Source organism: Bubalus bubalis, chromosome 10, assembly GCF_019923935.1.
Source record: "Bubalus bubalis isolate 160015118507 breed Murrah chromosome 10, NDDB_SH_1, whole genome shotgun sequence".
Taxonomy (NCBI): domain Eukaryota; kingdom Metazoa; phylum Chordata; class Mammalia; order Artiodactyla; family Bovidae; genus Bubalus; species Bubalus bubalis.
In genome coordinates, this window is record NC_059166.1 from 16,526,941 (window position 1) to 16,671,119 (window position 144,179).

Here is a 144,179-nt window from a genome sequence, read left to right on the forward strand (position 1 = left end):
CCCTTCACTGTTCTGAGCAGTAGAACAGGTCTTTTGGGCGCAGTGTTCAGAGTCTCACTGCAGCTGCAGGAACTGCGGTTGGAGATGAGAACCCACCAAAATGGCCCCTTGCAGCTTCACCACGTGGCTTCATCTCTTTCAAGCCCAGAGATTCACACCCCAACCAGAGGCCCTCCCGCCCTTTCTCACTGCCGGGCTTATATGGGCCACATTCATGTCCAAGTTTGTGAAAGTAAGTTGGGGAAAGAAGGGGGCTCTGTGATGGGAACGTTCCTTGAGGAGGGCAGGCATTTTCCTGGCTCCCTCATCATCAAGACGCATCGTTCTCGATTCTTTTCCCCTTTTGCTACATGACCACGTAGCTGGGGCAAAGTGTTCTTCCCCCGAGGCTTTGGGCGTGGCCACGCGAACTACTTCAACCAATGAAATGTAAGCAGGCACCACCCACACGAGGAACTTACCTCGATGTTCTCGCGAGCTTTGGCTCATCCTTTTGTAGATCTCTGTCTCTCCTTCCTGAGGGCTGCTTTTGCCTGGCACCAATCAATGTGGTCATTGCTGGGCGCCTATCAGTGTTCTCATTACCTGGCCCAGGAGTAGAGCTAGATGTGGGAACCCGGAGAGTGAAGAGGAGTGATCAGCCTCTTTGCCCACCTTGTACCTCCGCTTAACCCGTGTTCGAGTGCTCTAGGATCCTCCTGCTCCCGCCTTTACCAAGACCTCCTTGGTTTTTCTCTTTTGTGGAAGATGCCCCTGCAGGTTCCTCCACCACGTCTAGGGCTGCGACATTCTTTAATCTGATCCCACATTCACGTTGGCTCTCAAAACTTGGGATGATTTGTGTCATCAACTGACCCTTTGTCTTATAGCTCAAATCACTAACTGAGCCTCCTGCTAACTTGTCAAATAACATCAGTGAGACTGTTTTCCAATAAAGCACTTAAAGAGACCACACTTTTGAGTCTAATAGCAGAGGGCAGTGAACACATTTCTATTAAAGGAGAAAGCAACAAAGGAAATGGGATTTCTAAATATTTAAGTGTATTTTCAAAACCCATTATATCAAAGATTTTTTATTTTTTTTTTAATACAAAAGTGACACAGTTCCAAAGTGTGTTAAATCCTGCCAGCACGGGGACATTTGCAGACACGTGTGTGGTACTCAGGCAGGCCTGGACAGCTCTTCCCCAAGCATAAGCATCTCACACACAAAAGTCCACTTGTGCCAATTCAATATATATGTCAGAGGAAAATTAATTCCTTTGCAGGATTATAGAAAAATTATTCCACGACTGTTTAATCTTGCTCTATAAGACAAATTCTTAGTGAGTGAGTTAACTCTCTTGGAGTAAATTAGACACATTTTGGAAACTGCCTTAAACCCTCACGGGCATGCCGCCTGTTCAGTTGCCCAGGGCCTGTACTTTGAAAGAGCCTGCTCCTGCCCTAGGAGTCTTGGAATTCTTAATAGTCATTGAACAGAGGCATGCATTTTTCAGTTTGTTCTAGGCCCCACAAATCATGTAACTGACCCTACTTTCAGGTCTCTGTAAGAAAGAGAGAGGTTCTAAATAGTCCTTTGGTATTTTTTGTTCTCTGTTTGTTAATCCACATGTATTCTTGGCATCTACTTTGGTGACTGAAACCCTCTTCCACAGTAGACTGAACTTTTAGAAACCAACTTTCACCTCTTTTAATCATGGCTGGAAAGGTCATGGGAGTGGGTCTGATGTCACTGGTTTAATGGCCAGTGGAAATATCACATTCCCTTATCAATTCAAAACACACCCTTTGCTTTATGTTCACTGTCCCCAAGCCTGCTTTTCTGATGCCTGCCTTCTTCCCAGAAATAAACAGTGAGAATTTGCTCCTTAGGGAAAAGTGGCCAGTTCAGCCATCTTAAGTTTGTTTGCGCTTGTGGCAATGGTTTAAAAAGGAAATCCCCCCAAAAAGAACACGGTAGGCAGTGCAGAGATTCAAAGGACTGTCGACTTGCAATGCGGGTATTCAGGGAGGACGGGAGGTGGCCTCCAGGGCGCAGCTCTGAGGGAGATGAATGTCCCTTAAAGAAAAGGCAGGCAGCCCACCTCCTCCTGGAAGAGTGCCCGTTAAGGATGTGGGATTGTGCGTATGAATATTTAATTTGTGCCTTTTAATGGGTTTGTTTTTAGCATCTTTCTTATTTAAAAATAATTCTGACTTCATTTCCCCCACTCCCCAAAAGGTAAATAAAGGCAAAATAGCGCTGAGAAAGCATCTCCAATGGCTTCCGAGTAATTTTGCTTGTTTTAATGCCCGAGACTCAATGCTCCTCGGGTGTCCTTGAGGTTAAAAGGATTCTCTGAAGCACACCATCTTTTCTTGCCCTCCCCCACAGTTCCTGTCCCTCACCTTTCACAGGAAGACCATCTAAATGACAAATTACCAAAGGGAGATTAGACTAGTCCTGGATCTTTAACCTCTCCCACCCCAGATATTCGGTATAATTATCGAGACAGTTGGTCTTGTGGATGATGGTTATGCTGGTTCTTCTCCAACAGAGACAAATGGCAAGAGGTGATTAACCTGTTTGCCAAACTGATAACTCGTGGACATGACTACCTCCTGAGAGTCACTCAAAGAGCAACACAAGATGAATGGAGAATAAGCACCTTTAGGCTAAACAGCCAGTGGTGAGAAATATTGAAGAAAAGACAATATTTAACCATCTAAACCGTCCCACCGTGACCTGGCCCTAATCTAGGCTCAACCGATCAATAGCTGCTGACATTGATGTAGGTTTCTACTGATTATGAAGTGCCTTTGGGTGCATTATCCTATCTTCAAGTCCCTGATCTGAGAATATACAAAAGGGTAACTTCCCACTGGAGAGATTCATTACAGACTTGGAAAGTAAATAATGAAGATAAGCTCTTTACTCATATCAACTAAGCATCTGAGGGGCTTCCCTGGTAGCTCAGCTAGTAAAGAATCTGTCTGCAATGCAGGAGACCCTGGATCGATCCTGGGTCAGGAAGATCCACTGGAGAATAGATAGGCTATCCACTTCAGTATTCTTGGGCTTCCCTGGTGGCTCAGCTGGTAAAGAATCCACCTGCAATGTGGGAGACCTGGGTTCAGTCCCTGGGTTGGGAAGATCCTCTGGAGAAGGGGACGGCTGCCACTCCAGTGTTCTGGCCTAGAGAATTCCATGGACTGTATAGTCTATGGGGTCGCAAAGAGACGGACATAACTGAGTGACTTTCACTTTCAAGCATCTGAAGTGGTAGTGATGACTTGACAGTAATGCCTGGGTTATTGTGGTTGCTGTTCTTCTGCAAAATTGCCTGTGGGTGGGTTTCCTCCATTTTTCTTGGCTCCTTTTTCCTGCTTTCTGTACTGTTCTTCCACCTTTAGGCTCCAATCTAAGTCTGTCCCATGGCTGACTTGCACCCATCCCCACCTGGACCTTGTTTCTCATTGCCGTGTCTTCCTGGTTCCACAGCTTCCTCCCCATTCCATGCAGGGCACTGTCCAAGTGGAAGCCTTGACCACTCCATGATGTGGGCCTGGCCTCATTTCCTCCTCTCTCTGCCTCACCTCCATGCCCATCTCACGCTACCCACAGCGGGCAGCTCTCCACGCACACTATGGACTTTCCCACCTGGACCCTCTCCTGCAGTGTCCCTTTTATGTGGGAAGGAATTCGTCACTTTCTGTGCAGATAGACGGTCTCTCTCAAGGGCTTGAGAGTAAACATTTGAGGATTTGCCTGCCACAGGGTCTCTGTGGGGGCAACGCAACATGGAAGCAGTTATAGACAATACATAATTAAGCATTCTGGGTTCCACCAAAACTTGATTTTGAGATATGAAGAACTGGAAATTCATATCATGTTCACATGTTGTAAGATAGTCTTCTACTCTTGATCTTTTTCCCCAATCATTTAAAAATGTAAAAATTGTTCTCAGGTCTTGGGTTGTATGAAAACCAGGCACTATCTGAATTTGGCTCATGGTATGTAGTGGAGGTGATGGAATTCCAGTTGAGCTATTCCAAATCCTGAAAGATGATGCTGTGAAAGTGCTGCACTCAATATGCCAGCACATTTGGAAAACAGCAGTGGCCACAGGACTGGAAAAGGTCAGTTTTCATTCCAATCCTGAAGAAAGGCAATGCCAAAGAATGCTCAAACTACCGCACAATTGCACTCATCTCACACGCTAGTAAAGTAATGCTCAAAATTCTCCAAGCCAGTCTTCAGCAATACGTGAACCGCAAACTTCCAGATGTTCAAACTGGTTTTAGAAAAGGCAGAGGAACCAGAGATCCAATTGCCAACATCTGCTGGATCATGGAAAAAGCAAGAGAGTTCCAGAAAAGCATCTATTTCTGCTTTATTGACTATGCCAAAGCCTTTGACTGTGTGGATCACAATAAACTGTGGAAAATTCTGAAAGCGATGGGAATACCAGAGCACCTGACCTGCCTCTTGAGAAACCTACATGCAGGTCAGGAGGCAACAGTTAGAACTGAACATGGAATAACAGACTGGTTCCAAATAGGAAAAGGAGTACATCAAGACTGTATATTGTCACCCAGCTTATTTAACTTATATGCAGAGTATATCATGAGAAACGCTGGGCTGGAAGAAGCACAAGCTGGAATCAAGATTGTCGGGAGAAATATCAATCACCTCAGATATACAGATGACACCACCCTTATGGCAGAAAGTGAAGAGGAACTAAAAAGCCTCTTGATGAAACTGAAAGAGGAGCATGAAAAAATTGGCTTAGAGCTTAACATTCAGAAAACTAAGATCATGGCATCTGGTCCCATCACTTCATGGGAAATAGATGGGGAAACAGTGGAAACAGTGTCAGACTTTATTTTTGGGGGCTCCAAAATCACTGCAGATGGTGACTACAGCCATGAAATTAAAAGACACATGCTCCTTGGAAGGAAAGTTATGACCAACCTAGATAACATATTCAAAAGCAGAGACATTACTTTGCCAACAAAGGTCCGTCTAGTCAAGGCTATAGTTTTTCCAGTGGTCATGTATGGACATGAGAGTTGGACTGTGAAGAAAGCTGAGCCCTGAGGAATTGATGCTTTTGAACTGTGGTGTTGGAGAAGACTCTTGAGAGTCCCTTGGACTGCAAGGAGATCCAACCAGTCCATTCTGAAGGAGATCAGCCCTGGGTGTTCCTTGGAAGGAATGATGCTAAAGCTGAAACTCCAGTACTTTGGCCACCTCATGTGAAGAGTTGACTCATTGGAAAAGATTCTGATACTGGGAGGGATTGGGGGCAGGAGGAGAAGGGGACAACAGAGGATGAGATGGCTGGATCACATCACCGACTCAATGGACATAAGTTTGAGTGAACTCCAGGAGTTGGTGATGGACAGGGAGGCCTGGCATGCTGCGATTCATGGGGTCGAAAGAGTCAGACACAACTGAGTGACTGAACTGAATTAAACTGATGTAGTTTGACAATTCCTTGATCTAGACTAGTATTAGCTCTTCACAGCCATGTCAGGTGGTATCTTCAGGAAACTTCTCTGAATGTTAGGCACATTTGGCAAAAAAAACAAAAAACAAAAAATCCTTTGTGTTCCTGTGGGACCAGTTCACATTTTTTTCATCTCTTCCCACAGGATTTTCCTAGTGCCCTGCCACTGAGATGCAGCTCCATCCCCAAAGCATTTGGCAATGACCTGCTTTTGTGCCTGACTTCCTACTAACAGCTCAGCCCCCCAGGGCAGAGCTGGAGCTTCCCTGCTCCTGGGCTCCGGGCAGGCCCTGTACTCCCAGCTGGGTGAGGGCTCAGGCTCTGAGTGGCCCCTGGGTGGAGCTGGGCGTTCTGGGGTGGTATCCGAGCCATCTCCCCTGGTTTGCCTGGGCCTTGCAGGGAAATGGGCTTCCCAGGTGGTGCTAGTGGGGTAAAGAACTCATCGGCCAATGCAGGAGACCTAAGAGAAGGGTTTGATTCCTGGGTTGGGAAGATACCCTTGAGGAGGGCATGGCAACCCACTCCATTAACCATGCCTGGAGAATCCCATGGACAGAGGAGCTCAGTGGGCTACAGTCCACGTGGTTGCAAAGAGTTGGACATGACTGAAGTGACTTACGACATACACATGCAGGGAGACAGGCCACTGTAAATAAGAAAGCAGTGTATAGACTACACTGTGAACCAGACAGTTACCTGATCTAGAGAGAAGGAAGCAGAGATTACGGGGAAAAAGAAGCATCATGTACTTGGAACATATGAGAGCTCTAGAAAGGAGAGCGACTCTCAAAACATGGGGCCTGTGAAGGGGAGGGCATTTCCCTGCCACAGAACTCTCTTGGGAGCCAGAGGTGTCCTTCTGCCTCATAATCACCAGCCTCATCTCAAGCCTACAGCTCAGAATGGCCAGGGGAGCTTGGGGATCTGCATTTTAGTTAGCTATTGGTACAGAACAAATTGCTTCTTAATTTAGTGGTTCAAAATAAAAATAACCATTTATCATTTCACTCCATTGCTATAGATCAGGAATTGGAGAGAGGCTTAACTCATAGCTCAGCTGGTAAAGAATCTGCTTGCAATGCAGGCGACCCCAATTCAATTCCTAGGTTGGGAACACCCACTGGGGAAGAGATAGTCTATCCATTCCAGGATTCTTGGGCTTCCCTAGTGGCTCAGCTGGTAAAGAATCCACCTTCAATGGGGAGACCTGGGTTTGATCCCTGGCTTGGGAAGATCTCCTGGAGAAGGGAATGGCAACCCACTCCAGTATTCTGGCCTGGAGAATTCCATGGACAGAGGAGCCTGGTAGGCTACAGTCCATGGGGTCACAAAGAGTCAGACACAACTGAGTGACTTTCACTTTCACTTCATTTAGCTGAATGGTCCTGTCTGTGGCTCTCACAGAAGATGATGGTCAAGAGGTCAGCCAAGGCTATTGTCACCTGAAGGCCCAACTGGAGTTGGAGGATTTGATTCAAAATGGCATACCCAGTGGTTCACAAGTTGGTGCTGGGGGTTAGCAGCCAACCTCCTTGCCTCCTCAGGTGGATCTCTCCGTGTGTGTGTGTGTGTGTGTGTGTGTGTTTTAATGCTTCATTTCAGCAGTATTCGTAATATGGCATGATAGACCTCATTTTGAAGATGTTAGGATTGGTGACCTCTTTTCATGAGTCTCTGAATCCATCATGTTGCTTAGGATCTTTCTTCTTGACAAGGGATTTTTTTCACCCATTCACCACAAGCACTCTGCTCCATGCCTGGTAGCTTCCTCCACCAGGGCTTCCTGGATGTCCTTACAACATGGCAGCTGGATTGCACCAAGAGATAACAAGGTGGAAGCTGCAATGGACCTCAATGTCACATTCTTTCATTTTCACCACATCTGTGGTTACCCAAGTCAGCCCCATTCCAGCATGGCAGGAAATGGTACCAGGGTGTAACTATCAGGAGGCAGGAATCACTGGTGCCGTCTTGTAGACTGGACATGGTAACAAAGGACTTAGAGCCTGTTTTCTTAAGGGCTAGATTAAAACAACCTAAAAAAAAATTATGTATGCTGTTTTATAGAAAAAATTCCTTGATCCAAACTTCCTCAAGATCCCTTAATCTAGACAAACGCTAAAAACAGGAAGCTGTTTTCCAAGGCTAGATTTTGCTTGTGCCTGACTGGGTCTGGTATGAGTGGACTGGGTTTGGGGGAGCGGAACATGACATTTCTCACCCTGAGACAAATAGTTTTAACAATAGTTTTGTATCTTACCAAACTCTCTATTGCTGGTATGTATGTATAGTAAATGGGCTTCCCCGGTGGCTCAGGTGGTAAAGAATCCTCCTGCAATGTGGGAGATCTGAGTTCAATCCTTGGGTTGGGAAGATTCCCTGGATAAGGGAATGGCTACCCACTTCAGTACTCTTGCCTGGATAATCCCCTGGACAGAGGAGCCTGGTGGGCTACAGTCCATGGGGTCGCAAAGAGGTAGACACGACTGAAGCAACTTGGCACACACACACACACACACACACTTGTATAGTAAACATTGGACTATTTTACATCAATATCCAAGTTCACTTCTTCTGATTCCTGAAACTAGTTCTTACTGATGGAAGGTAAGTGGGAGTGGTGTACATTACCTCCAGACCGAGGCAGTTAAATGAAATAGGATTTACCCATCCTCCTCCTCTCCCAGCTGCTGGTCGAATGCAAAGCACTGATAGAGGAAACCAAGGCACCAAAAATGGCAGAGCCGCCAACTGGATCCCTGGATCCCTGAATGCCTGGAGCAGGGCTCCCTGCCTTTCTCCGGAGAGACCCATGTTAAGTTGTGAAGAAAGTGAGAAATAAACCTCTGCTTTGTTAAACCACTGAAACTTTCAGGTCTTTGTTCGTGTGGCCAGCACTGCTTGTTATGACTCATGCAAAGTATAAATCTTACGTAAATCTTTGCCATCCTAGAATTGAATTTTCCCAAAACTGAATCCCTGCCTACTTTCTTTCATATTTGTGCTTTCTCATAAGATATTTCATTTTTAAACTAATAACAACAACGAAGCCCCAGACTGTTCTGGATCTTTATAATGGGTTTGTGACAGCTGTTGAAGGCCTTTGGGGGGAAAAGTGTTGCCTTCTGGGTTGTAGCTTATGAGGTACAAATGTATTATATGATGTCACAACATATGACATGACAGCTGGATCAAAAAAAAAAAAAGGAAAGTAGGGATTAAAAATAAAAGTAAATAAGGGTTATTAAAAATGATATCCTATATACAAATTGATCCAGTATATTCAAAAATTAAAATAACTCTACTTCTTCATGAATGTCAGAGGACCACAAGGTTCTTTTTATATCCCAAGGACTGAACCAATTAAAAAAAAAAAAAAAACAACTTTAACCATATACTTCTAGAATTAAAGGTCAGCTCTGAAAACTTCAATAACAGACTTATAAATACTAACAGTTCCTACAATGCTGTCTGAATAATCAAGGACTATTTCTCAATCCTGCTCTATAAAAAACTAGATCACACCCTTGTTTTGTGATTAGACTGTGATTTTTTGTCTTCTCCTGTGGAAGCGGAGCACCACAAGGAAACTGAGGAAAGCATGGTCAATGTGTCCCCTTTTTCCATCCATCTTTAACCCTCTTGGATCTACTGTCCCTTCTCACCAGCCACTCCAGGGGCCACCAACGCCTCAGGGGGCCTCTCCTTCCATTTCTTGGCTCAGCAGCAGGGCCCCAGCCAGGAGGTGGGCCTGCCAGCCCCTAGCCTGCCCTGCTTTCTACTTCCACACAGGGAGCCTCTTTGTGGCCACGTTTGTGGCTTGGTGATGTCAGACTAGCTACATCTCATTTCTCTCTTCCGGCCTCTAAGTCTCATAGTTCCTTTTATTGGCTCTGGACTTGCTCCACATGATGTCCTACCAAACTTTTCCTCTGAGGGGCCTGTGTCTCGCTCTAAAGGGAGTGCTGGCTGGGGCGGGGATTAGACTGGAAGATGGCAAATGTCAGGGACCACAGGACAGGCTCGTAACATGGCTGGTCTCGCTGGTTCAGCTTCAGACTGTGAATATTTCCTCTTCCCCCGACTTCCTCTTCTTTCAAAAGGCAAAGACAAATAAAGCTGAATAAAGAGAGCAATCATTTGCTATGTATCTTGGGACATTTCTCTAACATCTTTCCAAAAGCTGAGCCCCTTATATGCAAAATAAAATGAATGGCATCTTGAAGAGGGTTGGAGAATTGATGTACTATACAAGGAGATTTCCAGAACGTTCAAGAGCATTTTTTTCCTCTCCATCAGTATGTGTAAGAAAGAAAAGAGACTCAGACCACTGATGTAAGTGGATGAAAAATAAAGGCATGTGTGGCAAAGGAATAGTCAGAATACTTGAACTGAAAACAAAGGAGAGTGAACATTTTTACAGCCTAGCCTTAGACACTGAACAGTTGATTCGGGTGACTAACTCTAGCACATCTGTATTTACATGATCTAGAAACGTAAATTACGAACACACAGGAAAATTCGGGGGTTGCCCGGGGAGAGAGAAAAGATAGTATCTGATTACATTGGTGTCTTTGTCCTTATCTATATGAAGTGCTGATCTAGCATGCGTGCGCCATCTGGTGGAGTCACAATACCTATCTTCTCTTGGAAATGGATTCAGTTTAGCAAGGTGCTTTGAATTTCCCATCAACTGTGAAAGGGGATTGAAAAAGTATTTCTGTGGCAACCACATGTAGGGTATTTCCAAATTATGTAAGCCAATGATAAGTGAAAACTTACGAACTTCACACAAATGCCTGATTTCATCATCTAAAGGCATCCATTCAATGTCAAAGTGTATATTGTGTCTGGACACCAAAGACACCCACCAGCTCTGCACATGGCTCCTGCCTTCCAAAGCAGTTACAGACGTCTCCCTTCTGTTTTCAAGGTAGTGATAGTACTGCTGCTGCTGCTGCTGCTAAGTCGCTTCAGTCGTGTCCGACTTTGTATGACCCCATAGACGGCAGCCCACCAGGCTCCCCTGTCCCTGGGATTCTCCAGGCAAGAACACTGGAGTGGGTTGCCATTGCCTTCTCCAATGCATGAAAGTGAAAAGTGACAGGAAAGTCGCTCAGTAGTGTCCGACTCTTAGCGACCCCACAGACTGCAGCCTACCAGGCTCCCCCGTCCATGGGATTTTACAGGCAAGAGTACTGCTGCTGCTGCTGCTGCTGCTAAGTTGCTTCAGTCGTGTCCGACTCTGTGCGACCCCATAGACTGCAGCCCACGAGGCTCCCCCGTCCCTGGGATTCTCCAGGCAAGAACACTGGAGTGGGTTGCCATTTCCTTCTCCAATGCATGAAACTGAAAAGTGAAAGTGAAGTCGCTGAGTCTTTTCCGACTCTTAGCGACCCCATGGACTGTGGCCCACCAGGCTCCTCCGTCCATGGGATTTTCCAGGCAACAGTGCTGGAGTGGGGTGCCATTGCCTTCTCCAGGCAAGAGTACTTGTGGCAGCTAATAAAGATAGAGAAGAAGAATCCCTAAACTCAGTAGCCATCCTTCAAATAACCAACAGCTGATGTTTGCCATAAAGCAATAACATTGACCTGCCGAATCTCTTGCTCTGAAATTGTGGGGTTTTTTTTTGCAAATATTTGCTCTAAATGTGAAGACTTCCTACACCAACTCTGACTCTCTCTTTCTTTAAACCATTTTTTAAATTAAATTTTTTATTGGCATATGGTCGCTTTACAATGCTATGTTACAAAGCTATGCTAGTTTCTACTGTACAGCAAAGTGAATCAGTTATATGTGTATATACATCTTTTTCTGGATTGCCTTCCGATTTAGGTCACCACAGAGTACCGAACAGCATTCCCTGTGCTGTACAGTAGGTTCTTATTAGTTATCTATTTTATACTTTTATACATACTAGCATATATATGTCAATCCCAATCTCCCAATTCATCCCACCCCCTACATTCTCCCTTGGTGTCCATTATTTTTTCCTCTATGTCCGTGTCTCTACCTCTGCTTTGCAAATAGGATTTCTAGATTCTGCATGTATGTATTAATATACAGTATTTGTTTTTCTCTTTCTGACTTACTTCATTCTGTATCTGATTCGCTATTTACTTGGAGTCTCCTGTTCTCTCTGACTTGTGTTCTGAAGGTCATCAACATCCACCTAAAGCTGTCCCCAGCTCTCAAATTTCCCTACTTTATGCTCAATTCTCCAATCAGCCACTTACACTCTCAACTGTACCACCCACAAGGAAAGAGTCAGAAGGAACTCAGCGAAGAAAGAATAGAATAGAAAATACCCAGAGGTTTTTTTTTTTTTTTTGCAAGTTGCTTTGAAATGACTGCACATTTTATACGGAATCTACAAAAACATAGAAATGTACAAAATCGTAAATAGCTGACGTGAGAAGGAAGTAAGACCAGGGAAAACATCTCAGCAACTTTTGGAAACATTGGAAAAGTGGAAATGTGCCAAATTTTTAAAACATGGATTTTTAAAACACGAAACTAGAATATTTCAAATAGTTGATGATGTTTGTTGGTTTATTTACTGTTTTGTTGTTGTTGAGACATAATTCACATAACATGGAATTCAAAGTATATAGTTCAAAGTTTTAATTTTCATTCACAAAGTTGTGCAACTTTCACATCAAACCAATCTTAGAACATTTCCATTACTCCCCAGAAAAACCCCACACCCCATACCTCACTCCCTGTTCCCTCTTCCCTTACCAGGCTCTGGCAACCAATAATCTACTTTTTATCTCTACAGATTTGCCTCTTCTATATACTCTGTGTAAATGGTAGCATATAGTAAGAGGTCTTTGGTGTTTAGCTTCCTGTGCTTACCATGTTCAAAGTTCATCCATCTTGTAGTATTACAGTCCGTTGTATGAGTATATAGCACATCATCTTTCATACATTCGGTAGTTAATGGACATCTGGATTATTTCTACTGTTGGCTTTATTGTGAATAATGCTGCTATGAACATTCATATACAAGTTTTTATGTAAATATACATTTTCAGTGCCCTTGAGTGTATATTTATATATATGAGTGGGATTGATGGGTCACATGATAATTGTATGTTTAACTCTTTGAAGAACTGCCAAGCTACTTTTCACTGTGGCTGTACCATTGTATAGTCCCAACAATGTATGAGCGTTCTAATTTCTCTGTATCCTCACTAAGACTAGTAATTTTCTGTTTAAAAATTACCATTATTATTATTGCCATCCTACTGGGTGTCAAGTGGTCATTGATTTTTAAGAGTGAGTATTTCAGGTGGTGCAATGGTAAGGAATCTGCCTGCCAATGCAGGAGGTGCAAGAGACACAGTTTCAATCCCTGGATCGGGAAGCTCCCCTAGAAAAGGAAATATATTCTCCAATATTCTTGCCTGGAGAACTCCAAAGACAGAGGAGCCTGGCAGGCTACAGTCCATAGGGTCGCAAAGAGTCAGGCAATGCTAAGTGGCTGAGCACACACTCAACACACATTAATGCAAATACAGACTAGAAAACAAAGGAGATGATCTTGGGCATAGAAAAGAACTTTCAGTTCAGTTCATTTCAGTTCAGTCACTCAGTCGTATCTGACTCTTTGCGACCCCATGAACCGCAGCACGCCAGGCTTCCCTGTCCATCACCAACTCCGGGAGTTCACCCAAACCCATGTCCATCAAGTCGGTGATGAGATCCAACCATCTCATCCTCTGTTGTCCCCTTCTCCTCCTGCCCTCAATCTTTCCCAGCATCAGGGTCTTTTCAAATGAGTCAGCTCTTCGCATCAGGTGGCCAAAGTATTGGAGTTTTAGCTTCAACATCAGTCCTTCCAATGAACACCCAGGACTGATCTCCTTTAGGATGGACTGGTTGGATCTCCCTGCAGTCCAAGGGACTTTCAAGAGTATTCTCCAACACCACAGTTCAAAAGCATCAATTCTTCTGCGCTCAGCTTTCTTTATAGTCCAACTCTCACATCCATACATGACCACTGGAAAAACCATAGCCTTAACTAGATGGACCTTTGTTGGCAAAGTCATGTCTCTGCTTTTTAATGTGCTGTCTAGGTTGGTCTAACTTTCCTTCCAAGGAGTAAGCTTCTTTTAATTTCATGGCTGCAATCACCATCTGCAGTGATTTTGGAGCCCAGAAAAATAAAGTCAGCCACTGTTTCCACTGTTTCCCCATCTATTAGCCATGAAGTAATGGGACCGGATGCCATGATCTTAGTTTTCTGAATGTTGAGCTTTAAGCCAACTTTTTCACTCTCCTCTTTCACTTTCATCAAGAGGCTTTTTAGTTCCTCTTCACTTTCTGCCATAAGGGTGGTGTCATCTGCATATGTGAGGTTATTGATATTTCTCCCGGAAATCTTGATTCCAGCTTGTGTTTCTTCCAGTCCAGTGTTTCTCATGATGTACTCTGCATATAAGTTAAATAAACAGGACGACAATATACAGCCTTGATGAACTCCTTTTCCTATTTGGAACCAGTCTGTTGTTCCATGTCCAGTTCTAACTGTTGCTTCCAGACCTGCATGTAGGTTTCTCAAGAGGCAGGTCAGGTGGTCTGGTATTCCCATTGAACTTTATGTTTATATATTAAAGTCAACTACATACTTGGCCCTCATCTAACCCAGACAAGAATAATTACCCAGCTTGTTTACCTAAGTATTCTGCTACCAGGGCGTTTATAGAATCACAGTCCTGGAGTGAAAACTGCCATAGAGAAGATTCCTCAACTGGTGCTACAGTTTGTACATTGCAGACATTTCTCTACAATTTACCTGATGGTTAATCATTTCATTCCACTCATGCAATGACAGGGAACTCTTTTCTTCACAAGGCTTCCCATTTTATTTATAATTTCTAGACTAGCCTTCCTTACATTTAAAGCTTGCCTTCTTCTAACATCATGTAAATTTTGAGACCACATGAAAAAATCTTGAACTCCATTAAGCCACCGGTCATGTCCTTGTCCTCAATATTTCTCTTCATCAAGCTACCTATCTTCAGAATGTTACCCATCCTATAAAGTCATGGATTCCACTCCTTCACCATTTCCAATGTCTTCCTCTAGATATTAAAATGGGTCTATACCCCTCTAAACATGAGTCACTGGGGTGTGAGCCCAGCACGTCTGGACAGCAGGGAATACAGTGAGAGCGTTATTTGGCTGTGATGCTGTGCTTCCTCTGACGATGTTGTCTGAGACTGCATGCCCTTCTGCAGCTGTGTTATAGTTGCAATTTGTTTGCTCAAATTGTGCTTGAGCCAATCAGCTAAACGCTCCCCCCCCCCCAACTTTTTCGAATGACCTGCTTTCATTCCCCTGTTCTGGGGCAGTTGGTTTTCAAAGCTTGTAAGACTCTTATTCTTTTTAAATTTCATCTTTTAAATTTTAGTATCTAATTCCAAAGATTGTGACAATCTTTTGGACTCCTGAGTCTGTTTCCACTTCACTAACTACTTCTCTCAGGCTTTGTGCCCATCACAAATTAGAAAGACATTTTATTGGTCTTTGATCAATTCATGGTTATGAACCACATATCCAGCCTGCTGTCCTGGATGGCATCTGTTCTCACAGGCAGCACCACTATGCAGTTCAAACACCTGTTCATGTGTCTGTCTCTCTATTAGATTGGACTCTCGTTGTTCTTTCAAGTACTAGTCACTCAGTAAGTTTTGTTGAATCGAGTTGGACTGAATCTCCTTTTCAAATGCCAGCTTAGAGTTTTTTTGGTAAGATCACTTGCCAAACATGTGAGAACATCTCCTGTCTTGCTAAAATCTCACTAATTAGTTATGTTAAACTATGGTCAAGGGGGAGGAAAAAGCTGTTCATTTATACCTTCTGCTTAGTTAGTAACCCATTTCCTAATACATCATCCTTCATCTGCTAAGTTCTTGTAATGATATGTGATAGGATCTGTACTAAGCATTTTGCATATGTTATCTCATCTCATTCTTAAAGCAAACCTATCAGGTACAATTATTTCCCAGTCTAGAGACGAGGAAGCTGCGGCTCAGGGGTAATTTAAGTAAATCATTCAGGGTCACGTGTCTAATAACTAGCCAAGCAAGCATTGAAACTCAAGTCAAGTCTAATATGGAGCCAGAAAGCCAATCGCTATGCACCCTGTCACCTTTTATGAAGTCATGACTTTCACCCAGAAAAGAGATGACATGCTATTATAATGTGTCACTGAGAACATCCATTTCCTTATCGGTATCCACAGATTCCTGCTGGTGATCAATACCTTCCATTCAAAGTGACCCACAAAGAATGGTTGCCTTGGAAAAAGGAAGGAAAAACATGACATCTTGAGACCATAGAGGGTCTAATGAGATCTTAACATGCATTTCTAATGCTTTGTTTCTTGTATTTTAAAATAAAGAATACAAAATTACACAATGCAAATACTCACTAATTTATGTGCATTTTTATGTTCTCAATACTTGCCTGCATTTTTCAAATTACCAAAATAATATTTCAAAACAAAAACCTATAGATATGTGGAAATTTTGATACATGTGAAACTGCTGATGCCACAACAAGTTTAACGTACATCAGTAAAATCATAATTTAAAAATCACTTCAGGCTGTTTAGCTGAATGTATATAATTTCTTTTTTTTTTTTTTTCTTCTAGAAGAGCAATTCACCTCCCAGCACTAGAGGAGAGAGGGAATACCCAGAATCCTCTTGGCTCTGTGGACTCCTTGCTGGAGCCCCAACAATTAAGCTTCTGTTTGAAGAGCTAGGCTAGATCATCAGAAAATGAATTAATATGCATTCTTAGTGCTGCAAATTTATTGCACGTGTTGGCAACTAGGAAGAAATAAAAAGTTCCCAAAGATTATTTCTAAGTCATAAGATCAATTAAAGATTTTTTTTTCATATTCTTTATATACATTCTAAATTTTCCACAGGAAAAAACAAAACTTTAATGTATTCTCTTTCGTCCTCCAATGTTTTAATATTCATCTAGAGGTTTATATGCTCTGAAACAGTGATACTGTTAAACACTACTGAAGTGGCAAGCATATTAGATAATTAACTGTCCCCAGATTGCTAGCAGCTTAGTGCATTGAGGCTTCTATCTGTCTGTTGCTTCCCTGGTAAACTGTCACATCTTTCTAAATGTTGCTTCTTTGGTTTTTGGTCACTTTCCAAGTTCCTATTTCATTCACTATATCCTAGGGAATTAAATAAATATGCTTTTTAGACCTGTTTGTAGACTAAATCAGATCAGATCAGTCGCACAGTCGTGTCTGATTCTTTGCGACCCCATGAATCGCAGCACGCCAGGCCTCCCTGTCCATCACCAACTCCCAGAGTTCACTCAGACTCACATCCATCGAGTCAGTGATGCCATCCAGCCATCTCATCCTCTGTCGTCCCCTTCTCCTCCTGCCCCCAATCCCTCCCAGCATCAGAGTCTTTTCCAATGAGTCAACTCTTCTCATGAGGTGGCCAAAGTACTAGAGTTTCAGCTTTAGCATCATTCCTTCCAAAGAAATCCCAGGGCTGATCTCCTTCAGAATGGACTGGTTGAATCTCCTTGCAGTCCAAGGGACTCTCAAGAGTCTTCTCCAACACCACAGTTCAAAAGCATCAATTCTTCGGCACTCAGCCTTCTTCACAGTCCAACTCTCACATCCATACATGACCACAGGAAAAACCATAGCCTTGACTAGACAAACCTTTGTTGGCAAAGTAATGTCTCTGCTTTTGAATATGCTATCTAGGTTGGTCATAACTTTCCTTCCAAGGAGTAAGCATCTTTTAATTTCATGGCTGCAGTCACCATCTGTAGTGATTTTGGAGCCCAGAAAAATAAAGTCTGACACTGTTTCCACTGTTTCCCCATCTATTTCCCATGAAGAGATGGGACCAGATGCCATGATCTTCGTTTTCTGAATGTTGAGATTTAAGCCAACTTTTTCACTCTCCACTTTCACTTTCATCAAGAGGCTCTTTAGTTCCTCTTCACTTTCTGCCATAAGGGTGGTGTCATCTGCATATCTGAGGTTATGGATATTTCTCCCAGCAATCTTGATTCCAGCTTGTGCTTCTTCCAGCCCAGCGTTTCTCATGATGTACACTGCATATAAGTTAAATAAACAGGGTGACAATATACAGCCTTGACATACTACTTTTCCTATTTGGAACCAGTCTGTTATTCCATGTCCAGTTCTAACTGTTGCTTCCTGATCTGCATACAAATTTCTCAAGAGGCAGATCAGGTGGTCTGGTATTCCCATCTCTTTCAGAATTTTCCACAGTTGATTGTGATCCACACAGTCAAAGGCTTTGGCATAGTCAATAAAGCAGAAATAGATGCTTTTCTGGAACTCTCTTGCTTTTTCCATGATCCAGTGGATGTTGGCAATTTGATCTCTGGTTCCTCTGCCTTTTCTAAAGCCAGCTTGAACATCAGGAAGTTCATGGTTCACGTATTGCTGAAGCCTGGCTTGGAGAATTTGGAGCATTACTTTACTAGCATGTGAAATGAGTGCAACTGTGCGGTAGTTGGAGCATTCTTTGGCATTGCCTTTCTTTGGGATTGGAATGAAAACTGACCTTTTCCAGTCCTGTGGCCACTGCTGAGTTTTCCAAATTTGCTGGCATAGTGAGTGCAGCACTTTCACAGCATCATCTTTCAGGATTTGGAATAGCTCCACTGGAATTCCATCACCTCCACTAACTTTGTTTGTAGTGATGCTTTCCAAGGCCCACTTGACTTCACATTCCAGGATGTCTGGCTCTAGGTCAGTGATCACACCATCGTGATTATCTGGGTCATGAAGATCTTTTTTGTACAGTTCTTCTGTGTATTCTTGCCATCTCTTCTTAATATCTTCTGCTTCTGTCAGGTCCATACCATTTCTGTCCTTTATCGAGCCCATCTTTGCATGAAATGTTCCTTTGGTATCTCTGATATTCTTGACGAGATCTCTAGTCTTTCCCATTCTGTTGTTTTTCTCTATTTCTTTGCATTGATCACTGAAGAAGGCTTTCTTATCTCTTCTTGCTATTCTTTGGAACTCTGCATTCATATGTTTATATCTTTCCTTTTCTCCTTTGCTTTTCGCTTCTCTTCTTTTCACAGCTATTTGTAAGGCCTCCCCAGACAACCATTTTGCTTTTTTGTATTTCTTTTCCATGGGGATGGTCTTGATCCCTGTCTCCTGTACAATGTCACGAACCTCAGTCCATAGCTCATCAGGCACTCTATCTATCAGATGTAGTCCCTTAAATCTATTTCTCACTTCCACTGTATAATCATAAGGGATTTGATTTAGGTCATACCTGAATGGTCTAGTGGTTTTCCCTACTTTTTTCAATTTAAGTCTGAATTTGGCAATAAGGAGTTCATGGTCTGAGCCACAGTCAGCTCCTGGTCTTGTTTTTGCTGACTGTATAGAGCTTCTCCATCTTTGGCTGCAAAGAATATAATCAATCTGATTTCGGTGTTGACCATCTGGTGATGTCCATGTGTAGAGTCTTCTCTTGTGTTGTTTGAAGAGGGTGTTTGTTATGACCAGTGCATTTTCTTGGCAAAACTCTATTAGTCTTTGCCCTGCTTCATTCCGTATTCCAAGGCCAAATTTGCCTGTTACTCCAGGTGTTTCTTGACTTCCTACTTTTACATTCCAGTCCCCCATAATGAAAAGGACATCTTTTTTTGGGTGTTAGTTCTAAAAGGTCTTGTAGGTCTTCATAGAACCGTTCAACTTCAGCTTCTTCAGTGTTACTGGTTGGGGCATAGACTTGGATTACTGTGATATTGAATGGTTTGCCTTGGAAACGAACAGAGATCATTCTGTCATTTTTGAGATTGCATCCAAGTACTGCATTTCGGACTCTTTTGTTGACCATGATGGCCACTCCATTTCTTCTGAGGGATTCCTGCCCACAGTAGTAGATATCATGGTCATCTGAGTTAAATTCACCCATTCCAGTCCATTAGTAAATAGACCTGAGTAAAGGTCTGAAGACCTTTGTTGTGGAGGACTGCTCTGGATCTTTAGGGTGGGTTTGTGACAGCGGGTGAAGGCCTTTGGAGGTGGGAAATATTGCCTTCTGGATTGCAACTTGTGAACCAGAGGATTGAGACTTTTTATAAATCCAAACATCTGTCAAGTGAGTCATTTCCATACTTGATATAAACTCTATTTTTTTGTTGTCATTTAGTTGCTAAGTCATATCCTACACTTAGAGACCCATGGACTGTAACCCTCGGGGCTCCTCTGTCCATGGGATTCTCCAGGCAAGAATACTGGAGTGGGTTGCCATTACCTTCTCCAGGGGAGCTTCCAACCCAGGGATTGAACTGGCATCTCTTCCATCGGCAGGCAGATTCTTTACCACTGAGCCACCAGGAAAGATGTATAAACTCTACACACATCTCCTTTTTACCTTTAGAGTGTGTGGAAGAAGTTATCTGCTTGCTGCTGAAAATAGTGTTTTGAAATCAAAGCAAAGACACATGAGCTTTATGAAGACATTGCAAACTTTTTTCTATTTTTATTCTTTATTAGATGAAGAATGTCAACCTTTTGATTTTTTTTTAATCTAGTATGTTTTATTTGGAGCGAGTCCACTTAACAATTTATGCCCTGGGATTAAGCTATGAGATTAGACATTATAGATTGATTTTTGAAAAGTACCATTTTAATATATTATCATTGTAGTTGTTGAGTGTTTAAAATACATTTTATATATTTGTTTATACTTCCCCCAAGAAGCCCATGATTGGATCTATTGTGTTTTGAGACTGCAGATCATTGGGAAAGGTTTTGATTTTCAGAGATTAGGGAACTGTTTTGACTCCACTATAAAGTGTTTATTTGACTTGCTGTCCTTCAAAATAGAGACCAGTGATAAATGGATCCGTTTCATAGGGATATACTTTGGGTTATTCTTTAGGAGTAGGAATAGTTTGCAATGAATCTCCATCATTTCTGTCTTCACTGTGACTACCGCATCTAATATACACATGATACTTTATGGCCTCAAAATATAAATCATCTCAGTTGATTCTAACACCAAACAGTAGGTGTGATTACCCACCTCCTAAAGAGGAAGAGCCCAGTGGCTCTTGAGCCCGTTGTCTCCTGATTCTTGGTATAGGTGGCTTCTGACTGCTCAGGGTGGCAGAGAATGTCTGCTCCTGAGATGGCTGGTTTTCTGCAGTCCAACGATCCTGGCTGGCCTGTGTTGGCTCAACAGTTTTATCTATATTTCCTTCTTAATTATCAGCTATGACAAAGAATCTTCACTGTTAAGTCTTCATCTTATAAATTAATAATTCCAAATGAGAAAGAGTGAATCTCACACATATGTTTTAGAAGAATGTCAGTGAGCATCTCAGAATCTCTCCTTCTAACCTTGACTTTGAGAAGGACAGATCTTCTGGTAATTGGCTGGCACGTATTTGAGTTTACTTTTTATAATCAACCATAGAAATATTGCTTAGAAAAAGGAAAATGGAATTTTAAATCATACCTATTTGTATGTAAGGCTTAGAGTTGGTTTAATACTTCAATATAACTCATCATTTTGAAGTGAACCATTTTTCTCAATGACTGTGGTCTGTAGCTTCTTCTATGACTAATATGCCATATATCGTATTACAATTGTCAAAGACTGCACTTTTCTGTGATGAAGAGCAAACACTGAAATATTCTTTAGAAAAGCCTTTCCATATCCAGATTATTGTCAAAAGGTCTTATGTTTAGATAACAATGTAATGTGGTCATTTGCCCCCAAGAATGGTGGGAAAAGCAAAATATTGCAGAAATTGCTTTTCTTATTGCCTCTCTTGCTCCCGTTTTCTGTTTGCTTTTTTGAAAAAAGAATTTGCAGTAGTGTCAGCTGCCTTCAATCTTTATTGAAAGTAGATATATTAAAAAATAAGGAAGAGAGATTCATGCATTTAACAAACACCCGTGTGTGCGTGTGTGCTCAGTTGCTCAGTCAGACATGCTCAGTCATGTCTGACTCTCTGCAAGCCCATGGACTGTAGCCCACCAGGCTCCTCTGTCCATGGAATTTTCCAGGCAAGAATACTTGAGTGGGTTGCCATCTCCTACTCCAGGGGATCTCCCTGAGCCAGGGGTCAAACCGGTGTCTCCTGCATCTCCTGCAATGGCAGGTGGATTCTTTAACCACTGAGTCACCTGGGAAGCAATAAGTAAGAGATTCATGCACTTAACAAATAACCACATGCCTCAAATATGGATGTAACCATGAAAACTAGGGTTTGGATACAAAGTCATAAAGAATTAAAGCTACCATCCATTAGCTTTGATATTCATGCCTGTATTAGTTTTAATTAATGGACATCCGCCTCTTTTAAGCTTTATTTTCCCTCCAGCTTCTCCCCCACAATTTTTACCTTTATAGGTCACTACTAGAGTTCACGCTGTCTCTGGTTTAGTTTCTGCCTCTAAGCTAGGAAACTCTGAGTTTGACCTTCAACATTAAAAAAAAAATTCACACAGTGGATGAAAACTGGCATAAGTTAAATCACTTCACTCCCTTAGACCTTAATTAAGGAAATTGCAGAAGTGTTTATTTAATTACATTTAAATACCTAATTGAAGATCAGAAGTCCACTAGCTTCTAGGTACATGAAGAGTTTGCGATGAAAGTTTCTCCATTTCAATGTTATGAACTGAATTATTGAAACTCACATGCTTGATACAGTCCTTTTTTGTTTCAATAGTTGATAGGCTGAGCCTACGATCATGGAGCCTCCTGGGATCACTAGCTCAATATTTATTCTTTCAGAAATTAATACTATAGAGGTAAAGAAAGAAGACCATATATCAAGTTTTTTACGTTTAATTTTAAATATGTTCTTTTCTTTTCTAGATATATTAGTAAGCACCAGAAAAAAAAATTTCCCTGTTCTAAAAAATTTTTTTAAAAATAGGGAAGAAAGGAAGGAGGAGGAAGGGAGAAAAGAAGGAAGTCTCAGTCAATGAGAAGCACTGGTGGGAGTTTGGAGCATCAGAGGAAGGGTGAAGTCAGACTACTTCTCTGTGTGTGTCTCCGACCGTGTCCTGAGCTGCACAGGTCTGGGGTGTCTACCAGGCAGGCCATCCGTGTTCCCAGCTTCCTCCAGGTGGCCCGTCAGGGGAGACCTTCACCATCACCCCTGGGAAGGGGAGGGTAACGGCTCATCAGTCGTTGCCTCAACATCTACTTTGGTTTGGCAGGGCTCCCATCAACTTTTCAACCAATTTCTTTTTTTAAATCCTCTTATGCAAATAAATGATCTCCGTTTAGGCCAGACCTGACTGATACACCCCATAATACCTTTCTTGGAAGGCAGCTACATGGGTGGCATGCACCCTTTCCAAGGGTAGAAAATGGGCTTTCGCTTCCTTTTTCAGACCAAAACTCTTTGTTAAACATGGTGTTTAGTAAGCCCAATACTCCAGTTTGCAACCAGAAATTAAATTATAAACTCAGAGTGCCAAAAGTGAAGAGACAGCACTTAGTTTAATCCCATCCCACCACCCCACTCTCCAAATACCTACCTCTACTCTGCCCATAATTATGTGGGGTTTGTTGTAACTGGTTTATCTCACCAGCAAATCTGAGAGACCGGGCTTTCCTTTTTTTACCCCCAAGAATTTCCCACCGAAAATGCAGAAAAGGTTTTGGTGAGGTCTCCCGATCATCTAGTGATAGCATCAAACTGCAGAGCTTCCCTGCAATGTGAATCATATCAGACAATAATCACCAAGCACCTACCGTGGGCCAGGCCATGTGCCAGGTGCCCAGGGGACACCGAGCTTGGTTCCTGCTCTCTAAGAGCTGAGGGTCTAGTAGAGAGCTTGGGTCAAGAAGGAGGGTGGCAAGTGCCATAGGAAGGGACACTATCGATGCTCGAAGGAGAGGGTCTGACCTTGGTCTTTGCCTCTGGAAGTCTCATTGGAGAATCTGGGGGACTTCTCCAGCAAAGTGGCAGCAAGTTGGGCCTTAAAGGATGGAAGATAAAGCTGTGAGAAGTATACAGAAAGGTTATCTGGGTCTGACCAGGAAGGGAAACCATGGGGAATTGGGGGGCACAGAAAATGGTCCAATTGGACTAAGCAGGAGTCTGAGTAACAGTGGGCACTGCGATGCTGGATTCTTGGGCTAGTTCTCTTGCATGTATTCTGACCAAATGCTCAGTCTAGCTCGCTTTGTCTCTCTCTCTCTCTCCAGGTATCTGAGTCTGGCAGAGCTGGTGCTCAAGGACTAGAAGACCCTGTTACTGCCTCTGGGACTCACATCCCCACCCCTCTCTGCCCCCAGCCCATGATCACTCCCTCTCTCCAATTGCTCCCCTTTACCCCCACTTTGGGGATTTCACTTTCCATCCCTTTGGTAGCCCTGCTCTCGGCTCATTTGCTAAGTGATGTATGCATTCCAGGTTGGATCCAAGACAGTATGGGATGAAAACCAAATGCAAATCCAACTAGGAAGAAAGGCCAGAATAAACACACACTTCAAGACCTCAAATGAATAGCTTCCAAGGCTGAGCCTGGGTCTGAGCCATCCCCCAGGGCTCTGCGGCTCAGCCTGAAGCAGCCCCCATGGCTGCCTTGCGAGGACTTGCAGGGAGCTGGACGGAAGAACTCTGGGTGTTTCTTCTTCATCTTTTAAAGATTGATGTGACATCAGGGCTTCCACAGGGAGCCTCTGCTGGGTCAGCATTCCCTCTGCCAGTATAGTGGCCTGTCCCCCTCTCTGCTCTGTCCCCTCGGCCAAGATCCCCCCCGTCACCATAGCCCTCACAGTCCCTGGCAGTTCTGTTCCTATACTCTTGGATCAGAGGCTCACCTTCTGAAGAATCTTCAGGAACTGTACCTCCCACCTCCAATGGCATGTGTGTTTGGCTTGTACCAGCTCAGCCATGTGGGAGAGCCCTCGAGCTGTCAGTTCAGACTTTCTGCCTGGGGACAGAACTTTGGACCCATAGCTCAAGGGACTGTGTTTACAATAATTGCTTCCTCTCAGGCTTAAGGGAGTCAGCAGCCCGGGCTTGAATTCCAGCGCTGTCCTCAAGATAGTCCGTAACCCTGGACAAGTCATTGTGCCCCCTTGGGCCATCATATCTTCAGCCATTCAACAAATATTTCATGTTGCAGCCACTGCTCTGGGCACTTTGGAGACAGAGTGGAGCACACATGAGGGATAAGAAGTCTTAGAATTCAAGTCTGCTCATGGGAGATGCTCAATAAGTGAGTTTTCAAAATCTGGGACAGGGGAACCTTGGGAGAACAATTTAGTTGAAATATCTAATTGAAATATGAATGTTCTTTGACCCAGCAAGTCTCTGCTGATGTATATACCCTAGAGAAATTCACATTTACACAAGGAGAAAGAATGAACAGAAAAGAATTTAAATGCCAGCTCACAAGAGATTCAATTCCTGGTCTGGTTCAATTCCTGGGTGGGGAAGATTCCCTGGAAATGGGATAGGCTACCCACTCTAGTATTCTTGGGCTTCCTTTGTGGCTCAGCTGGTAAAGAATCCGCCTGCAATGTGGAAGACCTGGATTCAATTCCTCAATTGGGAAGATATCTGGAGAAAGGAAAGGAAACCCAATCCAGTATTCTGGCCTGGAGAATTCCATGGACTGTATAGTCCATGGGGTCACAAAGAGTTGGACATGACTGAACGACTTTTACTTTCACAAGATTGAAAATTGCCAGATGTAGTCCTGAATGATTTTGTCATGGATTTCATTGAACCCTGGACCTGTATCCAAACTTATCATTATGAGGAACCGATCCCCCTCTACTTATTTAAGCCACTATGGTTGGGTTGGGTTTTTTTGTTTATTTGTTACACATAACAAACATAACAGGGGTCGGCGAAGAGCCCTTGGAGAAAGGATAGGCTACCCACCCCAGTATTCTTGGGTTTCTCTGGTGGCTCAGAGTAAAGAATCCACCCACAATGCGGGAGACCTGGGTTCGATACTTGGGTTGGGAAGATTCCCTGGAGGAGGGCACCGCAATCCACTCCAATATTCTTGCCTGGAGAATCCCCATGGACAGAGGAGCCTGGTGGACACAGTCCACGGGGTTGCAAAGAATCAGACATGACTAAGTGACTAAGCACAGCATAGTGCATTTAAATAATTTAAAACTAATTACTTTTGGGAAGAAAGGCTTTGATTAATGCTTGATTACAACTCAAGTTGAATAAATAAAACTCCCTTAAAGCATCTGTCTCATTTACCAAAATCATTTATTATAATCTCTTAAACATTTTAAACTCCTTCTATAGACTTAATCATAGTAGATTTTCTGTTTTAGCATTTCATATAATTGACCTGGCAAGTTTATCACCAATTAAGCCAAAATGTTCTCATACATTTAAACAGCTCTTCTAAACCTGATAAATTAAATTGATAAATATAATGAATCTATTTTAATATTGTTAATGAGCTACACTGTAAACTTTCTTATACTTTTCAACATAAAATCATAAGCCTAAATCAATTTCACATTTTAAATTGGAATCATAAGTTTAAAAAAAATTTAATAATAAGAAACATAAGCAAGTGTAAGAGTATCAATATTATCGGTTTGATTTATTTCATCATCTCCATATTGATTCTAAACATTATCAAACTTGGAAAGTCACTTATTCAACAAAGGAACAGATTTTTTACCTCAAGGGAGTCAAAGTTACTTTATCAAGGACTCATGACCACAATATGGTGGAATATCAGATAAACCAAGGGCGCTGAGGAGCCAAAATCAGAAGGAAAGCCAGCTCCCAACCCTTTCTGTGGTTACCATGACAACAGGGGACATCTTCAGAGGGATTTGATTTTAGAAGCTTCATTCCAGTTACCTCTTAGTTATTATTCTTTATTCTTAATTATTAGAGTAGAAGAAAGTTGTCGACTCCACCTCCACCCAAGTTAGCTGGCTTCCTCTATTACATCATTGGCTTCTAGGTTTGCTTGGCTCTCTGCAGACACCGCTAACGTACTTCCAGATTGCTCTAAGGACATTTTAATGGTCTTGAATTGAATCCTGAACATTTGGTTCTGCACCATGATTCTAAAGTCATAAGAATAACTGAGATGTCCATCAACAGATGAATGGATAAGAAAGCTATGGTACATATACACAATGGAGTATTACTCAGCCATTAAAAAGAGTACATTTGAATCAGTTCTAATGAGGTGGATGAAACTTGAGCCTATTATACAGAGTGAAGTAAGCCAGAAAGAAAAACACCAATACAGTATACTAACGCATATATATGGAATTCAGAAAGATGGTAACAATAACCCTGTATACGAGACAGCAAAAGAGACACTGATGTATAGAACAGTCTTATGGACTCTGTGGGAGAGGGAGAGGGTGGGAAGATTTGGGAGAATGGCATTGAAACATGTAAAATATCATGTATGAAACGAGTTGCCAGTCCAGGTTCGATGCGCGATACTGGATGCTAGGGGCTGGGGCACTGGGACGACCCAGAGGGATGGAATGGGGAGGGAGGAGGGTTCAGGATGGGGAACACATGTATACCTGTGGCAGATTCATTTTGATATTTGGCAAAACTAATACAATTATGTAAAGTTTAAAAATAAAATAAACTTTAAAAAAAATAATAACATGAACCATTCCCCTTCCTTGTGACTTTTCAGGAATTCCCCACATGGGATTATAGTATCTCACTTTTCATCAGAACTACCAGTTAACCCACAGGGTGTCTGCCTCTGGCACTGTTCTCTCTGCAGGCTGTGCGTCCTGGATGATATCTGAGTCACCTGAAGGGGGCGCTGATCAGGTCCAACCTCAGATGCATCAGCTGTTCAGTCCACTCCAGCCCAGGGGGTCTGATCTCCTCACCATCCCCACCTCCTGTTCTCTTCATTCATTTCTCTCTAAAAGGCAGAGAAGTTCCTCCTTTTTTGAATGTCTGGCCTTTTGTTTGTGTGTGTGTGTGTGAGTGTGAGTGTGTGTGAGTGTCTGTGAAAGTGAGGCCACCACAGAAGAGCTGGGGCAACATTTGTTTTAGACTTTTCATTATTTATAGATCCGTGGGGTTTGAAACATTACAGTTGTTTCCATTTCATGAAATTCATACTTTGGCCACCTGATGGGAAGAGCCGACTCATTGGGAAAGACCCTGATGCTGGGAAAGATTGGGAGCAGGAGAAGGGGGCAACAGAGGATGAGATGGTTGGATGGCATCACCGACTCAATGGACATGAGTTTAAGTAAGCTCCGGGAGACAGTGAAGGACAAGGAAAACTGGATTCTTTACTGTCTGAGCCACCAGGGGAGCCCACTTCTGAGAGAGAAGTTTCTATTTTGTGAGCAGAGTGAGGAATGTTTCGGAAGAAGGGAATTTGAGCTTCCTTCTCAATACATTTATATTAACTTTCTTGGCCTAAATTTATGCTGTATATAAAAGCTGCATCAGACAAGTATCAACCAATTTTAATGTTTACCTTTTGGAAGAGAACCTTTATGCCTTTCACCATCCTAATTCTAATTTTGTCCATTTCTTCAACCTTCCTTTCGCTCCCCACATATTTTGTTGTATCCAACTTTATTTCTTAAGTCTTAAGTAACCTAGATAGCATATTAAAAAGCAGAGACATTACTTTGCCAACAAAGGTCCGTCTAGTCAAGGCTATGGTTTTTCCAATAGTCATGTATGGATATGAGAGTTGGACTGTGAAGAAAGCTGAGTGCCAAAGAATTGATGCTTTTGAACTGTGGTGTTGGAGAAGACTCTTGAGAGTCCCTTGGACTGCAAGGAGATCCAATCAGTCTATTCTGAAGGAGATCAGTCCTGGGTGTTCATTGGAAGGACTGATACTGAAGTTGAAACTCCAATACTTTGGCCACCTCATGCGAAGAGTTGACTCATTGGAAAAGACCCTGATGCTGGGAGGGATTGGGGGCAGGAGGAGAAGGGGATGACAGAGGATGAGATGGCTGGATGGCATCACCGACTTGATGGACGTGAGTCTGAGTGAACTCCGGGAGTTGGTGATGGACAGGGAGGCCTTGCGTGCTGTGATTCATGGGGTTGCAAAGAGTCGGACACGACTGAGCGACTGAACTGAATTGACTGAGGTCACTTGTTTGAGGAGAAAAGACTTCTAATGCTTGCGTAGCCCCATCTCAGTTCCCTCTCCTTCTGGACACAGGAGGGTGACCTTTCCTGACTCTCTGATGAGGCCATGTGACTTAGTTCCAGCCAGTGGGCTATGGGGGTGAGGAAGTCACTCCTGGGCCAAGGTATGTAATCTCTAGGGTGAATGCCTCCAATTTTCTCTTCTTCCACTGTAATTTTTAATTAAAAATGTTAAAAACGCATGTAAAAAGTAATTACCCAACTGCATATCGAATTGATAGCATTAACTACAACAGAGGGAAAAAAAAAAAAAAAAAAAAACATTTCGAGTTCCCAGTGGTGACGTCTGCTGAGAAGCTCTCTGACCTGGTGTAGCTGACACCCTGGGCCACCTTCACCTGGTCTGCAGCTGCCACCTGAGCCCCAGCCAGGCCTCTCATCTGAGGGGAAGGGGTCCCTTACCCACCCTTTTTATCTTTGCCCACCTGGAACCCAAAGCAGGGCTGCCTGAAGACAACAGTGATGTCAACCATCACCATCACATTAAGACACTATCACTTTTAAATGCTGTGTACCAGAGACTACGCCAAACCCCACAAGGTAAAGTATGACTCACCCCATTTTACACATCAGATAAGAGCCTTGATTAAGCAGTTAGCCTAAGACTACCAAGGACTTTTCCCTTTAGATGGCTGGCAGAACAGGTATATAATAAACCCAGGCTGAGTGATTCTTAAGCTCTTGTGCTCAGCCATTGAACCCATTGCCACCACTGACTCTCGGATGTGACCTGGATGGTGATATTGACATATGAGACCGCAGCACCCCTCCTCTCTCCCCAGCTAACTAAGAAAGGTCTCCCCTCACCTTTCATTGTTAGCTCTTTATTACCAGGATCAGAATAATGTATGGGGGAGAGGCGCAGCGGGGACAGAAGAAACCAGAAAGGCCAGTTGGATTTATAATGGTGAAAAGTGAGAGGAAAAAAATAGTCACAGCGAACAGAAAAGAACAAGGAATACAAGTCTGCGTAGGGTGCGTCTGTGATGAAATGTTGAGATGATTAACAAATGGGTTAATTGCTCAGTGGTATCTGACTCTTTCGACCCCATAGACTATAGCCTCCCAGGCTCCTCTGCCCATGGCATTCTCCAGGCAAGAATACTGGAGTGGGTTGCCATTCCCTTCTCCAGGGGAATCTCCTCAACCAGGGATCAAACCTGGGTCTCTCGCATTGCAAGCAGATTCTTTAACAAATGGGGACAACATATACCTTGGGAGTAGCTGTCTTTACCACATTTAGATTTGCTTCTTTTTTCTGACACTGATTGTCACCATGGTATCTTACTATGTGTCTTCATTGTCTCTTCCCTGAAAAAAGTTTTCCAAGGATGCTTTTCCCTACTATTAAATAGACCTCTGTTGAACGAATTTATAGTTACCGGGCTAGTGGGGGAGGAGGATGTGGGGAAAAGATATGGAGTTTGGGATCGACACGTACACACTGCTATATTTAAAACAGATAATCACCTGGGTCCTACATATAGCACAGGAAACTCTGCTCAAAGTTATGTGGCAGCCTGGATGGGTAGGGAGTTTGGGAGAGAATGGATACATGTGTATCTATGGCTAAGTCCCTTTGCTGTGCATTTGAAACTATCACAACATTGTTAATCAGTTACATGCCAATATAAAATTAAAAGTTAAACAAACAAACAACAAAAAAAGACCTCTGTTTATAGATCTTACTATTAAAGAGATTCCGAAGTCCTATCCTGAAGAAGGAAATGGCAACCCACTCCAGTATTCTTGCCTGGAGAATCCCAGAGACAGAGGAGCCTGGTGGGCTGCTGTCCATGGGGTCACACAGAGTTGGACACGACTGAAGCAACTTAGCATGCATGCATGCAGGAAGTCCTAGCCAGAGGCTCCCAGAACCCATCAGATATAGTCAAGTCAACCTCCATCCTCAAAACAGGCTCAAGCTGAGACAGCAGACAGTGTTCTTTCACGTTTTAATATGATTTAAGGCATTAAGGACAAGACTCTTGAAGGGTGTCATTTTATGGTTTTAATTTTCATAGTCAAATGTGCATAGCACATAGTATTATTAATCAGAGCAGTAATAACATTCATAATAATATCAAGTTCAGTTCAGTTCAGTCATTCAGTCGTGTCCGACTCTTTGCAACCCCATGGACTGCAGCATGCCAGGCTTCCCTGTCCATCACCAACTTCCAGCATTTACTCATGTCCATCAGTCGGTGACGCCATCCAACCATCTCATCCTTTGTCATCACTTTCTCCTCCCACCTTCAATCTTTCCCAGCATCAGGGTCTTTTCAAATGAGTCAGTTCTTCGCATCAGATGACCAAGGTACTGGAGTTTCAGCTTCAACATCAGTCCTTCCAATGAACACTCAGGACTGATCTCCTTTAGGATGGACTGGTTGGATCTCTTTGCAGTCCAAGTGACTCTCAAGAGTCTTCTCCAACACCACAGTTCAAAAGCATCAATTCTTCTGTGCTCAGCTTTCTTCATAGTCCAACTCTCACATCCTTACATGACTACTGGAAAAACCATAACCTCGACTAGACAGACCTTTGTTGGCAAAGTAATGTCTCTGCTTTTTAATATGCTGTCTAGGTTAGTCCTAACTATATAATATCAAGAAAAAAAGTGAAGTCGCTCAGTCGGCCGGACTCTGTGACCCCATGGACAGTAGCCTGTACCAATCTCCATCCATGGGATTTTCTAGGCAAGAGTACTAGAGTGGGTTGCCGTTTCCTTCTCCATGGAATCTTCTCGACTCAGGGATTGAACCCAAATCTCCCACATTGTGGACAGACGCTTTATCATCTGAGCCACCAGGGAAGTAATATCAAGAGCCCTCAGTAAAAGCTAGCACCAGGTGTCATATACCCTATGCCAGGAACTATAATGTGAATCATCACACTCGATCAAAATAGTCCTAGGTAAGCACTACACTTATCCTCATTTTACAGATGAAGACAATGAGGCTGAGAAAGATCCAGTTTCGCACAGCCACCCAGCTGGGGAGCATTCGAAGGGGAACTTGAATCTGGGCCTGTCTATGGTGAGCTATCCAGATTAAGGATTATGAATAATCCTATCCCCCAAAGAGAAAGCTGGCTGGAGCAGTTCCCAGAGTTGCACCTTGGCAACTCAATTCAGCATCCATGACAAATTAGGGCTGTGCTTCTGGACGGTGTGATTAGAAGGCAACCAGATCAGCACTTTGCTCAGGTGCTCTAACTCATGTGACTGGACTTCCCCTTCCCTCTCAAGGGACTTTGCACTTGAACAACTGTACCCAGATCCCCACCACTGGTGTGGATTCCTTCTCCACCCCGCATCCAGGAGGCAAGTTTCCCCCGTACCATCACCTCTTCAGCAGGATGCACTGAAACTAGCAAAGAACGCCCTGGGTTCAAACAGCTTCAAAACCGAAGAAACGTAAGTTCAGAAATACAACTTCAGTTTCTTTGCATTGTGATACCAATTGTTCTTCTACTGGAACTCAAGAGTATCTTTGTCCTTTTAAAAACAACTGGAAGTACAGTGATTAGGTCTAATAAAGCCACAATGTAGTTAAAACAATGCTCGTTTACAGTAAAGAGTTCAGGACAAGCACCTATCACAGTACTAATAATTGTTTGAAAAAGAATAGAAGCAAAATATAGGAAAGGATGCATTTAGTAAAATGTGTGGATTTGGGGAAAAGAATGTCTAGAGAAAAACAAAAAAGATTTAGATGGAAGATTTTGGACATTCTAAAAGAGACATCTGGCTATTTCAAAGGATTTCAAAGGTCAAAAGCACAGATTCTTATAATAACTAATTCTCTCTCTCTCTCTCTCTCTCTCTCTCTCTATATATATATATATATATATATAAAGTTTTCTTTCTTTCTTTCTCTTGGCCAAGCCACAAAGCTTGCAGGATCTTAGTTTCCCAACCAGGGATGGAACCCACACCCTCGGCAGTGAAAGCATGGGGCCCTAACCACTGGACTGCCAGGGAATTCCCTCTATGTTTTAAAGAGGAAAAAAAGTCTTCCTTTTCCCTGATACAGATTTGTCACCAGCCCTGACTCTTATCAGTGACACTACTGATGATCTTATCAATGCACTGTGTGACTCGCATACAAAGTGACATGAGGCAGGAGAGTTTGAGTACAGTTGCTTGCTGAGCAATTATCTGAGCTACCCCGTGCCTGTGTGAGCCGCACCCCGGGAGGGAGACAGCAGTGACGAGTGAGGGGCTGGAGCTGGCAGGGTCCCCCCGCCAGCACCTTATGACCCCATGGGTTCCAAACAGCGTGACTGCCATCCTGAGAAAAAGGATAAATGCGTTTCATGGAGGAGAGTGGAGAAGAGGGACACAGTTAGTGCCCCCTAGTGTCGGGAAAACAGCGCTCTTTTTTTTTTTTTTTTTTTTCAAAATCACGTTTTTATTGATGTATAAGTGATTTCCAATGTTGTGACAGTCTCTGCTATACAGCAAAGTGACTCAGTTTTACACATATATACATTTCATTTTTTAATATTCGTTTCCATTATGGTTTATCCCAGGAGACTGGATATAGTTCCTCACGCTGTACAGTAGGAGTTTGTGTTGGTATTCATTCTAAATGTAATAGTTTGCATCTACCAACCCCAAACTCCCAGTCCATCCCTCTCCCTCCCCATCTCGCCTTGGCAGCCACAAGTCTGATCTCTATAGGTCCATTTCTGTTTTGTACCTAGGTTCAAAACAGCGCTCTTTAAGAAAAAGAAAGCAAGTCCTGATTTGCGTGTCTGCCAATTGCCGTGGTGTACTCCCACTGTCGGCAATTACAAGCTGCAAATGGTTTAATAACTGGCATGAAAAATTCATGAGTATTTAACCATCAGCTTCCACGAGCTGGTGCGAGCCAGCTCCAACACACACTGGGCTGGACAGTGCGACTAACCATTTATATGCCCAGATGGTGGCCTCTTCAACTCACCTGCACAAGCACACACTATTCTGTTCTGTGCTTGTGATGTTTTAAATATATTGAAGGTTACTTACTGAAAACTAGCAGAGTATCCATGAAGCTCAGCAAGAGTTCCTCTTAAAAATAATCCTTGCTTAAAAGCCACCAGAAAGCGTGGGGTGGAAAGCCATTTGATCAGTCTAAATTTAAATTCAGAAATCATCACAGAGCTGAATTCTTGGGACTACACTAAATTTTCTGATAACTCTTTCCTCTATGAATTTTTAAAGAGTTAAAAAAAAATCCCCCATGATTTTTCTGGAACAATTTAGAAAAACATAAAAACCAGGGCATATTCTTTTTTTTTTAATTTAATTTTATTTTTAAACTTTACATAATTGTATTAGTTTTGCCAAATATCAAAATGAATCCACCACAGGTATACATGTGATCCCCATCCTGAACCCTCCTCCCTCCTCCCTCCCCATACCAACCCTCTGGGTCGTCCCAGTGCACCAGCCCCAAGCATCCAGTATCGTGCATCGAACCTGGACTGGCAACTCGTTTCATACATGATATTTTACATGTTTCAATGCCATTCTCCCAAATCTTCCCACCCTCTCCCTCTCCCACAGAGTCCATAAGACTGTTCTATACATCAGTGTCTCTTTTGCTGTCTTGTACACAGGGTTATTGTTACCATCTTTCTAAATTCCATATATATGCATTAGTATACTGTATTGGTGTTTTTCTTTCTGGCTTACAGGGCATATTCTTAATAAATATTTAATGCATTTCCAAAGTGGATAAGAAATGGAAAGGAACATACCTGTTCATCCCTTATTCTGTATGTTCAGCTAATCTCACTAATGGAACCAGGCCTTCTCAGACTCAAAGTGCTGGAGAAAGTGGAAAGGTTTCTTGACACACAGAGTGGCCACCCCTGCAGAGTGGAGTGCCAGGGAGATGGGACACCCAGGGAAAGAGGAACCGGAGAGGGGAGCAGGGCATCACCTTCCAGCATCTGCCTGCCTGTGTCCTTCCTACACAGTCACCATGATCTGATCCAGAGTTTTCCGTGCGAGGTTGGGCACCACGGCATCTTTGCTGGGGTACCCCACAGGGAGCAGCATCAGGAGCTTTTCATTGGTGGGGCGGTTCAGAAGCACTCTCAGATGGGGGCCACAGTTGAGAGGCGTGGTGGTGACAGTCACCAGTCCAGCATTCTACAACAGGAGAGAAAAAGAACATACGCTTTAAAGTCAGCAGGCAAAACCCCAGCTCTGCTTGTAGCATGGGCACGTTCTAGTCCCTGTAACACTGTTTCTCCTATAGTTGGGCAGAAGAGAAGCTACCAACGTGGGCAATGGTGTCTTGAATCTTTCCTACCCTCCTCGACCTCCCCAGACCCCATCTCTGAACCAAACAGTGTGAAGATTCTCAGAGAAGAAAGTACCAGTCTTATTTTTCACTGGTGCTTAAAAAATGGGAATGGTTGTTTCATGGAAAGAAATTTGAGGTATCTAATTGTACCAAGACAGCATATTATAAGTCAGCATACCTAGACAGCGTATTAAAAAGCAGAGACATTACTTTGCCAATAATGATCTGTCTAGTCAAAGCTCTATTTTTTCCAGTAGTCATATATGGATGTGAGAGTTGAAGTATAAAGAAAGCTGAGCACTGAAGAATTGATGCTTTTGAACTGTGGTGTTGGAGAAGACTCTTGAGAGTCCCTTGGACTGCAGGGAGATCCAATCAGTCCATCCTAAAGGAAATCAGTCCTGAATATTCATTGGAAGGACTGATGTTGAAGCTGAAATTCCAATACTTTGGCCACCTGATGTGAAGAGCTGACTCATTTGAAAAGACCCTAATGTTGGGAAAGATTGAAGGCGGGAGGAGAAAGGGACGACAATGGATGAGATGATTGAATGGCATCACCGACGTGATGGACATGAGTTTGAGTAAGCTCTGGAAGTTGGTGATGGACAGGGAAGCCTGGCGTGCTGCAGTCCATGGGGTCACAAAGAGTAGGACATAACTGAGTGACTGAACTGATTCATACCAAAGAAATGGAATAACAAAAGGCAGTTCGTGTGATTATACAACCAACCAGTGGAAGCAGAGCATCACCCCAGCTGAGAATACTTGACGTCCAGTGATGGAGGACCCAATGGCCAAGAAGTACATTAAGAGGTCGAGGAAATATTCCATCAACCTCTGCCCAGTCCCCTTGAATAATGAACATTCAATAAAAATCGTGTAGCTTCAAGACACTTTTCCAGTTGGCTCTCTCTATCCTCCCCTTGATTTTCCTGATAGATGGTCAATGGTAAGCCTGGGCCAGAAGGAAGTTCTGGAATTGTCTTTGAGAATCAAGCATACCTACAGTTTCTGAGCAATCTGTCCAGACAGGGGCCCCCAGCAGATTCTTTCCTCTCGCACAAGTCTACAAATCACAAAACCCACACAAAACCTACACTCAATTACACTTTAAAGAACGCTAAAGGAGATCCCGGGTCTCCTGCATTGCAGGCAGATGCTTTACCACCTGAGCCACCAGGGAAGCCCTTTAAAGAACGCTGCTGCCGCCGAGTCGCTTCAGTCGTGTCCAACTCTGTGCGACCCCATAGATGGCGGCCTACCAGGCTCCGCCTTCCCTGGGATTCTCCAGGCAAGAACACTGGAGTGGGTTGCCATTTCCTTCTCCAATGCATGAAAGAGAAAAGTGAAAGTGAAGTTGCTCAGTTGTGTCCGACTCTCAGCAACCCCATGGACTGCAGCCTACCAGGCTCCTCCATCCATGGATTGTCCAGGCAACAGTACTGGAGTGGGGTGCCATTGCCGTCTCCGATTAAATCACATAGTATATCCCTAATGCATTATCTTCTTAACAGAACTTAAAAAATGCCAACCCCCGCCCCCCACCCCAATTCCACCCCACATGAAGGCAAGTCTGATGGAAAGAATAGAATTGAAGTCTTGACTGATTGTGAGCAAATATTTGACATTTGCAAATCCTCAAAATGACCAAGTCAATACATCTTAAGGGCCCATCAACAGTCGTGGAAAGTGAAGGAATTCTTAAGCATAATCTTCTTTAGCTTCTTGTTAAACCCCACTCTGAGTAGAAGGTAGTATATTAGATCAACAGCCAGACTGTCATCAAGGGTCAGTTTTTGCCACCCAGAGTTGGTTTAACATTGTACCTTCTCATAGTCCAGGGAGAAACATCCAGATGATGGAATAGCTGTTAGAACCTTGGGGAAAATGTTGAGCTAGATAATGCTATCATCAGAGAACAAAAGGTTTTTTTCATCAAAGGGCTGGGAAAGCCTGAGTAAGATCTCAGGACAACACCCCACCCCACCACATCTACATCTTGTACCCGGGGCCCCCAAAGGAGAAGACACCTGTCTTCATCCCCACTCCCACTGCACTGTCCTGCTGCCCACACCAGCCTCTTCTACCCCAGCAACAGAGTGGTTCCCAACCCTACAGGGAAGTGTGGGGGCCCAAGACAAAGACAGAACATCATCTTGATAAAGATGGGTCCAGTGGACAGGGGTTTGGTGAAACCCGTGGCTCACCTCTCCCAAGTCCTGACCAGAACAAACCTGCCTAGGAGCCAGAGGCTGGCTGGCTTCTCACCTGCTGTGGTCCCTGATTTCTTCATAATATTCATGACGATGAAGCAATTAGAACTAACTGGGTGATGATCAATAGGATAATGGAAGAGACCAATCGGATGGATGCAGACTGGCTGATATCTGCGGCCATTATTAGTGATTCTAAAACGAAAAAGCAAAAACCTTGTCAAATCTAAGAATACACCTTCCTCAGTACCTGCTGTCCTTAGCACATGTTCCCCATATAGTTACTGACTCATGTGAAGCCACTCTTCAGGTCCAGGTATGGAAAGATTAATGGGCTTGTGCTCTGTCTTCGTGGAGCTAATATTTCTCCTGAGTTGTGTTAGTCGCTCAGTCATGTCCAACTCTTTTGCAAGCTCATGGACTATAGCCAACCAGGCTCCTCTGTCGATGGGATTCTCCAGGCAAGAATACTGGAGTGGGTTGCCATTTCCTACTCCAGGGGATCTTCCCAACCCAGGGATCAAACCCAGGTCTCCTGCCTTGCAGGCAGATTCTTTACTGTCTGAGTTACTGAGACAGCAAATGTCCATCTGATTATCTTTCAGGTGGACGTGTTTACTGTGAGGAGTCTTTTTTGAGGAGGACACAATTGAGGGCACTTAATTCTGTCTGGGAAGGGATAAGGGCTTCATTAAGTGACATTGGAGCTGGTTAAAGGATCAGTACGACAAGAGGGAGAGAAGGCCTGGAAACATAATGCATATATAGATTTGGGGACCATCGAGCAGTGCCTGGGGTCTTGGTTAATGAGGAAGGGGGCTCTTGTGCTGAGGGAGGTGGGCTGGGAAAGGAGGATGCTGGCCAGTTCTGTGCTATGCCCATCACTGACTCTCCAGACAGGAAGTCCACCAAGAGATCAGTCACTCCATCCATCCATCATATTTTCAATTACACAAACATATGTGCTCATATCCACACATGAAGGCACTAGACCTTTAAAGAGAGCTGCCACCTCCCCCACATCCCACTCAGTTACCTGTGGGCTCTGGGAGCAGCATCTTCTCCCAGTGTTTCAGGAATTCCCTAAGCCAATAACTACAGTCTCCTGTTGAAATGGTCCTGAAATACTCTGCCAGTTCCTGGTTGTTCTCCCACTCTTCCTTGATGCCTGTGGCTCCAGGATCGATGACTGTCCAGGTTATGCTCATGGTGTCAAGGAGAAGGGCTGTCCGTCCACTGAGACTGAAGTGCAAGGATGCACCAGAGCATTGCTCGGCTTCACGTTGACAACACAGCTTGACCTGCAGGGTGGGAGGACCTGCACCCCCCACACACAATGAATCTTTCTGGACTCTCCACAGTCCATCCTCCCCAGTCACTCAAGTGTGTCTGCACATCTAGGGGCTCGTGATCTTCTGACCATGACCTGCCCCATTTTACCCATCAGGTCCACCGGGTCTCTAAGGGTGGATCCTGTTCAGTCCTTTCACAGGAATCCCCTCCCTGCACGCACTCTTTCTCTTGCTGTCTCCAGCTCCCCACCCCCTTCCCATACTTACCCCTCGTCTCATTTTTGTCCAGTTTGATGACAGGCAGGACCATCCTGAGCTCTTTTCCTGCTTCTACCAGCGTTTGGCTTATTTCAGTCCACGCTTTCGTGTCGTTTACCTCCTTTCCCAGGAAACCCAAAGGTTTGACCTCATTGCTGTCACTGTCATATTGGAGGAAAGGCTTTGTGTCCACGGAGCCCTGGACTTGACACCAGGGCTGGCCAGGTCTGGACTGAGATTTGACAGTGAGGTCAAGGCACAGGGAGTGGGCATCTGTGAGAGAAAACCACAGGTATGGCTGGGAGTTTCCTCCTCCAGGGCCTGGTTGCAGAAGGAGGGGTCTCTATCCCAGACCCCCTCCTCTGCTGCATCCTCAGTCCTGCCCCCACCTTTAACTGTCTGAGCTTTAGTTAAACACTTTGATGCCACCGTGGATCTTTTCCATCCATATGCTATTAGCAGGAAGATTTATCTGATATATGGTGGCTCAGGCAGTAAAGAATCTGCCTGCAATGCAGGAGACCCAGGTTCAATCCCTGGAGAAGGAAATGGCAATCCACTCCAGTATTCTTGCCTGGAGAATGGACAGAGGAACCTACAGAGTCCGTAGGGCGGCAAAGAGTTGGACACACCTAAGTGACTAAGTATGCACATGCCAGCTTGTGAGGCAGCAAAAACAGAAGACAGTGTCTGGTTTCTAGAGACTTAAAATCTATCTGAACAGACAAGACTTTCAACAGAATGGGGAGAAGGATGCCATAGGACACATGTAACATTCTCGATGGGTCCCTAGTCATCAGGAAAGTTTTACTGGAGTAGGAGGTGGGACTTGCCAGAAGAGGGAAAGCTGCTACAGGAGCACAGGCCCAGCCACCATGCCTTGGGTGGGGTCCTGGAAGGCAGGGTGTCACCTCCTGGGCAGCCAGTCCAACTAAACCACACCCTTACCATCCTAAGAGCAGGTGGACAGGGGCCCACCAGGGTGGAGCCCCTTCCCTCCCCATTTTCTCATGTCCCCCTCCCCCACCAGAGCCCCAGATCCAGGACACTCACTGCCCAGAGTCTTCCTGGCTTCTATCAGCAGCAGTATCAGCAAAAGATGACCTGCGGTGTGAGCCAGTGACATTCCTCCCTGCAGTTTTAGGAGAGTGACCGGCAAAAGGTAGCCTGGGGTGCGTCTATACCTCTGTCTCCTGGCACCGCCCAAAGTCTTCAGTCCTAGACTGAGGAAGCCCTGTTGAAAAACAAGAAAAATAACACTTATACCCAGGAAGTATTTCTTAAGTTTCAAATGTAATTACTCATTAAAAAAAAAAATAGTCATGACATCACAAAGCCAAATTCACTTTGAATAACTATCCTCCCTCCAAAAAAAGCCCTTTTCTGGTGTGAGCAAGAAAAGCCCACGTTTTGTTGGCTCTTCTGCTCATTCCTTGAACCACTTCCTGCTCTAATCTTTCTTTGACCTCACTTCCTCCCTCACCCCCACCCCACCGCCGCTGCCATCTCCTGCTCAGTTATCCCTTCTTTTCTCCTACATTCACTTTCCATCCTAACCTCTCAAACTTTCTCTGTAATGATTACGATTCACTACATGTTAGTCACTCAGTCGTGTCCGACTCTTTGCGACCCCATGGACTGTAGCCCGCCACGCTACTCTGTGCATGGGATTCTCCAGGCAAGAATACTGAAGTGGGTTGTCATTCCCTTCTGTTAATCAAACTAGCAGCGGCCGACCCCACCAGGTCTGTCATATCGGAGGAGAGTGTACAACAGAATCCAATAGTCCTGTTGGAGCCGAGCTCCAGGACAGCCGGGAATTTATTACCGTTTGCTCACCGGCAATTGGCAAAGTCCTCCCAGGGCCCCGAGGAGCGAGCTCACGGTAAAACATTGACGGATTTTCCCGAGTCAAGCAGCAGCGGCCCCCTCCCGCCTTTCCCAGCCCCCTCCCCTGCGCTGCCCGTCTCCAGCACGACATCAGCCGCGCAGGTGGCTCAGCCCCGCGGTCTCCGGGCTGGTGGCTTCGGGGTGGCGAGAGAAGACAGAACATTTGCCGGGGCCCGTCCTGGGTTCGTACTCACCGCCCACTCCTTCTCCGCATCAGGCACCTACGATCGACGGGGTGCGGTCCTCGCCTGCCAGGTCCAGCCAAGGTCGCTTTCGCGCATTTGACACTGTCGAGTTCGCAACCACAAGAGAAGTTCCGAAACTCTCCTCGGGGTTTTCAGTTTGAATCGCTCTTTCGAATCTCGGCCCGACGCTTCGTGGCCCCGGCTCGGGGGAAGCTCGGCCGGCGGCGTTTGGAAAGGCGTCGCTGGAGCGGGGACCCCGGGCGGGCGCGGAAGAGGGGCCCCGGGCCGAGGTGCTGCGCTCCGGGGACGGCGCCCCGGGAGGCCCCCCCGGCCGGTGAGTGAGTCTCTGTAAGGAAGTGCCCAGGGTTGCGGGGGTGAAGACGAGGCTCTTTCCAGTTGTCAGTCTGGGCGCCGCCGCGGTGACTTCGGGGACCCAGGACCTGGGACGAGGCCCGGCCAAGGAGCCACGGGCGACTTCTCGGTCCTGCCCGGCCAGTTTCCTGGCGCTCAGGCTCAGCCCCTCTCTTCTCTACCATCCTATCCTGTAAGTTTCCCTGGCCACCTGACCAGCTTCATGGATGGCATTCCTTATAAGGGCAGCTCAGTTAGAACTGGACATGGAACAACAGACTGGTTCCAAATGGGAAAAGGAGTACGTCAAGGCTGTATATTGTCACCCTGCTTATTTAACTTATATGCAGAGTACATCATGAGAAACGCTGGGCCAGAAGAAACACAAGCTGGAATCAAGATTGCCAGGAGAAATAGCAATAAACTCAGATACGCAGATGACACCTACCCTTATGGCAGAAAGTGAAGAAGAACTAAACAGCCTCTTGATGAAAGTGAAAGAGGAGAGGGAAAAAGTTGGCTCAACATTCAGAAAACTAAGATCGTGGCATCCAGTCCCATCACTTCATGGCAAATAGATGGGGAAACAATGGCTGACTTTATTTTTCTGGGCTTCAGAATCACTGCAGATGGTGATTGCAGCCATGAAATTCAAAGATGCTTACTCCTTGGAAGGAAAGTTATGACCAACCTAGACAGCATATTAAAAAGCAGAGACATTACTTTGTCAACAGAGGTTCATCTAGTCAAGGCTATGGTTTTTCCAGTGGTCATGTATGGATGTGAGAGTTGGACTGTGAAGAAAGCTGAGCACTGAAGAATTGACGCTTTTGAACTGTGGTGTTGGAGAAGACTCTTGAGAGTCCCTTGGACTGCAAGGAGATCCAACCAGTCCATCCTAGCTATCTCCTGAGTATTCATTGGTAGGACTGATGTTGAAGCTGAAACTCCAATCCTTTGGCCACCTGATGCAAAGAGCTGACTCATTTGAAAAGACCCTGATGCTGGGAAAGATTGAGGGCAGGAGGAGAAGGGGACGATGGAGGATGAGATGGCTGGATGGCATCACCGACTCAATGGACATGGCTTGGGTGGACTCCAGGAATTGGTGATGGACAGGGAGGCCTGGCGTGCTGTGGTTCATGGGGTCACAAAGAATCAGACACAACTGAGTGACTGAACTGAACTAAATTGATGAGCTAAATAAAATACATGGCAGCAGGCCGTTGATTCTTCCGACTGTTTCATTACTCCCACCGCCATTCTAGGTGGTCTGTGATCAAGTCTGCGACAAGTTAGAGGGTGGAGGGCACCACCCCACCTCTAGGAACAGTCCCTCTCTGCTCCTCCCCCACAGTGGTTCCATGTTCATCTTGAACCTCCAGGGTCCAAGGGACACAGTCTTCCCCAGCACCCCTCCCACAGGGAATGTCTGTTGTGTATTGGTTTGATCTGATTTCAAATCCACTTGCTTTTTAGTTAAATGAAGTTGTACTAGTTGTTTATGACTTAAGTGAAATGTTCTAGTCCACTTGTTTATAACAAAAACAAAAAAGTTAGTTTTTCATGGTAAAGTTATTTTGAGACTAGAATGATGTAAGATGTGACCGAGTGTCATTACATCCGTTGTGGTTCATAAGCACTTTTTAGATCATCTGCCATGGGTCCTCCCTGGGAGCTTGTCCAGAGAACACACCCATTATGGAGTGTGAGTTCTTTATCTATTCTAGATGTCAGTCACTTACCAGATATATGTGTGCTCGTTCTTGTGTTCATTCGCTCAGTTGTGTTTGACTCTTTGCGACACTATGGACTGTAGACCGTTAGGCTCCCCTGTCCATGGGGTTTGCCAGGCAAGAAGACTGGAGTGAGTTGCTGTGTCCTCCTCCAGGGAATCTTCCTGATCTGGGATCGAACTTGTGTCTCCTGCGTTGGCAGGAGGATTCTTTACCAATGAGCCACCTGGAAGCCCTACCAGACACATGACTTGCAAATATCTTCTCTCATTTTTTCACTTTCTTCATGGTATCCTTTAAAAAAGCAATTTTTAAAAAAAAATTTGAAAAAGTCTTTTTTTTTTTTTCTGTTGTCATTTGTGGCAAGTATTGTATTTAAGAAGAGTTTTGTCAAATGCAAAGGCAAAGATTCACTCATCTTTTCTTCTAAGACTTTCATAGTTTTAGCTCTTCAATGTATGTCTATGATCCAATTTGAGTTAATTTTGTATATGGTGTAAGGGGGCGGGTCAACCTCATTCTTTTGCATGTGACTCTCCAGTTGCCCCAGCACCTTTTGCTGAAAACACTCTTCTTTGCCCTTGACTTGAAAATCAATTGACCATTATCGACTTAAAAAATAGTCACAACGTAAAAGTTGAGAGCTGTGTTTTATTTGGTGGAAATTTTTAAGACATAAATCCCGGAGGTAGCATCTCAAGTAGCCTTGATAGAACTCTTCCAAGAAGGCAGCGGGGAGGACTCGGGTGATGTAGAAGTTTGCAACAAAGGGCAGGTAGTCTGAACATCAAAAGTATTTTTGTGAAGTAAAGAAAACCAGATATCTCAAGTTAGGGAATTTAGTGCTTTCCTATATATGGGAAGATGCAAGAGTTTGGGCTTACTGAACTCATTCCTTTCATATGCATCTCGGCTCTCTGAGGCCAATTGTCTGTGTTTTCACCTTCTGAGTTCCTCAGGGCTCCCAGTAGCAAGTGGCTGCAGCCTGATTCCTGCCATATCACACAGGTGTTCTTTTCCCTCCTGAGTACTCTGGAGGGCTGGAATCACTGATGACTGCGACGTCCTTGTTTACTGACATAACAGGAAATATTCCATTTTCCAGTCCTTTCCCTTGGTCAGAAATTCGACCGATATTTGGGAGACATTTCATGACCAATTTTGGTGCCACGGTGCTGGGAGGCTCATCCCAGGTCAGGTGAAGGTTTTCGTTGATATATCGCTCCGGGTGTTAGTTTCTGGATTAGACCCATTGATAGACAATGAAAGATTTTCTGGGTCCTCTGTCTTTTAACCTATTGTGATCCAGGAGATAGTTCCCTTCTTTTCTTTTCCCATACCTAGAGTCACACTATTATAATTATTGATCACATACAGAACTAAATATTTGATTAATTGTTTTAAGTCACGGTTACGTTTGTTGGAAGTCTGGTTATACACTCTGAGACAACAATCTTATAAAATAGAATATAAGTAATGTAGCTATTAATAGAAACATTGACAGAGTCATAGTGTAGTAGAGACACAGGCATAAACAATTTGGAAATGAAAAATAAATTAAAACAAAGATTAGTATCACTAGTTGTAATCAAGTTGTAATAAACCATCAAATCCATAGGAGAGCCAGCTGGAGAATCCAAATTTTGCCAGTATCAGGTAGAGAGAAAAAGTTAAACGTTTCATCTTTGTTTACAAAGGCTTAATATATCAATTTGTGACAGTATCAGAGAAAAAGGTTTACTGGAAAATAGATTCAAGTTAGTATGTTTTCTAAAAAACTTTTAAGTTTTCTTAAAACTTTTCTAAAAGTTATAAATTATATTTATCTATTTAGTCTCATGTACTTAATTCCTATTGATCTGCAGAAATTAGTCAGGTTTTCTATTAGAGTGTGTCATTTATTACCCAATTTAGTGGCATTACCTAAAGGCTCTCAGAAATTTACATTTGTTTAAACGGGTTCTTTTTATGAGTCTTTTTGAAAATCTTTATTTTGTACAAGCAATATAAAATTATAATACTCTATGAAGGACAAATTTAAAATAGTATAGTTAAAACTTTGCATACAATGTAATTAGCAGGAAACTTGGATATTTCTATAACATATAACCTTTTAGGATAATAACTAGAATTATGACTGATAACATTATATCAGGACATATCAGATGTTAGGGATAAATTTTGGAATATCTATATTAATGACATTTATCTATACATTGGAGAAGGCAATGGCACCCGACTCCAGTACTCTTGCCTGGAAAATCCCATGGACGCAGGAGCCTGGTAGGCTGCAGTCCATGGGGTCGCTAGGAGTCGGACACGACTGAAGCGACTTCACTTTCACTTTTCACTTTCATGCGTTGGAGAAGGAAATGGCAGCCCACTCCAGTGTTCTTGCCTGGAGAATCCCAGGGACGGGGGACCCTGGTAGACTGCTGTCTGTGGGGTCACACAGAGTTGGACATGACTGAAGCGACTTAGCAGCAGCAGCATCTATACATTACAACCTAAAGTTTACCTTCAATAACTTCAATAACAATGTTTTTGAATTAAAAATAAACTTAATTCTCTCTGAGATGTCTCAGAGATGCTTTTTTGAAGCATCCCTGAGTCAGCTGGAGGCTAAAGGAGCTTTAGTTAGATTTTACTATTTGGGAAGTTTGTTAGAAATATTAAAAAAAAAGTTTTAAAACACAACAGGATCAAAGGTCACTGAAACAGTACTTATTCACTTCACCAAAGTCACAAAAACAGTTAAAATAAATATGGCTCACCTAAGGGCACAGAAACTCATGCAATTTGTTTTCAAACAGCAGCACTTTTAACAGAAAGAGAAATCAAATTCCAGTCTTGCATTAGCTTACTTAACAGAATCCATTTAGTTAGCTTCAAGGCTCAGATGGTAAAGCATCTGCCTACAGTGCGGGAGACCTGGGTTCAGTCCCTGGGTTGGGAAGATATCCTGGAGAAGGAAATGGCAACCCACTCCAATATTCTTGCCTAGAAAATCCCATAGACGGAAAAGCCTGGTAGGCTACAGTCCACGGGGTCGCAAAGAGTAGGACGCGACTGAGCGACTTCACTTAGCACTTAAGCATTGTTCATCCTAATTATGTATAAAAATTTTTTCTTCCTCAGGCTTCCTTTGCATAATCTCTCATCACTTTCTGTATTCATCCTGTGTCTCATTTTTCCATCTAAATATGATCAACCAGCTAATTTTTTTCCTCCATAAAATGTAATCTCATTTCTCATATCTTTTTTAACTGAAAACATTTATTTTACTTCTTACTATATACTGAAATGTTACTGTATTATTCCTTATAGCTTTACTGACATGTTTCAATTAGAATCCTCAACTCTTAAAACCTTAGTTTTTAGTAAAAGCTAAGAATTAAGCAATGAACTGTCTTTTACACTAGCATTTTATAGACTGGTTATCATAAACACCAGTGATAAGATTTAAAACTTTTGTTCTCTTATAGAGAACATCTCGATGTGATGGCAACATTTTTTGATATTTCTAAATACCTTTAGTTTTTTTATTTAGTAATTGATGTTTCAGTATATTTTATTTAATAAACTTTTATCACAAATTAACACAGTTCTAGGACTTTCAGTCAGTCAGTCATTTCAGTTGCTCAGTCATGTCCGACTCTTTGCAACCCCCTGGACTGCAGCATGCCAGGCTTTCCTGTCCATCACCAACTCCTGGAGCTTGCTCAAACTCAGTTATCAAATATCTAGAAAGATTATTTTAGGTATACATTTCTAAAATATAATTATTTTAAAGAGTTTATCCCAATGTTTTTATCTCATTTACATTTACTTTCAGATTTCATAATATCAAGTTATTTTTCTTATAACAGATCTAGTAAGGTCTTACGTATTAAATCTAGGTAAAATAAGGAGTTACATAATTTTGATGACTCGATATATCTATATCAATTAGATAAACAAACAAACATTAATACCAGATATCAACCTAATATTGAATATTTGCCAGTTCACTGAACCTGAAAGTTACTTTAGCCAATGTCTTTAAATATAAGTGCTTTTTATTAAAATTAAATAGAGTTATTTATAACCTACAAGACCTTTTAGAACTAACACCCAAAAAAGATGTCCTTTTCATTATAGGGGACTGGAATGCAAAAGTAGGAAGTCAAGAAACACCTGGAGTAACAGGCAAATTTGGCCTTGGAATATGGAATGAGCAGGGCAAAGACTAATAGAGTTTTGCCAAGAAAATGCACTGGTCATAACAAACACCCTCTTCCAACAACACAAGAGAAGACTCTACACATGGACATCACCAGATGGTCAACACCGAAATCAGATTGATTATATTCTTTGCAGCCAAAGATGGAGAAGCTCTATACAGTCAGCAAAAACAAGACCAGGAGCTGACTGTGGCTCAGACCATGAACTCCTTATTGCCAAATTCAGACTGAAACTGAAGAAAGTAGGGAAAACCACTAGACCATTCAGGTATGACCTAAATCAAATCCCTTATGATTATACAGTGGAAGTGAGAAATAGATTTAAGGGCCTAGATCTGATAGATAGAGTGCCTGATGAGCTATGGCCTGAGGTTCGTGACATTGTACAGGAGACAGGGATCAAGACCATCCCCGTGGAAAAGAAGTTCAAAAAAGCAAAATGGCTGTCTGGGGAGGCCTTACAAATAGCTGTGAAAAGAAGAGAAGCGAAAAGCAAAGGAGAAAAGGAAAGATATAAGCATCTGAATGCAGAGTTCCAAAGAATAGCAAGAAGAGATAAGAAAGCCTTCTTCAGTGATCAATGCAAACAAACAGAGGAAAACAACAGAATGGGAAAGACTAGAGATCTCGTCAAGAATATCAGAGATACCAAAGGAACATTTCATGCAAAGATTGGCTCGATAAAGGACAGAAATGGTATGGACCTGACAGAAGCAGAAGATATTAAGAAGAGATGGCAAGAATACACAGAAGAACTGTACAAAAAAGGTCTTCTCGACCAAGATAATCACGATGGTGTGATCACTGACCTAGAGCCAGACATCCTGGAATGTGAAGTCAGTGGGCCTTAGAAAGCATCACTACGAACAAAGCTAGTGGAGGTGATGGAATTCCAGTGGAGCTATTCCAAATCCTGAAAGATGATGCTATGAAAGTGCTGCACTCACTATGCCAGCAAATTTGGAAAACTCAGCAGTGGCCACAGGACTGGAAAAGGTCAGTTTTCATTCCAATCCCAAAGAAAGGCAATGCCAAAGAATGCTCAAACTACCGCACAATTGCACTCATCTCACATGCTAGTAAAGTAATGCTCCAAATTCTCCAAGCCAGGCTTCAGCAATATGTGAACCATGAACTTCCTGATGTTCAAGCTGGCTTTAGAAAAGGCAGAGGAACCAGAGATCAAATTGCCAACATCCACTGGATCATGGAAAAAGCAAGAGAGTTCCAGAAAAGCATCTATTTCTGCTTTATTGACTATGCCAAAGCCTTTGACTGTGTGGATCACAATCAACTGTGGAAAATTCTGAAAGAGATGGGAATACCAGACCACCTGATCTGCCTCTTGAGAAATTTGTATGCAGGTCAGGAAGCAACAGTTAGAACTGGACATGGAACAACAGACTGGTTCCAAATAGGAAAAGGAGTCCGTCAAGGCTGTATATTGTCACCCTGCTTATTTAACTTATGTGCAGAGTACATAATGAGAAATGCTGGACTGGAAGAAGCACAAGCTGGAATCAAGATTGCTGGGAGAAATATCCATAACCTCAGATATGCAGATGACACCACCCTTATGGCAGAAATGAAGAGGAACTCAAAAGCCTCTTGATGAAGGTGAAAGAGGAAAGTGAAAAGTTGGCTTAAAGCTCAACATTCAGAAAATGAAGATCATGGCATCCGGTCCCATCACTTCATGGGAAATAGATGAGGAAACAGTGGAAACAGTGTCAGACTTTATTTTTCTGGGCTCCAAAATCACTACAGATGGTGACTGCAGCCATGAAATTAAAAGAAGCTTACTCCTTGGAAGGAAAGTTATGAACCAACCTAGATAGCATATTCAAAAGCAGAGACATTACTTTGCCAACAAAGGTGCATCTAGTCAAGGCTATGGTTTTTCCAGTGGTCATGTATGGATGTGAGAGTTGGACTGTGAAGAAGGCTGAGTGCGGAAGAATTGATGCTTTTGAACTGTGGTGTTGGAGAAGACTCTTGAGAGTCCCTTGGACTGCAAGGAGATCAATCAGTCCATTCTGAAGGAGATCAGCCCGGGGATTTCTTTGGAAGGAATGATGCTAAAGCTGAAACTCCAGTACTTTGGCCACCTCATGCAAAGAGTTGACTCATTGGAAAAGACTCTGATGCTGGGAGGTATTGGGTGCAGGAGGAGAAGGGGACAACAGAGGATGAGATGGCTGGATGGCATCACTGACTCGATGGACATGAGTCTGAGTGAACTCCAGGAGTTGGTGATGGACAGGGAGGCCTGGCATGCTGCGATTCATGGGGTCGCAAAGAGTCGGACAGAACTGAGTGACTGATCTGATCTGATCTGATTTATAAATTTAATGTTGATAAAACTTTTTAGAAGTAGAGATATCTCATATGTACAATGTGTACACAGAAATATACAGGCAAAACCATAGATCTCATAGTTTCATTTAAAAGCTTAACCATGAATCAGGTATTACAATATAAAATTCAATGGCACCCCACTCCAATACTCTTGCCTGGAAATCCCATGGATGGAGGAGCCTGGTGGGCTACAGTTCATGGGGTCGAGAAGAGTCGGACACGACTGAACGACTTCACTTTCACGTTTCACTTTCCTGCACCAGAGAAGGAAATGGCAACCCACTCCAGTATGCTTGCCTGGAGAATCCCAGGGATGGGAGCCTGGTGGGCCGCTGTCTATGGGGTCACACAGAGTCGGGCATGACTAACGTGACTTAGCAGCAGCAGCAGCAGCAATTTACAAAGAACAGCTGAAATACATTAACATTGTTTGCTCAGATGACTAAGGCTTTGCTATCTGTAAGGTTTGGTTAACAGAACATTCCCAGGGCTTTTAATTTTAAACCTGCCACTTTTTCCCCTTGGTTTCAGGTCTTGTCTGATAGAGCTAATTAGGCTCAGTCTCAGTCCTTGTGGCTTGTATTTACATTTTGGTTTGTAAGAGATTTCTAAGAGAAAGCCAGTTGCTTTTATATTTTTCTAAAGAACAGTTCTGTCACCTAAAGATATTAAAATCAGTGATAAGATCTTTATTTTTAAATTAAATTAAATTTTATTTTATTTTTACTTTACAATATTGTATTGGTTTTGCCATACATCAACATGAATCTGCCACAGGTGTACACGTGTTCCCAATCCTGAAACCCCCTCCCACCTCCCTCCCCATACCATCCCTCTGGGTCATCCCAGTGCACCAGCTCCAAGCTTCCTGTATCCTGCATCGAACCTGGACTGGTGATTCATTTCTTATATGATATTATACATGTTTCTATGACATTCTCCCAAATCATCCCCCTCTCCCTTTCCCACAGAGTCCAAAAGACTGTTCTATACATCTGTGTCTCTTTTGCTGTCTTGCATACAGGGTTATCGTTACCATCTTTCTAAATTCCATATATATGTGTTAGTATACTGTATTGGTGGTTTTCTTTCTGGCTTACTTCACTCTGTATAATAGGCTCCAGTTTCATCCACCTCATTAGAACTGATTCAAGTGTATTCTTTTTAATGGCTGAGTAATACTCCATTGTGTATATGTACCACAGCTTTCTTATCCATTCATCTGCTGATGCTCAACATCACTCATTATCAGAGAAATGCAAATCAAAACCACAATGAGGTACCATTTCATGCCAGTCAGATAAGATCTTTAACAAAACTGAAGTTTCTTTTACTAATTGTCTGTTTTAGAACTTTAGAGTTTAATTTACCATGCCTTCAAAGGTTTATATATAAAGTATTTAGCAAAGATACTTTTGAGTTTACAAATTAAACCCAAAGCAAAATCACTATTTTTATTAGTCCTTGTATGTTAGTTCCCAGTTTTTTTTTTTTTTTTCTTACTTGTATGGCTCAGGTAACATTATTGGTTAGTACGTTTAGTTATTATCTCCTGGGTGGCAATCTATATCTCTTATAATACCACTCAGGAGAACTATCCTCCGGTGAAACATGTCTATCCCACAGTATAATTAAACTAGAGATTTAAACATTTTCTATAAATCCATTTAAATATACCAGTTTTATATACTTTTATCTAAATTCCATTAACTTGTATACCTTTTAACTTTAGTTTCTATCGTTACTGTTGTTGTTCAGTAGCTCAGTTGCATCTGACTTTTTGTGACTCCATGAACTGTAGCCCACCAGGCTCCTCTGTCCATGGATTTCCCAGGCAAGAATACTGGAGTGGGTTGCCATTTCCTTCTCCAGAGGATCATCCTGACCCAGCGTTCAAACCTATGTCACCTGCATTACAGGTGGATTCTTTACCACTGAGCCACAGGGGAAGTGCATTGGAAGTTTTGTTTTTTTTTTTTTTTTCTTTCGTTCCCTGTCCATTTTATCTAGTTTTATATAAAAAGTTCTGGGGTCCCCAGAGTGGGGTTGAGCCAAGATGGTCAGGCCCCTTGGCCTAACTCTTGCCCCAAATAACTGTTGGTCAGATATCGCAACGTGAATTTTTCTAGCCCCTTAAATAATGGCTGCAGCCTGATGGCTGCTAGATCGTAGGTGCTCTCCTTCCTGAGTGCCCTTAGGGCTCACCAGCTCTCATAGGAAGGCTGCAATCACTGGTGACTATAGCATCCTCGTTTGCTGATATGGCAGAAGATATTCCGTTTCTCACTTTCTTAAACATCTTTTGTCTCCCCTAAGCCTACATCCCTCTCCTCTCTCATTTCCTTATTAATGTGATATTTTGTGTGTGTGTGATATAAACTTATTATTTATTAATTTTTTTTTGTATTGTGGTATTGAGATATCTATTATATAAGTTTCAGGTGTACAGTGCAGTGATTCACAATATTAAAATGTTATTCTCTGCTTATAGTTATAAAATATTGACTATATTCCCTGTGCTGTACAATTAAAGGTAGTATTTAAGTCTGAATTCTAAGGAGATATTCATTTTTCCCTGAGTATCTCCCATATATACATGAGGTATACATGTTAATAAACTTAGCCACCTGAGGCAAAGAACTGACTCATTGGAAAAGACCCTGATGCTGGGAAAATTGAAGGCAGGAGAAGGGGACAACAGAGGATGAGGTGGTTGTGTGGCATCACTGACTCGATGGACATGAGTTTGAATGAACTCTGGGAGTTGGTGATAGACAGGGAAGCCTGGCGTGCTGCAGTCCATGGGATTGCAAAGAGTCAGACACAAGCCACTGAACTGAACTGAAACTTTTGTTTCTTTTTCTCTTGTTAATCTGTCTTTTATTAGAGCCTAGAACTCAGAGGGGTAGAGGGGAAATTATTTTTCCTCCCCTACAATATGAATATTTTATAAAATAATTTTATGTATCTATCTATTTAGTCATGGTTGTGCTGGGTCTTCGTTGCTGTGAAGGCTTTTCTCTAGTTACGGAGAGCTTTCCTCTAGTTATGGAGAGCCGGGGCTCCTCTCCAGTTGTGGTGCGCAGACTTCTCCTTGCAGTGGCTTCTCTTGCTGTGGCGCACCGCTCTAGGGTGCGAGGGCGTCAGTAGCTGAACCACATGGTCTCAGGAGTTGTGGTTCCCGGGCTCTAGAGCAATAGTCATGGCACAAAGGCTTAGTTGCTCTGCAGCACTGGAACCTTCCTGGATCAGGCAACGAACCCCTGTCTGCTGCATTGACAGGCAGATTTTTTACCACTGAGCCAGCAGGGAAACACCCCGGTATTTACAAAAAACTCATTCTTTCTCAAGCTAAGCGCTTTGTCTGGCTTTTGCTTGTTGGGCTTGAGAAGGTGTACCTTAGGTCTTGAACTACAGTGTGCTTACTTGACCGCAAGCCCCAAGCTGAGCTCTAAGTCCATCACTGTGTTTGTGTCAAGGTCATTCTCCCCATGTCTGCTCCCAGCCAAGAAGTAAGCCTGATAGTCTTGGGGGCTGAGGCAGGCCCCTTCCTGGGGGACATGGATTCCTCAAGAGCCTTATGGAACTTTCCCCAGCTGACATGGCAGTGTGGGATGCCACCACCCTGCCTCCCACCCCTCTCTCCTTCACTTTGGGTCAGAACTGCATCCATCTGAATGGTTCTCTGGCCTCCTCAGACTTCCTCCTTCTCTCTCACAGGGGTTTTCTTCAGTGAAATCCCTGTAAGTTAATCCCATCTTGAAATCTTCTTAAACCTGGACTACTGTCTGAATTTATGAACTGAATGAATCTTATTTATTGAATATAAGGAGAAAAGTAAGAGAAGGGGGAACATGTTTAAGTTAAGCAGGGCTGTCCTGCCGGGGTCCAGCCCCGGTGGATCCAGGGAATTCGAAGCGGGGACGGCGTCGGCAAGGATCAGGAAACAATTGCTTAAGTAAACGTTAATTAAGGATATAAAGAGTGGTTAAATAAGGATAGCTCAGTGAGGAAATTCAGTGGAGAAAAGAGGCTGAATAATTCAGCCAGAAGGTAAGAGAAAGAATGACATGGGGAGACCAAGTTTCGGTGAACAAGGCCCACACTTTATTTTCCAAAGTAGTTTTTATACCTTAAGTTGTGCATAGGGGATAATGGGGGAAGGGGTAGAGTCAGCAGTAAGCCAGGCTTTATTCATATGCAAAAGTTTAGGTGATTTATATCATCTTCTGGCCCGGAGGCCTGTTAACATTTTAAGACCCTTTCTTCAGAAAACTTATTTTTCTCTAAAGGTGATTAGTCAGGCGCCACCCTCCAAAAGCATTAGATAAAGTTGCATTCCTATAGGGCAAAGGTGTGGTGGGCTATAACAAGAAAAAGAATTAACTCAAGGGTCCAAGGTTACAAACATTAAAGCTACTACTTACATCCCTATACACCAATTATATTAATCAATACACTGCCAGGGACACAGTAGGTAAGGGATAAGGAAACTTAGCAGCAAACATTGGCCCAACAAGTGAAAAACCCTTCACCAATACAATTTCTAATCAATCTTTTAACTGCTCAAAGGAATCTGTATTTAGACAGTTTAGAACATCTCATGCCTCTCACGGTTGTGAACTAAAACACTCTTGTCACGACCAGGAACTGTATTAACTGGAGCTGTAATTTAACTCTTTTTCAGAGAGAGGTGGTGGGGGACAGCCCCACGTAAAGTCAGAGGTGTGAGTGAGAACACAAAGCAGTAAACTAGGCAAACTCTGGTTTTGGGGGTAGATGCTCGAGAATTTCCAGGGGGACTCCTGAGGCTTGATCCCGCCTTTGCGTATGCCGAGCCTCCTTCCTCATGGCCTTTGCCACAGGCGGAGCTCCTCACGCTGGCTCCCAGCATTGTCCAGGTTTGGAACGAGTACAGAGAGTGAAAAGGTAGTCCAGAGAGTGAGCAGCTGAGAGAGGAACATTCAGGTGAGCACTGGGTGGGGAGAAAAGGATGCTTTATGTCCCCAGTGACCCTGAGACCACAAGGAAACCTCTGACGGGCTGGGCCACCAGTGGGAGGGGCCTCCATTCTGGGTCCCAGCGGTCTCAGCCCCCAAATCCTCAGCCCTAACTCCTCTGACTCTCTGAGGTTCAGAAAAATTGGCAAATTCTGCAGATCACTGAGAGCATGTTCTCTGTTGTCAGGTGCATTCCCATGGTCAGACGTTGGGGGAGCAGCTACTATAAGCAGAGCGTGAGGTAGGGTATGGGACAAATTATGACAGTACAAGACAGAGTCTGTCCTCCACCAGGGCTTCCCAGGTGGCTCAGCAATAAGGAATCTGCCTGCAATGTAGGAGGTGCGAGTTGGATCCCTGTGTTGGGAAGAGCCCCTGGAGAAGGAAATGGCAACCCACGCCAGTATTCTTACCTGGAAAATCCCTGGTGGGCTACAGTCAGTGGGGTTGCAAAGAATCAGACATGCCTGAGCTACTAACACATGTATCCTCCAAAGGCTCACAGTCTGTCTGGACACACAGGACGTTCAGCGGATAGTGAAGAGGCAGAACATCCTGGAAAACGTGGTAAGTGAACACAGGGCACAGGGTGGCCAGAGGCCTCCTGGGGAAGAAGGTAGGACACAGCAACAGGCAGAGTGAAGAGGAAGACTAGAGGGAGGAGTTATAAACCAACGGTCTGCTTTCCAGAAGATCCAGAGACAGGCGCAGTGGAGGAGGGATCTACCTTGGGGTCTAAGAGGCAAGATTCCAGAGTAGTGATGAAAGAGATTTTCACATATTGGGATATAGGGAAGTCATTCTGGCTTATACATGAGTTCACTTGAATTTTATGTTAGTTAAGATAGCCTGGTTGTGGCCTATCAAACATACTTTGTACGTCTGCTTTAATTACTAGGGAAAAGGACACCCTGAGCAGAAGTAAAGAATGTCCATGCTAAAAATGAAGAATTAAATGCCCTTCCTCCTGGGATTCCAATGCTGGTCCTTCTTTGATGGTAAGATGCCCTTCCCAGGGGCCAAGGCTGTACTGACTGGATGTGTACATGCTGGTCTGTTCTTTTTTGAATCATTGGAGAAATATAAGCCTCATTTCTTTAATGTTCTTTGTTCTGACAAGATATAAGACTGGGCAGAAAACCCTGCTTCTCTGGAGCATGTTCTCAGAATAATCTGAAAGCTGGCTACTGGGCTAGCTGTTCGTTTGGCTCCAATAGAACTCTTTTCTATTCTTATTATAAATTGTTTTTTGGTTATTTCTGTTGACAGAGGGCCAGGCTCTCTCTCAAACACTGGGAGGGGACAACTTCCCTGGTACCTCCTGGCTAATCTACAGGCCCCTCTAAACACACCTGGAAATCAGACAGACAGACACACGCACATCTGAAGAAAGAAACAGGCAAAGCCCCAAGCACCTGGCTCAGAAGATTGAGGGAAGGATGAGAAAGACTCATCTTCTTCCTCCACCAAGACAGAGTTCCCTCCTCCTTGACTGAGGGGACCCAGCTCTGCAGAACGATGACCAGTTCCAGGAGAGAGAAAAGGCATTGTGCAGCCGTGCTCCACAGACAAGGCAGTGGCAGGAGCCTCAGCTTCACCTAAGGCCACAGGGATGGGAGGTCAGGCCTGAAGCTGCAGCCCCTCCTGCCTTTCCAGGTCCTGTGCTTCTGTTAGGGGTGGGTCCCCAGAAGTGGTACCGACCCGGGTTCTGGTGAGTAGGCAACAGTGGGCCTCTGGGCTGGACACGTGGCATTTGTCAGGTGGAATAAAATTCAAGCTTTGTTCTCATTCCAAGGACAAAGTTAGTGGCAAAAGTTGAGCTCTGCTGAAGCAGAGATAAGGTGCCCACTCCTGAGGTTAAGGAAGACTTCCCTATGTGCACATGTGCAGGAAGGCTTCTTGGAGGTCAAAAAGGGAGGCCCCCCCATAATAAGTGTGAACATGTATGTATAGGTCTCTGTGATGGGATCCAACTTAGAAAAACATTGCACATGCTACAGTTCTCAAGGGGCTCATAGCGTATTGTTAAAATATGACCCATTGTGGTACCTGACAAACAAGGGATGAAGTCACAGTGGCCACATTGCCCTGGTGGGCAGACTGTACCTTCCTTAAGGCGATATCCTGTTTTTCCTGCTGGTGCCAGTTTCTCAAGACTATGTGACCACCCGACTGTGAGACCCCTTCGACTAAGTGACCATAAGACCCCAGCTGAGGGCTAAAGATAAACTGAAGCCCCCTTCCTCCAGGGCACAATTTCCCATCGATAGGGTATAAGAAGGGTTGGCTGTAAAAATAGAGCACTGGTTTCTCTCTATAGCCAATTTCTTTCTTTCTTCCTATAATAAATCTTTCTCTGCTTGAATGCCTGGCTCACTCTCTTTTTCATCGCGCTTGCCTTACGTTTCTGGTACTAAAACATGGGAGGGAAGACCCACTGTGGCCAGGTGGGCTCCTCTCCTGAGCCCACCTTTGGTAGTTCCCTCCCTTGGACCTTGCTAAGAAACCGAAGGGAGTCCCCAGGATGGGACTCTCCACTTGCCTTCCTGGATTGACATCCACATGCAGGCTCTAATTTCATCAGCTGCAGGGGTGAGTGAATTCCTGCTCTCTGGGATCCTATTTCTCTGGTCTGGTTTTTGAAGCCTTAGAGGTAGGCGGAGGATCCTCTCGGCCCTTGGGCCCTGGTCTCACTTTGAAATAGGGGACGCCCATTTCAAAAAAATAAAATTCTGAGCACTGAAGAATTGGTGCTTTTGAACTGTTGTGTGGTGTTGGAGAAGACTCTTGAGAGTCCCTTGGACAGCAAGGAGATCTAACCAGTCCATCCTAAAGGAAATAAGTCCTGAATATTCATTGGAAGGACTGGTGTTGAAGCTGAAACTCCAATCCTTTGGCCACCTGATGCGAAGAACTGACTCATTTGAAAATACCCTGATGCTGGGAAAGATTAAAGGCAGGAGGAGAAGGGGATGACAGAGGAGGAGGTGGTTGGATGGCATCACGGATTCGATGGACAGGGAAGCCTGGCGTGCTGCAGTCCATGGGGTCACAAAGAGTCGGATAAGACTGAGTGACTGAACTGGACTGATTTCAGGGTAGACCCTGCCACTGTCTGGCTGTCTGAGAAGCCCATGAGTGGGTACGCCTTTTCTCTGAGACCTTTCTCCTCGTTTTTCTCTCACCCTAGTTTGCCCTCCCTCCCTATTTGTCTATAATGGGAAATTCTCAGTCCCAATCTACAAAATCTATCCCTTTAGGCTGCCTTCTCCAAAACCTAAAAACCTTGGGTTTTTAAGGAGAGATAAGGCCAACGTGACTCACTTATCACTCCAACACTGTCTGGCCACAATCTCGACTGGATATTAGGTTCCAATGGCCAGAAAATGGAACTCTCCATTCCAGTACTTTACGGGACCTTTATAACTTCGGCCGCCTCAATGGCAAGTGGTCAGAGATCCCTTATGTTCAGGCTTTCTTTGCTTTCCACCCTTGGCCCTCTCTCTGTACTTCCTGTTCTACTTCTCAAATACTTTTAGCCCATCCTGGGCCACTTCCCCCCAATACTATATCTCCTGATCCCTGTTTGGATTTTTCCTCCTCTTCTTTTGACCCTTCTGACCACAGTGCACCTCCAATCGCCTCTAATCCCATCGTAGCAGAGCCGGTTCCCCAACCTCCACCTTAGGTTCCCCCTCTCCTCTTGCTCTCAGGTGCAGGCTGCCACCACTTCTCACCCTCCCTCCAGGTCTGTTTGGAAGGGGCTCTGGGGCTTTGATCCATCCCTGCTACCAGAGTCTCAAGTCCCATCCTGACCTCCCTAAATCCCCTCCTCACACCTGGCTACAAAGGGCCTTAAAGAAACAGGACCCTGAATCCCTCCTGCTCCCCTCCTTCCCTTAGTAGAGGTGGCTGGTACAGAAGGCATTGTTCGGGTACACATCTCATTCTCCCTCTCTGATTTATCTCAAATCAAGAAACGTCTTGGCTCTTTTTCCTCTGACCCTGACACTTGTTTCAGTTCAGTTTAGTCGCTCAGTCATGTCTGACTCTTTGAGACCCCACGGACTGCAGCACGCCAGGCTTCCCTCTCCATCACCAACTCCCGGAGCTTACTCAGACGCATGTCCATCGAGTCAGTGATGCTATCCAACCATCTCATCCTCTGGCATCCCCTTCTCCTCCTGCCTTCAATCTTTCCCAGCATCAGGGTCTTTTCCAATGAGTCAGTTCTTCTCTTTAGGTGGCCAAAGTATTGGAGTTTCAGCTTCAGCATCAGTCCTTCCAATGAATGTTCAGGATTGATTTCCTTTAGGATGGACCGGTTAGATCTCCTTGCTGTCCAAGGGACTCTCAAGGGACATTTTTATTTAAAATAATTTAAATACCTCACCCAGTCTTATGACTTGACCTGGCATGATATTTACACTAGACTGTCTTTTACTCTCCTCCCAGAAGAGAAAGAACAAGTCTGTCAAGCTTCTCAGGCTCATGCCCATGAAATACATCAAATTGATGGTACTAAACCTGTAGACCTAGCTGCCATTCCCAGGGACAACCCTGACTGGGCCTACCAGGCAGGGCATCTGGGGTAAATAGCCCAAAATCACATGATGACTTGCCTTACTACAGCCCTCCAAAAAGCAGGACATAAGGCTATTAACTTTGATAAACTCAGAGAAATAACTCAAAGACCAGATGAAAATGCAGCACAAATTCTAGCTAGTTTAGCAGAAGGCATTGTTCTGTTAACCTAGCTAGAATTCTGTCCCTACAAAAATATACAAAATTAGATCCAACTTCAAAAGAAGGTACCATTGTCCTGAATACCCATTTTATTTCCCAATCGTCCCCAGACATTAAAAAAAAAGTTAAAAAAGGCAGAGAGGAAGGCCCTCAAACCTCTCAAAGAGATCTTTTAAATTTGGCTTTAAAATTTTTCAATAAATGGGAAGAACAGGCAAAACCAGTAAACACTCAAAGAGATCAGGCTAAATATCATCTCTGAACCTCTGCTCTACACAGCTCCAAACCTTAATCCTCTGACAGAGAAAAGAAATCATCTAGGCCCTGTTACAAGTGCAGTAAAGAAGGGCACTGGGCCTGCTCATGCCCAAAGCCCAGGCCCCCTCCAGGTCCATGTCCTAATTGTGGCATAAAGGGACATTGGAAGGTGGACTGCCCTAATCCCTCTCTAGGGATCCGGACATCTCCTCCCGGTCCCAAGCAGGAGTCCTCAGACCCAGCTCTGCCCAGGCTCCTCAGACTGGCCGCTGAAGACTGAAGGTGCCCAGAGACCCAGACCCCAACTCTCATCACCTTTACAGAGTCCAGGGTATCTCACAGTGGCAGGGAAGCCCATCTCTTTTCTTATCAACACAGGGGCCACCTGTTCTGCCACGCCTGCTTATTCCAGAAAAACTAGTCTTTCAGATCTCTGTCATGGGGGTTGATGGTTAGCACCTACACCACAGATTACCAAGCCTCTGCCTTGCACACTTCAAAATACCCCTTTCCCTCATTCTTTCCTCGTACTCCCAAAATGCCCCACTCCAATCCTTGGAAGGGATCTACTCTCCAAATTCAAGGCTTTCCTCACTGTTTCAAATCTTTCTCCTGACCTGGCCTGGCTACTGCTTCTCGAACCTACTATTTCTTCACCTCCCCCATTACCCTCCTCATCTGTAAACCCTATAGTCTGGGATACTGATAACCCTTCCATCGCCTCCCACCATACTCTCATTTATATTTGTCTAAAAGATCCAACAAAGTTTCCCAATCAACCTCAATATCCTATTTCCCAAATACATCAACAGGGATTAAAACCCAACATCTCTAAGCTACTGCATCAGGGTCTCTTGTGCCCTACTCACTCTCCTTATAACACGCCTATCCTACTTGTTAAAAAGCCAAATGGCTCCTACTGTCTGGGTCAGGACCTGACCCAGGGATTAAACCCAGGTCTCCTGCATTGCAGGCAGGTTCAGAGCTACCATATGATACAGCAATCCCACTCCTGGGCATATATCCAGAGGTGATAGGTGATGGAGAGAGATAAACTGGGAGTTTAGGATTGACATATACACACTACTATACTTAAAATAGATCACCAACAAGTAATAATTGTGTGGCATAGGGAACTCTGCTCAATATTCTATAATAACATAAATGGGAAAAGAATTTGTAAAAAAATAGATACATGTATATGTTTAATTGAATCACTTTGCTATACACCTGAAACTAACACACATTTTTAATCAACTATATACTCCAATCAATATAAAATAAAATTTTTAATTAATTAAAAATAATAAATATTGATATTGAGCATCTTTTCACATGCCTATTGGCCATGCGTATGCCTTCTTTGGAGAAATGTCTATTTAGATCTTCTGCCCATTCTATGATTGGGTTCCCTGTTTTTATTACTGAGTTGTAACAGTTTTTCGTATATTTTGGAAGTTAAGCCCTTGTCAGCTGCATCATTTGCAAATCTTTTTCCCAGTCTGTAGTTAGCCTTTTTTATTTTATGGTTTCCTTTGCTATGCAAAAGTATGTAAGTTTGATGAGGACCCATTTCTTTATTGCTTTTCCTCATCTTTTTGTTTTCTGTTTCTACCAGAGTAGAAGCCATCTTGAACCAGCTTTCTTTCAGGAACTTTAATTCCCCTTGGATGGTTGCTGGGAGGAAGAGAAAGTTAGTTGTTGTTGTTGTTTTTTTTTTGAATGACAAATAATACTGGATCATTATAACTTATGTAATTTTCAAAGTTGTACAATTATACAAAAAAAAAAAAAAAAGGAGGGGCAAACAACCTGTAGAATTACACAGAATCCTTCTTCAAAATGCATTGGCATTGAAATTTTGAAGGAAAAAATAAACAAATGGGACCGAAGCAAACTTGCAGAGTGATGAACTGGCCTAATTTCAATACTGTTGTGTCTATGGGACTCAGGAAGCCCGAGGAGAGGGAGAGAGATGAGAGAAGGGCAGGTCAGTAGAACGGTCAGGACACAGACGACGTTTATCAATTAAGTTTGCCACCTGAACTGGCACCGGAAACAATAACTGGTTGGCTGAAAAGTTCCTTTAAGTTTTCATAAGATGGTATGGAAAACCCTAAGGAAACTCAATACAATGAAAAGGTCAGTCATCATCCAAGGTAAGCTCAAGATGGGGAAGCAGGAAGCCCTGAGCTCTCCCCTCCATGAACTTCTTGCCAGAAATTCTTCCCTGACCTCTGATCAATTTCTACTAATTAGGGAGGCCAAAATGACAAGATGACCTAACTAGGAATATGCTGGCTATCAGACCACGAAAGGCCTCCAACAAGTGGGAAGACAGGAAGTGGCCACACCCTGCTCTCGAGCTAGCAGTCTGGGGAAGCCGAAGGTTAATGACTTCACCGGCCTGGCCCTGGGACAGGGCGCCCGGGCGGAGCAACGCCGGCAGCGCCCCAGAAAGGATCCGCTCCTCTGACCTGCCATCCTCCACTCCTGCAAAATCGAGATCCAGATGGCAAAGGGAGAGATGGGTGGCCCTGAGACCCGTCTTGGCTTCCTGGACTTGCTTCTCATTGTCTGGTTCAGCCGGACGCCCGGCGGTGAGTTCCGGGATGAACCTGCGGGAGGGCGGGGGTGAGGGGGCGGGGGCGCTGGGAAGTTGGGTGCGCGGGAGTTCGCGAAACTTCTTGTGGTGTGGCGCCGCCGCCCTCTCCTCTTTTCCCTCCCCTGGGTCCTTTACACCTCGGTGGCTCCCCTCGGGCTACTTGCGGGCTCTCCGGGCCAGAACAGGGGTGCCTTGGTGAAGCAGTAAGGCGGGGACTTTGGGAGGAAACGGGGCCAGAACGTACAGGAAATGCTGTTGAGGCCCGCCAGGGCTCAGCCCGGCCCTGTGAAGTGGGAGGCCTGGAGCCCGGGGAAGGGACCCAGAGCCGCCCTGAAAACCACAAGCCCATGATCTGCCCTTCTGCGCCGTCGAAGCCGCCGCTCTCCTGCCCAGGCTCCAGCAATACTGAACCTTGAACTTCCAGATGTTCATGCTGGTTTTAGAAAAGGCAGAGGAACCAGAGATCAAATTGCCAACATCCGCTGCATCATCCTAAAAGCAAGAGAGTTTCAGGAAAACATCTATTTCTGCTTTATTGACTATGCCAAAGCCTTTGACTGTGTGGATGACAATCAACTGTGGAAAATTCTGAAAGAGATGGGAATACCAGATCACCTGACCTGCCTCTTGAGAAACCTGTATGCAGGTCAGGAAGCAACAGTTAGAACTGGACATGGAACAACAGACTGGTTCCAAATAGGAAAAGGAGTACGTCAAGACTGTATATTGTCACTGTGCTTATTTAACTTATATGCAGAGTACATCATGAGAAATGCTGGGCTGGAAGAAACACAAGCTGGAATCAAGATTGCCGGGAGAAATATCAATAACCTCAGATACGCAGATGACACCACCCTTATGGCAGACAGTGAAGAAGAACTAAAGAACCTCTTGATGAAAGTGATAGAGGAAAGTGAGAAAGTTGGCTTAAAGCTCAACATTCAGAAAACGAAGATCATGGCATTTGGTCCCATCACTTCATGGCAAATAGATGGGGAAACAGTGGAAACAGTGGCTGACTTTATTTTTGGGGGGCTACAAAATCACTGCAGATGGTGACTGCAGCTATGAAATTAAAAGACGCTTACTCCTTGGAAGAAAAGTTATGACCAAATGAGACAACATATTAAAAAGCAGAGACATTACTTTGTCAACAAGGGTCCGTCTAGTCAAGGCTATAGTTTTTCCAGTGGTCATGTATGGATGTGAGAGTTGGACTATAAAGAAAGCTGAGTGCTGAAGACTTGATGCTTTTGAACTGTGGTGTTGGAGAAGACTCTTGAGAGTCCCTTGGACTGCAAGGAGATCCAACCAGTCCATCCTAAAGGAGATCAGTCCTGGGTGTTCATTGGAAAGACTGATGTTGAAGCTGAAACTCCCAATATTTTGGCCACCTGATGTGAAGAGCTGAATCATTTGAGAAGACCCTGATGCTGAGAAAGATTGAGGGCAGGAGGAGAAGGGGACGACAGAGGATGAGATGGTTGGATGGCATCACTGACACATTGGACATGGTTTGGGTGGTCTCTGGGAGTTGGTGATGGACAGGGAGGCCTGGCGTGCTGCGGTTCATGGAGTCACAAAGAGTCAGACATGACTGAGCAACTGAACTCAGTACTTGATGATCTGTGCACAGAGCCCCTTCTGGTCCCTTCGTACTACTGATGAACTGAAGTAGGTCCCTTCCCTACTGCTCCCTGCCCTTGAAGGACCACCAGGTCCCTTCCCTACTGCCTCTGGTCCCTTCTTACTACTGCTGAAGGGAATTAGGCCCCTTCCCTGCTGCTCTCTGCCATTGAAGACCAGCAGGTCCCTTCCCTGCTGCTCCCTGGTCCCTGTTTACTACTGCTGAAGGGAAGGAGATCCCTTCCCTGAGACTCTCTGGTCCCTTCTTACTACTGCAAAAGAGAAATATGTCCCTTCCCTACAGCTCTTGGCCCTTGAAGGACCAGCAGGTCCCTTCCCTATTGATCTCTGGTCCCTTTTTACTATTGCAGAAGGGAAGTAGGCCTCTTCTCTACTCCTCTCATCCCTTGAAGGACCAGCAGGTCCCTTCTCTACTGCTCTCTGGTCCCTCCTTACTACTGCTGAAGGGAAGTAGCCCCCTTACATACTGTTCTTGGCAAAAGAAGGAGTGGCAGGTCCTTCCTTATGACTCTTTGGTCCCTTCTTACTGGGGCTGAAGGGAAGTAGGTAATTTCCCTACTGTTCTCAGCCATGAAGGATCAGCAGGTCCCTTCTGAACTGCTCTCTAGTCCCTTCTTACTACTGCTGAAGGGAAGTAGGTCCATTCCCTGCTGCTCTCGGCCCTTGAAGGACCAGCAGGTCCCTTCCCTATTGCTCTCTGGTCCCTTTTAACAGAAAGTGTGGGGTGGAAAGCCATTTGATCAGTCTAAATTTAAATTCAGAAATCATCACACAGCTGAATTCTTGGGACTACACTAAATTTTCTGATAACTCTTTCCTCTATGAATTTTTAAAGAGTTAAAAAAAATCCCCCATGATTTTTCTGGAACAATTCAGAAAAACATAAAAACCAGGGCATATTCTTAATAAATATTTAATGCATTTCCAAAGTGGATAAGAAATGGAAAGGAACATATCTGTTCGTCCCTTATTCTGCATGTTCAGCTAATCTCACTAATGGAACCACGCCTTCTCAGACTCAAAGTGCTGGAGAAAGTGGAAAGGTTTCTTGACATACAGAGTGGCCACCCCTGCAGAGTGGAGTGCCAGGGAGATGGGACACCCAGGGAAAGAGAACCGGAGAGGGGAGCAGGGCATCACCTTCCAGCATCTGCCTGCCTGTGTCCTTCCTACACAGTCACCATGATCTGATCCAGAGTTTTCCGTGCGAGGTTGGGCACCGTGGCGTCTTCGCTGGGGTACCCCACAGGGAGCAGCATCAGGAGCTTTTCATTGGTGGGGCGGTTCAGAAGCACTCTCAGACGGGGGCCACAGTTGAGAGGCGTGGTGGTGACAGTCACCAGTCCAGCATTCTACAACAGGAGAGAAAAAGAACATACGCTTTAAAGTCAGCAGGCAAAACCCCAGCTCTGCTTGTAGCATGGGCAAGTTCCAGTCCCTGTAAGACTGTTTCTCCCATAGTTGGGCAGAAAAGAAGCTACCAACGTGGGCAATGGTGTCTTGAATCTTTCCTACCCTCCTCGACCTCCCCAGACCCCATCTCTGAAACAAATAGTGTGAAGCTTCTCAGAGAAGAAAGTACCAGTCTCATTTTTCACTGGTGCTTAAAAAAATGGGAGTGGTTGTTTCATAGAAAGAAATTTGAGGTATTTAATCATACCAAGACAGCATATTATAAGTCAGCATACCTAGACAGCGTATTAAAAAGCAGAGGCATTACTTTGCCAACAAAGATCTGTCTAGTCAAAGCTCTATTTTTTCCAGTAGTCATATATGGATGTGAGAGTTGAAGTATAAAGAAAGCTGAGCACCAAAGAATTGATGCTTTTGAACTGTGGTGTTGGAGAAGACTCTTGAGAGTCCCTAGGACTGCAGGGAGATCCAATCAGTCCATCCTAAAGGAAATGAGTCCTAAATATTCAGTGTTGAAGCTGAAATTCCAATACTTTGGCCACCTGATGCGAAGAGCTGACTCATTTGAAAAGACCCTAATGTTGGGAAAGATTGAAGGTGGGAGGAAAAGCGGACGACAAAGGATGAGATGATTGAATGGCATCACCGACGTGATGGACATGAGTTTGAGTAAGCTCTGGAAGTTGGTGATGGACAGGGAAGCCTGGCGTGCTGCAGTCCATGGGGTCGCAAAGAGTAGGACATGACTGAGTGACTGAACGGACTCATACCAAAGAAATGGAATAACAAAAGGCAGTTCGTGTGATTATACAACCAACCAGTGGAAGCAGAGCATCACCCCAGCTGAGAATACTTGACGTCCAGTGATGGAGGACCCCGGAGAAGGCAATGGCACCCCACTCCAATACTCTTGCCTGGAAAATCCCATGGACGGAGGAGCCTGGTGCACAGCAATCCATGGGGTCTCGAAGAGTCGGACACGGCTGAGCGACTTCACTTTCACTTTTTACTTTCATGCATTGGAGAAGGAAATGGAAACCCACTCCAGTGTTCTTGCCTGGAGAATCCCAGGGACGGGGGAGCCTTGTGGGCTGCTGTCTATGGGGTCGCACAGACTTGGGCACGACTGAAGCGACGTAGCAACTTAGCAGCAGCAGATGGAGGACTCAGTGGCCAAGAAGTACATTAAGAGGTCGAGGAAATATTCCACCAACCTCTGACCAGTCCCCTTGAATAATAAACATTCAATAAAAATCATGTAGCTTCAAGACACTTTTCCAGTTGGCTCTCTCTATCCTCCCCCTGATTTTCCCGATAGATGGTCAACAGTAAGCCTGGGCCAGAAGGAAGTTCTGGAATTGTCTTTGGGAATCAAGCATACCTACAGTCTCTGAGCAATCTATCCAGACAGGGGCTCCTGGAAGATTCTTTCCTCTCGCACAAGTGTACAAATCACAAAACCCACACAAAACCTACACTCAATTACACTTTAAAGAACGCTAAAGAGAACCGGGTCTCCTGCATTGCAGGCAGACGCTTTACCACCTGAGCCACCAGGGAAGCCCTTTAAAGAACGCTAGAGGGCAGCAAACTCCACGGTAAAGTGGAGAAGTTTGCCTAGTCAAAGGCGCAGAAGCCGCGCTTGAAGCCAGCATAAGGCGAAACCGCTTTAGCGGCGGTGCCCTGCGGTTTGACCTTTGTGCCCTTTGTACAGCACCTCCTTTATTTATCTGTTTCAGAATCAGAAAGCAGACAGGACGCCAGCTACTTTGTAACCATTTTTCAAGTCATCTAAAGTGTTTTTTATAGGTTTTTAAAAAAATGTTTTATTTTTTATGTTTTTTCCCTCTTTTATGCCACAGTGACTATTTTGCAGGTTTTCAGCAAGCATGTTTTCCTTTGAGATAATGAAGAAGAACATAGGTTTTTGCAATTGACTGTCCCTTGATCCCTTGAAGGTTGGCTCATTCGTTCTTCTAATGCTGTTTGCTTTGTTTATTTCACTTGTTTACCATCACTCTCCACCCCTTCCCAGGACCACAGTTCCCACTAGAGTATACTATTCACACATGGATGCAACTGTTCCTGGTGCCTCCTGGAATCTGCCACATAAAAGGAGCTCAGAAAATACCTGGTATAGGAATGACTTGAATCTTGTGAAATCCTGCTCTGTTTCATGCTTAGTGTTACTGTAGCTACTTATAGATGGGTTTTTTTTTTAAGCACATGAACATGTTTGTTTGTTTTTTTTTTCGTCATGGACATGTTTCTAATGCAATATGTAAACAACTTCTCAGGGTAGGAGCTCCGTAATAGAGTCCCCCTTATGGCTTTTTAATCATCCCACTGGCTCAGACAACAGTGAACACAGCTGAGAAGCCAGGCCCTGCAACTTTCAGATTCCAAAGCTCCTTATGTGTGTTCACCAAAACCCTTAAAGTTTCATGTCCTTACAGAAGAAGGCAAACACAATGACCATTTTGTTGACCCTTAACTGATATTATAAGTAAACTTCCAGGAAGGATTCCGGATTGTTTGAACCATCATCCTCACCAGCCCAGCTTTCCAGAGGTAGATTATACATCAGAGTAACTTGCCTTAGGAATTCAACTTTAGATAAAACTCTACTAGTCCCTGAACTAGAAACTCAGCTAAAATTTGGAAATAAAACCGCAATCGGCCCCACGGATCACGTCTCTCTCTTGGACAGAGAGGGAGGGCGGCAGACCTGTAGGGCAGCTAGGAGAATGCCACAAGCGATGGAGACGCTGATCTCATTGTAGTAGTGAATCTTTTTCTTGCCATTTGCAGAAAATCCATGGACTTGCTTGAAAATGAGAATCAAAACAGGGGCAGTGTCCAAGTACTCTTTAATCCAATTGGTCCTAAAGGCGAGAAAAAGATATTCAGAAGAATATTTTCTCTTAATGGTTTTTTTTTGTTCCCCTTTTACCACCTTACTGACATGAAAAATAAAAACATTTACTCATCTTTTATGGTTAAATTGAAAAAGACCAGGATTATTCTTTTGTCATATTCATCATTTTCTAGCCAAAGTCAATAAACAGATATTCATAAAAATCATATGGCAAAGACATGTGAAATGCTGAAAAGACACAAAGATGGATCTTATAACCCAGAGGGTAATAAGTCACGTTTAGCAAAATAAAAACTTGGTAAATTTTATGAAAGAAAAATAAGCCAAATGCCTTAGGAGCTCAAAAATGAAATGCTAATTTTAAATAAGAAAGTTGTCAGAATGTATGCAAAATTTCTCTTGAGGAGGGATGCTGAAGACCAAGTGGAGAAAGGGCACTGGGCAGGGCACCCTAGTGAAGAGATGAGCGAAGGGCAGAGTCGGAAGGAAAATCCTTGGCCAGCCAGGGATTTCAGAAGTCTGATAGGCTGGGGGATGCTGTGCATGGTGGAGCATGTGTTGGAGGGCTGGCAGTTTTCATACAGATTTTGCACAGAGCTTTGTTCAGGGGGGCATGAAAAGTTACCATGTTTCTGAGCAGAAGCATCATGTGATCAGATCTGCTTCAGAGAGAGCCAGGATGGTGAAGACCAGCTCTCCGGGGAGACCAGAGAGAAGATGATGGCCATGGCCCAGGAGAATCTGGGGAACTATGAAGGCTGGAGCTGACAGATATGATACAAGAGTGCAAAGGGAAAAGGAAAAGGTGACAGTGAGGTTGAAGCAAGTCTCCAGATGGTGGTGCTCTTAGCCTAGTTATGGAGAAAAGGAAGGAAACCTTTGTGGGAGAGGGACATAACCCATGGGAGGTATAAATGCTGAGTTTCCATTTTTGTTTTCCAGCTAAGAGCATGTCTTTCATTATCCTGCCCATGCTGCTGCTGCTGCTGCTGCTGCTGCTGCTAAGTCACTTCAGTCGTGTCTGACTTCACGAGCCCATGGACTGCAGCCTACCAGGCTCCTCTGTCCATGGGATTTTCCAGGCAAGAGTACTGTAGTGGGTTGCCATTGCCTTCTCTGTATCCTGCCCATACATTTTGACAAATGTTTCATTCTAGCACAGGTATTCAAAGGAAAGACCCTCATACCATGCTATGTATTAGAATTTTCCATTAGGATATATAATGTCATCAGTAAACAAGAGACAGTAATTGTTCATTTCGTTTTTAACCTAGGAAGTATAATACTTTCTTGTTTAAAATACACTAAACTCGCATGTATATTTTTCTACGGTTTCTTTTACCCTACTTACTTCTGTAGATTACTTATTCAAAGCTACTTCACCATACCTCAGCCAGCTTACTCACATTTGACTAGGATCAATTATTTTCCTCTTTAGAAGGAGGGAGAATGTTAATAGTTTACCAGAACACTCTGGAGTCAACTAGCTTTGCCATGTTAGGTAAGCCTCTCTCTTTCTCACAGCTCATCTTCCTCATGTGTAAAATGTATTCACCTCAAAAGGTTTTGTGATGGTAAATTCAGTCCAAATAGATCAGGTGCTTAGAATAGTACCCAGGGCATGGTGCCATGCATGTGCTAGCTAGTGTTATTATCACAACTATATTTTATTTTACAGTGAATAATTCAAAACAATTTAAAAATATAAGGTGAAGAATAAGTAACTTACTAGTTTCGGAGGCAGGGTAGTAATTTTTTACAATTTTTGTACTTATTTGTCAGGGCATACATTGTTGGCTAGTATTTCAGTTTGTTCAGTTTTACAGGAATGTATTATGACATTGTATTAGAACTAATACAGATTGCGACATGCTGAGGGCTGTTAAGAAAGGACAAGTAACACCTTCTGCCTGGAGCGGAGGGCCTCATGCCACCAGAGGAGAACAAAGCTCAACAGATAAGTTGAACCAGATTGTATATTAGAGGCTTTAATGACAGCTCTGAGTTTCAGAGCTGACCTAAATTGGATATCAGGAGGTGAGTGAGCTGAGTGTTCATTTGCAATGCAATTTAGCAAACATTTATTCAGTTACCTACTATGCATTAGCACTGTGCTAAGTGATACAAGGCTGGGCCCTGGAGTTTTTATAAACATATCTGTGTGTACATATTGTCTGCACAGAAAGTCTGTAATGCTCATTGAATTCTCATGAGTATCTTGGTGTACAACAGAGGTTTCTAAAATATGGACTAGAAAATGAGAAGAAAAGTAAGCCAGCAATTAAAGTGCTGTGTGCTGTGCTTAGTCACTCAGTCACGTCCGACTCTGTGACCCCATGGACTGTAGTCCACCAGGTTCCTCTGCCCATGAGGTTTCTCCAGGCAAAAATGCTGAAGTGGGTTACCATGCCCTCCTCCAGGGAATCTTCTCAATCCAGGGATCAATCCCAGGTCTCCCTGCATTGAAGGTGGATTCTTTACCAGCTGAGCCACCAAGGAAGCCTAAGAATACTGGAATGGGTAGCCTATCCCTTCTCCAGGGGATCTTCCCAACCCAGGAATCGAACCACGGTTTCCTGCATTGCAGGCGGATTCTTTACCAGCTGAGCTACTAGGGAAGCCCAAAATCCTGTGTGGTAATGGCTATTTCAGATGCATGGAAGGTGTGTATTAAGTACTTTGCGCACAGAGACGAGAGAGCAGCCGATTCTGCCTTCACTGGGGAGACATGGGGCTGGCAGTGTGTTGTAGGTACTGCACGCACAGAGCAAAATGTCTCTCTAAGAGGGACGGGCTCAACTGGACTTTCCCTGTCTATGTTTTCTCATGAATGTGCCATAAGATTTATGTATTTATTATTAATACCCTGCACTTATTTCAGAACACAATCATAAGTTACACTGCCAATAGACATCCATTTTGATAGGGTTTAATATCTCAGGGGAAAAAAAATGTCCTCTGAGGCCAAAGAAATGATAAGAGCAGGACTAAAAGGCCAGCCTCTCATCACCCAGCCTTGTCCCATCACCCGCTTTGCCTGTCACCCGCTTTGCCCCACAAGGTGGCCAGCCCAGTGCCTTTCCCCAGGCTTCTGTCACACTGGGTGTTGGATGGCTGGTGCCGGAAGTGGCCACGAAAGGCCCACAGATGACAGCCTGGGGCATAAGAACTTCTACCTTCTACACACCAAGGGCTAGATTTGGCACCCTACCCCTCCTCATGCTCAACCTGAGAAGAGTTCAGAGGGGAAACAAAATGCCTGTGAGGAGTGCAGTGTTTGTAAAGGGGACCCTGTGACCAGTGTTCTAAATGACAAGGCTGAGGGGGGCTTCCTCTGTGGCTCAGCTGGTAAAGTACATGTCTGCAATGTGGGAGACCTGGGTTCAATCCCTGGGTTGGGAAGATCCCCTGGAGAAGGGAAAGGCTACCCAATCCAGTATTCTGGTCTGGAGAATTCCATGGATTGTATAGTCCATGGGATCACAAAGGGTCAGACACAACTGAGCGACTTTCACTTTGACTTTCTCTGCAACAAGCGAAGCCATGTGCCTCAACTAGAGAAAGCTCATGTGCTGCAACAAAGACCCAGTGCAGCTGAAAAGATAAAAAACAAACTAAAAAATTTTTTTCAATTAAAAAATAAAATAACAAGGCCTGGTCTGAAAAAAATGGAGTGTTTTTAACTATGAAAATGACTGAGAAATTACTGAATTCATCCTAGATATAACGTAGGGTGACTGGTCCTCAACAGGGAAAATGGGCTCAACAAGGCACAGTTAGTTGCAGGTTCTAGAAAAAAATGAAGCTTCACATGTGTCTACTCTAATACATTGAAGCCTCATGGTAAAGCCAGTTACACTGAATTCCAATCTACCCTGGAGTTAAGAAAGCCCACAAAGTTACTAATGCCTAATGGATATTAAACCTGCACTAAATTTGTACTTTTATTGAGCATGTATTAAAACTAAAGTCTGCTCAGATGTGATCATTATAGCAAGATGTCATTTACTTCATTCAAGATCCTGAGGATTTCACAGTCTTATGTTCCAGATAGTAGAAAAGTACATCCTCAAAGTTTTGTTTGCCAATAATTATTTGGGTCAGAGCCTGTTTGTTTACCAGACTTACTATGTGTCATTGCCATTCTGCATGCTTACAAACACATCCAAATTTCATAATGAAATAGATACTAGACTTATTCCCATTTTGCAGATGAGGAAACCGAGGCACTGAGAAGTTAATAAATAGTAGATCTCATATTTAAACTCAAGCACTCTGGCTTCTAAGGCCCTACTCGTAGCCTCTATCTTATTTAATCCTGATACCAAGTTTTTAACATTATTTGGGGTGAAAAAAATAGAAGCTTAATGTGATGGTTAAGTTAAGGTGCCAACTTGACTGGGACACAAGGAACCCAGATGGTTGGTTAAGCATTATTCTGGGTGTGTCAAAAGGATGTTTCTGGATGAGATTAACATGTGAATTGGCAGACTGAGTAAAGCCAATTAACTTTCCCAATGTGGGGCCTGGTCTAATCTGTTGAAGCCCTGAGTAGAAAAAACACAGATGGAGTAAGGGATAATTTTCTCCTTCTGCCTGTCTTTGAGGACATCAGTCTTCTCCTGTCCTTGGACTTGGACTGGAACATACACCATCAGTTCCCCTGATTCCCAGGCCTTTGGACTCAAACTAGAACAGCAGCATCAGCTCTGCTGGGCCTCCCACTTGCTGAGTGCAGGTCTTGGTATTTCTCAGCCTTCATAATCACTTAAGCCAGTTATAGTAAGTTGGCTCAAGTAATTATGAGCCAATTATAAATAATAAATAAATTGTCTATTATAATAAATAATGTGCTAAAATGTGCTTAGTCTCTCAGTGGTGTCCAACTCTTTGTAACCTCATGGACTGTAGTCTGCCAGGCTCCTTTGTCCATGGGGATTCTCTAGGCAAGAATACTGGAGTGGGTTCCCATGCCCTCCTCCAGGGGATCTTCCCAACCCAGGGATCAAACCTAGGTTTCCTGCATTGGAGATGGATTCTTTACCAGCTGAGCCACCAGGGAAACCCAACAACACTAGAGTGGGTAGCCCATCCCTTCTCCAAGGGAACTTCCTGACCCAGGAATTGAACCAGGGTCTCCTGCATTGCAGATGGATTCTTTACCAGCTGAGCTACCAGGGAAGCTCTATAATAGTAATATTATCTATTATATATATTAATATAATAAATCTCGTTCTCTCTGTGTTTCTATTTCTCTCTGTCTTTGTCTCTCTCTCTCCATTGATTCTGTTTCTCTGGAGAACCCAGACTCATGCATTTAGAGACTGAAAGCAAACGCCCAAAGTCTTGCACTTGGAAAAACCAGAGCTGAGACATGAACTGAGATGCGATCCCAGCTGGCATCTCTAACACTTAGCCAATATGTGTGCTCAAAGCAACACAGAAGTGAGGCCTGACTGCACTTCCATTATTTCTCCCACAGTTAAAATGAAACTTTTTAACACCTAAAACAAACCAGGAAATTGAATCTTAGTTATCTCATTTTAAGAAGCCAAACCAAACATGCCTGATGCTCCCCACTTTTGTACCTGAATTTCTTCAGGTCTGTGACCCATCGAGGTCCCATCCTCTTCAGGTAGTTTATTTCCTCTTCCTCCTCAATGATCTCCCGAATCTTATGCTTCACGTCGGGGTCCTTCACAACCACAAATGTCCAGGGCTCTGTGTGGGCCCCACTTGGGGCTGTTCCTATCACACATTCAATTAACATCAGAAATTAAAACTGCAGGAAAATGTGAGACTGTCAGCTAAGAATTCCTATAACTCATATTTGCTCAAGATAATGTTAGATCACCTAGTACACAAAGTCCCCAACGGTAGCCTCTGGGGTCTTGCTGACATCCTGTTTTGTTCCACCTCACTGTCAGGGTCTTTGAACCAACTAACTGAGATCAAGGCCAGTAGTTCCTGGGCCATGAGAGTTTATCACTGCTTCTCTAATTATGTGGGAGAAGACAGCCCTTGAAAACTGCACCGTGACCAGTAAGGAAACTCAGAGGGGAAGCTCTGTCAGGCAAAATCCCCCAAAATCCATTATTTGTTTTGGTAAATATTTGCTTTGGTATTCTTGAAAAAGTGTCAAGTTGTGAAGGTTATTGGAACTCGAAAAATGTAAATGGTAAAAAGCATTTAAAATTTTTAAATGGTAAAAAGCACTCTCCAGGGCTTCCCTGGTGGCTCAGTGGATAAGAATCCTCCTGGCATTGCAGAGGACATGGGTTTGATCCCTGATCCGGGAAGATCCCACATATGAAGAAGCAACTAAACCCATGTGCCACAACTATTGAGCCCGTGCTCGAGAGCCCAGGAACCGCAACAACTGAGCACATGTGCCGCAAGCATTGAAGCCCCTGTGCCTGGAGCCTGTGCGCCACAAGAGAAGCCACCTCAACAAGAAGGCTGGGCATCGCACTAGAGAAAAGCACACACAGCAACGAAGACCCAGCACAGACACTAAATCAATTAACAGATTTTTAAAAGAGCACTCTCCGAAAGGCAACTGAACTATAAATCGTTTAGTGCCTATATCACAGTTCTGAGGGTGGCAGTGTGGGGTTGTGGTCCTGTGTGGATACATGAGAACTTCTTGGCCCTGGACGCTCAGACACACAACAGTGTGTCTTTCAGCTCTCACAGGCTTTGGGAAAACTCAGACCACACTTGGATCAGTCCTGCTATCCCTGACAAAGCTTCATAGTGCATCGTGGACTCAAGGAGCTTCAGTTCTCCTTAAGATTTCAGCTAAGGAGCGAGCCAGGTTCTGGTGTGGATGTCACCACTGTCTCCTAGAAATCGCTCACTGTTTCTAGAAGCAGACCATGGGGTGGGATATTTCAGAAGTAAGTATTTTTTTTTCTTCCTAGTGAGTAATTGAATGGCATAAACTCTATAGAAGGGGTCTCAAGCTTGCCAGCCTTCATGAGTTCACCATCCACCAGTCCCTGTGGTAGAGAGGGCATACTGAATTGTAAAATGCAAGTCAAATCAAACATAAAGCCCAAATTTCTGAACAGAGAGATTCCAGTTCACTTTGTACATGTTGTCTGTTCACTAAATATTGGTGCCATTGAACACAAGAAATAAATTGCCCCCTAATGTTTTCAACTATGCCAAACTTCTCTGAATGTCATGTGCACACATATTTAAATACAGATATACACACAGAAGATATTTAGTAACCTCTATTAGTTAGATAAAGGACTCACCAATTTAGTTCATTTGTGTTCTTAACTGAAATAAAATGTTTTATTCTTTCTTCCTTTTAATTCGGGCAATGGATTTATAATAGTCATGCAATAATTTCTGAAAATTAACTTAAATGTGATTTTGTATAGGAATAAGAACCCAATCAGAGGAGGCTCTCAAATAGGGGCCTTTCTATCTCCTTCCCCTTGTCTGTAATTCTCATCTCTTCTTCTAAGGAGATATTTATTACTTTACATTAAAAATGGGTCTACCTTGCCTCAATTTACTTTATGAATTCACATGAAGTTTGCTAGTTCATTGGAACAGAGCATCATGGTGTGTAATACAAGAAATTTGGTCCCCAAAAGAGAAATATATAAATGTGAGTGTGTGTCTGTATGAGTGTGTGTCTGTGTGTGTGCGCACTCATGCATGTATGCATGTGTTTTAAGGGGAGGGGAAAGTAAGAGGATGTTTTTTTTCTTCCAAGGTGTAATAATATGTTCAGAAATGTTCATTTTTCATAAAAGTTTATAATGTTGAATAATTTTAGACGTTTTGAACTGTTGTCACATCTGCTCCCAAGAAGTCAGTAATAGTTAAAAGTCTGTAGAAAATGGAAGTCGTTATGTCCCCAGCAGTCAGTCAACATCTGGGTAAGACTGTGACCAAGAAGGACCCTAGGATGGGCTTTTCCCGTATCCTCTGCTTTATCTCCTCTTGAAGTACCTGGATAACAGTATCTGATGCACATTTCCAGAGTTGTTTATTTTTTCCCCCCTGACATCACTTAATTTTTTTAAGTTTATTTTTTAATTGAAGGATAATTGCTTTACAGACTTTTGTTGTTTTCTGTCAAAACATCAGCATGAATCCGCCATAGATATACATATGTCCCCTCCCTCCTGAACCTCCCTCCCATCTCCCTCCCCATCGCACCCCTCTAGGTTGATACAGAGCCCCCGTTTGAGTTCCCTGAGACATAGAGCAAATTCCCGTTGGCTATGTATTTTACATATGGTAATGTAAGTTTCCATGTTACTCTCTGATGTGAAACCCCCCACCAAATGGAAGATGTTAACTATTTGACCCCATGAGCTCATAGCCCCAGGCCTCCTGGAGCCTAATGTCTGATGAAGTTAACTCCTATGACACCACCCTGCAACCTCACCATCAGCCAGTCAGAGACTTGTACCTGAGCAGATCACATACCCTGCGACTGCTCTCCCTCACCTGCTGTTTAAAAATGCTTTGAACTCAGGGGGCTTTTAGGGAATGAACCACCCCTCTCCTTGCATAGCTCTTCAATAAACATTTCTCTGCTCCAAACTCCTACATTTTGGTGTGTTTGGCCTCACTGTGCATTGGGCATAGCAACTTGCACTAACAAGACTTTGCAGGTAAACCTATCACTCCGGGCTTTATCTGCTGTGTTTGAACTTCAGCATTGCTCTACTACTGTCACTTGCAGCGGACATTCCCAAAGACCCACTGCGCATGTACAGACCTGCTGCTTTGATGACATTGTCAATGACCTCCATTGGGACTTGCTCGTTACTTATGAATCTAACAGACCGTCTCTTATTGAGAAGTTCATAAAACTCCTGGGATCTCTTAACCATTTCCTTCTCTGGGTATCGATTGTGGGAGAATGGGATGTGTTCCACCTCTTCCTCTGACTCTTGCCATTCATCAGCCTCTGCAAATAGGAACAAGACAGCAAATTAAATGATGTCTTGGTTTTGAAAGGGAATGCCCCCTCCCCGCCCCCATAAGCCTCATTAGCATAAGAATTCTTTTGAGTTGACTATTTTTAGGAAACAACAGACCCAGGAGAAACTCTGAAAACCAGAGTAGAAATCACCCTTTGGTAAGCGGACGTTTACATTTATAAAGGAATTCTCCATTTGGAAGTATCTTCCTCTCTGCACCAGGAAGAGAGGGATGATTCTAAATCACAATAAAGTCTTGTCAATAGAGAAGGTGTGGCCGTAAATCTCTGTAACAACTTTACCCTTATTTACTCTGCTTTTTCTGATAACCTCCCATAACTGACTCTGCCCAGCCCCCAACACCTTTCTTTTGTCTTTATCTGGAAATTATATTTAAGGTGGTGGCTGGGGCCATTTCCCTGGCGGCTCAGCTGGTAAAGAATCTGCCTGCAATGTAGGAGACTTGTGTTTGATTACTGGCTCGGGAAGATTCCCTGGAGAAGGGAAGGGCAACACTCTCCAGTATTCTTGCCTGGGGAATTCCACGGACAGAGGAGCGAGTTGGACATGACTGAGCGACTTTCACTTTTTTTCTAGAGCCATTTCAAGGGGGTTACTTAGTTTTCCTGGGTCTCTCCCATGTACACAAGAAATATACATATTGTTAAATTTCTGTTTGTTTTTCTCTTGTTAACCTGTATTTATTACGAAGAAGAGATGTCTCAGCCAAAAACCTAGAAGAATAGAGGGAAAATTCTTTTTCCTCCTTTAGAATCACAAGGTGACCACTAGAGAAAGGGAAATCAAGTTCTAAAAAGTATCTAAAGGATATGAGCTCAAAAACATCATAAAAAAATGAAAAGGGTCTGAGAATCCTGAACTCTGATCTTGACTGTCCTTCAAACCCCAGACTGGTTACAAATCAAGAAAAAGAAAATTTTTGCTTCCCCAAAGATGAGAAATATAAATTTCTGTTAATGGTGAACTAGCTTATTGAAGCTATCTCCCACCAGCTGAAAATCACTAAAGTGAAAGTGAAGTCGCTCAGTCATGTCCCACTCTTTGCGACCCCATGGACTATAGCCTACCAGGCTTCTCTGTCCATGGGATTTTCCAGGCAAGAATACTGGCGTGGGTTGCCATTTCCTTCTCCCAGAGATATTCCCCACCCAGGGATTGAAACTCCCTGGGAGATTCAATTGAACCTCCCTGGGAGATTGAGTCTCCCACATTGTAGGCAGACACTTCACCATCTGAGCCACCAGGGAAGTCCAAAGTGTTAGTCCCTCAGCCGTGTCCGACCCTTTTGTGACCTTATCAACTGTAGCCCACCAGGCTATCTGTTCATGGAGTTCTCCAGGCATGAATACTGGAGTGGGTAGCCATTTCCTTCTCTAGGGAATCTTCCTGGCCCAGGGATCAAACCTGGGTCTCCTGCATTGCAGGCAGTTTCTTTATCATCTGAGCCACTAAGAATCATTGAAAATCACTAAGATCTTGGAAAAAAAAAAGTATTACTTTAAAACCTATCATAAAATCATTAAATTGCTAACAGCATAGTAAGACATACCCAGGCCAAAACTTAAGGGAAATTAGGAACCTGAGAAGGTAAATAAGTGCAAAAGCTGCATTTGCCCTGTTAGTATCTGCCAATCCCTATATATTTACATGTTTATTTTTATATTTTCAGGGATCAAGAGAGACAGAAATCAAAGCCCAGACCCATATACAATGGGAAGTCTGACAAGCATGGACCCCAAGACTACATCCTTAGAAAAAGTAAGAAATGTAAATAAGTCAGCCTCCAAGGGGTTACAGCATTTTTGTGAGTCATGCCTCAAACCTGAACTTGGAACAATGTGGTCCTGCCTGAAAATAGCCCCATCACCCAACAGAAGCAAATGCCAACATACAGATAATTTTAAGTGCAATAGTCAGCAACCCATCAAAGACAACCAGACATACACAAAACCAAAACACCTTGAACAAAATATAGCAGAGCAGATTTTTAAAAATAGAATCAGACACCTGAAGTCTCCAAATATGGAATCATCAGACTCAAAAGATAGAAAAACTTTGATGGCTAGGTTTAGAGGGAAAAAAAAGACAAGCATTTATAAATCTGTAGGGTACAGGAAAAAATGAAAAGTTACATGGAAAATAGTCTAAAATAGAGATTAGAACTGAAAAATAAAATAATAGAACTAAGAACTTGGTGGATGAGTTTAACAGCAGGTTAGACATACCTAAAGAAAGAGTTAATGAGCTGAAGATAACTCAGAAGAAAATATCTTGAACAGAGCAAGGAAAGACCAAAAGATGGAAAACATAAAAGAAAGATCAAGGAAAATAAAGCAGAATGAGAATGTCTATTATATGTCTGATGATAGTCACAGCAGGAGATGGGAAAGAGGATGTGGCAGAGGCCCTATGTGAAGGAGACTATTTGTTAAAAGGGCTTCCAGGGTGGCTGAGCAGAAAAAAAGCCATCTGCAATGCAGGAGACACAGGAGACTCAGGTTCAGTCCTTGGGTGTGGAAGATCCTCTGGAGGAGGGCATGGCAACCCACTCATGTTCTGGCCTGGAGAATCCCATGGACAGATGCATGCATCTGATTAAAAAAAAAAATGATGATAAAAATGCCAAATCTACAGATTCGAGAGGCCCAGTCAATCCCAGGTAGTAAAAGAGAAGGAAATGGCAACCCACTCCAGTGTTCTTGCCTGGAGAATCCGAGGGACAGAGGAGCCTGGTGGGCTGCCATCTATGGGATCTCACAGAGCCAGACATGACTGAAGCAACTTAGCAGCAGCAGCAGCAGTAAAAGAGAAAAGAAGCCCACATCTTTTATAATCAAATATAAAATCTCAAAATCAGCCAGAGGGAAAAAAAAGATTCCTTTAGGAAGAGGCCCAGATGGCTTCATAAGGGAGGTAATTCTATCAAACACTCAAAGAACATGCATGCATGCATGCATACTGAGTCCCTTCAGTCGTGTCTGACTCTCCAGGTGCCTCTGTCCATGGGATTCTGCAGACAAGACTACTGGAGTGGGTTGCCATACTGTCCTCCAGGAGATCTTTCCAACCCAGGGATCGAACCCTTGTCTCTTATGTCTCCTGCATTGGCAGGCAGGATTTTTTTTTACCACTGGCACCAGCTGGGAAGCCTGAGTAATACTGGAGTGGGTTACCATGCCCTCCTCCAGGGGATTGAACCCTCATTTCTTAGTTTCCTGCATTGGCAAGCAGGTTCTTGATCACAAAGAGCAATTATTGCTATATTTTCTCAAACTCTTACCAAGAATAGAAATAGAGGAAACATTATCCCCAACTCATTTTATGACACCCACAACCTTGTTACGAAGTCTGACTAGGACATTAAAAGAAAGAAAGGTTACAGATTCAACTTCCTCATAAATATAGATGCAAAGAGTCCTGACCAAAATATTAGTAAACAGAATTCAACAATATGTAAAAAACAGTGCACTTTGATCAAGTTGGGATTATCCCAGGAATGCAAGTTAACAACGTTAGCAAAACCATGTTTGTTACATTTACAAGCTAGTAATCATTGTAATATGGAAAAAGTGTTTGATAAAATTAGGCATTCATCTCTTAGTAAATTGGAAGTATAAAGGAACTTTCTTATCCTGATAAAGTCTAGCTATGGGGAAAAACACCCAGAACCAACTACATAGTTAATGGTGAAACATCTAAACTCTCCATCAGATATTGAAAATGAATTAATATTGCCTATTCTCACCAGAATTTTAATTATGAAAGACTAATTTTTGAAGCTTTTAGGAAAGAATGTAGGAGACTATCTTCATGACTTTGTAGAGAAGAAGAATTTCTTAAAAAAGAGACAAAAATACTAATCATAAGGAAAAAATCTGTTCTGCTTACCTACACTAAATTTATCTTTACACCTGCCTGCTTCTACCGTTTTTCTGGTTTCCTCTGCTTCCGTCCTGTTCAGAGAGCTGTGAAAATCCACAGAAGATGAAGATGCAATGGAGGATTCAATAGGTGGAGCTGAAAATGGTAAAATGAAGAAAACGAACTCACAGATACGGTAGAAGATAAAAAGGAAGATATATCTGGTGAACTAGAAGCCTCACCAAGGGCAGACCCAACCACCTCATTTGAGAAGGCTTTCCAGTCAATAACACTGTGAAGTTCCTGGTAGGCTTTTCAAACAAAAGAGTTCAGAAGACCTTATTGCTGAATTCCCAGATGCTTCATTCCAACATTCTTGAAATTGTTGGTTATAGATCCAAAATATCACAGTTCTACCTCTGAACATGTGTGTTTCTTCATTCCTTTCACCATAACTAGACAGTATTTTCAGTCTGAATTACAAAGATTCACATGTGAACTACGAAGATGCCAACTGAAAGAAATTCTAAGATACAGTCTTCAAAAATTAAAGATTATAAAAAATAGGAATGCTTTGAATGTAGAGTGTGTATATATATATATATACACATATAATTTATATATATATATATATATATATATATAATTAGGCATTCATCTCTTAGTAAATTGGGAGTAGAAAGGAACTTTCTTAACCTGATAAAGTCTAACTATGGGGAACAAACAAAATCAAAACACCCCAGAACCAGCTACATAGTTAATGGTGAAACATTTAAACTCTTTCATCAGATATTGAAACTGAATGAATATTGCCTGTTCTCACCAGAGCTTTAATTATGAAAGACTAATTTTTGAAGCTTTTTAGAAAAGAATGTAGGAGACTATCTTAATGACTTTGTAGACAAGAAGAGTTTCTTAAATAAGACACAAAAATATTCAGTTCAGTTCAGTCGCTCAGTCATGTCTGACTCTTTCCGACCCCATGAATCGCAGCACGCCAGGCCTCCCTGTCCATCACCAACTCCCGGAGTTCACTCAGACTCACATCCATCGAGTCGGTGATGCCATCCAGCCATCTCATCCTCTGTCGTCCCCTTCTCCTCCTGCCCCCAATCCCTCCCAGCATCAGAGTCTTTTCCAGTGACTCAACTCTTCACATGAGGTGGACAAAGTATTGGAGTTTCATCTTTAGCATCAGTCCTTCCGAGGAACACCCAGGACTGATCTCCTTTAGGATGGACTGGTTGGATCTCCTTGCAGTCAAAGGACTCTCAAGAATCTTCTCCAACACCACAGTTCAAAAGCATCAATTCTTCGGCACTCAGCTTTCTTCGCAGTCCAACTCTCACATCCATACATGACTACTGTAAAAACCAAAGATTTGACTAGATGGACTTTTGTTGGCAAAGTAATGTCTCTGCTTTTTAATATGCTGTCTAGGCTGATCATAACTTTCCTTCCAAGGAGTAAGTGTCTTTTAATTTCATGGCTGAAATTACCATCTACAGTGATTTTGGAGCCCAGAAAAATGAAGTCTGACACTGTTACCACTGTTTCCCCATCAATTTCCCATGAAGTGATGGGACTGGATGCCATGATCTTCGTTTTCTGAATGTTGAGCTTTAGGCCAACTTTTTCATTCTCCTCTTTCACTTTCATCAAGAGGCTTTTTAGTTCCTCTTCACTTTCTGCCATAAGGGTGGTGTCATCTGCATATCTGAGGTTATTGATATTTCTCCCGGCAATCTTGATTCCAGTTTGTGCTTCTTCCAGACCAGCATTTCTCATGATGTACTCTGCATAGAAGTTAAATAAACAGGGTGATTATAAATAAGCAAGGTAATATATAGCCTTGAGGGACTCCTTTTCCTATTTGGAACCAGTCTGTTGTTTCATGTCCAGTTCTAACTGTTGCTTCCTGACCTGCATATAGGTTTCTCAAGAGGCAGGTCAGGTGGCCTGGTATTCCCATCTCTTTCAGAATTTTCCACAGTTGATTGTGATCCACACAGTCAGAGGCTTTGGCATCGTCAATAAAGCAGAAATAGATGTTTTTCTGGAACTCTCTTGCTTTTTCCATGATCCAGTGGATGTTGGCAATTTGATCTCTGGTTCCTCTGCCTTTTCTAAAACCAGCTTGAACATCTGGAAGTTCAAGGTTCACATATTGCTGAAGTCTGGCTTGGAGAATTTTGAGCATTACTTTACCAGCGTGTGAGGTAAGTGCAATTGTGCAGTAGTTTGAGCATTCTTTGGTATTGCCTTTATTAAGGATTGGAATGAAAACTGACCTTTTCCAGTCCTGTGGCCATTGCTGAGTTTTCCAAATTTGCTGACATGTTGAGTGCAGTACTTTCACAGCATCATCTTTTAGGATTTGAAATAGCTCAACTGGAATTCCATCACCTCTACTAGCTTTGTTCATAGTGATGCTTCCTAAGGCCCACTTGACTTCACATTCCAGGATGTCTGGCTCTAGGTGAGTGTGAGTGATCACACCATCGTGATTATCTGTAAGGAAAAAATCTGTTCCGCTTACCTACACTAAATTTATTTTTATACCTGCCTGCTTCTACCATGTTCTACCATATAATATATATATATATATATATATATATATATTCTACATATATACATATGCTTAACTTGAATTCGTCTTGGACTTCTGGTTATTGTTGGGCCTCACCAACTACTAGAATCTTGGAGGCAGAAGATGCCAAAAAGAGACCACTACAGAAAGTGGACTTTAGTACATCAAATCAGAATAAACTGATGTGAGTTGGACTTTTCAGGGAAATTTAAATCAGAGAGACAAGGCTTCACCAAGAAGGCTCCCAAAGAAATAGACACTGAAAATATCAGTGGAATCTAATGAGTAGATAGTTCTTTTATACAAAGGCTGAAGTCTTTCCTAAACCTGATCTGATATTTTTCAGCCTGATGGGGGTGGTGCAGAGAAGCCACATAACCAGTAGAAGGCAACTCCTACTTAGATAACAGCAGGTAATCAGAATCCACTATGATCAAATTCCCAAAAATGCTCAGCACTTGCTTTCATTAAGGTAACAGATTTAGATTGTTTTAAACCATAAAATTTATCTGTGTGCGTGTGCATGGCTTACCTGAATTATTACTGTACTACCTAAACTGTATCTTTAGAAAACTGAATATAATGTTATCATATATTTTCCTCATTCACAACACAAAACCCAATGAATAGTTGCCTGATAAGACATATTATATCCCCTGCCTTCAGCTGTGTGACAGAAAACAGTTGTGACTTTCTTTCTTGAGTATATATGAATCCATTTTAATGCCATGGATTAACTGATGTTGGAGTTATGATTATATTGCGGTTGTTGTGACATTTACTAAAGGGTTCTCATTTCCAGTAATGGTTATTTACATAATTTAAACCAACTCTCTAAAGTAAAAAAAAGGTAAAATGCTTAGTAAAATATAATTTAGAACATTTTCTTCTACATATTAATGAGCTAATCTGTAATTTCCCTGGTGGCTCAGTGGTAAAGATTCCGCCTGCAATGCAGGAGACTTGGGTTCGATCCCGGGGTTGGAAAGATCCCCTCGAGAAAAAAATGGCAACCCACTCCAGTATTCTTGCCTGGGAAATCCCATGGACAGAGAAGCCTGGCAGGCTATGGTCCATGGTGTTGCAAAAGGTGGACACCACTGAGCGACTAAACCACCACCACCAATCTGTGAAGATAGGACATCATAGTTAAAAATCTAGGTGAAGGTTAGTACCAGTAGAGGTAGACCAGCAATCAAATGTCTGGAGAATATTTTCCAGTTGCCAAGAAACAGCCATGAGGCTGAGTTCAGACAAAGAGATGGTGACAAAAGTCAAAACCCCAGGGCCATCCAGGGCTTGAAGGTTTATGTTCCAACAGTAAGACTAAAATGTAATTAATCCAGCCCTGGTGTCTTAGAGCCTGGGATAATATCCTGTGAGTGATCCAAGGAACCATAGGACTTGACCTCATATTAAAGTTGTCCCAGTGTTACAAAGTTGCTCAACTTGTAGGTGCAAATGTGACTATTCCCTGGAGTAAGTAACATCTTGTTGTTGGTGGTTAGTTGCTAAGTCTTGTCTGACTCTTTTGGGACCCCATGAACTGTAGCCCATCAGGCTCCTCTGTCCATGGGATTTTGCAGGCCATGAAGTGGGTTGCCATTTCTTTCTCTAAGGGATCTTCCTGACCCAGGATTAGAACCACTGTCTCCTGCTTGGCAGGTGGATTCTTTACCACTGAGGAAAGCCTAACTATATCACCTGGGAAGCCCTAACTATATCTTAGGCCTCAAAAAAAATTATGAGTAATTTTCCAAAAGAATAACCAGTGTACAATAAAAAATAACAGTGTGTTCAAGAAAATAAGAAGTCATGAATAATAACTAGAAACTGCAGGCATCAGAAATAGACCTACAAAGACTTGAGATATTGGAATTATCAGACAGATCATGAAGCAGTTTCAAACTGAGACTAGTGTGTAGGATGTTTACAGGAAGTACCTTTGGGAACAAAACTTGTGGAAAGGAGAGGGAAGAAACACGATTGGACAGAAGGCATCATATTTCAATGTAAGCCTTGTATGATGGCTTAGCCAACAATAGGGCTTCTTTGGAAGAAAAATAGCCCATCAGAGTTGTCCCCAACTAGGCCCAAATGACTGGGCCTTTATACCCCTAAGCCAATCAGTCATTGCATATAAACCACCCTGGGAAAGGCAGAATCTTGGGCAAAGCAAAGGTAAACCCTGGAATATGCAGACAGTTGAAGGCTCTTTGTTTACAACACTCCCAACAGAAGGAGCAACAAGTCTTTCCTTGAAGGGTGATCCAGATGATACATTTCCATGCCCATCACACTCTAACTCAGCAATCCCTTGCATACCTCAGAGACAGTCATGCATGTGTATCCTGGAAATAAGTATTAAAATGTTATTAGAGGCATAGTTGATCATAGTCCTGAACTGGAAATAGCCCAGATCTTCATCAACAGTAAAATAAATAGTGATATACTCATGAAACAGAATACTATACAGCAGCAAAAATGAATGAACTGCAATCACATGCCTAACCTGAATGAATTTTACAAATAAAATGTTAAGCTAAAGAACAAAGTCAAAAGAATATGAGCAATAGAACTCTACTGTTTGCTGCTGCTGCTGCTGTTAAGTCGCTTCAGTTGTGTCCAACTCTGTGTGACCCCATAGATGGCAGCCCACTAGGCTCCTCTGTCCCTGGGATTCTCCAAGCAAGAACACTGGAGTGGATTACCATTTCCTTCTCCAATGCATGAAAGTGTTTAGGAATGCATATTTAGGTGATACATCTATAAAGAAAAGCACAGAAGTAATTCCCATAAAATTAAAAATAGTAATTATGTCTGTGGGATGAAGAGGTGTGACTAGGAATATATGGATTTATGGAGTACTGGAAATTTATACTTCTTGATCTAAGTGATAATTATATGGATTTTTGCTTTCAAATTATTTGTTAAGCCATTCATCTATGTTTTATACACTTTCCCAGCCAGCATATTACATATCACAGACTTCTCTGGTGGCTCAGTATAAAGAATCCACCTGCAATGCAGCAGATGCAGGTTCGATCCCTGTGTCCATGAGGTTGCAAAGAGTTCAACATGACTTAGTGACTAAACCAACCGCTACCTTACATTTCACAATTAAGGGATTTGTGTGTGTGTGTGTGTTTTGTTTTAATAAGAAAGCCATAGAAATGAATTGCACAAAAAACCCCAAGGGTAGATCAACTGAACACAACTGTTAAGACATTTCACGGTCTCTTAAATGAGACAGAAGGATAAGAGATGAACCATCTGGGGAAGGTGGGGCAAAAGTAGGAGATGGAATGAATGGATACAGTTAATTTGCCCTAAACATGCCGTAATCCTTCATGGAGCCAGAACTATAGCTTAGGTTTTTTAACTCCTAAATCAGTGTTCTTCCCTTCCTGCCCCCCAAGTACAGAGGTTTTGCTTTCTGAGGTAGGTTTCAGTTACCCAGGGTCAACTGTGTTCTGAATATATTAAGTGGAAAATTCAAGAAATAAGCAATTTATACCAGTAGTCATGTATGGATGTGAGAGTTGAACTATAAAGAAAGCTGAATGACAAAGAATTTATGCTTTTGAACTGTGGTGTTGGAGAAGACTCTTGAGAGTCCCTTGGACTGCAAGGAGATCCAACCAGTCCATCCTAAAGGAAATCAGTCCTGAATATTCATTGCAAGGACTGATGCTGACCCTGAAACTCCAGTACTTTGGCCACCTGATGCAAAGAATTGACTCATTGGAGAAGACCTTGATGCTGGGAAAGATTGAAGGCGGGAGGAGAAGGGGATGACAGAGAATGAGATGGTTGGATGGCATCACCAACTCGATGGACATGAGTTTGAGTAAGCTCTGGGAGTTGGTGTTGGACAGGGAAGCCTGGCATGCTGCAGTCCACGGGGTCGCAAAGAGTTGGAGACGACTGAGCGACTGAACTGAACTGAAGTTTTAAATTATGCACCATTCTAGCAAGATGATGAAATTTCATGCCTGTTCTGCTCAGTCCCCCTACCTACATGAATCATCCTTTTGTCCACGTATCCACCTAATTAGACACTTAGTAGCCTTTTAGGGCTTGGTGGCTCAAATGGTAAAGAATCTACCTGCAGTGCGGGAGACCTGAGTTTGATCCCTAGGTTGGGAAGATCCCCTGGAGGAAGGTGTGGAAACCCACTCCAGCATTCTTGCCTGGAGGATCCCCATGGACAGAGGAGCCTGATGGACCCCTGAAAGAGGAGCCTGGTGGGCCCCAGTCTGTGGAGTCACAAAGAGATGGACACTACTGAGCGACTAAGCACAGCACAGTTATCAGGTCAACTGATGAGCTTGTCCTCAGGTAACCCTGATTTTACTTAATAATGACCTCAAAGCACATGAGTAATGATGCTGGCAATTCAGATATTCTCTTACTGTGTCTAATTTAAACTTTACCATAGGCATGTATGTATAGGAAAAGCTTAGGATATGTAGGGTTCAGTACTATCTGTGGTTTCAGGTATCCACTTGGGGTCTTGGATGGTTTCCCCTCAGGATTAGGGGAGACTGCAGTCAATGTCCAGGAGGTGAGATGTCACTTAGGGAGCCCTCAGATAAAGATAAGAATGACAGTCGAAACAGGGAAGAGAGCAATAAGATCCAGGGCCTGGCCCTGAGGATCTGGGGCATTCCAGATGGAATTCAGGTAGAAGAGAGTCCTCTGCCCCTGGGAGCACCCACACATTTCACTCCTGGGTATGTCAGGATGGGGAGAAGAAGGCAAGAGGGAGAAAAGGGGATTTGTGGGAGACTGAGAACCCACCTACAGTACTAGTAAGGATCATGGTAGCTCATTGCTAGTAATAAGCAACTTCTTACACTTTACTAGCCAGGGGCAGTGGGAGCCCACATGGTACACATTTAATGAGATGGCCCAGTTACTAAATCAAAAGGCACTAGATGTGATGGGGGAGTGGCCACTAACACCCACCAGCTTTCTAGCATTCCACCCTGAACCAAACTCAGATGTCATCAGGTCAACTTTATCAAATGCATCAGCAAAGACTTTCAACACCATGCTACTCCCCACCCATGTGTCACAAAGTCCAGCAACCTGTTTAGTCAGTCAGTGGTAAATGAGAGAATGCATGAAAGGCCTCCTTAACTTCAGGTCCATCCACCATTTGCAGAAACTAAAGGCAGTAGAGGGGCATGACTCAGCAGTTTCTGTAGCCACTGAAGTCCAGGGTAGGTGCTCCTACTCTGGCAGAATGAAGGGGCTGCCTCTCAAGCCTTATCAGGGCAGCCTTGTCTCTGAGCGGGGCAGACACTCGGCCCCAACCACCGCTGGGTTGGATTGTTCTGAAGGGCTTTCTGAGCAGAGCACAGGGAGGCTGCTGTTCCTGGAGCCTCTCCCAGGACAGAAAGTCTACACTTGACCTGGGGAAAGGAGTCAGCTGAGCCAGATGGAGAGAAGCTCTGAGGGACTGCAGGGCAGTGAACCGATACAAAAGGCACGGCTCTCTCCTTCCTCTTGAACTCCTAACCATCCCCTCCAGGGAATGTGGGCTCACCAAAGGAGAGGGAAGAGCCTCAGTTCTGTGGCTTTTCTGCCACCAGCCCAGACCAGCCAAACCACTCTGGCAGATTCATTTAAGTGGTAGAGCCCACATATTCAAAAATAAATGCACACCACTGTGGTCTGCTTTTAACAGAAGTCCTGTGCTATCACACATGGAGTTTGCTATTGACACCAAAACCAACTCGCCTTGTATTGTGGCTTGAATGCCAAGGAGTCAAATTGCTCCCTAATTAGGTTTAATGGCCAAGTAATTCTAGGTCATGTCTATCCTTTAATGTTTAACTTGGAGGCATTTTTCTGGCTGCATCTCTATGTGAACTGCTTTTGTGTTTTTGCAGTTCCACTTCCAAATCTTGGCAAACAGGCCAAATGTTTTCTGGCTATGAAACCGCTAAGGCCAATTTGTGTCATATCATCCTTGTTCCCTCCCTGCAATTTTGGAGGAGCCTTGAGCAACCATGTTAATAAGGCTCTGGGTGACACAGCTCTTGCAGTTGACAATGGGAACAACTCTGGGGCTCAACATTGGCCCAGAGAACTTTTCCTTCCCACTTCCTCAGCCATCGCTTTCCTTCTGTGTGGGCCTCTCAGCCATTTGTTGCAGTGTAAACTGACTCACTAGCAACAAAGGTGGGTGGGGGTTGGGGAGTCTGGGGGTGTTCAGCTGGAAAGATCTGGAATAAAGCCATGCTATCCCAGGTGAAGTGGACAGAACTTGTTTTCTGAGCCCCCCACCTCTTCTGGGGTCCCCAGTGTCCTGTGCTGACCTTTACTCTCCCCAGCAGTACCCACCCAGATTTGATCCCAAGGATGACATCTCCATCAAATCCTTTCCTGTCCCCAGTCTTCTCTCATCTGAATTCAAATTTACCTCTCCTTTGTCCTAGGACCATAATGTCTTACAGGAGTCCTGGTAAACCAGCCTTTTAAAATTAGTCATGCAGAAGTATGCATGGGTGTCAAAAGATGACGAAATGCAAAGATGAAGCTGAATTCCTTGCTTCTTATAGCAGAGGAAAACCAGGCAGGTCTTGAGTGCTGCTCTTATATAGCGTTTTTGTCAGTGGTGTGCTGGCAAACCAGCCCTCTGAGAGTAGGGAGAAAAAGAGCACTGAATTATAGCCCTGGCCAATTTCCAGTGCTATAATATAGAGTCAGCACTCCCATCATGGCCTGACTTCAAGCTACTAGCAAGTGAACAAATGGCCCATAAAATTTCAGAACCTCTAAGATCTCCTCAGGCTAGTTCTTGCACACCACTTGGTTGGAAAACATGGAGTTCAGGCATTGGTTGGCTTCCAGGCATGTAAGAGGGTTAATATCATCTGTAGGAACAGTGTTACTTGGTTGAGACTGTTGTTGATTAGTTGGCATGCAGAGGAGCTGGAACTGGAATGAATCCATCTCTAATTGGCTAACTTGTTAAGCTTTTACTGAAATGAGCTGTCATTGATCCAATGAACAGGTTTGAAACAGCTGCATATGGGTACATAAAAATCTATCTGTTCCTAAGTCTGAGGAACTCTCAGGTGTTGAGCACATAAGATAAAAATTTTGGCAAAGCCTTTATTAGCAGTGACTGGGACAATGAAAATTCAGTTAGAATACTAGCTTTTGGATGGCTGGCGAAGCCAAGTAAAGAAAATCCCCACTAATGTTAAAATGCACACATCTTAATGTGTTTCCTGTCTTTTTCTCCTATTTCCAGTTCCATGAGCTTTCATGAATCTGGGACTGACTAGAGGATTTTTGTAGTATTTTCAGTTCATTTTGGGGAAACACTCTGAGGTTTTCTGTTTGAGATTAAATATGGGTCATTTCTCTTCCTCAGACCTCTGCCACAGATAAAGAGGGAACAGAAAATCCTCATCAGACACCCTGTGTGACTGGTCCCCAGACAAAGTCTATGTCTGGCATCTAGTCAGCATGTCCTTTCTATGTCCTGCCCCCACCTCTCCTCCCCTCGCCCTCCACCCCGCACAGGCTGATTCCCCGACCTGTGAATGTGGAACAGGAATCTTGTGAGTCAGAGCTGGCAGAGGTTGGATCAGCGCTCATATTTCCCTCAACTCACACTAGAATGGCCTACAATACTTATTTTACTGTTTTGTCTCTGTTAATTTTCAAAATGGCTTGCCCCTGGTCTCTATTGGCTGTTATCAAAGCCATCTCGTGTTTGCTTGGCAATGGTAGCCTTCTCCTCTCCAATTATACCTCCATTGGAGCCACAGTACTGGCAGTGTATCCTCTCTTAGACTGTGTCCACCCACCCAGTGGTTAAGAGCAGGGACTTGGGTGCCAGAGGAGACTGAGTTTAAACATTAGCCCTACCTAACACCTGTGTGCCCGTGTGACCTCAGTAAATATCTCTTATGTAGACAAGGAAAATCCCAACAAGAGACTGTGAACTCTACACTCGGGGAAAATTTGCTCATGGTTGCTGGGGAGGGGGTGCTACATGTTCACTTTATTCCTCCTTGTAAAGAATAGAGAATGAGAAGTGAATCAACAGGCAGAGAAGCAGAACGGGGCCACACAGCTCTCGTATCTGGTCCCAACCATCCCTGATCCCAGGTCCCTGGTTCCCCACCAGCCACATCGATCCCTCTGTATCCCTTCAACCCTTGGGTCTTCAAAGCCAGTGGGCTTTTCTCAATGCACACACTACTTCTGATCTCTCAGGAATTGTTTAACTCTGTGGGCCATCTCCTGCCTGCTCTGTTCTGGGTCATTCTTTGGAAAAGCCTGGAAAAGTCTTCTTTGTAGACCTGGCACTCAAGAACCAGCCCCCGCTGGGTCCTGGCTCCACCACTAGCTGCTTGGACAGATGATTTAGATGATCTGAGCTCAGCTTCCTTATCTGTAATATAGGGATGATAATAGTGCCTGCTCCCTGTATTGTTATGATTCACCCTACGTAAAAATGACCTTGGATATAGAAAATACCTGGAAGGGCTTGTTACTAACCTGCCCTTCTTCCCTACACCTTTTCTTCCAAGTCCATTCCTCCCAGGCAGTTCCTCTCATCTGAATGTGCTCCCCACCAGGTTCTCTCCTCAGTCTTCTCTTTAGCAATACCCCTAGTGAATTCATTTGTTTCCCAAGTTCCAAGCATCACCTTAAGCTGGTGAATCTCCAATCAGGGTCTATGGCCTGGATCTCTCACCTAGAAACCTCCCTATCTTTGCTTCAGTGTGCCACTGTCCATTCAAGCCCAAGACGCCCTGCACTATACTCAAGAGCATCCCTTTTAAACCAGGTCCCCTCCCCTCACCTGCATAAGATAGTGTTGTTCTGATTCTTCCAGTCTCCAAATCGTTGCCCTCTTCTTCCTCTCCCAACATCTAACTTATTGCCAGAGCCCATTGTTCTTCCTTGACTGTCCCTTGGATCCACCTCTTCTCTTGCATTGTGCTATCCCCACTGCCCTGCCCATTGTTACCGGAGCAGATCCTTACCCAGCTTCAGAGTGGATCTCCCCTCATTCAGGGAAGTGCTTCTCAGCTGGCATAGTTGGCATCCAGGGAGGAGAGTAAGAGACAGCCCGGCTAGGAGGCTGCCTGGGCTTGGACCCTGTGTGGTATATTCAGTGTACATGGCATAGCCAGTGATACATGGCTTCCCGCATGGAGTGCCAGCTGTGTACCCCACTCCCAAATCCTAAGGTTAAGACAACTCAGAACACACACACACCATTACACACACATGCACACATACTTCCAGGTGGCCTCTTTTGGAGGGAGGGTGGAGCTTTAATTTTTGGGGGGGGGGCCTCCAAAATCACTGAAGATGGTAACTGCAGCCATGAAATTAAAAGATACTTGCTCCTTGGAAGAAAAGTTATGACCAACCTAGACAGCATATTAAAAAGCAGAGACATTACCTTGCCAACAAAGGTCCATCTAGTCAAACCTTTGGTTTTTACAGTAGTCATGTATTGATGTGAGAGTTGATTTTAAAGAAAGCTGTACACCAAAGAATTGATGCTTTTGAACTGTGGTGTTGGAGAAGACTCTTGAGAGTCCCTTGGACAGCAAGGAGATCCAACCAGTCCATCCTAAAGGAAATCAGTCCTGAATATTCATTGGAAGGATTGATGTTGAAGCTGAAATGCCAATACTTTGGCCACCTGATGCGAAGAACTGACTCATTTGAAAAGACTCAGATGCTGGGAAAGATTGAAGGCAGGAGGAGAAGGGGACAACAGAGGATGAGATGGTTGGATGGCATCACCGACTCAAGGGACATGAGTTTGAGTAAACTCTGGGAGTAGGTGATGGACAGGGAGGCCTGGCATGCTGCAGTCCATGGGGTCACAAAGAGTCAGACACAACTGAGTGACTGAACTGAACTGGTGCCATTATTACCCCAGCTGAGAGTCACTGAGCCTCTTCCAAGTCAAATCCAGCCCACAGAATCTCCTCAGACCCACCCCAAACACAGATCACTCAGAGCTCCCAAAAACCTCTCCCTGCCTGTCTGCCTCCTTCATCACCTTGTCTTTCTTGGGTCAACCATGCCCCCACCCATCCTCAACATCCAACTTCATTTTTGCCCCTTCCCTGGTCAGCATAGTCCTTCCATCTTCTTAGCATCTTTCCTAGCGGTTCTGTATTCAGGCTCCTTCTGTTCCTCTTAACCTCCTCACCCTTACTATTCGTATCCTAGTAATTCACCAGTCCTGGTTCAGCCCTTCTGTAACTGCCTTGCCAAGATCCTGAGCCTTTTCAAAACAACTTATAATCAGTTCTGCCTGTCTCTTTTTCACTCTCTTTCAGTTGTCCATTCATTGCCTTGTCTACTGAATCAGACACTCGGCTTTGAGGACCACAGCCACTCTTGTCTGTAACCCACAGGGCTGCTATAATGAGTAGTAGTGAGCCCCGACACAGCTGCCCTTTTTTTATTTCAAAATTTTGATCAAAACCTGACTACTTAACTCATGGCCACACCAGCCTGTGATGTGCCCCCTGCAGAAAGATTTTAGCAGCCAGTCAGGACAGGAGCTGGGGAAAGCCAGCCCTTCAACAGTTTTTTTTACTGATGATCCAGCTTTTTACTTGGTCACAGCAAATGACAAGCTGACACCCAAGAGAAATGATGTCTCTGTCACACACTAATTTGTTTGCATGATAGAAGTTGATGATGAAACTGACCTGCCTGCACATATTTCTCTCCATGAGCCCCACCAGCCACTTGCCCTCATCGTAAAAATACAGAAGGTGGGAACTGAGCAGCAGAGCCAGTGTCTTTACCTGCTTCCTCCTGGTGGACATCGGTGCTGTCTTTCAAGTCTTCATCCACCCAGGGATGAGCCTCAGCCCCAGGCTCCCCCTTCCTTCTCTCAGTGCTTCCATCAGCATTTTTAAAGATCCACACCATCAAAATGCAGATGACAGCTACCAAGACTGGAGTCAGAAGAAGCATGGTGGTGAGACTGATCCTGAAGGGTGTCCATACTTCCCAGGCTGGGGTTTAAACAAACAGGGACAGGTGTGGGGAATGCTGGGAGATGAGTGAAGAGAGGGAGGGGTTTGCTCGGGGAAGGGACAGTGAACCTGCTGACTCCACGAGGACTTTGCCAAGGAGCAAAGATTGCAGCTGTGTGCATCAGGGTGTGTTGCGGGTCTGGCAATGCATGGGTGAGTGCACTTTCTTAAACTGTGTGCTCAATCAATATATTCTTAGACAATCATTGCCAGGATTTGAGGATTTACTTTAAAGCACTAGATCTTGCCAGCCATGGTGGTATTTCATCTTTCTCCTGTAGATTTTCTGAGAGCAGTGTGTCCTCGACTGGCCTGATGCTAGGAGTCGCTTAGTGTTGGCCCCTTTGAACCAACCTCCATGCCCATTTTGAGCGGTTCCCAAATCTGGGATGTTTTCCTGCAGTTTTAGAGACTGGGCAAAGGATTGGCTATCTCAGGCCTCTCGTGCACATTTTGCCTTATATATATCTATATTATTCGAATTCTTTTCAACCAGCATGTGCTAGTTTTTACTATTTCTACTTTTTTTGTGTGATAAGATATACTAATATAAAATTTACTATCCTAGCTCTTTTTAAGGCTCCAGTTCAGTGACATTAAGTACATTCACAGTGTTGTAAACCCGCCACCACTCTTCCAAAAACTGCTTCATCATCCCAAACAGGAACCCTCTAACCATGAAGCAGTAATTCCCCACTTTCTCTTCCCACAGGCCCTGGTAACCTCAAACCCACTTCCTACGTTATGGTTCTGACCATCCTAGGAGCCTTCTGTAAGTGGACTCATACAGTATTTGTCTTTTTGTGAATGGCTTGTTTCACTTAGCTGAAAGTCTTCAAGATTCATCCATGTTTTAATACAGATCAGAATGTCGTTCTTTTTCATGGTTCAGTCGCTCAGTCGTGTCCGACTCTTTGCGACCCCATGAATCACTAGCTCATACTATATATTTTTATGGGGGCTTCCCCAATGGCTCAGCAGGTAACAAGTCTGCTTGCAATGCAGCAGATGCAGGTTTGATCCCTGGATCAGGAAGATCCTCTGGAGAAGGAAATGGTAATCCATGCCATCATCCTTGCCTGAAAAATCCCATGGACAGCAGAGCCTGGATGGCTACAGTCTATGGGATCGCAAAGTCAGATACAACTGAGCACTCGGCACAGCACATGTATTTTTATACTTAAAAATAAGACACTAAATAAATGTTACATTTACAAACAGACCATTACAATACAGTGCAATAAGTGCTATAATAGACAAGTATGCCTGGTCCCTTATTCCATCTGAGACAGGAAAGACCCCACGGAGGACATAGCTTCTACTGTCTCAACAAACTCAGTGTGACCTGGGACAGTGCAATTGAGGGAGCTTGCGCCAGAATCTAATCTACACACTCTCCCTTCCTTGAGAAACTCTTGCTGCAAAAAAAAAAAAAAAAAGGTCAGCTGACCTAGACAGTGTGTAGTGTAGTGACATGTTTACTTTGCCTGGATTTCCATTGTGCTGTGTGCTCATGTCTCATTTCACGACTGGTGATCAAGAGTGGATGGATTGGTCAGTCTGCAAACTGCACTGTGAGCATCTTTACTCTAGAGAACATATTTTCCCAAGACACACATACGAGTCTTTACTTCCAGTGCTGGTGGTGAATCTAATTATCCCCGTCCTTGAATCCTTCTGCTTTAGTAACATTCTGCAAGTGTATTTGCAGGGTAAGTGAAATGAGGTGAAAGAGAACTTTCCAGGAAAGAGACTTCCCGGCATTGAGTGAGGCAACACCATTTCTAATGATTCACACAAACAACCTGTCATCAAGCATTTCTATTAAGTACTTATTTAACAAGTGTTATATCAAGTATTCACACTAAAGGCTTAAAATAGGACGTGCTTGGGACTTCCCTGGTGATACACTGCTTACAGCTCTGCACTTCCACTACCGGGGAAATGTTCAACCCCTGGTTGGGAAACTAGCATCCCACATGCCACGTGTTGTGGCCAAAACATAAACAGACTCACAGATTTAGAGAATGAACTTGTGGGTGCCAGGAGGAAGGATGGAGAGGAGTGGGGGAAGGGATAGTTAGGAAGTTTGGGATGGACATGTACTTGCTGAGTCCCTTTGCTGTCCACCTGAAATTGTTATAACATTGTTAATCAGCTATACTCCAACACAAAATAAAAAGTGGGTTTTTTTTGTTTGTTTTGTTTTGTTTTGTTTGTTTGTTTGTTTGTTTGTTTTTAAAGAAGAACCTTATGGCTAAAAAAACAAAAACAATAGGGTGTGCCTATGTCTGCACCAAAATCTTATCTCAGTTCAAGTGGGAAGTTAGAGGAAAAAATTCAGAATGCTTTTAAACCTAACTGACCTCACCTATACACAGTCCATACTCACAAATAACTTTAACACCATCGAAAGATATTTAGTTTATATAGATCTAATGACCAGCGGACTGTGTGATGCAGAAGTTTATATTTCTATGTGTGATCACTATGTTGATTCTTTATATACATTATCCCATATAATCCACAGGATGAGTCACTTCATAAGAAACTCCACTGCTCCAGCCATTCCACTACATACAAGAATTGAAAGCAAGGTCTCAAAGAGATATTTGCACATTTATATTCACAGTACTATTTTTCACCATAGCCAAGAGATGGGAGCAACCCAAGTGTCCATGGACAGATAAATGGATAAACAATATAGTAGAGACATTACAATATTATTCAACCCTAAAAAAGAGGGAAATTCTGACCCATGGTGCAGCATCAATGAATTTTGAAGACATCTGCTAAGTGGAAAAACATCCAGTCACAAAAGGATAGACCTTGTATAAATCACATGTATGAGATCTAATGTAGCCAAATTCATAAAGATAGAAAATAAACTGATTGTTCACTGTGGCTGGGGGAGGGGAAAAGGAGAGTTATTATCTAATGGGTGCAGAGTTCCAGTTTTGCAAGACAAAAAGAGTTCTGGATTGTGGTGGATAGTGGTGATGGTTACACAACAGAGAGAATGGACTTATACTGTTGAACAGTACACTGAAAAAAAGCAAAGATGGTACACTGAACGTTGTGCGCTGTGCTGTGCTTAGTCACTCAGTCGTGTCCGACTCTGCATGACCCCATGGACTGTTGCTTCTGTCCATGGGGATTCTCCAGGCAAGAAGATTGGAGTGGGTTGCCATGCCCTCTTCCAGGGGATCTTCCTGACCCCAGATGGAATCCAGGTCTCCCGCATTGCAGGCCGATTCTTTATCATCTGAGCCACCAGAAAAGCCCTGAATGTTGTATATATTGTACCAAAAATATTTTAATTAAAAAAAATATCTTCTCTGCCCTGAAGGAAAAATGAAGAGCTTGTACAATAGTGCCTAAAGCACCATGAATGAGTGGAAGCAAGGTCCTTAAAGTGTAGTCCTAGATCCCCATCATCCACATCCCCAGAGGATTTGTTAGGAATAAAAACTCTGGGGTCCTACTCCAGATGCACTGAATCAGAAACTCTGGAGGTGGGTCCAGCACTCGGTTTCAAGAAGCACTCCAGGTGGTGCCGACACTTGTTGAGGTCTGAGAACCACTGGACTCAAGAAAGGCTCTCTCCTCATATTCCCTTGTTGTTGTTGTTTAGTTGCTCAGTCATGTCTGGCTCTTTTGTGACCCCATGAACTGTAGCCCTTCAGGGTCCTGTGTCCATGGAATTCTTCAGGCAAGAATACTAGAGTGGGTTGCCATTTCCTTCTCCAGGGCATCTTCTAGACCCAGGGATCGAACCCGCATCTCCTGTTTGGTCTGCTTGGCAGACCTATTCCTTACCACTGAGCCACCATCAGTTCAGTTCAATTCAGTCACTCAGTCATATTCAACTCTTTGGATCCCATGGACACAGGCACACCAGGCTTCCCTGTCTATCACCAACCCCCATGAGCTCAAACCCATGTTCATTGAGTCGGTGATACCATCCAGCCATCTCATCCTCTGTCATCCCCTTCTCCTCCTGCCTTCAATCTTTCACAGTACCAGGGTCTTTTCCAATGAGTCAGCTCTTCCCATCAGATGGCCAAAGTATTGGAGTTTCAGCATCAGTCCTTCCAATCAATATTCAGGACTGATTTCCTTTAGTATTGACTGGTTGGATCTCCTTGCAGTCCAAGGGACTCTCAAGAGTCTTCTCCAACACCACAGTTCAAAAGTATCAATTCTTTGGCACTCAGCTTCCTGTATAGTCCAACTCTCACATCCATACATGACTAGTGGAAAAATAACTTTGACTAGACGGACCTTTGTTGGCAAAGTAATGACTCTGCTATGGGAAGCCATAGCCCTGGGAACTATACTCAATATTCTCTAATATTGTATATGGAATGAGAATCTTAAAAGGATATGTGTGTGTGTCACACACATGTATATGAATCACTTTGCTGTATACTTGAAAGTAACACAACATTGTACATCAACTATAATCTAAAAAGAACCATTGCAGCCACCCAGAGGAGAGCTAACCGAAGACTCGACTCTTCAGGGAAGAAAACTGGGGGAGTAGGAGGAGGAAATGGTGGCATAAAGTTTGGAGGTGGTAGAAGTGACCAGGTCCAGATGTGGGGGTATTCCAGAGCGGGAATCAGAAATGACATCCCTCCTTCTCCCAGCATATTCCAGTCTGTACTTTGTCTCATTCTCTTGGGAAAAGACTTTGGGATTTCATGGACTTCATGTTATTTAACCCAATGAGCATGTAAGTGGAGAGACTTCTATAAAGAGCTCTCAGGGAAAAAGCTGAAATGACAACACAGCGCTCACAAAGCTGGGGATTGTTCCGGAACATGATTCATCAAGTGAGACTGGCTCTGCCTCTATCAAAACATGACTTCTGGGACTGGGCGATTTCCTCAGTGCTTCTTTTCTCACTCAAGCAATAGCCAAACAGTACTTCCTGGTTATGGGTTGGGGCCCACTGATGACAAATGACAGCAGATCCTCAACCTCTGTATTATGTTATCTTTTGAAAACAATGCCTTTTTATGAAAGAGCTTAGCCACAAACGATATGGCATCCATTCTAGACAAGAAGACAAAACCCCTGCAGTGATATTAGTCAGAAACAATTTTTAATAGAAAAATGTTATGTTCCAGAGCAACATTCCTTAGCATTTAGTGATACTGTATTTGCTTCCAGTAGAGACTCATTATTGCTTTTCTACACAATAAAAAAAATTATCATCTAATGATGGAATTATCATCGCTATCTTATTTCTCCTCTAAGAAGAAATTGCGAGGCAGAATGTTAACAAAACAAGGTGACTTGTAGGAGAGGCACTGATTGCTTGGCATGTAAGAGAATGTCTGGTGTGTGTGTGTGTCACCCAGTCATATCCAACTCTTTGTAACTCCACTGACTGTAGCCCACCAGGCTCCTCTGTCCATGGAATTCTCAAGGCAAGAAGGCTGGACTGGGTTGCTATTCCCTTCTCGGAGGGGATCTTCCTGATCCAGGGATCGAATCTGGGTCTCCTGCACTGCAGGCAGATTTTTTACTGTCTGAGCCACCAGGGCAGCCCTAAGGCAGCTGTAACAAAGCCCTGCAAACTGGGTGACTTGAAAGAACAGAAATGTGTTGTCTTTCAGTTCTGGAGGTGAGAAGTCTGAAATCAAGGGGTCAGCAGGGCGGGGTTCTTATGGAAGGCTCCAGGGGAAAATCTGATCAGGGCTTTCTTTTTATTTCTGGTAGAGGCCAGCAAGCCTTGATGCTCCTCGGCTGGTAGAAACTTCACTCTAGTCCTGCCTGTGGAGTCACATGGCGTTCTCCCAGTGTATCTTCACTTCCCCCTCCCCTTGTAAATCTGTGCCTGTATGTTTCTCCTTTTCTTACCAGGATACCAGTCATTTTAGACTTTTCTTCCCAGGACAGATTTTAGACCATATGACCTCATCCTAACTTGACTACACCTGCAAAGACAGTATGTCCTGGTGGGCATTGGCATATCCCTTTGGGGCACCACTCAACCCATAACACCTGGTAAAATGGAAATGAAGATGCTTCCTCCTCTTCTGGTGAGGGTAAATTCATTGTGAAACATCAATCAAATCATGGTGAGTCTCCAAGTTTTTAGCCTATCTGATTGTAAAGTGGGCAGAGCAGGAGACATTGTACTCATTTCTCTCTAAGGAAACCACCCTGTCCGTAATCAATGACTCATCTGCCCAGGTGGGAGGCTGAGATTGCTCAACACAAATGCTTGGAAGATTAGAAACCTCTTTTTTTCATATGTCTAGACTCTGGAAAGTCTAGAGGTCCAAAGTTTATATCTTTTAATTTTCCTTATATTTAAGTTTTTAATTAGATATTAATGTTGATTACTTTAACTAGCAACAGCGGTCAAGTTTTTCTCCCATTATGTCACTCTGACTTCCACTTCTACCCCTCTCTGTCCCCTGGGAGAACCAGGGAGATAGAGGACAGGAGCTCTTCTTCTGATTCCATGGGCTCCATCCTATAATCCAGGATGATCTCCCTATTTTAATATTTCCTTGAAATATTAGCATAAAAGAATATTTCTGCAGACCAAGAAAGACATTCAGTGCTTTTCTGCAACATAATGACTTAAAATCTCTTTAATGTTGCAGGCTAGGCATCACTGTTTCTCTATTCCTTAATAGATGAAGTGAGTTACTATACTCTTGTTTTATGAATGATTCATCTAAACTAAGCCTAAAGCTGATTGCATAATATCCTAATTGCAAAATATACTTTTTTTTTAATGGTGGTAAAATATGCAAAACATCAACTTTCCCATTTTAGCCATTTTTAAGTGAACAGTTCGAAGGTGTGAAGGACATTCATGTTGTAGTGCAACCATTCCCACCTCCCATCTGCAGAATGGTTTTTTATCATCCCAGTCAGGAAGTCTGTTAAACATTAAACATTAAAAATATCCATTAAACATTAACTCCCTCTTCCCTCCTGCCCTAGTCCCTCCCTCCTGCCCTAGTCCCTGGCAACCAACATACTATTTTCTATCTCTACAGAGTTGACTACTCTGAGTACCTCACATAACTGGAATTATATTTTTCCTTTCATGTCTGGCTTATTACACAGTTCAACATTGTGGCTAATGTCAGAATTCCTTTGCTTTTTAAAGCCAGATGATATTTCATGGAGTGTATACACTGCATTTATTCATTGACCTGTTGATGGATCTGTTGAGTTGCTTCTACCTTTTGGGTTCTGTGAATAATGCAGCTATGAACATTGCTGTACCGTGCTATTCTTTTTAACTCTATTAATGGATAGCTCAATTTGAGAAACTGATTGTAAAATTGGTTGCCCAGAACACATAGGGCTGATTCTTAAGGAAACACTATAGATACAAATTTCTGGAATTTTGTTTTCCTCCTAGTTAGCAATGTGTGTGTGTGTGTGTGCTCAGTCCTGTCCAACTTTTTGCAGCCCTATGGACTGTACTCTGCCAGGAATTTTCCAGGCAAAAATACTGAAGTGGGGTGCCAGTTCCTATTCCAGGGGGTCTTTCTGACCCAGGGATAGAACCCTCATCTCTTAGTGCCACCATTACAGTTACCCTTAGATTCTTGTATTTCAATTTTTAAATGTTTCTCTAAAACATGTGTTTATTAAATAAACAGTGACATAGATTCTTTAGCGAAAAAAGAACACAACACACACTAACAAATGTAAATAAGGAAAACACAATTTAAAAAAATTAAAACTACGGTTGTATCTCAAATAATTACAAAGGGACATTTTAAATTACAACAAACTTCATATGATTCAGTGTGGACACATTTTAAAGCTCAATAAAATCAGCAATTTCCAGGGGAAAAACAAGCAAAATTCTCAAACTGACTAAAAAATATCAGTTACTATGATAAAAAATTTAAAACATTGTCAAAGAATGTTATGTTTAAAAAAAGATGTGTCCTACCTCAGATGGTGACCTTTTCAAATGCTCAAAGAACAATATTACCCAGGCTAAATAAAAAAGCTCAGAGTATATGTAAATCTTCCCAATTTATTGAGCAAAAATAGGAATAATAACTAACAAAGCTCAACAAAGATAGCAGACCAAAAACAAAACAAAAACAATCACACTTATAAGTCCTACTTGTAAATTTTACAGAAAGAATTAGCAATTTAAATTAATCAATATATTTTAAACATATCTTCACTAAATACATTCAAATAAGATTTATCCAAGCAGTACAGAATAATTAAATATGAGGAAATCTAAATATATCATATTACAAAAATTGGTTAAATTTTAAAATTATGCAATAATCTTCAAAAATTTCCAAAAGCTATCTGATATTCTTTAATACCCAGTCTGACTTTTAGAAACTTCTTTGCTGCTACTGCTAAGTCGCTTCAGTCGTGTCCGACTCTGTGCGACCCCATAGATGGCGGCCCACCAGGCTCCCCCGTCCCTGGGATTCTCCAGGCAAGAACACTGGAGTGGGTTGCCACTTCCTTCTCCAATGCATGATAGGGAAAAGTGAAAGTGAAGTTGCTCAGTCGTGTCCGACTCTTCGTGACCCCATGGTCTGCAGCCTTCCAGGCTTCTCTGTCCATGGGATTGTCCAGGCAAGAGTACTGGAGTGGGGTGCCATTGCCTTCTCCAAGAAACTTCTTTAGAAGTCCTAAAAATTTTTTTTAACATGATTTTAAAAATTCACCTTAAACTGAATCAACAATATTCTTAATGATAAACACTAGAGGCAATATCATTAAAAATCAGAAATCAAAATTTAAAAAGGAAGGAAAGACAAAGTGAGAGAGGGAAAGCTAGAAGAAAGAGAGCTTACTCTTGAGCATTCTTATTCTGGAAACTCTGGTCAAGGTAGTAAGAAGGAAACTGTTAACAGATCTTCTGGATCGTCACAACATGGGTGCCACATTCTTCAGCTGCATTTTACCAATCATAAAACTGATATTTTTGTTCCCATTTATCTATCTCCTGAGTCTATCTCTGAACTCCAAGCAGCAGAGAGAGTGGTGATTAATTATTAATTCATTACACTCAAACCCCAACCATAGGCATTTTTTTTCTTCCAGTTTTCAGTTCAGTTCAGTTGCTCAGTTGTATCTGACTCTTTGTGACCCCGTGGACTGCAGCACACCAGGCTTCCCTGTCCACCACCAATTCCCGGAGCTTGCTCAAACTCATGTCCATCGAGTCAGTGATGCCATCGGACCATCTCATCCTGTCATCCCCTTCTCCTCCTGCCTTCACTCTTTCCCTACACCAGGGTGTTTTCAATGAATCAGTTCTTCTCATCAGCTGGCCAAAGTATTGGAGCTTCAGCTTCAGCATCAGTCCTTCCAATGAATATTCAGGATTGTATCATTTTTTTAGATTCCACGTATAAGTGATATCATTTGATATCTGTGTAGAGACAGGGAACTCTACCCAATACTCTGTAATTACCTATATGGAAAAAAAATCTGAAAAAGAATGGATATATGTATATACATAACTGAATCATTTTGATGTGCATCTGAAACTAAAATAATATTATAAATCAACTATATTCCAAGATAAAATAAAAATTAAATTTAAGAAAGAGGAAAAAAAAGCCTTCATGTGGCGGGGGGAAAGCAAACCTGACCACAAGGTGGCAGGCCTGCGCTTAGAGAGAGTCTCGCCGTCAACTGAGACCAATGCCCGGGTTTGGCAGGGCTAGGCCCCCACTGCGGACTTCGCAAAATGCAGGAGCACGTCCTCTCCTGGGCATGCCATGGTCTCTGGGAAATGGAGGAACAATGGTGTCTGAACCTGAAAGGCAAGAGAGCGGTGCTGGGGGTCATATTCTGGGTGAACTGGAGAACAGGACTGAGCCTTCCACAAGGCTGAGGGCATCATTTCACAAGTCTGTTTCCCAGGGCACAAATTCCATAGTATCCTCTTCAGTCTAAACGTTTTCTGGACACTTAGCGGGGAAATCGTGGATTCCGTATCCTCTCTTCTTTTGAGTTAAATTGTGTTCCCCCAAAAGGTATGCTTAGATCCTAACCCCAGTGCCTCGGGATGGGACTTTATTTTGAAATAGAGTCACTGCAGATGTAATGAAGTAAAGTAAGATGAAGTCATACCGGAGGACTGAAAAGTGAAAGTCGCTCAGTTGAGTCCGAATCTTTGCAACCCCACGGTCTATACAGTGTGTCTAAGGCCAGAATACTGGAGTGGGTAGCCATTCCCTTCTCTGGGGGATCTTCCCAACTCAGGGATCGAATCCAGGTCTCCTGCATTGTAGGCAGATTCTTTACAGTCTGAACCACCAGGGAAGGGTTGGCTCCAAATCCAACATGGCTGGTGTCCTTATTAAAGGAAGGGAGACACAGAAACAGATGCCCAGGGAGACAGCCATGCGATAATGGAGGCAGGGATTAGAGTGATGTGTCTGCAAGTTAAGGAACACCATAGGTTGCTGGCAAACACCAGAAACCAGCCGAGAGAGGAGGGAATTTCCCCTTCAGATTGCAGAGGAAGTATGACTCTGCCCACCCCTTGATTTCAGACTTCTTCCCTTCTCACTCCAGACTAGAAATCTGTTCTTTTAAGCCACCCAATTTGTGGTACTTTGTTACAACAGCCCTAGGAAAGTAAGAAACTGGTCTTCCCTAGTGACTCAGTGGTAAAGAATCCACCTGCCAATCAGGAGATGCGGGTTTGATCCCTGGTGGGGAAGATCCCCTGGAGACAGGAATGGCAACCCACTCCATTATTCTTGCCTGGGAAATCCCATGGACAGTGGGGCCTGGAGAGCTACAGTCCATGGGGTTGCCGAGTAGAACACAACCACCACCACCTAGAAAACCACTTAAAAGACACTCTTCTAAGAAAAACATGTTCTAATCCCAATCTTTATCTTCTTTTTAGCCTGGATACTTTATTTGCTGTACCGTTTATGTCATTCTACACGCAAGAGTCTGACCAGGAAGGAAGAGGTTAAACGTTCGGATCAAATTTCAGAGAAAACTCGAGATGCCTCATGGGTTTGCATTCACAGCATCAGACCAAGCTTCCCCACCATTTCAAGGTTCACTTGGCAGTAATGATTTCTTCCCTCCTCCCTTGTTGCCTGCCAGGGAGGCTACCCACCCCCATCTGCCTGTTGGCAGCGAAGGCCCTCAGTGGATGCTATCTGTGTTTTCACCTCACACCCTCAGTCTGGGTGGGAAGAAGGGCAGGAGAGAGGGCTTGTCTCTTTTCTGGAGAGTGTGTCCGTGTGAATGACAACAGAATGAGAGCCAGAAACCATAACCCTCAATCCCAGTGGAATAAAATTAAATCAGAGGTTAAAGTGTTTCAACAAGAATGATAGAATTGAACTGTCTTTTAACTAAGATGCTTCCGCCTCATCCCGCCATCTGTTTAATAGATCATCAACATCAATTACCACTGCTCTGCAGTAAAACAAGGAATAACAGAGCGATGCTAAAAGCATGATGGCCCCAGGAGAGGAGGCGAGCATTGCTGAGCAGAAGTGTGGTACCAGAGGCTCCCGGAGGGATGGTGGTGGCTGCCTCACCCTAACAAATCCGTTTCCTCTCGAGGACTTGAGGTAGAGCTTGTATGATGATAACTTACTTCTTTGTTGGTTTCTTCTTTGGGGTTGGGGGCAGTGTGTGTGGAGGTGTTACCATAGTTACCAAAGAAATCAAGACACTATTCAGAAAACTGAATCTCATTACTGACAGGGAAAAGGTGAGTTTTCGGGTCAAAAACACCAGCAGGAATGTTACTGAAGGAAATGTGGAGATGACTACAGGGAGAAATGCAAAATCCAAAGTAACCACAACACCCAGAATTCAGACTCTGTTATGCCCTCTTACTGCTCACACTCTAAAATGACAGTCTTCCTAAGACACAATTACAGGTTAAGTTAATAATCGTGGTTCTACAGGATATCACAGAGTTTCCTACCTTACTGTAATTAGACAGGCAGCTTGCCAGCAGCTCATGGCAAAACCAGAGCTTAATTTTGGATTTAGGCAGCACAAATTGCTTAAGGAGGTTTGGAGCTACTGAGGGATTTTGCTGATTCCCCAGTGATTTTTTCAGCCTCTGTACTTAGAGGAAAGAATTGAAGTCTCACTGGAAAGTATTATCCTGTGTCCCTCATTTCCACATCTGAGAACGACTTCATGGAGGTCAATGAGGGGAAAATGTGGACGGCCCCACTTCCCGCCAGACAACATCAAAGAACCTGAGGGATCCCCCAGCTGACCCCAGCCTCTTGCTTTCCCATTGACAAGTGGCTCACAAGGGTTGCACAAACTATATACCTGCAGATCTAAAACATTAATCAGATGTCTTGAATATTCTCCCCACCCAGCTTGGAGTTCTATTCCTGTTCAACCACTGACAGAGTGTTTGACCTTAGACAAGTCACTCAGTCTCTCCAATCCTCTTTATCTTATCTATAAAACGAGGACCACAAATCCTTTTCTTTCTGCCTCACAGGTGGTTGTGAAACTCAAGTGAAATGTGTAAAGAAAGAGCTTGTAATTGGCAAACGTATTTACAAAGGGAAGATGTTATAGGACTTCCCCTCCATGGGCGGGACTTCCGTCTGCTGACATGAATGAATGACAAGACGACAGGTGCCCAAGTCTCTGTCAGGAAGATGCCAACAAAAACACACCACACCCTTGGGACTTGACATTTTTTACCTAATGTGCAGATTTTGATATGGATTAGGAGTATCAGACTGCTGGGACAGCAGACACACCAGAATAAGTTCCAGCAGATTAAAAAGAAAAATGGCGCCACTTCCTCTTTCCCACTTCCTTCAGGCTCTGAGGGCTCTTCCTGTCAGCCATGACCACTCACCAGCACCTACCAAAGAATAAAAGAGAAAGTGCCAGGAGCACATAGAGACATCTCCTGCATCACTGTTTCTATTGCTTACCCTTTAGCCAGGCTTGCATCTTAATGTAAAATGGAATAGCAAGGATAGTTCTTGTAAGTTATTAACCACCTGCCTTATAATAAGATCTTCCCTCATAGCTCAGTTGGTAAAAAATCCTCCTGCAATGCAGGAGACCCCGGTTTCGATTCCTGGGTCAGGAAGTTCCGCTGGAAAGGGGGTAGGCTACCCACTCCAGTTTTCTTGGGCTACGCCTGTGGCTCAGCTGGTAAAGAATCTGTCTGCAATGTGAGAGACCTGGGTTGAATCCCTGGGTTGGAAAGATCCCCTGGAAAAGGGAATGGCTACCCACTCTCATATTCTGGCCTGGAGAATTCCATGGACTGTATAGTCCATGTGGTCACAAAAAGTCGGACATGACTGAGTTACTTTCACTAAATAAACAAAAATAAGCAGAGAGGAGATACTCCACATTCAAGGTCAGGAGGGGCAACTTCGTCCAAGGTAAGGAGCAGTGCCTGCACTTTGCTGGAGCAGCCATGAAGAGATACCTTACGACCAAGGTAAGAGAAACCCAAGTAAGATGGTAGGTGTTGCGAGAGGGCATCAGAAGGCAGACACATTGAAACCATAATCACAGAAAACTAGCCAATCTGATCACATGGACCACAGCCTTGTCTAACTCAATGAAACTATGCCATGCCTGTGGGAACCACCCAAGACGGATGGGTCACGGTGGAGAGGTCTGACAGAATGTGGCCCACTGGAGAAGGAAATGGAAAACCACTTCAGTATTCTTGCCTTGAGAACCCCATGAACAGTATGAAAAGGCAAAATGATAGGACACTTAAAGAGGAACTCCCCAGGTTGGTGAGTGCCCAATATGCTACTGAAGATCAGTGGAGAAATAACTCCAGAAAGAATGAAGGGACGGAGCCAAAGCAAAAATAATACCCAGTTGTGGATGTGACTGGTGATAGATGCAAGGTCCGATGCTGTAAAGAGCAATATTACATAGGAACCTGGAATGTCAGGTCCATGAATCAAGGCAAACTGGAAGTGGTCAAACAGGAGATGGCAAGAGTGAACGTCGACATTCTAGGAATCAGCAAACTAAAATGGACTGGAATGGGTGAATTTAACTCAGATGACCATTATATCTACTACTGTAGGCAGGAATCCCTTAGAAGAAATGGAGTAGCCATCATGGTCAACAAAAGAGTCCTGAAATGCAGTACTTGGATGTAATATCAAAAATGACAGAATGATCTCTGTTCGTTTCCAAGACAAACCATTCAATATCATGGTAATCCAAGCCTATGCCCCAACCAGTTAACGCTGAAGAACTGGAAGGTGAACGGTTCTGTGAAGACTTACAAGACCTTTTAGAACTAACATCCAAAAAAAATGTCCTTTTCATTATAGGGGACTGGAATGCAAAAGTAGGAAGTCAAGAAACACCTGGAGTAACAGGCAAATTTGGCCTTGGAGTACGGAATGAAGCAGGGCAAAGGCTGATTCAGTTTTGCCAAGAGAACGCACTGGTCATAGCAAACACCTTCTTCCAACAACATGAGAGAACACTCTGTACATGGACATCACAGATGGTCAACACTGAAATCAGATTGATTATATTCTTTGCAGCCAAAGATGGAGAAGCTCTATACAGTCAGCAAAAACAAGACCAGGAGCTGACTGTGGCTCAGACCATGAACTCCTTAGTGCCAAATTTAGATGTAAATTGAAGAAAGTAGGGAAAACCACTAGACAATTCAGGTATGACCTAAATCAAATCCCTTATGATTATACAGTGGAAAGTGAGAAATAGATTTAAGGGACTAGATTTGACAGACAGAGTGCCTGATGAACTATGGACGGAGGTTCATGACATGGTACAGGAGACAGGGATCAAGACCATCTCCATGGAAAAGAAGTTCAAAAAAGCAAAATGGCTGTCTGGGGAGGCCTTACAAATAGCTGTGAAAAGAAGAGAAGCTAAAAGCAAAGGAGAGAAGGAAAGATATAAGCATTTGAATGCAGAGTTCAAAGAATAGCAAGGAGAGATAAGAAATCCTTCCTCAGCAATGAATGCAAAGAAATAGAGGAAAACAACAGAATGGGAAAGACTAGAGATCTCTTCAGGAAAATTAGAGCTACCAAGGGAACATTTCATGCAAAGATGGGCTCGATAAAGGACACAAATGGTATGGACCTAACAGAAGCAGAAGATATTAAGAAGAGGGGGCAAGAATACACAGAAGAACTGTACAAAAAAGAGCTTCACGACCCAGATAATCACGATGGTGTGATCGCTCACCTAGAGCCAGACATCCTGGAATGTGAAGTCAAGTGGGCCTTAGAAAGCATCACTACGAACAAAGCTAGTGGAGGTGATGGAATTCCAATGGAGCACTTTCAAATCCTGAAAGATGATGCTATGAAAGTGCTGCACTCACTATGCCAGCAAATTTGGAAAACTCAGCAGTGGCCACAGGACTGGAAAAGGTCAGTTTTCATTCCAATCCCAAAGAAAGGCAGTGCCAAAGAATGCTCAAACTACCGCACAATTGCACTCATCTCACATGCTAGTAAAGTAATGTTCAAAATTCTCCAAGCCAGGCTTCAGCAATACATGAACCATGAACTTCCAGATGTTCAAGCTGGTTTTAGAAAAGGCAGAGGAACCAGAGATCAAATTGCCAACATCCGCTGGATCATGGAAAAAGCAAGTGAGTTCCAGAAAAACATCTATTCCTGCTTTATTGTCTATGCCAAAGCCTTTGACTGTGTGGATCACAATAAACTGTGGAAAATTCTGAAAGAGATGGGAATACCAGACCACCTGACCTGCTTCTTGAGAAACTTGTATGCAGGTCAGGAAGCAACAGTTAGAACTGGACATGGAACAACAGACTGGTTCCAAATAGGAAAAGGAGTCCATCAAGGCTGTATATTGTCACCCTGCTTATTTAACTTCTATGCAGAGTACATCATGAGAAACGCTGGGCTGGAAGAAGCACAAGCTGGAATCAAGATTACTGGAGAAATATCAACAACCTCACATATGCAGATGACACCACCCTTATGGCAGAAAGTGAAGAGGAACTAAAGAGCCTCTTGATGAAAGTGAAAGAGGAGAGTGAAAAAGTTGGCCTAAAGCTCAACATTCAGAAAATGAAGATCATGGCATCTGGTCCCATCACTTCATGGCAAATAGATGGGGAAACAGTGGCAACAGTGTCAGACTTTATTTTTTGGGGCTCCAAAATCACTGCAGATGGTGATTACAGCCATGAAATTAAAAGATGCTTACTCCTTGGAAGGAAAGTTGTGATCAACCTAGATAGCATATTGAAAAGCAGACATTATTTTGCCAACAAACGTCTGTCCAGTCAAGGCTATGGTTTTCCTGTGGTCATGTATGGTGAGAGTTGGACTGTGAAGAAAGCTGAGTGCCGAAGAATTGATGCTTTTGAACTGTGGTATTGGAGAAGACTCTTGAGAGTCCCTTGGACTGCAAGGAGATCCAACCATTCCATTCTAAAGGAGATCAGTCCTGGGTGTTCATTTGAAGTACTGATGTTGAAGCTGAAACTCCAGTACTTTGGCCACCTCATGTGAAGAGTTGACTCATTGGAAAAGACCCTGATGCTGGGAGGGATTGGGATCAGGCGGAGAAGGGTATGACAGAGGATGAGATGGCTGAAAGGCATCACCGACTCAACGGACATGGGTTTGAGTAAACTCCAGGAGTTGGTGATGGACAGGGAGGCCTGGCGTGCTGTAGTTCATGGGGTCGCACAGAGTCGGACATGACTGAGCGACTGAACTGAACTGAAGCTAAATGAAAATAAAGTAAAAGTTCCTTTAAAAATAAAAATTAAAATAAAATAAGCTATAAGGATATACTGTACAACATAAAAATAATAGCCAATATTTTATAATAACTATTAATGAAATAGTTCCAATGGAACTATTAATGGAATATAACTTTTAAATATTATGAATGGTGCTCTTATACCCTGTATAATATTGCACACCTATTCTACTTCAATTTTAAAAAATTAATGAGAATCATTATGTGTGAGTCACCATCTTTGAGGAGATTTCACACTCCAGACTCTGGGCTTAGTGATATAGAGGTGAGGTCAGTAACCCGGTGAGGTGGGTGTTCTTATGTCACCCATTCCACAGATGAGGAAACTGAAGTTAGAGAAGTCAGGAAGCAGTGCCAGGCCCTGGGGCAGATTCCTGGGCTCACCTGAATCCCGGGGTTGGTCCCTTCCACGTTCTCACTTCTTCCTCAGCACCAGGCATCTTCTGGTCCTTCTGAAAGGCTTGAAAGAAAATAAACACATACCGGATCTGAGCAGCTGCTGGGAGATCCGCAGCGCTCAGTGACCTGTGATGGAGAAGAGGCAGCTCCCGACTCAGAGTGCGTTAGTGACAAACGATGACATTTCCATCTTTAACAGAATCACTGACTGGGTGAGGACAGAGCAGGAAAATTGACAGGAAAGAACTTGTGTTCTTTCATCAGCAGGAGGTGGGGGGAAGGGAAGGGAGGAATACAAAGAGGTACTATTTAACTAATTCTTAAAATGCAATTAAGAAAACATTTTTAGGAAATTAATACAACATTATAAAGCAATTATATCCCAATTAAAAAAAATAGAGTACTGAAGAAAAATAAAAATCAGGCATGGAAAAAATAAAGAAAGAAAACATTGTTAGGGTTAGAGTCAAATCTTCAGTGCTAAACGCACCCTGATAAACCTGGGGGTGAACCAAACATTACAAGGAGAAGCCCCTTCATAGGGTAGAACTCAGTCACAGGGAGAGGGTGGTGAGCTCTGAGGCCTCTGCTTGGGGCCCCTGCCAGGCCTGCTCCTCTGATGCTGCTGGCAGTGCCAGGGCTGCGCTGGGCTTCCCACCCTCACTGTCAGGTGACCTGGGCTTTGCTCAAGAAGATGACAAATGTAATAAAAAACCTCAGGAGATAACGCTGTTGGTGGGAATGGTGCAGCCACTAAGGAGAACAGTATGGAGGTTCCTCAAAAAGATAAAAATGGAGCTACCATCAGTTCAGTTCAGTTGCTCAGTCGTGTCCGACTTTGTGACCCCATGAACCTCAGCGTGCCAGGCTTCCCTGTCCACCACCAACTCCTGGAGTCTACCCAAACCCATGTCCATTGAGTCGGTGATGCCATCCAACCATCTCATCCTCTGTCGTCCCCTTCTCCTCCTGCCCTCAATCTTTCACAGCATCAGGGTCTTTTCAAATGAGTCAGCTCTTTGCGTCAGGTGGCCAAAGTATTGGAGTTTCAGCAGTGATCTCCTTTAGGATGGACTGGCTGGATATCCTTGCAGTCCAAAGGACTCTCAAGAGTCTTCTCCAACACCACAGTTCAAAAGCATCAATTCTTCGGCGCTCAGCCTTCTTTATAGTCCAACTCTCACATCCATACATGACTACTGGAAAAACCATAGTCTTGATTAGATGGACCTTTGTTGACAAAAAATGTCTCTGATTTTTAATATGCTATCTAGGTTGATCACAACTTTCCTTCCAAGGAGTAAGCGTCTTTTAATATCATGGCTGCAGTCACCATCTGCAGTGATTTTGGAGCCCCCCAAAATAAAATCTGACACTGTTGCCACTGTTTCCCCATCTATTTGCCATGAAGTGATGGGACCAGATGCCATGATCTTCGTTTTCTGAATGTTGAGCTTTAAGCCTACTTTTTCACTCTCCTCTTTCACTTTCATCAAGAAGCTCTTTGGTTCTTCTTCACTTTCTGCCATGAGGGTGGTGTCATCTGCATATCTGAGGGTATTGATATTTCTCCAGCAATCTTGATTCCAGCTTGTGCTTCATCCAGCCCAGTATTTCTCATGATGTACTCTGCATATGATCCAACAATCCCACTATTGGGTATATATCCAAACAAAAGTATAATTCAGAAAGATACACACACCCCAATGTTCATAGCAGCACTATTTACAATAGCCAAGCTATGGAAACCACATGGAGACAACCCAAATGTCAATCGACAGATGAATGGATAAAGAAGATGCAATACGTATATGCCATGAAACGTTACTCCACCATGAAAAAGAATGAAACCATGCCATTTACAGCACCATGGATGGACCTAGAGATTATTATACTGAGTGAAACAAGAAATCTAAATATATGTGTAAAATCTAAAATATGACATAAGTGAACTTATCTATGAAATAGAAACTGATTCATAGACATAGAAAATAAACTTGTGGTTGCCAACAAGGAGGGCAGGTGAGGGAGGGATGGGGTGGGAGCTTGGGATTAGCAGATGCAAACTATTATATAGAAAATGGATAGGCAACAAGATCCTACTATATAGCACAGGGAACTATATTCGATATCTTGTGAAAAACCATAATTGAAAAAATATGAAAGGAGTACATATATATTAATATATTTATATATAAGTGAATCACATTTCTGTTCAGCAGAAACTAACACAACATTGTAAATCAACTATAACAATAACAAATTAAAAATATATAAATAAAACAAAATCGTTATTGTAAACGGATATGCTACCTTTAGTAAATAAAAGTGCAGAATGGAAACTAAGAAAACAAGAGAGAGGAAAGCCCAGGAGGTTTGGTAGAAGAATTGTCCATCCCCTCTGGTGACTTCACTGCTGCAGGGTCAGGATGGGGGGGGCAAGTTAAGGAGCTGCCACTTGTCCCAGAGCTCAATTGCCTCTGCTGTGCCAGCAGAAGGGCTCAATTGCCAGCTTTGATTCTTGTGCAAAGGACAGCTTGGAGGAGGTGCTCCCTCAGAGCTCATTCCCTTTTTCCTCCTCAGCTGGTTTGGCCAGGATAACACACATAACCAGAACCAGCCTTCATGTCTGACTGGTTAGACATCCTGCCCACTTATCCACACTCACAGCAGGCCCTTCTAACTGGCCAGAAAGTGGATGTCTTTTATCTGTGTGTCTCTGCCTGACCCACAGTAGTGCCAGTTGATGGGTGTTTTATATAAGGGATTAGCACTGAAGTCTAGATTGCCTAAGGAGATGAGAGCAAGTCAACAGGTCCCTGCCTGTGGGCTTCTGATGGAGATGAGGCTGCAAGAAGCAGAGTGAAAATATCCTCAAGACACAGAAAATGGGAAACATATGGAGAAACGGAAAAGCAAATTCCTTCCACTTCTCAGTCCTGTCCAGAGCGGCTCCTACACAGGAGAGTGTCCCCATGGGAGACTTGACCAGTCAGTCTGGCAGAAGGGCCTGTGTGTTCAATGGCTTGTGTCCCTTAGGATGACTCCCTCAGTTCAAAGTAAAAAAGGCCAACAAAGGTCCCATTGCCTTCTGTGGCATTTATATACATATTTTTAAAGTTTTACCTCTATATTATGTGACATGAATGCATCTGAAAGACTTGTATTGAAAAAGAAAGTTCTTATAAAGGATTTGGTGAGTAGGAAGTACTGAATGTCATGTTACTGGCGAGGTGACATGACGTCTTCATTGAGTTTTGCTTAACCTGGGAGCCTCTGCAGTCATGGGTTTGGACTGAACCTAACCATCGTCACCAATCACGAAGACCCCTGCCTGGATGTAGCTGAAAACTCCCAGGCACAGGAGCACACACTTTGTATTCAATGCAACATTGTACTATTGGAATATTTACTCTCAGTATATCTAGAGATGGGTTTGATATTCTTCTTAAGGATACAAAATATTAATATAACATGTAAAAAGAAACAAACTGCCTTAAACACTGACCCAAAAACCCCCAAATAAAGAACAGCAAGCACAACTTTTTTTTCCATAGTTCAAAAAGGACTGGATACAGACTTTTAAAAAAATTGCAAAGTTTCATACCTTTGCATTCTTAAAGTACTATTTGTTTTCAGTATAGGGCAATTACTCTTTTTAAAATATGAGATTTTCCTCCGTATAGATAATATGCTTTCTTTTCTCATTAATTCAATTTAGCCCCCGAGTTGCCCTCACTTATTCTGGGCATTAAGACGCACACCTGCCCCTGACCTTCATCCTCAACATGTTTACTGGTCACCAGGCTCGGTGTTCAGGTCTAAGGGGATAACTGTTGACAAGGTGTCTGCCTTCACGGCATTTATTCCCCCGAGGAACAAAGAAGCAAAGTGAGCCAGCATATGGATCTGTGCCAGCTGTGACAAGTGCCGCAGGGCAACGACCAGGGTGCTGTGACATAGCCAACCGTCCCCGAGAGTGGCCTGCGGGCGAGACCTGAAGGAGGAGAATGGGCAGAGGAGAGAAGAGGCAAGAACAAGCAAACCAGACGGAAGCAGCGGCAGGTGTCAAAGCTCTGAGGGCCTGCAGGGCCCAACCAGGCAGCAGCGCTGGGGTCTGCAAGGAAGCTGAAAAGGAGCTTGGGCGGGAGCTTGAGTGTATTCTAGAAGGATGGGAAGCCATTGGGAGATTTCAGCAAGGAGGTAGCATGACTGATTTATAGTTTTTTGAAGATTATTCTTGATTGTGGTGGTGGTTGAATGAATACGCACACACACATTCACACATACACACACACAGGAGTTCAGGTAAAACTGCTGAAATCAACTCTGTGGATTGCACCATTGTTGATTTCCTGGTTTGATACTATTTGATAGTTATGCAAGACGTTACCATTGGGGGAAACTGGGTGATAGGTATATGGGATCTCCTTCTACATTGTTCTTTGAAATTTCTTATGAATCTATAATTATTTCAGAATAAAAGTTTATATCATTGTGAGTCCAGTGTGGAGAATGAATGGGAGGCTTTGCAGGAGGTACAGAAAAAGACACTGGGGCTTCGAACAGAGAAGGAGGTAGAAAGAAGTAGAAGGATTTGAAATGCATTTTAGAAGTAGAAAAAGCAGAAGCTCTCAGCAGATTAGATGTTGCCCAGGCCAGGAATGGGGAGAAGGGGTTGGATGAAGGATAACTTGGTTTTTGGTTTCAGTAGCTCAGTCGATGGTGGTGATGATATTCTATACATTTATTTTTGGAAAAAAAATTCCAGTCAGCTATCAATTCAAAACAACATGCAAACAAGCATCTTGGGGGAAAATGTATCTTTAGTCATGTTAGGGGACAAAACTTTTTAAAGGGAGTAGATTTCAGACAGTCCAAGAGTTGAACTGAAGTTAGAAACTCTAAACTTTAATCAAGATTTTGCTATGAAATGTGTGACCCTGGACAAGTCACTTCATTCTCTCCAAGTCTCAGTTTTCTCACCTGTTTAAAAAAAAAATGAGGAAGGACTAAATAGAAGCTCTCTGAATTTCTGTAATTTAAATTTAAGGAATTACAGGTTTAAATTTAAGGAATTACAGGTAAATTAAAGGTTTAAAATTCTGTAAAACCTGAGGTATTTACGTTGAAGCTGGGTGACTGTGTTTTTACTGACCTCAGGCATGATGAGTAACACAGCAGTGTGAATTTTCTCTAGACACCGATTCTTGCGACATCAGTTGCTTTTAATTCTGTACCTATGCCAACTTTGCATTGCAGGAAGAGCCCTCAAGGGGATCCTAGTCCTGGAAAATCAGCACCTTTGCAAGACACCACAACCAAGATATGGATTGTGACATGATACCCTGGATGCTACTCTGTCACCCATAAACCACTCAAGCTCTATCTGGCCTACAGCAGGATTAGCTGAGAGACACAGAGAAGCCACTGCTGACCGGCTGAAACTGTATCTGGGCCTGATGGATGGCATCAGTGCACGGCCTGGCTCGTTGCCTGGACACTGCACTGCGTCGGGCCTCCTCAGCTGCCATGTTGGACCATGTGCTTCCTTCTTGTCCTAGACTATCCGCAGGGTCATCTCCCTGAAGACTCGTTTTGCGTCTGATTTGACTGATGTACTGCACTTATCACACTGTAGGTGTTGCCTGGCCATGTAAATCTCTCACTAAACAAAGGGAGGGTGATCTTTGAGATGATGTGGCCTCCAGAAGGACACTAAGCCCTGTTGTTGTTCAATCTCTAAGTCATGTCGAACTCTTTGGAAGGCCATGGACTGCAGCATGCCAGGCTCCTCTGTCTTCCACTGTTTCCCAGAGTTTGCTCAAGTTCATGTCCATTGAGTCAGTGATGCTCTCTAACCATCTAATTCACTCAGCCCTACCTCCTTACAAAAGCCTTAGAGAAATAAAAACTCTGCCCAAGTAGAACGGTGTTCCATCTCTCCCTTCAGTGGACACTTACTGAGGGCCTGCTATATCACAGGTGCTGCCAGGGGGCTGGGGAGCAGCTGCGGACTTCAAGGGGTCTTGCTGAGGCCACATGTCCCAGACAGAGCAAGACACTCAAAAGTTCAGGCCCAGGAACCCCTTTCCCAGTGAGCAAATCATCTTTCAGATTACATGAAATTTTATTTTTTCAGGTGGGAGTGTTCGAGTGGTATTAACAGTCTAAACATAACCCTGGGTATCAGAGGTATCACGCTCATGTCTGAAAGTGAAAATGTTAGTCACTCCATCATGTCCGACTTCTGAGACCCCCACGGACTGTAGCCCGCCAGTCATCCATGGGAGTCATCCATGGGATTCTCCAGGCAAGAAGAAAGAAGTAGATAGCCATTCCCTTCGCCAAGGAATGCTCCTGACCAGGGGTTGAACTGGAGTCTCCAGCATTGCAGGAGGATTTCTTTACCATCTGAGACACCACGGAAGCCACCCTCATGTCTACTGGGTAGAAAATTAAAGTTTGAAAGAACTAAACCCGCATCATCACAATTCAAACAGCCCGTGTCTCGCCCTGGGTCTTGCCTGGCCTTTCCTCCCTCTGGTCTCTCATCACTGCAGCTCACTCACAGCCCCGCCTGGTGTTTGTCTGCAAGTCTTTTCAGGCAAATCCCTCAAAAGCCTCCAATGACTACCTCTTCTCTACCGAATCGCCCCCGAGTTCCTGAACACTTGGCTCCGGTGACCCTCTGGGATTCACCTCCCCTCCACTGGGCGAGCTTTACATCCTCTCTGCTCTATCACACCCCTACCCTGGGTGGGCGGGACTCACTGGCCTGGGATCCCTTCGCTCACTGTCTTTCTGAGGTTATTTTTAATGTAGTAATCCAAATCATAGCCACATTTTAAGACCCAACGTAATTGCCCCCTCCTCTCAGGAGAATTCCTTGATTGCTCTAGCATTTGTTACTTTCTCTCCCTTTTCATTTATGGCACGTTTTTATTTTCTCAGTACTTTTCCATGTTGCACTTCACTATGTGTTTTTCCCAGCTGCTTAATATGTCATAGTTGTCCCTCTAATGAAACAGAAAGTGTACTAACGACAGGCATTCTGTCCCACTCACTTTTGTGGTCCCCTCTGTAGCTCTGAGCTACAGGGTTGGACACCATATATTAACCAAAGGATTGACAGTAGATCCTCAATAAATGTAGCACTATTGCTTGAGACTGGGGCTTCAGTGATCAGGGATCTAAATCTGTCTGGAGTCACCCTGAGTTTCTGGCACAGGTTCGGAAAGTTTCCAGGTTGGCAACACTGCAAAAGCATCATTTTAAGCTCGGGTCTCCTCCGTCAAGGAAAATGAGGAACTAGTCCTTCCCTCCTCTTGCCCTTCCTTCCATCCTCGGCTCTCACTCCCCACCCTTGTCTTCAGACTAAAACCGCTACCCACATCCAGCTGGCCTGGGACCAGCAGAATTAATTTAATGGAACATGTATCACCAATTTGCCCAAAGAAGACCGTTCTCCAGAATTCCTTTAAAATTAACCATGAACTAAGATTTCCAATCTCATAAACTCTATTAACTATACTCCAAACACTCTTTCAAATATTTAAAAATGAATCCATGTATTATGGAGCTATCATTAGTGTGTTCATGCTATTTTGAGTTCTGGGTGGGTTTGTTTTTTTTTTTAATTTGCATTATTTCAAATGCTGTATCCATATTAATCAACATTTTCACACAGCATCTTATTAGCTAGCTTGTATTCCATTACGTTCAAGCAGCATAGTTTGCTAAGTCTATAAAACAGCCTTTAATATGTATTTTCAGCACACTGCACGGTGGGCTGCCATCTGCACTGACCCACTGGGGCCCCGCCGGGGAGGAAACCCTGACATTTCATTTCCCTTTCACAGTCACTGCCACAAATCTTTTTACAGTAGCTGCCTCCAGCTAAATGCCAGATTGCACCTCAAGAATGGGGGTGGGGCAGCTAATTTCGACTCGTCTTTCACCCGTCTCTTTCTATTAGAAGCTCAGTGCAGGCAATTTTATCACTAGGAGAAGGAATTCAGGCTACTGGTTGGTGTTTTATTTTTACATCCATCCATGCCCTTTTGTGGTCAATGTCACATCAAAAATCATACGTGGGGGTCGTTTGGTACCCATGATTCTGCACTAGCATTCCTGTGTTGTAAATACAGTTCTGAAGCTCTCAGCATGGCCGGCAGGAAACACCTCAAAGACCCCAGAAGTTGCTGCTCTCACTCTTACTCCCTCTCATTGCCACTGCCCTCCATCTATTCCATCCAGACATGGAATCCACTGTCTCTGGGAACAGCCAAGAGGCATCATCTGATAGTGAACACATCTGAAAGTCATGTGAAAGGCATCGCTTTCAGATGCAGAGGCATCTGAAAAAATGGACCACGAAACCCTCTACTGAACACACTGCACGTTGGGCCCAGGGAAGTCAGATGTAAATCACACAGAGTCACCATGTTCACTTGCTAAGGTCTACTGCATATAAAGCAGGCAGTAGAGAATGTTGTTGCCGAGGTACCCACCAGGTATGAAGGGAACTGCAGTCTCTGGCCCCCCGCCCAGCTTCTACCATCCTGGTATCTGAAGATTCACTGCTCCCCTGTCCCCAGCCAGGCCTGTGGGTGGAGCTGACTCCGCCCCCAGCTCCCGGGAGGCAGGGGCACCTGATTGGTTTATGCTAATTACTGTATCTCTTCTTCCTGGCCTCAGTGACTGGTTCAGGGATAGATACTTGACCTGAATGGTCAATATGGCAGGAAGAGATTTGCAGGGGCTTCAGAGAAGGGGGAAAAAGTCTCTTCCATTGGAACCACAGGAGCAAAAGCTCTCTTTCCCTTTGAATGGGACAGAGGGTGGATATAACTGCAGGACCTGCTGGCAGCCCCTCCAGTCCACCTGAGACCTGGGAATGGGGCCAACATCACAGAAGCAGAGCCAAGGAGGGAAAGTGGGGGCCCAGTCACACTACAGGGGACCTGAGTCCAACCAGACCTCAGGCCAGGCAGACAACTGGGCCTGTCAGTTACATAAGTGAATCAGCTTCACTACCTGAGCCTGCTTGATTTGTATTTTCTCTTTCTTGCAACACAGTAGTAGAACTTGAGCGTTGTTTGGCTGGGGAAACTGGCAAGACAACAGCTGGCTCTAATATGATGTGATAGGTGCCACTTCCACGGAGGCCAAAACCAAGCAGAAGAAATGATTTGCTCTGACTCAAAGGGAAGGGGTTCTACTTCACAGGAGACCGGGAAGTGACCTGGTGCCCAATTCCCTCCTCAGCCACCTTCACGGGCAATTACAACACCGGCCCTTAGAATGTTTCACAGTCATAAGGAAACTCCAAGTCAGACGGGAGCACAGCGCCTGAGGTCTCAGAGCTACATGTCACTGTTGGAACCAGAATAGAGCCTATAGATTTTTCAGGATTTTTAAAAATTTTAATACAACAAGGTTTTAAAGATTTTTGTTTATAAATTCAAAACCAGTTTGTTATTTTTAATTATTATGATCCTTTCATTTGGGATCCGCCTGCAGTGCGGGAGACCTGGGTTTGATTTCTGGGTTAGGAAGATCCTCTGGAGAAGGGAATGGGCTACCCACTCCAGTATTCTTGCCTGGAGAATCCCATGAACAGAGGAGCCTGGCGGGCCTCAGTCCATGAGGTCACAACGAGTCAGACATGACTGAACGACCTTCACTTCACTTCCCTTGTTAAGCAGTAAATCCAGCTTTTCTCTATATTTGAACTCATCTTCTTTGTTAACTCACAGATAGAGGGGTTGGGGGCTGTAGACATTTTGCAGAGTGGAAAAGTGCTGACTTGGAGGCAATGTTCCAAGTATCATAGGGTCCTATCACGAGGCAGGTTGTGATGCTGTTAGACTTCTTTTGAGAAAGCCAGGGAGCAAGCCTTGGGGGGTTTCAAGGCTCCGTGTCCTAGATGTCTATGAGGATGGAGGTGTTTCGGAGTCACAAGGCCATAAACAGAAAAATGGTCTCAGTCCTGGAATTCAACATGAGAGAGGCAGCACATGTTAGAGTAGAAAGGAGTGAACTGGAAGCAGTGAAACATTTGCCCATATTCTTGGAGGAGGGAGAGGCAGGCGCAGAGGAGAGAGGGGTTATCAGAAGAAATAGTCAGTACCATTCCTTATGTTCCCTTTGAATAAAATCTTGCAAGGAGAAGGCTCTAGAGGAGGGGGGAGAAGAAGCGAATCCTAGGAATAGTATTTTCTACATCACAGGGATCAGGGTGAAGATGGTGAGGAAAAACAATGGAGGGACCCAAATTATTTTAAGAAAAAGACTGAAAAAAAGAGGTCAAATTGGGATTAAGGAGAGTAAGTGCAGGGTAGTAGCATATGCCACCCCAAAATATGATTGCATGGATTCAGGACATGCCACCCCCAAATATGCGGCTTTGATGGATTATTTTGAGCTGTAGACACTTGAGAAACAGCAAATGCATAATGAGGCTTTCTCTTCCAGGTCCCTTTCTCGGTCTAGAGACTCTCAGCTGTCAACACCTCTCCTCTTAGGGAGTCTTATCAACCACAGAGGACTGAGTCATCATAGGAGAGGAGGCTAGAGGTCAACACAACACCTGCACTTCATCCCAGACAACCACACCTCCCAGGGAGTCTTCTCATCTCTCCTAAAAATTACTCTTCCTTAAGAAACCTACACCCTCGCCCCTTTCCTTATTAAGATCATGTGCATGTGTGCTAAGTCGCCTCAGTCATGTCCGACCCTGTGGACTGTAGTCCACGAGGCTCCTCTCATCCATGGGATGCTCCAGTGCTGGGAGCCGGCATATTGCATATTGAGTGAGGATCTGTAATAGCTCAACTGGAATTCTATCACTGCCGGGAGCCAGTGTGAGGCACTCGTGAGGCACTCCGCCCATGACAAAGGTCATGAGGAAGGAGGCTCGGCATACGCAAAGGCGGGATCGAGCCTCAGGAGTCCCCCTGGAAATTCTCGAGCATCTACCCCCAAAACCAGAGTCTGCCTACTTTCTGCTTTGTGCTTTCACCTACACCTCTGACTTTACGGGGGGCTGTCCCCCACTACCTCTCTCTGAAAAGAGAGTTAGCTTACAGCTCCAGTTAATAATTCCTGGATGTGACAGTGTTTCAACCTACAAACTCCTTTGGAAATCCTCTAGCCTGCCTGAATGGGTTTTTCCGGCCACATGTGATTGTTCAGAGCCTCCCAACTGTGAGAGGCAGGAGATGTTCTAAACTGCCTAAACACAGATTCCTTTGAGTAGTTAAAAGATTGATTAGAAATTGTATTGGTGAAGGGTTTTTCACTTGTTGGGCCAATGTTTGCTGCTAAGTCTCCATACTCCTTACCTACTGTGTCCTTGGCAGTGTATTGATTGATATAATGGGTGTATAGAAATGTAAAATGCAGCTTTGTCTAATGCTTTTTGGAAGGCTGGTGCCTGACTTTGGAATAATCACCTTTAGAGAAAATAAGTTTCTTAAAATGTTAACAGGCCTCCGGGCAAGAAGATGATGTCAATCACTTGAACTTTTGCATATGATAAGTTTGAAAGCCTGGCTTCGATTAGGACCAGGAACTGCTGTCCTTGCATGACTCCACCCCTTCCCCCATTATCCTCTATGCACAACTTTAGGTATAAAAACTACTTTGGAAAATAAAGTGCGGGCCTTGTTCACTGAAACTTGGTCTCCCCATGTCACTATCTCTCCCAAATTCCAGCTGAGCGTCCATCTGGAGCGCGGATGTCCTCTGCGACCATTTATTTGCCTGGGCTTCTAAGACCCACTCGAGAAGGTGTCTAAGGTGGGGCACCTTCCGCTATTCGAGAGGGCGCCTGCGGCCTCCGTGGTCAGAGCTAACCTGGTGTCACGGGTTATATTGATTTTCCGCGTAAACCAAGCCACTCAGCTTCTTTTCTCCACTGAATTTTCCTACTGAGCTATCCTTATTTCAGCCGCTTTTCTCCACTGAATTTCCTCACTGAGCTATCCTTATTCTATTACTCTTCGTATCCTTAATTAAAGTGTAATTAAGCAGTTATTCCCTGACCCTCGCCTAGCCGTCTCTCCTTCGAATACCCTGGATCAGCTGGGGCTGGTCCCCGGCACTCCAGGCAAGAATTCTGGAGTGTCTTGCCGCGCCTTCCTCTAGGGGTTCTTCCTGACCCAGGGATTGAACCTGCGTCTCTTACCGATCTAAGTCTAAATTCTAAGCCACCTCAGGGAGTTACTCTCTGGGTACTTCCCATGTATAGGAGGCATCATGCATTGTGCTCATGCTCAGTTGTGTCTGACTCTGCGACCTCATGGACTGTAGGCTGCCAGGGTCCTCAGACTGTGGGATTCTCCAGGCAAGAATACCGGACTGGGTTGCCATTTCCTTCTCCATCCTGTATGCATTAGTGATGGTCATAACAGACTGTGATTCACGGATCTGGTGTGGATGCAGTAGTGTGCATCTTCACAAGCATCCAGGTAACCCTGTGCAGGCACATGGAATCTGTATCTGGAGGGAGGTGTGGGGGGAAACTCATCCAGAGCAATCCCTGGGAGAAAATGTTAGCAACTCGGATGAATCACCTGGATGAGGACAAACCATCAGAAGCAACCTGACCTCCCATCCTCTTGGAGTTGATGGTTTACTCGTTCAGTTCAGTTGCTCAGTTGTGTTCCACTCTTTTCAACCCCATGGACTGCAGTACACCAGGCCTCCCTGTCCATCACCAACTCCCAAAGCCTGCTTAAGCTCATGTCCATTGAGTCGGTGATGCCATCCAACCATCTCATCCTCTCTCATCCCCTTTTCCTCCCGCCTTCAATCTTTCCCAGCATCAGGGTCTTTTCCAATGAGTCGGTTCTTTGCATCAGGTAGCCAAAATATTGGAGCTTCAGCTTCAGCATGTCCTTTCAATGAATATTAAGGTCATTCCTTTAGGATGGACTGGTTTGATTTCCTGTAGTCCAAGGGACTCTCAAGAGCCTTCTTCACCACCACAATTCAAAAGTTATAGAATAAGTTATAGAAAATAAAATGCTATTAATAAAATCATAAAGAAAAGAAAATACAGTACTATTTTGTATATATCCATACTGTAAATTTATGTCATCTGTTTGAGTCATCCATCTGTCAGTATATAATGACATCTATATTTCTTATGATAAAAAATGCGGCAGATGTTATACATATTACTAATACTAGGCATTCAAAGTGAAAAGATAGTGTGAAAAAGAAACTCAGATATTTATTTCTAGGAATAACGATTCATGCCCTGATTATGAAGAAGCAACAATATAACTGCCTTATTGTTGCCTGGTATAATCAATACAATTGCTTCATGGTAGACTAGTCTCTACAATAAGAAATGAATTGTCATAAATATTCATACCATAGTATTAGAAACATTGTTACATTTTTTAAAAACATCACTTACCTGTGATGATAGAACAATTCACAATTTCTCCAATTATTAGAAACTGAGATAAACTGTATGGTAACATAATTCTTTGAAAGCAAAGTGATAAAACAGTACAAAAACTGACATTTAAAAAATTTATATTAAAGTATTAATTTTATATTAAATATCACCCACCTTATGCTGATGTGAGGATAGACTAGTATCTACATATATTTTATGCAATCATGACATACCTAATTTTTTCTTAATTTTTGTATATTTCTAGACTGTGTGATTTTTTTTCAAATTATGGAAAATCTCAGAAAAAATTTCCAATATATTTGCTGAAAAAAATCCGTGTATAAGTGAACCCATGCAATTCAAATCCATGTTGTTCAAGGGTCAATGGTACTGAAAAGAACTGGTCCATGGGCTGTTGCTCCAGATCACGGGTCAGAAAACTCCCTTAAAGGGCCAGATAGCAAGTGCTTGAAATCTTGCACACCACTGGCTCTCTGGTTGCATTGCCCAGCTCTTCCGTGGTGACCTGAAAGCAGCCGTGGATCATTCATGAACTAGTGGGTGCTGCAGTGTCTCAATAAAGCTTAATTTACAAAATCAGGTAGTTCTCCTGTGGACCAGTTTGCTGACCCTTTCTGTAGAGTGTCTTGTTCCGGAAACTTTTCACAGTTATCTGATCAGTCTGGTTTGTCTAATTAAAAAAAAAAGAAGAAGAAGAAGAAGCAGCAGCAGCTATTTTTAACTGTTTAAGTTTAAATTTATTGTGATAGGAATCTTCCAGAAATAGCCTAACTCCCTATGTGCCTTGTGGTAGGATAAACCACACAGGTGTACAGGTGGTACAGAGTACAGAGAAGGGGGAAATGGGCCCCTACAAGCTCCAGCTGGCCCAACACTGCAGTCCCAGTTCAGAGAATTGCTTCGGATCAGCCCCCAGCTCTCCTTGTTTCCTGGGTCCAACGTGCTTCCCGGTTGGTGTCCTTTTTCCACCCTCGACACAAGGTCCTGCTGCTGGAAAGTGCCTCACACCTTGCATCCTTGGGATGTTACCAGTCAACACCAATAAAGTCACATGCTAAATTTAGCACAGCCCTGCCTGTAAACCAGTCAGAACTGTCACCCTGTAATTGCAGTCGGCAACACTTCCTAACGGCTTGATTCCTGCTGATTTTCCCTGAAACTCAGCCTCTTGCTTGCAATAAACCTGTGTGGCTGGCTTTGATCTTTGTTGCTGAAGTTGCCGAAGCCACTGGTTTATGCCAGCCAATCCCCTTGCACCTAGGAGCAGACCCCAGTGTTTCAACTGTCACAGCTTTACCAGGGGAGAGGATTGTTGGGCTGAAGGAGTGATAAGTGGTCACAGCCATCCTCCTATAGAGAGCTGGGTGGAAGACTAAATCAGGACCACACAAAGATTATCTCAATAAGCCTCTTTTTAGGGATGCCAACCTGAGGATGAGAAGTGAGTTGTAGTCAAAATCGAGGGACAAATGACAATATCTAAAACCATCACCATTGTAGCACTTACCCGACTATCCGATAGTTAAGACTCCATGCTTCCACTGCTGTGGGCACGTGTTCAATCCCCGGTCAGGGAATGAAGATCCCATAGCAATGCAGCCAAAAGTTAAAAATAATAATAATAAAACAAAACCATCACCGCCTTAGGTACACAGGGCCCACCAGCTGGAGCCTCATATACTGACTTCGTTCCCTCCTTGTCCAACTACCCATAGCCCTGAATTGTGAATAGAACAGAAAAGCAAGTGTTGCTTGTGAACAACCCATCGTTGTGCATTGTGAGCACTTGGTTCTGTACAGACTCTTTCTCCCAGCTCAGCCCTCAAAAACCAAGTCACTAATTCGTATGAGTCACTGTCCAGACTGATTTGACATGAACAAACCTTAATGTGATTTTGAAAAGCTGACACTAATATGTTGGTGACGTCTATCAACTCAGCCTCATCAGAAAAGAGCCTGGAGCCTCTTTTTACCCATGTGAATCCTTCAAAGACCCAGGGAGTTAAAAATATGGATTATCTTAGCAGCCACAGAGTCCATCCCATCAGGGAGCGCTGAGGTGGCCTGCAGGGAATGGGAGAATGTACGCGGGCTCTCTGACTCCCGAGGTTACAGAAAGGCTAGTTTCTGGGAGCCCAGGAGTGCTGCACACAGCTGTTAGGTGCCCTGAGCCAGAGGCTTTGTGCACAAATTATTTTATCCCTTATAAGGATGTGTCAGTGTTAGCAGGCTTCCACTGTGTCCCATGGCACAATGCAGGGTCAGGTTGGGGACATCACAGGGCATGTGGAGGGAAATCCATTAGCAGCCTAAACAACCCCGCACTATCTCCTTGCCCTCGAGTGTGTTGATAAAAGGATGCTTCTAGCTGTGTAGTGGGTGAGCCCTGCACTTCCACTGGGTCTATGGGGATGAGGCAGCTCATTGTCTAGTAAAACATTGCCTGAATCTCTCCAGTAAAGTAACAGAGACAGTGCTGGCCTGCAGGTCAGAAAATCAGTCCAGGAGCAGTCTTGCCACTCATAACTCAGCAGCCTTGAGGATATCAGCTAACCTCTTAGAACTCTGGTTTCTAATCAGACAGCATTGTTGGAAGAGGGTCACCCTAAATTCCATACTAAGAATGAGTCTGCTAATGTTTTATGAGACGTGTCTCTGTGGTACTGTTACACCACAGCATGTGTGTCTGCTGCCTAAAAGCCAGAATGTGCTGGAGTGTGTAGAAAAGAAAAAGGAGTTGTTGAATGCAGCTCTTTTCTCATGAGGGGCTTTCACTCAGCTCTCTTTCCAGCAGTGACTTACACATGGTTCAGCCTCACCCGTCCAGTAATTACCTGGGAAGAGTAGAGAAGTAGGTCATCGTCAAGCTCTGATCACTGCTGCTGAGGACCTTCCATCTTACCCGACATCCTTTCCTTCAGATTGCCAGGCCTCTTGCACAGGTGTGTGTGCGCAGTCTTCCAAATGAGATCTCTTTGTGCCCCAAAAGACAGAGACTCAGTAACAACGCTCTTCAGGATGGTTTAACCTAAATTCATTTCATCTTCCCTCTCATGGCTGCCTGCATTTCCCCTGCTCACCCCTTGACCAACTCACCCCCATGCTGAACCCCATATTGGCCCTTGACAAGCTCTGCAGAGAGTCACGTTGGCTTGGAAGGCTTTCTCTCCATATCCAAGCCCCATTGGTGTCCCCTCTTGCCAACGGTCATCACAGGGAGCCATCTCACAAATCCTCAGCCCCAGGGAAGCCCAGACCAACATCTGGACTGCAGCCTCCCAATAGACCCTGAGCCAGAACCAGAGTGAGACCACCTTTGGATTCCTGACCCACAGAGGCTGTGAGGTAAGAAGCTCTTGTTGCTCTAAACCATTTGATTTTAGGATCATTTGTTATGCAGCCATAGATAACAGATACTCTAGTTAAACTTTTAAGACACATACAGTGCAAATCCTAGATCTTGGTTGCCTGTTGCCTAGGGATATTACTGAGGATACTTACCCCTGCAGTGGGGTATGAAATACTTGTGTTACAGAGAAGGTCAGATATTCAGAGTGACAGCCGTGAGCGAGATGAGGGTGGGGGCTGGCATAGCAGAGCTGGTGCTCTCCACCAGTTTTTACTTTCTTTTCAGAAAGGCTAATTTCCATAGCAGTTGTGAGGAAACCTCATGGCGCTCCCTGGCAAATATATTCTTGTTCTTGTGGTGCTGGATCTCTAGCATGTATTTAAAATTTCTGGCATTTGCAGCTGACATGAAAACCTGGTCAGAGAAAGCAGTCCCAACCCCTCTCTGCCCCTGTAAGGATCACCATGATTCCTTCCCAGCCTCTCTATTGCCCAGTGAGCTGAGCAAAATGCAAATTTAACAGAAGAAAAGTGCATCAAAACCAATTTTCTGCCAACGTATCAGGAGGGACACTTAGAAATTCCTCCCTTCAGGATCTCATGAGAAAAAGAGAAGACTTTCTTTTTCTCTCACACAACAATAAAGTGTGAATTGTGTTGAATTATGACAGAAGAGGTCGAGAAAGACAGCAAAAGCAACATTGAGCATGATGGAAGGTTCTTTCCTCCGCGTGGTGGGTGGTCTGCATGTGACAGCGGACGGTCCTGTGCTACCACGACTACCCTGTCCACAGCGCCTGGCGCTCTGTTCCAAGACGCATGGAGCCAGGGCGTGCTGTGTGGCTTTTTTTGTTGTCATTGGCATCAAGAGCGGCCAGAAAGACATTCCCCTGCAAAAATGTTTCCCCGTGCTTCCGAGGGACTGTGATAATAAAAACCGAAAGAGAGAAAGAGGCGGGGGAGAGAGAGCAAGAGAAGAGCTTAATAACCTGCAAGGGGAAGTTGTTTAGCTTCATGCCAAATCCCTTTAGGTCTTCTGTAGGCCCATGGAGGGTGGAGGGTGGAGGGCTGCCAGCACCAAGGACCTAACTGGGAGGTCAGGAGAGGGCCCCGGGTGGCCTATATCATTCACACATGTCCTTGGCAAACCCCAAGAAATTTTTGCACAGAGCCTCAGGCTTGTTCCCAAAGGTGATAGCTATGAACAGATGGGCCCTCACACCAAGGTATGGGCACAAGAAAAAGGTGAGAAACAGTGAAGTCATAAAAAGCTGAAAAGTACAAGCAATCATTTCAGAAAGCAGCCAGCTGGCAGATCGTCTCCTGGAATTTCCTGTGTGTACCAAGGGGACACCCGTGAAACACACACAGGTGAGGAAATGAAAAGTTTTGTCAGTGGTCCAGAAGTCTGTCCTGGGCCCCCATCTCCCAGTCATTACCCTGTTCCTCACTACTCCTGGAGGCAACCACCATCTTGACTTCTAATACCAATGTTTAGTTTACCTGTCTTCAAACTGGATACAGTATATAATAATTTCACATATTTTCTTTGATTCTGGCTTATTTTTCATAATATTACATTTCTAAAATTTATTTATCTTTTTTGGGTAAAGCATTAATTGTTCTGGGCTTCCCTGATGGCTCAACAAGTAAAGAATCTGTCCGCAATTCAGGAGACAGAGAAGATGCCTGTTCGATTCCTGGGTCTAGAGATACCCTGGAGGAGGAAATGGCAACCCACTCAAGTAATCTTGCCTGAAAAATCCCATGGACAGAGGAGCCCGGTGGGCTATAATTCATGGGGTCACAAGGAGTCAGACATGACTGAGCGACTAAGTGTGAGCACAATTAATTGCTTTATTTTAAAAGCTATTCAGGATTCCATTGTATGAATGTGTCATCATTTATGCATTCTACTGATGAGAGTTGGTTATTTCTGGATAATGATACTATAATCACTCTTTGCATATCTCTTTGTGTTCATAGGCACCATTTCTGTAGGGTATATACCTAGGAGTGTGTATCTTCAAATTTAATAAATAAAACTCTCTTGTAATGGTGAATATTTTAATAATATAATGGGGGTGCATAAATCACATATAATCTAATACAAATATTAAAAGACAAAAGTGTTAAAAATAACTGTAATTACAATATTTTTAATAGACACATAATAAAAAAGATGTACATTGTGACACCAAATCATAAAATGTGGGAGGGGAGTGTAAAACTGTAGAACTTTTGTATGTTTTTGAACATAACTGACTGTTATAACCATAAGATGTTTTGTATAAACCTCATGGTAACCACAAAGCAACAACCTATAGCAGATATACAAAGGATACCTGCACACAGAAAGGAATCAAGCATACCACTGCAGAATATCATCAAAGTACAAAGAAAGAGGGTAAGAGAGGAGGAGAGGAACTACAGAAGAGCCAGAAAGCAACTAACAAGATGGCAATAGTATTTCCACACCTATCAATAATTTGTTTAAATGTAAATGGTCTAAATTCAACAATTAAAAGACACAGAGTGGCTGAATGGATTTTAAAAAACAATCCAACTGTATGTTGCTTAAAAGAGACTCATTTTAGTTTTAAGGACACACATAGGCTCAAAGTGAAGGGATGGAAAAGATATTCCATGCAAGTGGAAACAAAAAGAATGTAGCAGTAGCTATACATGCATTTTTAAAAATAGACTTTAAGACAAAAGCTGTAACCAGAAACAAAAATGTCAACAAATAATGATAAAGGGATCGATTCCCCAAGAGGATGCCACCATTGTAAATATTTATGCACCAATATTGGAGCAAAACTGACAACCACCACCACGACTATCACCACCCCTAAAGAAACAACAAACCAATGAAATCCTCTATTCTCTAAAGAATGAACAAAGATTAGGCTTTGGCTCAATTGCCTGAGCCTAACTTTTGACTCTGCCTGGGCATCCCAGCACACATGTGTCTTGGGATGATGCTGGTCCACACTGGGTAGGAAGTGAGTGTCACCTTTGTTTTTACTCTAGGGTGGCATCACTGACTCAATGGACTTGAGTTTGAGCAAACTCTGGGAGATAGGGAAGCCTGGCATGCTGCAGTCCATGGAGTTTCAAAGAGTTGGATACGACTTAGTGACTGAACAACGAGGTTCATTTTAAAACATTCTTCACTGAATGGATACAAAAACAAGACCCCTATATATGTTGTCTACAAGAGACCCACCTCAAAACAAGGGACACATACAGACTGAAAGTGAAGGGCTGGAAAAAGATATTCCACGCAAATAGAGACCAAAAGAAAGCAGGAGTAGCAATACTCATATCAGATAAAATAGACTTTAAAACAAAGGCTGTGAAAAGACACAAAGAAGGACACTACATAATGATCAAAGGATCAATCCAAGAAGAAGATATAACAATTATAAATATATATGCACCCAACATAGGAGCACTTCAATATGTAAGACAAATGCTAACAAGTATGAAAGGGGAAATTAACAATAACACAATAATACTGGGAGACTTTAATACCCCACTCACACCTAGGGATAGATCAACTAAACAGAAAATTAACAAGGACACACAAACTTTAAATGATACAATAGACCAGTTAGACCTAATTGATATCTACAGGACATTTCACCCCAAAACAATGAATTTCACCTTTTTCTCAAGTGCACACGGAACCTTCTCCAAGATAGATCACATCCTGGGCCATAAATCTAGCCTTGGTAAATTTCAAAAAAAAAAAAAAAAAAAAATCAAATCTTTCCAAGTGTCTTTTCTGACCACAATGCAGTAAGATTAGATCTCAATTACAGGAGAAAATTCCAACATATGGAGGCTGAACAACACGCTGCTGAATAACCAACAAATCACAGAAGAAATCAAAAAAGAAATCAAAATATGCATAGAAACGAGTGAAAATGAAAACACAACAACCCAAAACCTGTGGGACACTGTAAAAGCAGTGCTAAGGGGGAGGTTCGTAGCAATACAGGCGTACCTCAAGAAACAAGAAAAAAGTCAAATAAATAACCTAACTCTACACCTAAAGCAACTAGAAAAGGAAGAAATGAAGAACCCCAGGGTTAGTAGAAGGAAAGTAATCATAAAAATTAGGGCAGGAATAAATGCAAAAGAAACAAAAGAGACCATAGCAAAAATCAACAAAGCCAAAAGCTGGTTCTTTGAAAGGATAAATAAAATTGACAAACCATTAGCCAGACACATCAAGAAACAAAGGGAGAAAAATCAAATTAATAAAATTAGAAATGAAAATGGAGAGATCACAATAGACAACACAGAAATACAAAGGATCATAAGAGACTACTATCAGCAATTATATGCTAATAAAATGGACAACTTGGAAGAAATGGACAAATTCTTAGAAAAGTACAACTTTCAAAAACTGGACCAGGAAGAAATAGAAAATCTTAACAGACCCATCACAAGCACGGAAATTGAAACTGTAATCAAAAATCTTCCAGCAAACAAAAGCCCAGGTCCAGATGGCTTCACAGCTGAATTCTACCAAAAATTTAGAGAAGAGCTAACACCTATCCTACTCAAACTCTTCCAGAAAATTGCAGAGGATGGTAAACTTCCAAACTCATTCTATGAGGCCACCATCACCCTAATACCAAAACCTGACAAAGATGCCACAAAAAAAGAAAACTACAGGTCAATATCACTAATGAACATAGATGCAAAAATCCTTAAAAGAATTCTAGCAATCAGAATCCAACAACACATTAAAAAGATCATACATCATGACCAAGTGGGCTTTATCCCAGGGATGCAAGGATTCTTCGATATCCACAAATCAATCAATGTAATACACCACATTAACAAATTGAAAAATAAAAGCCATATGATTATCTTAATAGATGCAGGGAAAGCCTTTGACAAAATTCAACATCCATTTATGATAAAAACTCTCCAGAAAACAGGAATAAAAGAACACACCTCAACATAATAAAAGCTATATATGACAAACCCACAGCAAACATTATCCTCAATGGTGAAAAATTGAAAGCACTTCCCCTAAAGTCAGGAACAAGACAAGGGTGCCCACTCTCACCACTACTATTCAATATAGTTTTGGAAGTTTTGGCTACAGCAATCAGAGCAGAAAAAGAAATAAAAGGAATCCAAATTGGAAAAGAAGAAGTAAAACTCTCACTGTTTGCAGATGACATGATCCTCTACATAGAAAACCCTCAAGACTCCACCAGAAAATTACTAGAGCTAATCAATGAATATAGTAAAGTTGCAGGATATAAAATCAACACACAGAAATCCCTTGCATTTCTATACACTAATAATGAGAAAATAGAAGAGACATTAAGGAAAAATTCCATTCACCATTGCAACGGAAAGAATAAAATACTTAGGAATATATATACCTAAAGAAACAAAAGACCTATATATAGAAAACTATAAAACATTGGTGAAAGAAATCAAAGAGGACACTAATAGCTGGAGAAATATACCATGTTCATGGATCGGAAGAATCAATATAGTGAAAATGAGTATACTACCCAAAGCAATCTATAGATTCAATGCAATCCCTATCAAGCTACCAACAGTATTCTTCACAGAGCTAGAACAAATAATTTCACAATTTGTATGGAAATACAAAAAACCTCGAATAGCCAAAGCAATCTTGAGAAAGAAGAATGGAACTGGAGGAATCAACCTGCTTGACTTCAGGCTCTACTACAAAACCATAGTCATCAAGACAGTATGGTACTGGCACAAAGACAGAAATATAGATCAACGGAACAAAATAGAAAGCCCAGAGATAAACCCACGCACCTATGGACACCTTATCTTTGACAAAGGAGGCAAAAATATACAATGGAGAAAAGACAATCTCTTTAACAAGTGGTGCTGGGAAAACTGGTCAACCACTTGTAAAAGAATGAAACTAGAACACTTTCTAACACCATACACAAAAATAAACTCAAAATGGATTAAAGATCTAAATGTAAGACCAGAAACTATACAACTCCTAGAGGAGAACATAGGCAAAACACTCTCCGACATAAATCACAGCAGGATCCTCTATGACCCACTTCCCAGAATATTGGAAATAAAAGCAAAAATAAACAAATGGGACCTAATTAAAATTAAAAGCTTCTGCACATCAAAGGAAACTATAAGCAAGGTGAAAAGACAGCCGTCAGAATGGGAGAAAATAATAGCAAATGAAGCAACTGACAAAGAATTAATCTCAAAAATATATAAGCAACTCCTACAGCTCAATTCCAGAAAAATAAATGACCCAATCAAAAAATGGGCCAAAGAACTAAGCAGACTTTTCTCCAAAGAAGACATACAGATGGCTAACAAACACATGAAAAGATGCTCAACATCACTCATTATCAGAGAAATGCAAATCAAAACCACAATGAGGTACCATTTCACGCCAGTCAGGATGGCTGTGATCCAAAAGCCTACAAGCAATAAATGCTGGAGAGGGTGTGGAGAAAAGGGAACCCTCTTACACTGTTGGTGGGAATGCAAACTAGTACAGCCACTATGGAGAACAGTGTGGAGATTCCTTAAAAAACTGGAAATAGAACTGCGTTATTACCCAGCAATCCCACTGCTGGGCATACACACCGAGGAAACCAGAATTGAAAGAGACACATGTACCCCAATGTTCATCGCAGCACTGTTTATAATAGCCAGGACATGGAAGCAACCTAGATGCCCATCAGCAGATGAATGGATAAGAAAGCTGTGGTACATATACACAATGGAGTATTACTCAGCCATTAAAAAGAATACATTTGAATCAGTTCTAATGAGGTGGATGAAACTGGAGCCTATTATACAGAGTGAAGTAAGCCAGAAAGAAAAACACCGATACAGTATACTAATGCATATATATGGAATTTAGAAAGATGGTAATGATAACCCGGTATGTGAGACAGCAAAAGAGACACAGATGTATAGAACAGTTTTTTGGACTCTGTGGGAGAGGGCGAGGGTGGGATGATTTGGGAGAATGGCACTGGAACATGTATAATATCATATGTGAAACGAATCGCCAGTCCAGGCTCGATGCATGGTACAGGATGCTTGGGGCTGGTGCACTGGGATGACCCAGAGGAATGGTATGGGGAGGGAGGTGGGAGGGGAGTTCAGGATGGGGAACACGTGTACACCTGTGGCAGATTCATGTTGATATATGGCAAAACCAATACAATATTGTAAAGTAATTAGCCTCCAATTAAAATAAATAAATTTATATTAAAAAAATAAATAAAACATTCTTCACAAGACTCAGGAACCAAAGGTGCATGTAAAGAATAAAAGCTCACACTTTTTTTTTTTCTTGCAATGGTTCAGATCTAGCAGGAAAATGAAATTATAATGTCAAACAAAAAAAGAGAGGTTTTTAAAAGTTGGTAGGTCACACTATTCAAAATAAAATCTCAGTTTAATGCAAGAGTCCCTAGGTAGAGTCCCTCTTCCAATCCTGCAGACTCACTCATTCAGCTCCAAGTCCAATGCTTCCCACCGTGCCTCCTGCCCTTTATTTCTCCTTTCTTGTCAGGGAAGGCCCAACAATTAGTGGCATCCCTTCTCTCCCCTGCAAATACCTCCTCTTCTCCCCAGTCCCAACACTCAAAGCTTCAAAGAAATGAATAACTTCTCTTCCTAACAAAATAATCCTGGGAAGAACTGACCTGACACACCAAAGTACAGTAAACTCCCTTTTCCATGAAACTTGAAGCAACCAGTAGTATTGAATCCCATTTGACCCCTTCATGATCCCACCGGCAGGAATACACTGGGTGAGGGCGTACCTGAATTCCTCCGGCTACACAGGAGCATGTGTGTTATGATCCAAACTCTTCCATTTCATAGCAAATATTTTATAATGTAACCCAAGTGTTTGCTATTGAGATATTGTATTCCAAACCTTTCTCCTGGGGCTCACCCTTGCCTTTAACATCCAAGCAAAATGGCATGATGTAATGGGAAAGGCCAGATGCCATGGAGCCCCAACGAAATATAGGTGCTTCTGATTACTCAACAAAATGGATGTGTTTTGAGGATCTATTATGTTAAAAGTCTCAATGCTAGGTGCTTATAAAATACAGAGAGATTAAAAAAAAAAAGTGACGGCCCCCATCCTCAAGAGCTTTTAGAATCCAGTGAGTTTTCTGTGTCCTTCACACCAGATCTCGAAACAGCACCACTCCAGGGGCAGGTGGCTGTCCATTTCCTGTATAGCCTGAAGAGGAAAAGTGACTGTGGACAGCCAGGTGTGAATCTTCAAGTAGAAGCTAGTGCCTGTTTCTCAGGGTGGCCTGTGGTATAAATAATCACACAACATAGCGGATCAATTATTTGCTGTTTCTGCAGGCATTTGAGACCATGTCATCTCTCTTCTCCTAGCTGTGAGCTTTTGTCATCACATTTTGCCCCAGTAAGAGTTGGCAAACCTATTCCATGCAACCAAATGCTTCAGTGAAATGGGATTTAGCTCCTTGGGGCTCAGCTCCCCCATGAGAAATGATCCCCCCAGCATCCCTACTAGGTCTCTCCTGTTGCCAGGCAACAGCCCTAAAGCTCCCTGGGCTTTAGGTCAGGGCCCTGACTGTGGGAATGACTTCCTTTGTCCTCATGTGTGCCTTCCTGCTTTCTAAATGTCCTCTGGTGGCTGAGGTCACCCTGCATGTGAGAATCTATATCCTGATTTGTGTCTACTTCTGAGCTTCCCCCCCCCTCCTCAAGAATCCCAAATCTTCCTCTTTATGTCATGGATGTTATACAATCTATATGCACACAGCATATATGAACACATTATACATGCAAATGGAGCTAGTTCCTTGGAAGTTCTCTGTTTCTTCCTTGCCAGCTGCCAGATTTGGCAGGCCAGCTGACACCCAGCCAGGCCATTTTATTCATCAAGGCACAAAACCAGGGTTTGGCCCCTCTCTTCCTCAGAATCACAGAATATAAAGGCTGGGAAGAGCTGGGGGTGTCCTCAATTTTCCTTTGACAACTCTGGCCCTTTCCTTGGAGCTAAATTAAACTGTTCTCCCCAGCTATTGTAAACCTGTCTTCCTTATGATGAAGCACTTGTGGCTTATTCCTTGGGGAGCACTAAAGACAGTGTCTAAAGAACAGCTGGATATATAAGAAAGAAGGCAGTCTCAGCCTCTGCGGAGAGTGTCCATCAGGACCTGAGGTTTCTTTGTGGCAGGAATGTGTGTGGCATGATAAAAACCCTTCCATTTCATAGAAAACTTGTGATGCAATCCAAGTGTCTTCTTGGGATGTCAGTTCCCAAGTCTTTCTCCTGGGAGGTCACTCTTTCCTTTAAGATCAAAAAGAAAAAAAAAAAAGGAAGCTTGAGTACATTGCACATTCTTTATGAAGCCTGAAGCCCAGTGTCCCATGTGTCCTGGGAGTCTCAGAGGGATTGTATTCCTTGCAATGTCCTCTCTTTCTTTTTATCCCCACCCCCACTCTCCTCCCCATTCCCTGGATTTCTCTGCCTCCCCTCTTTCTCTTCCACAGAAGGTCTCTTCAATATATATGAGCTGCTGCCTCAAGCTAAGCCATTATAGGATAATCAAGGACATCTTTGCAAGTTAAGTATTTCCTCTGGATTAAAAATAATCCAAACAATACTTTCCCATTCAAAAGAAAAAATGGGGCAATACATATTTTATCCCTCCATAAGGTATTTTTCTAGCTTTTGTATTAATTGTTATTGCCCCATGTAAATTACACCAAAATTTGGTTACTTAAAATAACATACACTTATAATCTCACAGTTTCTGTGAATCACAAAACTGGAAGTAGCTTAACTGGGTGGTTCTTGCTTGGAGTCTCTTGTGAGGTCTGTCAAGTCCAGGACTGCAGTCATCTGAGGGCTCAGCTAGGGCTGAAAGATCTTCTTTCTAGTTGGTTCACTCTCATGCCTGATGTGGAGTAGGAAATGGCAACCCACTCCAGTATTCTTGCCTGGAGAATCCCATGGACAGAGGAGCCTGGTGGGCTACTGTCCATGGGGTCACAAAGAGTTGGATGCGACTGAGCGACCGAGCGTGCATGCCTGATAAGTTAGCCCCTGCTGTTTACAAGAGATCTTCCCCTTGCAACAATTTCTCCTTGGAACTGCTTGAGTGTCCGTACAGCATGGAAGCTGGCTTCTTCTAAAATGAGTGATCCAGAAGAGAACAAGACGGAAGCAGCAAGGTCTTTTATCGAAGTCATACTCAGTCATGTCTGTAACATCCTGTTGGCTTGCGCAGGTCAGTCTTTTTCAATGTAAAAGGCTACACACAAGGGCATGGGCATCAGGAGCAAGAACCATGCTGGATAAGAAGGGCACCATGAAGACTGCCTACTGCACTGCTTAAAATGAACATCAGACCTCAAAAAACACACATTTCACTGGATTGAAAATACCATTGACTGCAAGATATGTCTTTATTTTATGTAACCAGAAGAAAGAAAAAAATGGCCAATATTGGGAGACTCTCCAAATAAAGCTGACCCACCAAAGCTACACCTTCAGTTTTGGGGTAAATAATAATAAATCCACCCCACAGAAAGAAACAGCAGAAAACTTCTAAGTCTCAGTTTGCCTGGAGTGAAGGTAGGGAAAAAGTACTCCCTAGAGAATTTGAACTCAAGTGGATAGGAACCCCCAGATTGAGACAGCTTTAAATAGAACCTAAAATCCCCTCTTAAGAAACTTGATCTCAATCTAGATGAACTAAATTGAAGAGACATTTGAATTTTAAACAAAGTTAAAATATGGGAAAATGTGTATCTTAAACTCAAGAAAACATAGTAAGTCACCCCAGTGAGAATTCAGGTAAAATGTACAGAAATGGTTGAGAGTCAGCATTCTTTAGGGCAAAATCACAAAAATGGAGTCTTATTTTTGACAAAAGAATAGAACTTTGGTTCATCTGCTGTGTTTTGTTGGCCGATGTTCTGTCCTTTCTCATGTCGGTTTCTTAGACTCAGCTAATTAATTACAGATGAAAACAAAGAGAAGCAGAAAGTTTATGAAGGGAATAAGCATAGAATCCATGGAAATAAAATAAACTTTGAATTAGATCCAGGTCTAGCTGTGCAATCTTAAACAAGCTGCTTTCCCTCTCTGAGTTGTAAGAATTAAATAGCACCTATGAAACACCTAGCACAGTGCTTATCATATTTGTTCAAGAATGATAACTATTATTATAATCACTATATATTTATCAATTTCTAAAATTGCACTTCATTTTTGAGATTTTTTTTAAACCTCAATGAAGAGAAAGCCTAATACCCAGGGAAGACTATCTTCCTCCTGCTGCTCATTCAGTAATATCTGTCAATAAGTCCTGGGCTTGAATGTTGGTCCAGCTGCAACAGCTAGACAAGGCACTTGTGTCTACATGATCTCCTTCCCAAGGAGCCTTAAAGGAAGAGCAGTATTTTGCCAGATTGATTGTATTGAGGTCTTGCATTCATGCTGAGTGCTCTGTCTCTTCAGTTGTGTCCAACTCTTCACGGCCTTATGGACTGTAGACCATCAGGCCCCTCTGTCCATGGGATTCTCCAGGCAGGACTACAGGAGTGGGTTGCCATATGCTTCTCCAGGGGATCTTCCCAACTCAGGGGTTGAACCCGAGTCTCTTAGGTCTCCTGCATTGGCAGGTGAGTTCTTTACCACTAGCACCACCTGGGAAGCCCTATTAAGGTCTTAGGGGTTCACTATATAATACCCATTTATTTTTTTTTTTCCCTTCTCCCTTCTTCAACTGAAGAACAAAATGCAAGAGGTAGACAAAGGAGGTCAATATGTCAGCTATATTGCTGAGAAAGTCAATTAGAGAACACGGAGTTATACCTGTGATCAAAAGAGCATGTCACAAGAAAGAGTAACTTGACAGTGAAGAAACCTGACAGATGCTGTCTCAGCCAGGTGATCAAGGTCAACATCAACAGTTGTAAACCATGTAGATACAAGTACGCTTGACATGTATGGTATGATGAGAATAACACTTTATCTCCAAGGTCTTCCTCCCCAAAACCTATAATTTTGGTCTAATCATCAGAAAAACTTCAGACAAATTGCAAATGACGAATTTTCTACAAAATACCTGACCAGTACACCACCAAAGTCCTCAAAAACAAGCAAAATCTGAAAAACTGACATAAGCCAAGAGGAGCCTAAGCAGATGTGACCAAAAATTGCAATGTTGTACCCTGGATGGGATGCTGGAATGGAAAAAGAACATTAGGTAAAAGCTAAGGAAATCTAAATAAACAATGGACTTTAGTCAATAAGACTTTGGTCAATTTGGGTTCTTTAATTTAACAATGAATCATACTAATATAAGATTTTAATAATAAAGGAAACAATACAGATTATACAGCTCTCTCTGTACCATCTTTTTGAATTTTCTGTAAATTTAGAACTGTTGTGAAAAACAGAGTATTGAAGATAAAAACAGGAAGGCCACGCCAATATACCCCAGCCCTTCATCCAAGTGTAGATGGTGGGGCAGCTACCTGGGAACTGCAGAGCAGACCCCCTGACCCAACATGGCTGCCCAGGACCACAGACAGAGGAAACCAAATCCCCAAGACTTAAAGGCATTTCCCTGATTGACGCCACCCAACCATGGGCCACTGGCTGTGACCCTGTATCAGGTCACGAAGACAGCCTCCATGGAGCATCAGGGAACCATTGCAAGGGGCCAGATATGTTTCCAAAGAGGCTCAAGGCAAAGCAGTCAGCTTGTGGATGCTTGGGCTCAGCTGTCTGAACTCAAAGCTTGGGTTTGCCACTTTCTACCTGTGTGACCCTCGCAGGTGGCTTAACATCACTGAGCCTCAGTTTTGTGATCTGTAAGATGGTGATGGCGGTGGTATCTACCTCAAGGGGCTGGAGAGGATTAAATTAGATACTACAGCAAAGTGGCTGGAACAGTTCCTAGGACACAGTAAGTGCTTGATGATTGTATGTTGTTGTTATTACTCTCAGAGAAACAGAAAGCCAGGGAAAGAGGGGCCCTCCCTGACCTGGGAGTTGGCATGGGAGAGCTCTCAGGGGGCCCAGGAAGCAGCCCTTGCTGAGATAAGGAGGTGAAAGGCAGTGAAGGGGGCACGTCCATGCTGTGGCCGCAGCCCAGGGCACATGTGGGAAGACAGGCAAGACCAGACAGGAGTGAGCATGAGTTCAGGCATGAGGCCAAAGAGCACCAGGGTTCTGTACTTCTCTAGGGAGAAACAGGGCGTATCAGGGCTGTGGTGTGTGTATTTAGTTGCTCGGTCATGTCTGACTCTTGTGACCCCATAGACTGTTATATAACCTGCCAGGCTCCTCTGTCTGTGGGATTCTCCAGGCAAGAATACTGCAGTGGGCTGCCGTTTCCTTCTCCAGGAGCTGTGGTAGGCAGACCTTTTCTGTAAAAGGGCTTTGAGTGCCAAAAGGCAAAATCAAGGATACAATGCATCTCTGTTATGTAACGATAAATACACACATACCTTGTGTTATCATGCTTTGCTTTGTTGCATTTTTACAAATTGAGGAGCAGGGGCAACCCTGCACTGAGTAAGTCTGTCAGAACCATTTTCCCAAGGGCATTTACTCACTCCATGTCTTTTATACAATTTGATAATTCTCATGGCATTTCAAACTTTTTCATTGTTATTAGACTTGTCATGGTGACCTGCCATTAGTGATCTTTGATGTTACTATCATAACTGTTTTGGCATTTTAAATTTTTTTCTAGTTTTTATTGTTTTGATTTGGTGCCTCCATGCAGCAGGCGGGATTTTAGTTCCCAATTAGAGATCGATCCTGCACCCTCTATGGTGGAAGCTAGGAATCCCGACCACTATACCGCCAGGGAAGTCCGTTGGCATTTTTTCGTTTTGAGGTATGTTTTGAATTAACACATGTAATAGCCATTTGAAATTACCTTGATGCTGGGAAGGTATGAAGGTAGGAGGAGAAGGGGATGACAGAGGATGAGATGGTTGGATGGCATCACCGACTCAATGGACATGAGTTTGGGTAAACTCCAGAAGTTGGTGATGTACAGGGAGGCCTGGCGTGCTGCAGTTCGTGGGGTCTCAAAGAGTCACACAACTGAGCAACGGAACTGAACTGAACACATGTACATTGATTTGTTAGACATAATGCTACTGCACTAGACTACAGTTTAGCATTAATGTTTATATGCACTTGGAAACCAAAATCTTATGTGCCTCACTCTGTTTTAATACTTGCTTTATCGCAGTTGTCTGGACCTGAAACTGCAGGGTCTCAGAGGTCTGCCTGTAAATAACTCCTGGGTGAGTCTAGTGCCATCGGATGGCTTCATTCCTCCCCATCTCAAATGCCACCCCTCCCATACTTTAATGTGAGTATAGGCATAAAAATTAAAACAACAAATATAAATTGCAGGATTTGCTGGTCTAGAGTTGTTAGCAAGTCCATCTTTAGCAACACTGCGTTAGAACCCAGAGCTTCAGAGTCACTCACTTCTCCTCTCTTGTTCTCCATCCCTTGAAGTTTTTGTAACAGCTGGCAATAAGAAGTAAAATGAAATGCTCTGGTATGGCAGTAGGGGTGGCTTCCCAAATATTGCTGAGTTACAACTGCACCCCTGAGATTTGCCATGCACGGAGCAGCAGAGCCAAGTGATGAGGTCATGGTTTGGGCTCCTGGCAACTTCTCTGCAGCTATGGCAGGAAGCAACCAAGGACCACTTGTAGACCAACAGGGTGGCTGTGGTCCCATACAACTTTACTTATAGACACTGAAATTTGAGTTTCAAGTAACTTTTACATGCCACAAAATGTCATTCTTCTCTTGATTTTTTTCCAACCATCCAAAAAAAGTGGAAAAAACTAGTCTTAGTTCCAAAACCCTACAAAGATAGCAAGATGAATTCAGCTTTCAGGTCATAGTTTGCCCACTACTATTTTGAAAGATGGGCCTCCCTGGTAGCTCAGTGGTAAAGCATCTGTCTGCTAGTACAAGAGATGTGGGTTCAATCCCAGGGTCAGGAAGATCCCCTGGAGGAGGAAATGGCAATCCACTCCAGCATTCTTGCCTGAAAAATCTCATGGACAGAGTAACCTGGCGGGCTACAATCCAGGGGTTGCAAAAGAGTCAAATGTGACTAAGAGACTGAGCACGCATGAGTACAAAGTATAAAGAATGGTTTTAAATGAAGCCTTAATTCTATCAAGTCATCAGCAAATTAACAGACCTAAAGCCTCTTCTCTATATTTTCTGGGGCAAATGGTAACAACCTCTCTGTAGAGAGGGTTCTCCGCATCAGAGAGGCAGTTCACCTTACTCTATTCATCCATCTTCCTTGTTTGCAGCATCTCACCCCTCCTTTCCATAAGCAGTTGCTGTCTCAGATGGCAGGAGAAGGAAACTCAGAGAAACCCTTATCACTCTCAACTGGGTGATTCTGGGCTCCTGCCACCATTACGAAGAAGCTTCTTTTAGCCTCATAACTGTTGCCAGAACTGAATGAGCTCAATTCAGTCGCTATAACTCACTTCTATGGCACCTCCCAGGCAGGCAAGGTGTTACACTAGATGGAAGCTCTTAGCTCCCAGCCTCCCAGGAAGGGTAAGCTTAGGGTGTGCTTGAGAAAATGACATGTAAACAACAAGGATATGGTT

The 144,179-nt window shown here is 43.4% G+C and overlaps 2 protein-coding genes and 1 long non-coding RNA gene across 8 annotated transcripts; 1 reads left to right on the forward strand and 2 right to left on the reverse strand.

Annotated features, from left to right (window-relative positions):
• Positions 1-34,391: 34,391 nt before the first annotated feature.
• Positions 34,392-41,368, reverse strand: LOC102407427 (retinoic acid early transcript 1E). The gene is made up of 6 exons (XM_045161909.1): positions 40,988-41,368; positions 39,824-40,004; positions 38,780-39,043; positions 38,257-38,538; positions 37,276-37,415; positions 34,392-34,847 (listed from the first exon to the last, which is right to left on the reverse strand). Exons 2-5 carry the CDS (start codon positions 39,894-39,896, stop codon positions 37,306-37,308), a joined length of 729 nt encoding a protein of 242 aa, XP_045017844.1. The 5' UTR covers positions 39,897-40,004; positions 40,988-41,368; the 3' UTR covers positions 34,392-34,847; positions 37,276-37,305.
• Positions 41,369-54,117: 12,749 nt separating this feature from the next.
• Positions 54,118-94,570, reverse strand: IYD (iodotyrosine deiodinase). 6 transcript variants are annotated; one of them, XM_025294372.3, is made up of 8 exons: positions 94,307-94,570; positions 80,927-81,055; positions 76,813-77,004; positions 73,649-73,808; positions 67,911-68,067; positions 64,951-65,121; positions 54,927-55,068; positions 54,118-54,488 (listed from the first exon to the last, which is right to left on the reverse strand). In XM_025294372.3, exons 1-7 carry the CDS (start codon positions 94,476-94,478, stop codon positions 54,952-54,954), a joined length of 1,098 nt encoding a protein of 365 aa, XP_025150157.3. In that variant the 5' UTR covers positions 94,479-94,570; the 3' UTR covers positions 54,118-54,488; positions 54,927-54,951. The 6 variants fall into 6 exon arrangements, with proteins under 6 accessions (XP_025150157.3, XP_025150156.3, XP_025150160.3 ...); XM_025294371.3 differs by having other exon boundaries at positions 54,118-54,462; positions 94,307-94,568; XM_025294375.3 differs by lacking the exon at positions 80,927-81,055 and having other exon boundaries at positions 54,118-54,462; positions 94,307-94,547.
• On the forward strand, positions 78,401-81,323 carry LOC123327652. Its single transcript, XR_006542288.2, has 2 exons — positions 78,401-78,796; positions 81,000-81,323. It is a non-coding gene; the product is annotated as an uncharacterized LOC123327652 (long non-coding RNA).
• Positions 94,571-144,179: the final 49,609 nt, after the last annotated feature.

What these genes read in the sequence shown, in the direction of transcription:
- LOC102407427 (XM_045161909.1), bottom strand. Translation starts at nt 39,896, where the DNA reads ATGTCACTGGCTCACACCGCAGGTCATCTTTTGCTGATACTGCTGCTG. An exon ending in GGACAAAAATGAGACGAGGG is followed by an intron (nt 38,539 to 38,779) that starts GTAAGTATGGGA and finishes TGGGGGGTGCAG; the next exon opens with GTCCTCCCACCCTGCAGGTC. An exon ending in GCTGCTCCCAGAGCCCACAG is followed by an intron (nt 37,416 to 38,256) that starts GTAACTGAGTGG and finishes TTTTCGTTTTAG; the next exon opens with AATCACTAATAATGGCCGCA.
- IYD (XM_025294372.3), bottom strand. Translation starts at nt 94,478, where the DNA reads ATGCTTCTTCTGACTCCAGTCTTGGTAGCTGTCATCTGCATTTTGATG. An exon ending in CAATGTCATCAAAGCAGCAG is followed by an intron (nt 73,809 to 76,812) that starts GTCTGTACATGC and finishes AATGTGTGATAG; the next exon opens with GAACAGCCCCAAGTGGGGCC. An exon ending in TTCTCCTAGCTGCCCTACAG is followed by an intron (nt 65,122 to 67,910) that starts GTCTGCCGCCCT and finishes CTCCTGTTGTAG; the next exon opens with AATGCTGGACTGGTGACTGT.